Source organism: Amphiura filiformis, chromosome 12 (genome assembly GCF_039555335.1).
Source record: "Amphiura filiformis chromosome 12, Afil_fr2py, whole genome shotgun sequence".
NCBI lineage: Eukaryota > Metazoa > Echinodermata > Ophiuroidea > Amphilepidida > Amphiuridae > Amphiura > Amphiura filiformis.
Window position 1 is genome coordinate 4,827,400 of NC_092639.1, and position 120,526 is coordinate 4,947,925.

The 120,526-nt window shown below is 37.5% G+C and overlaps 2 protein-coding genes across 2 annotated transcripts; both read right to left on the reverse strand.

The window, feature by feature from the left end:
- Positions 1–2,434: 2,434 nt before the first annotated feature.
- On the reverse strand, positions 2,435–63,556 carry LOC140165690 (WASH complex subunit 5-like). Its single transcript, XM_072188996.1, is given in 31 exon segments — positions 2,435–2,630; positions 4,626–4,713; positions 5,605–5,764; positions 6,663–6,759; positions 7,344–7,473; positions 9,815–9,918; positions 10,918–10,997; positions 12,089–12,263; positions 13,103–13,193; positions 14,002–14,126; positions 18,846–19,025; positions 20,114–20,215; positions 26,626–26,706; positions 44,305–44,445; positions 47,881–47,991; positions 49,430–49,505; positions 50,062–50,228; positions 51,615–51,727; positions 52,080–52,209; positions 52,994–53,118; positions 53,733–53,904; positions 55,139–55,214; positions 55,216–55,250; positions 57,087–57,239; positions 57,501–57,573; positions 58,754–58,873; positions 60,296–60,396; positions 61,035–61,119; positions 62,565–62,671; positions 63,327–63,479; positions 63,482–63,556. Coding segments are annotated over 31 exon segments (3,486 nt in total). The 5' UTR covers positions 63,554–63,556; the 3' UTR covers positions 2,435–2,567.
- An 11,153-nt stretch (positions 63,557–74,709) lies between these two features.
- On the reverse strand, positions 74,710–88,637 carry LOC140165691 (peptidyl-prolyl cis-trans isomerase FKBP1A-like). The gene is made up of 5 exons (XM_072188997.1): positions 88,454–88,637; positions 82,843–82,896; positions 80,829–80,941; positions 78,923–78,996; positions 74,710–77,465 (listed from the first exon to the last, which is right to left on the reverse strand). Exons 1-5 carry the CDS (start codon positions 88,485–88,487, stop codon positions 77,411–77,413), a joined length of 330 nt encoding a protein of 109 aa, XP_072045098.1. The 5' UTR covers positions 88,488–88,637; the 3' UTR covers positions 74,710–77,410.
- Positions 88,638–120,526: the final 31,889 nt, after the last annotated feature.

Consider the following 120,526-nt stretch of genomic DNA (forward strand, 5'->3'; position numbering starts at 1 on the left):
ATACAAAGGGAAAGGTTTCAGTTAGAAATGCTGTATTTGTAACTACACTACAAAGTCTACCAGCACAGATTTGATTGGGATCTAATTTGAATGCACATGCACAGAGCTGTATGTTACAGTTATACTTCAGCTTTGGGTCTAAAAAAATAGGAGTGACAAATGCTATATTCTGAATATAAAGCAATTACAGTGAAAAATTCCTACATTCTACATAGAAATCATAAGTAAAACATAACAGAATATGAGAAAACATTACATAATCATAAAAGAACACAAAGTGTTTCAGAAAACATTACATGGCTGGTTACTTGTAGGTAAGGAATGCTCTAAATCAAGCACAATGAGTCAGATATTGACATATGTGACACAATCTGGTCCGTGGGGGCCACAGGCGGCAAATTTGAAATTTAGATACAGGCCAAAATATGGAACAAAAAACAATAGAATACATAAGAAACTAGACATCAGAAAACCTCGTAACATTAGAACCAAGTATGCTAGACCTTTGGTGTTTTCAGTACATACGATAGCCTAATGTTACTACAAGGTAATAATTATAGTAACTCAATTTTCAAAAATGCCTCTTTTTGCCCCCATGGAGCAGATCATGTCACATATAACAAATTCAGTTGATTTGATTCCCCATCTTCACCTTCACTAAAAAAAAAAAAAAAAATGGGCTATTCCAGTTGAAATCCATACACCCCATATGGAAGACATGACCTTAATATCTTACACAGGGAGTGTGAATTTCAAATGGGGTTACCTGAATGGCGACTCCATTTGAAATCTCCAGCCCATGTAGGGATGTGTATGTATTTCAACAGGAATCGCCCAATCTACCTGAATACACCACACTGACTTGCATGGATGATCGCAAAATTAGAACAACATTATTCACAATTCTTGAAGCTATAGTTTTGAAGACTAGCTTTGAAAATTTTCAATAGTGGCAGTGGCTGGTAGAGCAACAGGTACAGCAAAGATGAAGAAGGAATCTCTGTAGGCCCTTGCTTTGTGGTGGATGATGTGATAAAATGTCTGGTCACGCCAACTAGAACCCCTTATTTGACCCACTTACGTGTCAATGAAGCAACCATTTTTCACTTTTAAAAGCATGCACAGTTATATGCAAAATGTCCTCTGGTCTGGATAGTCTCCAAATTCTATTTTTCAAAATAATATGAATTCAGATGATTTGATTGTAATTACAGTTTGCAATGTATATAAATCAAAATTGAATGCAGTAAATGTCCAACACATTACCACACACATGGAAGGTGAGAGGCTTCTCTATAGACCACTTGACATCATTGTTTATCAACAAAGGCGAGTGACTGGTCTATTGATATGCTTGAATGAACCACTGCACTGTTCAATGGCTTTTTTGTACTATATGAAATGTGGTGGGCGATTTAAAATGCACATGCCCTGAGCAAACTATAATGCGTACGCATACTGCAGGGCCAGAGGATGTTTAAAGACATTCCCACAACCCAATGGGGTTTCTGACCTTGTTATGTCTGGCTTTAGTACATACATGGTACAGTTGATCATGCCTTGCATTGGGATTGTGTGCAAATATCTGGTGTTTTCATCCTATTATTTAACATTCAAAACATCGAGACTTAGGAATAAAATTAATACAGTGGGACAATATGAATGTTTCCTGTAAGAAAATCAAATATCAGTCCTAAGTCTCAACTATTAGCTCGTTGGCTGCAGTTTTAAAATTACCATTTTGTGTGTGTGGCAATGGGGACTTTGCCTTTAAAATTAGGTTATATTGATCAAATTTCCCAATCATAGTGCATTGTAGGAATGCCTTTAAGCCTCCTCTGCTGCAGGGCAAAGAACATGGAAATTGCCATAATTTGCACGCATACTGCCGGGCAATGACGTCACATGTCAAGTGGTCTATATTCTATTGGTTGTATTACTAAGCAGTCCCAATAAGCGTAGCATTTTTATGACATTTATCGCAATCAACATCCATAGCTTGATCTGAAAAGGGACTGCCGATATATCATTAAAAAGTTGCTTACATGACCCAATGTCAAATCATTATCAGTTTACTTCAACACAAGTTTATAGCGAGTCTCTAGCCATTACTTAGATTCTATTTGTACAATTGCAACTGCCGTTTGATCACTAGCAAGTTTTCTGTCACTCAAGTGACTGGTATAGAATAATATGGGTGTAAGGACCGTTCACAAACACTTGTAAGGGGGCTGATGCAAAAGGGGGTCCTTAAAATTTTCACCCTCCTAAGGGGGGCCTGAAAAAAATGACCACGATTTTTCCTGGGAAAATGGAGTTTATATGCTTTTCTATGGGGTTGACCGATAATTTTCATGTCGAAAAAGGGGGCCCTGAAATTTTGAGGTCTGTAAAGGGGGCCCGAAAAATTTTTGCTTTTAATTTTTTTGCATCAGGCCCCCCTTACAAGTGTTTGTGAACGGTCCATAAGGCACTGTGTTACAACTCTTGGTTAATCCAATATTTCAAGAAAATTCAACCTCAGTCACATAACTTCAGATTTGATTCCCAGTTGTTTCTTTTGCCATCTACTGTTGGCAGTTACTCTTAAACTCATCAAAGATGTAGGCTGGAATGTGAGATTCGATCATCTGTTGGATGAAGAAAAATAAATAACATGGTAATATCAGTAGGCAATGGGGATACGCATCCTGCACAAGAACAAATAAACACAATGGGGAACGATTGCTCGCTACAAGAGGAAACTGAATATATTTAATAAGAAAGAATCCGATCTCAAGGGGTCCGTCTAGATATTGGAAGGTCGTGGGTTCCATTCCCATACCGGCACATTCCCTTGCTTTTTTTTTCAAGTTGGGTTGTGTGCCGGTCGGGATTTAAGTTTATTTGTTGTCATGTTTAATTGTAACACTTTGGGTTGGTAAACTGTTCATTCTTTCTTTATCATGTTAATATCACTTCATACATTTTTTTCATGTGATCTATTCATGTGTTCATTTATGACAAAATAGCCTGGATGGAATAACCACAAATCAAGCTGTATCATATATCGGAAATTTGCACTTTCAAACTTGCCTGTTGCAGCATAACTTTCAAATTGGGGACGCATAATTGTGATACAAACTTTAAACGAGAAGAAATCGATTCACACAATATTCCCATTTTTTAAACAACATTGCATCTCAATTTCAAAAGCAGTGTGCAGTTTGGAGACTTATATTGGAAACATTATTTTGAGGTCTGGCCTGGATGCTCAAAATGTGTAAATGTAGTTTATTTCAAGAAAATAAGTTGGTAGTCTGATTACTGTGCAGCTATGGCCCATTCAAATATAATGTTTTCCATACTATAATGTGACAGAGACGTCAATGCGTTGAGGCAGCTGTTCTGCAGCATCTTTTAGCGCCTGCATATGTACACCAGCGCTTGCACATCTGCTAGCTATACTTGTAGCTACACTTAATGAAATGCACACTGAAGTCACTGCCACATCAGGGTGAAAATGGAATAATTATCTATATTCAAAATATAAACAGGTGATGAAGGTTATCTGCAACTTGTTTTTTTAAAGGTTTTAGACTCTTTTCCACAATCCACATGACAGTAAGATTCCAGCTTGATATATTAGGGGGTGGGGATTACTGGCACATTTCAAATCCACATTGGTATGATTTGATTGGTTCTGATTCTGATTTCTGCTCTACAGAACATTTCCCATACCTTACATATCAATCATAATTGGAACGAATATAAAAAATTAAAAAAAGCGCAGTGATTTATAGTGCGCTACGCACAGGCATAGCGCCTAGACGTTGATCCACAAGCCTCAGCACACTTTACAGGTTGTCGCTGACCACTACGGCCCCACATCATTCCATAAACCATTTAACAACAAATCAGGGACTTTACTGCTGCAAGAGCGCACACCCTAGACATTCCACAAATAACCATCGCAACCAGGATCAGCTCCCCAAGTTTCGTACGGGTTACAACGAGACAATTAGCAGTAAGTTCCTTGTCCAGGGGAATTTCAAGCTAACTCAATTTTTCCACAAGAGCATATTATAGGCACCGTCAGGGTTCGTACCCGCAACCTCTCGCACCATAGTCGAACGCTTTAACGATTGAGCTAACTTGACTGAATATACAAATCCTTCATGTGTAAATGAATGTTCACTTTATACGTTCCAGGTGCAATCCTGCACCTATGATCAACCCTCCTAATAGGTGAGTTTTTGTTTCTGCGCGAGTCAATAAAGTCCCAACAATTCACAAATGCGTGCATCACAAAGTGCATTTCACGTAGGTGCTGCACCCAGCTGTGTGTATGCCATTCTATATCAATCCTTGCTGAGCTGATCAGAGCATAGTGGCCGGCAAAACCCATTGTGTTCATCATGATGTAATGTAAATAAATGTGATCAAACAAAAAGAGAACATCACATTTTTGTTTTCTTTTGCATTTTCAGGATTAAAACATACCAGTTTTAACCATATCTAGCTGAGGTGAAAGTTAACAAAACAGCAGTAAAGTAAATATTTTAAGCCTATACCAATTATAGTTGCATGCATGTGTGGTTCACATTTCTTTGGCCACACTAATGGTTATAAATGTCTATACATACCTGTCTTGGAAGCCCAGCATAGTAGATGAAATCATCCAGGAATGACAATACAGTAGTCACTTCAGGAGGCAACTCGGTAGCTTTGCCACTGAAAAAGGAATCAAAATCATTCATGAATACTAAAGAGAATCCTATAGAGGTTATAGGAAAATTTATTTTATAAATGTTGACAGATGACTACTTCAATCTGAATAGGAGACTCCATTTGGATTTCATACTCCCTGTGTGGCCAATTAAGGCCATGTCTTTCATTAGGTGTGTATGGATTTCAACTGGAATAGTCCATTAATTCTAGTCATATCCAACACGGTGAAATAATCCTAGTGCCCCCTCCCTGACAAAAACTTAAAGAATAAAGTGCCCTTCTGACAAAAAAATTAAAGAGAAATTCAGGAGGGCAAAGGAAAAGGGGCAAGGAGCCCCTTTTCTACCAAAATTCAGCCCGATCAAGGGGCAAAATAGTGTAAAATACACAATTTTGCACATTGTAAAGCATAAAGCCATTTCCATCCTGATAATGGGCAGAAAGTGTTAAATACGACATTTGTGCACACTATGCGCGCAAATCGTCCCAATAAAGCCTTTTTAAAGCTCAAAGGCATACAGTCTCTATGTATTGTATGATGCAACTGTAATTTTTTTCGTCTGTGCCCCCAAAATTTTATTTTGCCCCCTTAAACAAAAAAGCTGGCTACGCCCCTGACACATGCCATTGATTGTGTTATGTTTGCTACTTCTAAAATACAAGTTTCAGATGCAGGTCAAAAGGTTAAATTGGGACACATCTGCCCAGAATTGGTCATTGTAAGCATGTGTACGTGAAAATTATTGTGCTATACTGCGACCGATGTCACTTCCAAACTAGATCTATTAGCACTCTCCTACAATATTAATCAAGATGGCAGCCTCCTCAACTAACAAAAATGTTTATTGCAAGTGCTCATATAGGTCATACCATAAAGAAAAACACTTGACTCACCTGCCAGCAGCAAACTCTACCATAGAACGTACATACTGTCCCAAGAGGGCCAAGAATTGGTCTGTGTTCTCTGAATGGAACTGTTTGAGAAGTGACAAGACACCAACAACAAATGGTGGTCCATCTAGTGGGTCCTTGGGTAGTTTTAGCACCATACTTCCTGTAGATGAAGAAGAAAGTCAGATTGTGTCAAATAGGAGGGGAAAGAGTAATGTCAACAATACCAACAAACCTCTCCGTTTTTTCCCAAATGACCTCAAAACAGGTAATGTGCAGTTATTATTGTCTAAATAAGGGGATCATAGGTGGGATTAGTTTTTCCTCAACACAATGTACTTAGAGAATAAAGGTATGTTTTTAGCCACTGCAATGCATCTATCGTCTCATATAACATGGGTGACATCATTATTTTAAGTAAAACAACGAGGTGAAGCCGAGTTGTTTGACGCCAAAAATAATGGCTGGCTCAAATAGCAAGTATGCATATCCAGTCGATGCGCACATGCTGACAGTGTTATATTGTGTCATATAACACTGCTAAGAACCTATAAGATAGCAGCAACTTTCAAGTTTTTAAGAATATCCCTTCAGGGTCTTGCATATTCAGTAAAAATGAATAATTCAATGGAATTTGCAAGCTTCATTGTACAGTGGCAGTTGAAGCCCTGGTAATAACATTGCAATGGATTATGGAAAGTGGAATTATCAACCAAAAAGGTTTCATTATCCTTGAGGTATTAGTATAGGACTTTTTATTTTTTCGGAGAAGAGCAGATAGGGCACCTATTTGATTATATTTCTACATGTTCATACTAAATAAGCTGAAAATTTCAGAAAAATAGCAATGGTCATTTTGTTTTTAAATTGCCTTTTGGTTATTAAAAATGGAAGCTATAGCGCCCACAATTGGCACACTCTACATGTACAGGCCAGTTATAGAAAAACGGCCCTAAAATAAAAACGCTTGATTCTTTGTTTCTAGATTCTAGAATGTAATGCAAGTGGTGTCGTTATGTCCACCCCATACCAAGGTGCTCTCCTCTCCTTCATCAACTTACCTACTGATTTGAGATACTGCAGCTTGTGGAGTTGTGAGATGACAAACAGGAAGGTGAACAGTGAGAAATAAGGTAACCGCTTGGTGGTGATGTAAATCTGGTGGATAGAAAAATGAAAATAATAGTCTTTATATTCCTCTAATATGTTCTCAACAAGTAGACCGCAAATAACTAACATATTAAAACTATGTACATGTTGCAAGAGCATACAAAGTTGTAGCCGGGAGGGGCAGCAAACTGTGCCATCAAAAATATTTTCAGGGGAAATCATGACAAGAATGAAAATTTCTGTTAAATCATCTCTTGACAGGGAAAACATTATGAAAGTATTGGATCACACATCAGGTGTTTTGTCAGCGAAGTAGATAGCAACACCGTCACAGGGTCTTCATTCAGCTATGGGTGTCGCAAGCTACATTGCTGCTAACAAAGACTCTGGAAAAGGTAACTTTTTAAGCAAATATTAAAATGAGTCCAATATCAGTTGACACACTGCAAATTCCACACAGATATTTTGGGTGGAGTTTGAGGAAACCAGAATTGATGTTTCACTTGTTCAAAACCAGATTCTTGTTACTCAATGTGCAGATCAATTACACAGAGGATATTGATCACTAATTGAAACCGGATTCATGCTAAACTGGTTTAGAATTAGATTAAGACTGGATGGTATGAACTTACCTTGTTGAGTGGGTTACAGATACCAGCACACTCCAAGTAGGAAGCAAACTCATACATGAGTGGGTTTTGTTCCTTAGGGTACGGTTTGGTGGGATCTTGATAATGGGCTTCTATGTCTGCTAGTAGAGCACTGTGAGGTTAAAGACAAAACCATGGGAATGAGACTACATTCTATAACAGCTATGGCTAACATTTAATATGTTAAACAAATGGTGGTGTTTAAAAAAAAAAATTATTTAACCTAGGTTCGATGTCAGACACTGTTCTCCCAACATGTCCATGACTGGTTTGCACAGGCAGTCAGGCATTCTGATCAGAACTGGCTTTGAGGTCCTTGTCATCCATTGTACGAGGGTCATTCAAAAAGTTCTACCTGTTGGGTAATAACTTTTGTTTTGTTAAAGGTAGCTACTTGAAAATTTGCGTATATATAGTTCGCAATGTCTCCTACAGGTGGTGAAAATATCATGTCAAGACCATTTTCAGATTTTTGTAAGTGACCTGAGAAACACAGTAAGATATGGTACACAGGAAACGGTGATGCATCTTTGGATATTGCACTTGAAAACATGCATGCAACGAATGTACGAACTTCCCTCTTTATGCAAAAAAATCATATTAGTAACAATATAAATTTTGAATGAATATACACCTTACAGTCCAAAACATCATCTGTGACTGAAAAAGTAAACTTTTGAAGGACAGAAATTACCCAGAATTCCATTTTTGGAGGGATATCTTGTAACATCTCAGGTAATGATAATCAGCATAGTGTCCATCCCTACAGCGTGACTTTTCTAGCTGCGCTTTTAGATAAAATACAAAAGTTAAAGCTACTATAACACATTTTTGAGTCAAAAAAGTAAATTTAATTCCTTTTGTGATCTATTGTGGTATTTTATTCCAAAGAAAGCGACATAATGCCACCATTTTACACTATGTTTTATTAAAGTCAATATCTTCATAAACTGTGTTTGTGGTCATTTATACTAAGTTTATTACACTGGCTATTTGTTCTATTAGTTTTGTGCATATTAATGTCCATCATTTTCAGTTTGTGGCAACCTTTTAACCAGTACATATAAATTTATGATTATTCTTGTGTTTTAAACAGTTTTTACTGTATAACATGACCAAATCGAATAAATATGGGATCTTCAACACAACGCCTTTGTAAATATTGTACATATTTTGACCGTTTCCGGTGAACAATATCTTACTGTAGTTTTCAGGTCACCAACAAAAATCTAAAAATGGTCTTGACATGATTTTTATACCACTTATAAGTGACATTACGAGCTATATGTATGCACATTTTCAAGTAGCTACCTTTAACAAAACAAAAGTTATGACCCAACAGGTAGAACTTTTTGAATGACCCTCGTATCTGCCCCACAATTCAAATGTAGTAATGCAAAGAACGGATAGGTGTTAAATGATTGTTGCCTCCACTGTGAATCAAACCCTGGACCTTTTGCATCAGAGTCAAAGACCTGTGTCACTGTGCTATGCAGCTCTAACACAGGAATGCAAGTGACTTTAAAGTACTAAATGCCTGAAATTGTTGAAACCTGTGTATCACATTCGTGACCCAATTTCACGAATTTACCTGAAACTTTGTCAGAATGCATGAAATCTGCAATGGGCTATTCCAGATGAAATCCATACACCCCCTATGGAAGACAAGACCTAAATCTTTTACATTCCCAGAAAACAAAAACGGTTTGTTCCAGAACTCTCATTTAATGGATCTACTAAATATACTTTTCAAACCGACGCAGCCACAACTAACTTCTTTTATGGACTGACCTTAATCTTACACACATAGAAAATTTCAAATGCGGTTACCTAAATGGGTGGCTACATTTGAAATATAGACCCCCTGTGTGGGAGATGAAGGTCATGTCTTCCATACAGGGTGTATAGATTAAAACTGGAATAGCACATTGCAGGCAAACTTACATCCCTGCTCTTAAAATATGAACCCCAATGTACTCAACATTATTTAGAAGAGAAAAATATGATGAAAAGGGAAAAATGAGGAGATGAAAGATAACTGAAAATAAGTAACAGGTTGATAGAAAGAAGGAGCTTTATTGTATCCATGTTAAATTGATGCAGTGATGAATCAAAAGATATGGGAAAAGATCTGGAGTAAATACAGGATATGTGACACGATCTGGTCCATGGGGGCCAAAGGAGGCATTTTTGAAAATTGAGTTACTGTAATTATTACATTATACATACAATAGGCTATCATTTACTGAAAACACCAAAGGTCTAGCATACTTGGTTCTAAAGTTATGAAGTTTTTTGATGCCTATTTTCTTTTGTATTTTATTGTTTTTTACTCCATATTTTTACCTTTATCTCAGTTTCAAATTTGCCGCCTTTGGCCCCCATGGACCAGATCGTGTCACATATGAAGATGGAAACAGAACGAGAGATATAAAAACACAATATTAACTTACTGGTTTGTGTTCTGCAGGGCACTAGCCAAGAATTTGGAGTCAAACTTGCAAGAGAAGTTCAGCTCATTGGCAATCTGTCGTCGTAGCAACTGCATCTGGCCAACCTGAAAATGACATGTAGGTAATGTTAGATATAAAACAGTCTGGTGATGTCCCTAGTTATGGACCGAACATAGAAAAGTAATTAGTGCAATGCTCAAATTGAACTTTCAGTATTTGATTATGTTAAAATTCATGTTAGTCATCATTCACAACATTTCAAATAAATCAAACACTACCTGTGTATCTATAAATGCTGAAAAAATATATTCTAATATGTTGAATTTAACTACTCTCTCATTGAGAGGTTTTTCCTTGTCCCCTTTATAGCAGGTTCATAGCAATATAGCCATTTTATTGGCTTCGAGCAGTGGTTTGTTGTATGATATCAACAAGATAGCCAAAGACCTCATTTCTGATACCACTAGGGAAAATATAATATACAAATATTAACTGCTATGAGAGGCATGGTTAAAATTATAGGCCCAAAGTGATCTCAAAACCATTCTTTGACCCAAGTGGCAGTCAATATTTGTTTAATATACCGAATGAATGTACGTGGATGTTGCGATTGCGCATGCGTAGACGCACAGCGGTCAATAGTTTGTTTCCATGATGGCATAGCTAATTCAATGACTGCACTTTTAACCAATCAGATGACAGGAATTTATTACGAGGTATAATAAATACTATTATCCCTATTCCATGGTTATTTTCTTAAATAAATGATTGTTTAATAATAGTACAATATTGGTATGAGGCTTCTGCATTGGAACATTAGAAACATTTAAACATTACACACTAGCAGCGCATAATATCAAGTTCATTACTCAGACCCGCGCATAAGTATGTGAAAGCCAACCTAGCAAATACGAGCCCTGGGCCATACAGGCTATTTTTTTAGTTTTTTTTAAAGTGGCTGCGCATGCATACCAGCAACAAAAAAAAGATTAAAAACATCAAAAAAAGATTTTTTTAAATATCCCACATAGCACTTAGCTTGTTTTCTAAAAAAATCAAATGTACAATGTAGCACTCAGCTTGTTTTTTAGGTTCTTGCTTACCTTGAGAACCAATGTTACAAATGGTGGCCACATCTTGGCAGCTTTAGTCATGTAGGTAGGGTACAGCTTACTAGGATTACCTGTTACACAAAGGGTGATAAAACACAAGTTATAAGTTGTCACCTGTTTCATAGCTAACCAAGGTGACATATGGTGGCCACATCTTGGCAGCTTTAGTCATATAAGTTGGTAAGGTAAAGGTAAAGGAGGTTATCCTGTAAACATTGATCGGAGTGCCCGTCTCTCTTCCATTGGCGATTGGGCCAGACTCCTCCATGTAATGTTGCTATAGGGGATCGCTACACCCACTCCACAGCGAATCTGTTACCTTCTCAGCATTTAAGAATGCAAGTACCCATTTATACACCTGGGTTGGGAGGAGCAATCGAGATAAAGTGCCTTTCTCAAGGGCACAACACGATGGCGTAGCCGGGGCTCGAACCCGCAACCTTCCGATTACGAGTCGGTGCCCGTTCCGCTCGGCCACTATGCTATAAGTAGGGTACAGCTTATTAGGACAGGGATATTATTGCTATCCAAGCCTTGTCACATAGCACAACCTTCCCTATGACAGATAAACACTTGCTGATAAATCCTTTTACTGGATTGAGGAAGGCCATGAAGCTACTAAACATCTATAACCAAGATGAGAAGAAAATTTTAACTTCAACACTACTAATTTTGATTGCTTACAGGGAGCACTTTGTACCAACTGAGTCTTCAGCCGGATGTTATGGCTCTGATGATTTATGGCCTGACAACCTTGTATGATGTCACACTTTCAGATGATGCTATTTTTTTGGTCTCATCCCCCCCCCTCCGGCTGAAGATGTAGTTGGTAATGTGAAAGTGCTACCGGTAAGTGATCAAAATAAGCAGAGATGTAAGTGAGATAATCATGATCCACTTCCTGAAAATCATGCGAGCCAAAGGCGAGCAGCCGAGCCGAAGGCGAGGTGTGCAACGGGGGTCCATGGGGCACCCCCTCACAAAAATTTTTTTGCTCTTATCATCCAGTCTTACATCTCTAAATAAGAAGTGATGTTAAAATTTTCTTCTAATCTAGTTTATACCACTACATATGAATATTCAATTTTATATCTCTAACCACGCCTTGTCACTTAGTACACCGTGGTCTATGACAGACATAAACCTCTAAATAAACACTTACTGATGAGTCCCTTTACTGGATTGAGAGATTTCATGAAGCTACCAAACATCTCTAACCACGCCTTGTCACGTAGCACACCGCGCTCTATGACGGAGAGAAACTTCTGCAGCTCACGTACCATCATGAAGCACAGGAGACGATCTAGACCAGTCAGACCATAAGTTCCCAAACTTTGCTGTTTGAAAAAAACACCCAGTTTTACTTTTAATAGCATTTTACCTACATTGCATGAATCATCTAAGAATTTAGGAACAGAAAGGCATGTATGTAGCGCATTTTTGCTATTTATCGTCATCAGCAGGGATAAATTCGGAATGTTGCGTCTGATGGCACCTGTCCATCAAACTCGGAGACGATTTGTTTACAATGTTATGATTGACATCAGGGTCTTAGCTAGCCACCCGTCTGGCCGTCATTTTAGACGGGGAGTTTGCTCCTGGGACGGGCAAAATTAATGCCTTTGACAGATGATTTATTATAAATTGTATGTTTTGAGAAGCTAATTGACCTTTTTAGTAGACCCAATTTGTTGAACAAGGCCATATTGGCACATATTTGAACTCTTTGAACCCCCAATGGGATATAGACGTCTGGTAAATGTTTTAAAGGTCAAATTAGGACAGGCAATTTTATTCAAATGACGGGCAACCCTCAATTTCTAGCTAAGACCCTGATTGACATTTCAAAATGCATTTTAGAAACAACATGCCCATCTACATATGTAGCACCACCTGTAAAGAAAGTAAACATACTTATGAGACCATTTTTGGACCATAATGTACATAAGGACCAGTGATTACACTGACAAAATTTCATCGGTATAGCTCATTCACTTCTGGGTGATGTCAAAAACTTTTGGATACCCCCTCGTATATATAAATTGTGATTTAAAAATTTTTTTTAATGAAACTTCTGCAAATCTGTTGTCTGCAAAGTGCAACATATTATAGTCTGATCTGATTACCGGTTATTTGGGACTACGTATGTGCTTAGTATTTCTGGTGACTATTTTACCTGCATTCTTGAGAACACTTTGAGATCCATGACCTCTAGCCTTGTCTTGTTATCATACCATGTCTTCATCTGGTCTATGTAGGATGTATTCCTGAAATAATGTAACACAAACATTACTTAATATAGTTATGAACACGGCAGAGTGCCAAATACGCAAAATTGCTGTTTTGAGTAAACAGCGTTTGAAAATCTTGGTACCATTCCATTGGTCCTCCCAAAAATTGAGATATTTGTGAGCACTCATTTGAAATGTGTATTATAGAAGTGAATGTGCACCAAATATTTGCAATACTTGCATGTTCTGAAGCAATTGATATACAATAACTCAATTTGCTCAAAATGCTTGATTCATCACTCTGCCGAATTCAAAACAAAATATAGGCCTACACAAAGAGATAATGCCCAAAGAGAACCAACTCTGTCGTGTTTGTGTCGGGGGGGGGGGGCAAAATAGTGTACCTATAAATATATATTGTCAATGTCAATATGCCACAATGTAAAATATTCAGGGTTGGACTAGTATCTCTCCAGGAATACAATTTGATCACTTGAACATCACCTCTCTTGATCTTCCATATAACATACAGTATGTGAACCCCTTCCTGGACAGGACCAATTAGCAATAGGCATATTTGGGCTAGTTCAATTGAAATCCATAACACCCCTATGGAAGACATTGCATCATCAGTCAGATTTATCTTCCACACAGGTAGTGTACATTTTAAATGGGGTTACCTGAATGGGTAACTCCATTTGACATCAACACTCACTGTGTGGGAGATTAAGCTTATGTCTTCTAATTAGAAGGTGCATGTATTTTCAACTGGAATAGCCCTTTCCTAAGCTAGTGCTACCCCAGTTGGTATGTAATAAAGTAGTGGAATATACGATAAACTTACTTTGGATCAGTAATCCTAAGAATCTCTCTGACAAGTCTTCCCATGAAATTGATAGAATTATCTACTGCAGGGAACTTGGGGATAGGAATAGTGGTAGACTGGTATACACTCTGCCAATCATGGACCTATATAACAACAAAACACATTGTAAGACATAAAAGGTTATTTGTGAAATGATCTGGTCCATGGGGGCCAAAGGAGGCATTTTTGAAAATTTAGTTACTATAATTATTACCTTATACAAACATTAAGCTATCATATACTGAAAACATCAAAGGTCTAGCACACTTGGTTATGAAGTTTTGTGATGCCTATTTCCTTATGTATTTTATTGTTTTTTGACCCCATATTTTTGCCTTTATCTCAGTTTCAAATTTGTCGCCTTTGGCCCCCATGGACCAGATCGTGTCCCATTTTGAATCAATGTCGGTTACTACCTGTTATCTCCAAGATCCACTATATCCATCCAATGTTCGATATCACTAAGGTTTGAGATCACTAATTTTAACTAGAATTTTGGGATTATTGTGTTGTGCAGTTCTCTGTGGTTGTGATCATTATATTTAGTATTAATGGGTAACTTCAATATGAAGATGTTCATCTCCTAATCAGGTTCATATCCACCAACTTTAGGACTAATCGGAGCAATTTTAAAATTTACATTTTGGTAGGCTACTAACAGACTAGGAACTTTTGCATGTGTTGTCAATGAAATTTTTAGGTGAAATATTTCCTCTGCTTAAATCGTTTCAATCCTCACCACTTTTTTCATCAAGATATTTAAAAAATGCTGATATTTCTATGCTATCTTGTGTAGTGAGCTTAGCAAGGTGCATACATGATCGCTAATGGCGTCGGTAATTTCCGAAAATCTGGTTGTAAACCCGGAAGTGGACCCGGAAGTTGTTGTTCCTAAATTCATAGTTCATCATTTCAGCGTGGGGTTTAGGCTTACCTATGATTTTAACAGGAATTATCATTCTAAAAATGACCTCTAATAAACGGCCTCCTTTTGGAAAATGCAACGCCCCCAGGGGTGACTATTCAAGGAAATACAGTATATTACTTTCCTCTGTAAAATCATTGGTATTAAAAATGATTAAGTTCAAGATTACCTGCAAGTATGAAAAACTCAAAATCCTTGCAGAGGGAGTATAGCAATTAAATAGCACTGTCATTACCAGTATTTTCAGTTACTTCCTTATTACTTTGCCCCAGTTGAAGCAATTTCTATATAATGGTCACTCTCTGGAATTTGAATTTTATAATTATTTCATATATTTTATTTAAAAGAATCCAAAATATACCTCATGCTGAGTTTCTGGTGGTGATATAATGAAAATTGAACATCATTTTCAGTGGTTTGCCAAAATTTGTGAAAATTTCCCAGCTTCACATGCAAAGGTTCCAAGTATGGTAGTGCCCTGACAGCATTTTGCAGAGGGTGTTTTTTTTTTCACTACAATGGACAAAATGAGAGGGTGTCGCATGAAAAAAAAACCCAAAAATCAAAAATTAATTTTTCTCAGAATGAGCCTATAATGCATGTTTAATATAACAATATCATACATATCATATACATGCCGTCTAACCCACTGACGTCAAGAGTTAGAGCTGTACATTAATATATCCATTGTTACATTTAATTGAATAGTGAAATATCATGATCTTTTCAAGTTAAACACCCAGTTTTGTGTGCACAGCACAATGCAACACTATTATTTATAGATCCTTGTTATCATGAACCTTAGCAACTATAAGCATGGGGAAAACCCGATTTGATATAATGTAGAACATGTTGAATGACTAACCTTGATCTACATATTAGTTTTAAAGTTGGCAAATTTCTGACAGTTTGTTTTTTAAAAGAGTGAACTTGTTTTGAAGTGCCACCTTTTAAATACCAAGGTTCAATTGAATCAAACAGAATTACTAAATATTTTATAGACTCTAAAAAAGTATCACATGTATTTCAATGTTAAAATAAAATCAGCCTGATTTAAAAAAAAGAAACAATATACAATTGAATACCTGAGTGGAAGTTTTGAGATATTAACAAAAAACACAATATTTGGAAAAGTTTTAAGAGACTGTTTTCATCTTCAGGGGACCTTTAGTACGGGTACAGAACATACCGTAAAACCCCGTATAGAAGCATATATCAAAGAAACGCCCTCAATAAAGTTAGTTGCTTTTTGTATTTGGAGTTTGAGCAACTATAATTATACTGGCACCACCGTGTACTGGCAATAGGTGGCTATAATACATTCCATCTATGTATATTGTATTCAACCTGAATCTTTCACAGAGGGAGGCCGGGTTTCAAATGGAGCTGCTAATGTGTTCATTCCATTTGAAATTCATTCTCCCCCTGTGGAAGATATTTCCAACATCTTCCACAGGGGGAGTGAGGATTTCAAATGGAATAACCCAATAATATGATTGAACTTGGGATTGATTTAATTTAGCAGGTTTACTGCTTACGTGTTAACAGCCACAATCAGGGTTGCCAAACCCACCATTTGGTAGCCCAATTGGGCGACTTTTGAAGATTTTTTCAGCAACTTTTGACAATTTTCTGTCCCATAGAAACCAATGCTTAAGAAAAAAATAGGGCGGCTTTTCAACATTGTCTCCCGCGACTTCTGATAGTTTCCTGCCCCATAGAAACCAATGATAAAGCAAAAAATTGGGCGACTTTTCGATTATTTGACCCGCGATTCGGGCTGAAATTTGTTGGCAACCCTGGCCACAATGTGACACTGGTATCGCATCGCGTGACTAACAAATGCATGGATCGTAACAACCGGAGAAAAAAGAATGAAGGTATTCACATAAGGCTGAGTTCTAAAAATAAAACTATCCTATACCCTAACTCATTGTATCAAGCTCATTGTCATTTACTCTTATTCAAGTCATGTTAAAGGAATTTTATTTACATTAACAACAAAACCACAATTATTAAATATGAAAATATTATTCCAATTAAATTGGGCAGGGACTTTAGCCGTGTGAGAGCCGGGATTTGGTTGTAACTTTCCCGGGGTTTTCCAAACACAAATGTTATGTTTGCAGTGATCTACAGCCTCATCCACCTAATTAAAAGATTTTTATACCATCAGAAACCTAGGACTATAAAGTTTAAGTGCAGTTACCCCCCTTGAAATTCACTTTCCCCAATGCCCCCGAAAAATGTTTCTGTTGCCGCCACTGAGTAAAATATTAGAGATAGGGAATTATAGTTATAACTGAATAAGGAATTATACTCTTAATTGAATTCTGGGGTAAAATGTGTGCAGAAAGGTTAAATTAAACTTAAAACATTGCCAAATTAAACTTAAAACACTAGCAGTCACATAAAATATGGTTGCAAGCACATGATTAGTCTATATCAGGAAAACAAAGAAGATAAAGAGTATCGTAGAAATCGGCTTCTCTTTAAAGTATTAATCAATTCCGTCAATGTCAAAACTTCTTTTCATGTTGAAAGTCTCACATAATAGGGTGAAAGTTCAAAGTTATGCTATCTTTATATCTTTATTCCATATCAGTTGCTCAAAAACAATCACTCAACCGTTAAACATGTCAGAGCAGCCTATGCATGGAATTCTTTGCCACCGACAGTAAGAGCTCAGATGGAAAATATGACTTTAGGCCAATTTCAATCAAAAATTAAAGAAATTTAGGCCTGTCTTTATCTATATTTTATTAATTTAATTGCTTGATTTTTTGTATATAAATATAATTATTGTATTTCTGTATTTTGAATCATGGTATTTATAATTATCTTGTAGATGATGATACCATTATACTTATTTGTAATATATTGTAAATACATTGTAAATACTGTATGATATTTTGTAAATATTGCGTATCGTAATATATTTTGTTGCTATATAACATGTATCAATGAGGGCCTGCTTGAAAAGCAGTGCTTGTCACTGAAGCAGTATAACCCTCAATAAAGAAAGAATAAATAATAATAATAAATAATAAACACTTTGGGCATTATCATCTTAACAAAAAGAAAAATATATGGTATTTGATACATGAGATTTTGTGGCTTCCTGGCAAGGTAGATTTAATTTAATAATAATATGTGTGTAAAAAATTAATAATGTTGCTCAGCAGGAAATACCTGCTATATAAATTGTCACTGTCACTTATTTGGCAAAACAGGGAATAGAACAAAATGTCAAATTTGATGGTATCATCAATTTGCAGGGGACACTAAAACTGTCTAACTGTTTAAAGATGTTGTTGTTTATTAGCTCTTGTGTGTTTGAGTGTCACCTGCAAAATTCATATCAACATACTTTTATATCATATTTGTATTTCTTTCATTAGTACACAAACAAACAAATATACACATTTGAGGATATGCAAAAAAGAGCATAATTGTGACACAATCTGGTCCATGGGGGCCAAAGGAGGCATTTTTGAAAATTGAGTTACTGTAATTATTACATTATCCATACAACAGGCTATCATTTACTGAAAACACCATAGGTCTAGCATACTTGGTTCTAAAGTTATGAAGTCTTTTGATGTCTATTTTCTTATGTATTTTATTGTTTTTTTACTCCATATTTTTACCTTTATCTCAGTTTTGGCCCCCATGTACCAGATCGTGTCACATATATAGAAGTACATGTAAATTTATATTGCACAAAAAGCAGAAAGTTGTAATTATTGAATAGCAGATCTTATTTAAAATAAGTGATATCGAACTTTAGGACTTTGAAAACCATGAATGTCCACGTTGTCTTGGATGTACTCAAATGAGCATACAAATCCATCCATCTTGGCTTCTAACATGTCCAATTTGCACATCAGTTCCTTACCTTTGTTCTAAGGAAGCTATTACATTCTTGTTCCATATTATAGTTGATGATGCGAGACACTTCCTCCTGCCAGATCTTCAAACCATGGATGTCTACGTAGTCCTGGATGTACTCAAATGAGCGTACAAATCCATCCATCTTGGCTCCTAATATCTCCAATTTGCTCATCAGCTCACTTTGCTACAAAAGACAAATGGTTTAAATAAAGGTCTTGTCACAATTCATTCCCTGGAAGACACCAAAACATACCCCCCCCCCCCACACTTTGATGCAGACACGTTTGAGTTTCATTTGCTTTAACCCCACGAGAACTACCTGCCAAAATGAAAATTGTGTCCAATTTTGAACCAATCAAGGAGGGTATTAATTAATAAGATCATCTGTAAATGTAAGTTTGACCATAAATATAGTTTAAAGCCTAGTCATAATTGGCAATTGAAATGAGCATTTCAAGTTATCAACCAATCAGAAATGCTATTAGATGACCAGTAGTGTCCGTACTCAAGCGACATAACAAGGATGTTTAGTTTGTGCATTTTTGTGTGTATGGAATTTAACCTAGCAACTGCGGACGATATATCTCATATAACTATGGAAGACGTATTTCCCAAATACATTATACATGCATTTGCGGTCGTTTGCAGACCTCGAGAAACCGAGGACAGTCCCCCATTGCAGAGTGGTTCACGATTTGAATGTGAAGTGCGAGAGTATGTCCTCGTTTGCTGGCAAACACACACACCCCCACCCCTGTAAACATCAGTGTTAGTATGTTTTTTACCTTTGCCTTAGGGTTGAACATGCAAGGCACTGGCTACTTGGCAAACCAACTCCTCCCTGATACCATCCTCTAAAAGTTGACAAACCCATACACCCTGGCACACACACCCCCACGTACACCCCACATAAACATTGGAGTGAGTATTTTCCTACCTTAGCCTTGGGATTGAACATGATTCCATTATGCAAGGCACTGGCTACTTGGCAAACCAACTCCTTCCTGATACCATCCTCTAAAAGCTGACAAACCCATACACCCTGGCACACACACCCCCCACGTACACCCCACATAAACATTGGAGTGAGTATTTTCCTACCTTAGCCTTGGGATTGAACATGATTCCATTATGCAAGGCACTGGCTACTTGGCAAACCAACTCCTTCCTGATTCCATCCTCTAAAAGCTGACAAACCCATACACCCTGGTACACACCCCACCCACACACCACATACAACCCACATAAACATTGGAGTGAGTATTTTCCTACCTTTGCCTTAGGGTTGAACATGATTCCATTATGCAAGGCACTGGCTACTTGGCAAACCAACTCCTTCCTGATTCCATCCTCTAAAAGCTGCTTGGGATCAATCTATCAAAAACAAAAACAAAAGTTGTTTATTTTTTCTTCATATCTGATTAGCACAATCCAAGCTTATGCTTAATGTTTTGAATAACTTTTCCACTGGCCCATATTGGGCTATTCCAGTTGAAATCCACACACCCCTTTGGAAGATATAACCTTAATATCTCACAAAGGGCGTGTGAATTTCAAATGGGTGTTACCTGATTAGGTTACCTCATTTGAAAGCTACACCCCCATGTGTGGAAGATTAAAGTCATGTTTTCCATAGGGGTGTATGGATTTCAACTGGAATAGCGGATATTCAGACCAATTGCTGTGCTTCACAACTAGCCCATTAAGTTAAGTTTTGAAACAACACAAAACATTAAAGCATACCATATGTTACTACTCCCCATCTAAAAATAAATCAAAACACTGTGGTACTCAAAACAAGTCCATTTTTTGTGTCAGTTCCTGAAGAACTGACACCTTATCCTACAGGTTTGACGATCACGTGACAAATCGAATCTGTGACGTCAATATTAATATCGATATCAATTTAAGGCTGTTCTAGTTAAATTACATACCCATTGGCATTTTGGCTGTTCCATTTAATTTACATACTCCCTCTGAAATAATGGCCCCAAAATAGCTGTTACATTTAATTTACATACTCCCTCTGAAAAAAATGGCTGTTCCATCCGCTGAGAAATCAACATTTCCCTCTGCCTGTGCACTTAGTCCATGAATTGATCCTGATTTGCATTGTCGTATAGAGTTATTTTTTGTACACAACAGGGATGTTACTATTATTTAACTAAATGAAGCATACTTTTGCTTTTATCTTCTTTCTTTGTCCTTTATTAATTATAAATTAGGTGATTTAATTAATATAATTCTTTGTTTCAGCGACCCTGGGGTAAACAGACAAACAAAAACATGGGTCAAAATCCTTCAATTTCTGTGAAAATTGAACAAAAAGTACCCAAATCCCTACATTTTATATCTCCCTGTGTTATAGACAAATTTTATACGTCACATTTAAAATCATTTAAAACGACTTATAAATTGTCTTATGCTAAGTATAATGGGGTCTTATACATTTGTATTGTGTGAACTTTGTTTTTAAATGCCTTTGGCTTCCAGGTTAGTTTCTCGGAGCTGGTGAGGTGTATTGGGGTGTTACTTGATAGGGTGGTGGTAAGTGGCTGCCCTAAGACTTGATGCAATTTTTGGCAAAAATATGCAAATTAGGTAGCTAATTTGCATATTTAACTTAAAATTGTTTTTTGTGTTTTTTTTTTTGCCATTTCAAGAACTGGCGAGGCGATAGGGATGTAACTTGATGAGGTTGTGGTAAGCGGCAGTCGTAAGATCCGATGCGATTTTTGTCGCAAGATATACAAATTAGTCACCACATTTGCCTATTTTTTTAGTTGTCGAAATGCTTTTGGCCATTTTTCGGAACTGGTGAGGCATATAGAAATGTAATTTGGTGGGGTGATGGTTAAGAGCAGTCTTAAGATCAGATGCTATTTTTGTCACAAAATATGCAAATCAACCACCTCATTTCCTTTTTTCTATTTTTAAAAACACTTTTTTCCATTTTTCGAAACTGGTTGGGGTTATATAGATGTAACTTGGTAGGGTGGTGGTAAAGGGGCAGTCTTAAGATCCCACATGATTTTTGTCGCAAAATATTCAAATTAGCTACCTCATTTGCATATTTGTTTATTTTTAAAAAGGGTTTTTGCCATTTTTTGGAACTGGTGAGGCGTATAGAGATTTAACTTGGTGCGATGGTGGTAAGGGGCAGTCTTAAGATCCCATGTGATTTTTGTGCAAAAATATGCAAATTAGCTACCTCATTTGCATATTTTTTATTTTAAAAAACCTTTGTAGCTAGAATAGAAGGCTGTCGCTGCGCCAAAACACGTTTGTTAGTGTATAATTATTTAATGATAAATGAACTACCACTAAATGTTCCTGTCAGTGCTGCAGTGCAAAACTTCTCATGCAATTCCATCTTTAACATTACATTCAAATGATAATTACATTGTAAATTGGAACTGACACCAATTTTTTTAAGGAATTCTTGTTGTAATTGGTATAGGCTTACAAAAAGGTACACTATCGATCAAGAATTTGAAAAATTCATGTAATTATTCATGTTCCACTAACCTTCTGACACCTTTACATGGATTCATCCTGAGAAGAGCACACAACATTAATTATCAGGACAACAAGGGCTAAGTAGAAGTGGAATTCCTTTTTTCAAAATTTCAATATTTGAAATTGATTTTGCATGTTTGCATGGTATTGCAATTGTGGCATTGAAGTTGAAGGTGTCTTACACATCCCTACATACATTTGCTTTAATTTCTTGAGATGGAGTAATCATTTGGTTGTGACAATATTCTTGTTGTCCTCGCCAAAAGAAATTCAGAAAGGGCACAATGACCCAGGCTCCGATAAATCGCCTGTCCGATTGCCCGGGGCAATTAAAAATACTGTCGGGCAAGCTAAATCATCAAGCACCCTGCCCGATCGGGCAATTGCAAAATTATCGTGCAATGACGGCATTATGATTGTGTTCATATTTTACTTACATTATAGCAATGCAGATCGACAAACAAACAGTACAAAATATATTTCCCGACAAGCCAGCAACTTAATTTCCAACTAATTTCCACTGTTATTGATCACAGGCTATTATTATGATAACACTGCAATGTATTCCTACACCTGTTCGTACGGCCCGGTCCGTGGGAATCCCCCACATCACCGTACATGAGCGAGACGAATGTTTTCATAAAATTTCATTCATTATTAATGAGGTCAATCGGATGACCCGAAGGTCGAAACACGTACAGTGCATATCGCGGTTTATGATACGGTGGATACCGTCGAGCGCATGTTTAAACTTTTAATTATTAATGAGGTCAATCTGTGACGTTATGCCTTTTCCATGACCCCGAAATCATGTACAGTGCATAATACGACCATGTGCGTACGGCACTCACCATGCTCACTCATGAATTATTCAGCGCACGTGCTAGCTTGCAGCCCTGCCCCGGGAGAGCTGAGAGGGAGTGTGATCTAATTTGCATAGAACATTACAGCCACAGGCTCACAGCCCACAGCGGCTCTTTGATCTTGTCGTGCCTATTGAATTACCTAAATAAAATAAAATAAAATAAAATAACGGGGATCAGCCGGCGGTATCAGCAAGGGGCTTTCCCTGTATTAATTGAAATCAGGACAGATCACGTCACATGTTATCAGTGCAGCGCACCACATTGTTTTGATGTTTTAAAACACAGTTAATTAATTTCTTTTTGGAGATATTCTTTCTTTCACGATGGATAAATTTGTAATTCGTACTCCCGCGCCCGTTCGTAAGCGGAATGCGGATGACAATGCTCCTGATAATTCAGAAACAGCGGCTGGTGGAACATCTCAACCAGGAACTTCTGGATCATCATCAGGATCAAAAACTAAGAAAGTGAAACTGAAATCAGACTCTAAAGCGGGAGCTAAGCCTAAAGAAGATTACGAGGCTAAACGAAAGCGACAATTTTTACCCATATGGAAGAAAGAATTTCCATGGTTAGAAAGCGATGATGCAAAACAGATAATGTACTGCAAATGGTGTCGTGAGGAACCTTCACTTGCTGATCCTTTGAGTCCCTTAGTAAAAGGGACAGGTCCTGGTGCTGCTAAAAAAACTGATTACAGAAAACCTGGATTAGTGACACATGATGGGAGTAATCAACATAAAAAAGTCGCGGAAAGAAACATGCTGAAGCAAACCCGGTAAAGCGCCTATGGATACATTTCTTAAAAACTTGAGTTTAGCTGAAAAACAACGTTATCGAGCATTGATTAATACGTCACGCTTCACCGCAAAACAAGATATTGCTATGAATAAATTTCCTGGGTTGTGTGATTTACAGGAGAAGAATGGTGTCGATATGGGTGACAATTTTAGGAATGACAAAAGTTGTAGACAATTTGTGGATTCTATTGCGGCTGCAGCAAGATCTGAAATATCGGAGGAAGTAAAAGATACACGATTTTTATGTGTTATGGCTGATGGTACAACCGATGCCGGCGTCATTGAACAAGAAAACGTGTACCTTAGATATGTTTGCACAGATGGGTCTGTAAAAACTCGCATGGTGGATATTGTGGATGTAAAATCCGGTGACGCTAATGGAGTTTTAGAAGGAATTGATTCTGGACTTCAATCAATCGGAGTTAGCGAGGAAATACAACAAGAAAAGCTAATTGCTTGTAACTTTGATGGGGCCGCTGTTAACATGGGCAAGGAAAATGGCGTGGCCAAAAGTTAACAAATCGCGTTGGAGATCGCATGGTAAAAGTACACTGCGTAGCCCACAATTTGGAATTAGCAGTGTTAGATATGGCGAAGGGGCAAGATGTTTTGGATACAATCGAGTCCACCATGCGTGGCATATATAAGATATACCATCAAAGCCCTAAACAACGGAGCGGGCTTAACAAACTCTCTGAAGTACTTGAGGAACATGCACCGCATTACAGCGGAGTTAAACAAGTCCGTTGGTTAGCCAGTCGCTTTAAAGCACTGGATGCAGTAGAACGTAATTTACGCGTAACAATTGGACATCTGGAAGATCTTGCAGCTTCAAAACAGCATCTATCGGCAACTGCAACAGGCCTACTCCATAAACTGAAAGATCCTAAATTTATCAGAAGCATGTACTTCTTATTGGATTTTATGGAAATCGTTAGCACACTTTCAAAGCGTTTGCAAGCTGACGACCTTCTAGTGATGGATGTTGTTCACGAGTGTGATGATGCGGCACTTAAACTAACGCAATTGAAACTGGAGTCTGGGTCTAAAGAAACTACATTTGTTAAAAACTATGATCCAGTTACTCGCAAGTTCAAGCATGGGAGTGGACATGTACATTTGGGAAAACCAACTACTGCATCCAGAACGCGAAGTGAAGCGCATGACACTGCTGATATGAATGATCAAGATGCAGCCGCAGAACCACCTGACATTACCAACTTCAAGAGTCGTATCATTGACTCAACAGTGGAATACATTGACGAGAGATTCAGCGCTGCTTTCAAGAACCCCCCGCTTAGCTGCTTCTCGGCCTTTGACTTTCGAGAATGGCCCTCCAAACGGGAGGAGTTGGCCGCCTTTGGAAAGGAAGACATTGATACACTTGTTACACATTTTGATACATGTCTATCCAGGGAAGAACGTATTAGCATAAAGAATGAGTGGGTCACTTTAAAAAGTAGACTTAGCGCACGGAAAGCGCTTGAGCAGCAACAGGTGCAGATGTTCTTTCAGTATATAAAGACATCATACGCCTAAGCCCTCCCAACTTAGCTAACATTTGTGCACTCATCAAAATCATGATGACAATTAGTGTCAGCACGGCTTGTGTCGAGCGTGGGTTTAGTGCCCTGAACAGAGTCAAAACTTCTCAAAGATGCCACATGTCGCAAGAGTGCCTACGGAACCATATGATGGTAAGCATCAACACACCATCTGTAAAACAATATACTCAAGAAATGGCCGACGCTGCCATTGACAAATATCTCAATGCTGGTCCCGGTACAAGGCACATTCATGGGCATAAAAAGCCAACAAGAACATCTACATCCACTACGCCTAGCACTAGCAGTGTCGGTGAAGGGAACATTGATATTATTGAGATTATTAATGACCCTGAAGTTGAAGAACCAGAACCGGAACCACAGAACTAAATACGACGGCACGGCGCGGTAAGCATGGTGAGTGAAAGCAGGGTCTATGCCTATGGTGAAACTAACTGACTTTTAAACTTCATGACTGTGTTGAAAAACTTTAATGATAAGATGTATCAATAATTACCAATCACACAATGTAACAATGTTGTTTATGCTCTTTTGTATTTTATTACACGACATAACTGATGGTACAGTACATGTTTATAATCTACATGTTAAACATTGTTTATAATATTGTCAAACCAGTCACGAGTCACACAAAACCGTCAACACGGCATCATAAAATGATTAAAATCACTAGGAGTGTCGGCCGTACAGTATATATATTTAGACCGCGCATACGGCGGTACCTCTAGTAATGTTTTTAGGCAATTTTAGCTATTACAATACTGCAACTTGTTGACGGTTTTATTTCACAAATATTCGGGCATAATCGGGCAAGCAAAAGTTGACCTAAGCTTGCCCGATCGGGCAATTAAAAAAAAAAAATTTATCGGAGCCTGTAATGACCACATTTCAAATTACGCTTAGTTTACAAGTGTCACGCACAAGCAGTGATAATTTCTGAATGTATTCCCAGCAAGCAAAACATGATAACCCCCAAATTTTCCTCCATCTTGAACAAAGATGGTGGACAGGGAGTCCTGAATGTGCATTCTCACCTTGATTATTCCTACTAATGTTGTCTTCATCATCAGTATACCCTCAGTGAATACAGATATGGAATGAGTTAGCTTGGCAACCTGAAATATACAAATAAATATATCAGTTATCATCAGTGTACCCTCTGTGAATGCAGATATGGAATGAGTCAAGTTGGCAACATTGAAAAAAAGAAATAAATACATCAGTTATCATCAGTATACCCTCAGCAGCGGGTCTGATTGGATTGGGTGAGACAATTCAATTTTCAGCTATTATCCTATGGGATTTCCTAAATTTTGCAATCGATTGGGGGCCACGTGCCCCCCGCACCTGAAACACTTCACAAACTTTGCACCCATTTGTATTTTTACATCTAACCGGGACCTGACTCTATAATGCTAATGGGGGAAAGGAACTGCAGATGCAGACACCCATGGTTACCAACTACCCCCCCCCCACACTGTAACCCTATCACACCATCACCACACCTATCATCCCTTACCCCACCCATACCTAACCCCACCCTTACCCCTCTACTCTACCCCCACAGCCTACACCACCACTACAATGACCCACAACAAACCCTAACTTCACCATATCCCACCCACATTCCTACCCCAGCCTCAGCCTACCCCACCCATCCCCAACCTCACCCAAACACCACCCTCACGCACCACTCCTTACCCTTCACCAACCCATATATGCATAAGCGCCAATCCAGCTTGAAATGTGGTGGGGGTCATTCGGCCTAAATTGTCAAAAATGGGCTGAAAAGAACAAAAAAAGAGTAATTTTGCCGAAAGGTGGGGGGGACACATCCCCACTCCCCCACCTCCCCCGGATTGACGCCCATGCATATATGTAACCTGAATCTACATCCACACCATCTCACCCTTCTGAGAAATACAGATTAAGCTAGACAATACTTTACTTTGGGCAGCAGAAGTTTTATTGACAGTATGAAGGAACCCATTGTCCATCGAAGTCCTTCCCTAGACTACCTATAGTAAAAATTTCATTTGAATGAACACAGATGCTAACAGCTGTACACGATCTGATCGCATGTCTCATATTTCAAAGTACAACTGTATGACCGTGGATACCATAATGAAAATACTAACCAATCACGAGTGAGTTGGCATGGTTGGATTCACTTCCGCATCACGCACACATGGGCGTTCATCACACAGCGGAGAATCGTCATGCTGTTGGCAGCTGTGTTTATTCAAATGTACATGTAATTTCTACTGTAAAACATGTCCACCCCTACCTACTTCCACCACAGGATTGGGTAGGGCATGGTGGCTGTGGTGGGTTTGGTGGGGTAGGCTGTGGTATGGGTAGGGTAGGGTAGAGTAGGGGCATAATGGGAGGGTTGGTTAGTGGTTACATTATGGGTGATGTTGAGGATGGACGGGGGAAATGTGTAGGAGTAGGAGTGGAGTAAGGGTTAGGGGTGTGGTAAGGTGTAGTAAGGGATTGAGAAGGGGTGGAACTAGGGCAGAGATAGAGCTAGTGTGGGGTATGGGTGGGTGTGGTGGAAGGGGTAGTGGTGTGGTTAGGTTACGGGTCTGGTTGAAGATGGGTGGGGTCAAGGGTAGTAGTAAGGGGTGTGGTAGGTTGCATTAAGGAGTGGTGGAGGGTTAAGGTTAGGACAGATGTAGGGCTGGAGTGGGGTAGGGTGGAGTAGGATGTGGTACAATAAGGTCACATACCCTTATCCTATCCCTACCACACTTAGTCTCTTCGGCAGCCAGTTTGGTTCCGTACCCTCCACACAAACAGTCTGCCAATGATAACGAACGAGGTCTTTTTGATTGGCTAGCCGTTTCCCATGACGTCAACCAGCACGTGCTGCTCGCGTATCTGATTATTCAGCCAGGAGTTCAACCCACGGGCAATTAAGTTCCCGGATGCAGCACTGCTGTTCGGTTCTCACTGGGTTCTCATTGACTATGCATTGTCGTCCTCTTAGCTAATCAGAAACGCCGTATACGTGGTCATTGGCAGACTGTTTGTGTGGAGGGCCAGGAGCGTAACCAAACTGGCTGCGTAGGAGACTATACCACACTGTACCCCAACACCACTCATCCATACCTATTCCCATTCCACATCTACCCTACTATCCCACACTCCTACTCCTTACCCCACAAACCCACCACCTGACCTCCCACTGCTCCCATCACATTCTAAACTACCCTATCCCACACTAGCCAATCCCTACTAATCTCACCATACCAATATCCCAACTTTGTCCATAAGCTTCGCTATCAATTTGCAATGATTTTTGCATAAATTATGCAAATTACCTATTTACATTTGCATATTTTACACCAAAAACATATGGGTACAGAGCGCAGTAGGATATCCCCTCTCCCACCAAGCATTGTCCCAATAGATCTTAACAGACCCTGAGAAACAGCTCCAGATGGCCAGCGAGACAACCAGACGGATGAACAGACAGACAGAATGCAGTTACTAGGTTTCTTGCTGAACATAGTTCAGATCAAACTGGCAGTGTGGAAACATGACAATATATTTTTGGCAGAATGTTCTATTCCTGTTGAAATCTATACACCCCTATGGAGCCATGACCTTAATTTTCCCCAAGGGGGTGTACAATGTAGATTGCAAATGGAGTCACCTATTCAGGTAACCCCATTTAAAATTCACACTCCCTGTGTGAAAGATTAAGGTCAAGTCCTCCATTGGGGTGTATGCTTTTCAACTGGAATAGCCCAATGCTGCAGAATGAGATTTCTTTCCAAATCACAAAAGTGTGGTGTCAGGCAAATATTATCACCTGGATTCCAACCATTCTCACCTATCAAGGCACAGTTCTTTAACCGCAATATGCTTGTATATTCATAGAATGACCTTGGAATGTGTTGGGTACACAAAATCATACTCCACAACTTCAAGTCAAATTCTGAGCTATGACTGTTGAATGGGGTTAATTAACTGTGCAATTGGGGATGAGTCTGTTTTGACTCCTTGTGAATACTTTACAATCCATGTATACAGGATTATTCCTATTTAGTTGGGTTCATTTGGTTCACTGATTTTCAAAGACTACACCTATTTGAATGAATTCCAATGTACACATCAGGCAAATCATAATATAAATTTAATTTTGTCAAAACCAATTATGTTTTATTCAACAGACAAATGGTTTCAGGGCACTGGTTGATTTTTTATTAAATGCTACATTTATATCACAATTTACTTATTCATAATAATTTGATACTTATTTCTGTTAATCTTTATCAATACAGAAAAATTACATTGTAGCTGTACAATATATGGTGCTAAACTACATACATTCTAGTTGGAGTTATGGTGTTTAAACAAAGAAAAATAGAAGGAAAAACAACCAAACTAAACAAAATATTCAAACCTTAGCAAAATAACTAAGTACTACTTTCTTATCTGTTACATATTTTCAATTGCATAAACACAGTGGAAATTCTCATCTTGGATTTTAGATGTTTAACTTATATATACACATTTTATATGCACAGATGTGCTGTACATTCCAAGGAACATTCAATTATTTTAATTTAACACATTCTTTCACAAATTTTGCTTTGGTTAAACGGTCAAGATTCATTAACACGAATATGTGCATGCGATTAGCATCAAAAACAGATTTTAATTTTTTCCCAAATATTGCTGGTTGTCACTGTCAGATATGTCCTCTTAATTTTGGGCCGAACAAATTAGGTAAAACAGAGAAAATTGCTACTATTGTATTGGCAAAAAAAACCAGGAGCATTCTGGTTTTATTATAAATCTACTAATTTTACTGTAATTAAAGCATTTCAGGCTTATTTTTAATAGGGTATTTTACATTTTTGGGTATTACAATCGTGCAAAAAGTATAAATTCACGAAAAATAATTGAGGGTGTCGATGTCAGCGAATGGCACATTATGGCTTTAAGATGATTTCAAACTGAATGTTCATAGAAAAAATGAATGGCATATTACAAGGATCTTATTGTCTTTAAGCACCCTTTTAATGTCCCCCTATGTTGTTGCTATTAAAACTAAGTGGATCTCAAGCATAAGTGTCAGCAGCTGCACCTTAATTTTTATTTACTGGAGGAAGGGGATATGGATGAGGTTAAGGGATGGGGTATGAGCGTTTGGACAGTATTTATTGTGGGACATTAGAGCACATCAGACATATCAGTTGCATTCTGAATCTGAAGAATGTCCTTCTGATATCAAATAATTTTGATTTTTGAAATTCGCAATGTAATACACATTTTATGGCAAATGATTAAAATTTGATATTTTGATATTTAACAGTACTTGAAGTAAACTTTATAAATGTGATGCTTTATACTTAAAAGTGTATGTAGGTGGGATAAAAAGCCGACGATCAATTGAAAATTTTGACCTTTCGTATTGAAGATATGGATTTTTCCCCAAAACACCAAAAATAATTAGGTCTTTTTGGGAAAAAATCCATATCTTCAATATGAAAGGTCAAAATTTTCAATTGATCATCGGCTTTTTCTCCCAGCTACATACACTTTAAGAATGTGAAAAATATTAAATTTTAATAATTTGTCATAAAATTTGTATTATATCATGAATTTCAAAAACCAAAATTATTTGATATCAGAAAGACATTCTTCGTATTCAGAATGCAATTCGATATGTCTGATGTGCTCTAATGTCCCACAAAAAATACTGTCGAAACGCTCAAAACGCTCATTCCAGATCCCTCAAAGTGAACAACAGGGGGAATCAATTATCATTTTTAAATCAGATTCAACACCTCTAGATACACTTTAGCGTCAATTTCAGCTTCATCAATACCAGAAGTGGCATCAGGTGTTGTTTGGGTTTCATCAATATCCATAGTAAGAATAGATCTGTCACCAGTGGGTCTTTGAGCATCATCACTAGCAATATTTCCAAGAGATTTGGATCCATCAATAATGCTATTTGGATCTGATTTACAAATGTTTGTTTTTGTTTTCTCAGCAGCGTTGCACAGATCTGATTTAGCATCAGCTGCTACTTGCACCTCAATTGGATCTGAGTTGTCATAATAATAGTTGGCTTCTATATCATCATCAATAAGGGATAAAACTCTTTCCACATGCTCATTATCGGGCCAACTGTGTGCATCATTTGTATTATCCAGTTGACTAACATTTTCTTCTCTATTCTCTATTGGACGATCATGATCACCATTCTCTTCTCTATTCTCTACTGATCCATCATGATCACTGTTCTCTTCTCTATTCTCTACTGGTCCATCATGATCACTATTCTCTATTAGACTAACTTGATCACTATTCTCTTCTCTATTCTCTACTGGTCCATCATGATCACTATTCTCTATTAGACCATCATGATCACCATTCTCTTCTATATTCTCTACTGGTCCATCATGATCACTATTCTCTATTAGACCACCATGATCACCATTCTCTTCTCTATTCTCTACTGGTCCATCATGATCACCATTCTCTTCTCTATTCTCTACTGGTCCATCATTCGTTCTGCGATCCAAGTATATAGATATTACATGTCCAAGAGCATATATAAATGGATTAACTGCAGAATTAATTGGTAAAACAAATGCTATAATCCAAGCAAATGCCTTTGGACTGATATCTTTCTTTATTCCTGCTTGCACCAAGATACCAAGGACCACTACTGGCATCCAGCATAGAAGGTCAGTTACAATAATAAGGCTCATTTTTATAGCCATACGCCTCTCTAGTTTGAAACGTGACACACTCATTCTCAAATGTGGTGAAAATTTTACAATCACAAAGATACCAATGTAACAGAATGTCACAATTAAGCAGCAAAGGAAATTAAATCCAATAAAAATGCTGATGGCATAATATGAAAATGGTGTGCTCCCAAGTTCATTTATTTCAGGTATACTTAAGGTGTAATCTTCACTTGAGGGATTTGCATCTTTAGAATAAATATGTAAATAAGGTTCATCTGCTGTGCTTACTCGATCAGGAAATATATTAAAACCTGGAAATAAATCATGATCATCAAAAGATGACTGCTCTGCAAGGGTATCTCTTTTATGTTTACTGAAATATATATCAAGTGAAATGTTTGTGTATTTAATTTCGTATGTCAGGTTTCTAACAAGTGGTAACCCAATACATACTTCTGAAAACCCATACTCTGTATCATTCAAAACTGTACTGGGTATGATACTTAATGTTAATGCTGTCACCCAAACACAAATTGCTACTGTAATGCTTGTTGCAGGTGTTGAGAAAAGATGCTTGGTAGGGTACCTAAATGCATAGAAACGTTCAATACCTATCAACACAAGAAATAACAAAGAAGCCTCACTTGACAGAATATTTAAAACCCCAGCAAATGAGCATATTGAACTATTCCGCCAGATGTCTGCAAATAATGGGAACTGCTCACCATGTATCTGATCCAGAGTAGCAATGATGAGCATGTAAATTCCCATAAGCAGGTCTGCAACAGCAAGGTTTGTTATTAATAGCTTCTGTCTCATACTAGTATTTATCTTCCTGTTGCATATCGTGAGACAACTCCACACAACAATACTTGCATTAAAAATAAGTGCACAAAAACCAACTATCCAAACTGAACTCTTAACCCAGTTATTTAGTAGAAGTTGTGAACATGTTGAATATGGAGAGCTTATGTTGCCTGGTACACATTTATCAATATTATTATCAATAAAACAACACATTGATGGGGAATCTACTACAATATAGGTTTTGTTATTAAGGTTGTGCAATGAGCTTTTAGTGATATTGGACAGTGGGGTTTGTAGTAAATTTACAAATTCTAAATGATTTAAGTCACAGAATGCATTAGATTCAATTGTGATCAGAGGATTATCAGCAAGACTGAGCCCTTCTAGATTTATAAGATTCTCAAAGATACAGGGATCAAATCTTGTTATTTCATTCATTCCTAAATCAAGGTTTTGAAGACGATTTAGTCCTGTGATTTCTTCTGTTATTTTATCCAAGTAATTATTCCACAAGTATAAATCTGTCAAATTCATTAAACTTTTAAAAGTGGCATTAGCTAAAGATATAAGTTTATTACCACTGAGATCTAAAATAGAAAGTATTGTCAATTTATCAAACAACTTGTTATCAACATCTGGTAAGTTGTTGTTACTTATGAGAAGAACTTTTAAGTTCTCCAATCTATTAAATAGTCTAGTATCCAAATTGCTTATATCATTTGAGCTGACATTCAACATAAATAAGTTAGTAAGATTGTCCAAGGAACCTGGTTTCAGCATTTCAATTTGATTATCAGCAAGGCTTAAATTTGATAATGTTTGTAATTTATGGAAGACATTAACATCTAGTGTTGTTAAATTATTGCTACCCAGTGTCAAAACACGCAAATCAGCTAGATTATCAAATATCCCTGATTCAACAATTGAAAGTTGGTTTTCATGCAGATACAATTTTTTCAAATTGTTAAGTTTATCAAATATTCCTGGTTCCAAATATGAAATTTTATTTCTGTGAATGAACAACTCGGTCAAGTTGTGTAACCTATGGAACAGTTTAGTATCTAGATCTGTTAAGTTATTCTCAAACATATACAACTTTTCCAAATTGATTAGATTATCAAATACTCCTGGTTTCAAGTGTGAAATGTGATTTGTGCTAATGCGCAAAGTAGTCAAGTTTGATAAATCGTTGAATATATTAGCATCTAACTCTGTTAGGCGATTTTCATGAAACCACAAATCAGTAAAATAGGTAAGATTATCAAATAATCCTGGTTCCAAATGTGAAATAGAATTATTGTGAATGTACAACTTCTGCAATTTAAGTAATGCATGGAATAAGTTGGAATCTAGCTCTGTTAAGTGATTGTCAGACAGCCGTAGAAAGGACAATTTGGGTAATCTATGGAATAAATTAGCATCTAGCTCTGTTAAGTTATTTTTATACAGAGACAAATATTCCAAATTGGTAAGATTATCAAATATTCCTGGTTCCAAATATGCAATTTGATTGCTGAAAAGGAACAACTCGGTCAAGTTGTGTAAACTATGGAACAACTTAGCATCTAACTCTGTTAAGTTATTCTCATACAGAAACAACTTTTCCAAATTGGTAAGATTATCAAATATTCCTTGTTCCAAATGTGATATTTTACTTGTGTATAGATACAAATAAGACAATTTGTATAACCCACAGAATAACTTAGCATCTAGCTTTGATAAGTTATTTTCATATATCTGCAAATCTGTCAAACTGGTAAGATGATCAAATATTCCTGTTTTGAAATGTGAAATTTGATTATCCCCTATGGCCAAATAGGACAATTTGTGTAACCCATTGAATAAGTTAACATTTACACCTGTTATGTTATTGTGAGACACATACAAATATTCCAAATTGGTAAGATTATCAAATATTCCGGGTTCCAAATGTGAAATATGATTTATACCTGGGTAAAAATAGGACAATTTGTGTAACCCATAGATTAAGCTAGCATTTAGCTCTGTTAAGTTATTGTCAAACAGCCACAAACCTTGCAAATTGGTAAGATTATCAAAGATTCCTGGCTCCAAATGTGAAATAGTATTTGATGAAATTGACAAATTGGACAATTTATGTAACCCATGGAATAAGCTAGCATTCAACTCTGTTAAGTTATTATCAGACAGAGACAAATATTCCAAATTGTTAAGAATATCAAATATTCCTGGCTCCAAATGTGAAATGTAATTTGTTGAAATGGACAAATTGGACAATTTGTATAACCCGTGGAATAAGTTAGCATCTAGTTCTGTTAAGATATTGTGAGACAGTGACAATTCTATCATATTGGTAAGATTACTTAATGTATCAGGTTCCAGTGCTTCTATCAGGTTACTATTCAAATACAAAATGCTTAAGCTGCTTACACTTTCAAACATATCACCAGAAAGGATACTTAACATGTTACTACTCAGATACAAATTCATCAGTGAAGGCAAACTTACAAATGTGGTTTTACTTAGACATGATATTTTGTTATTAGATAAATCTAATACCTCCAGATGATTGAGTCCTTGGAAGGTCCCGTCCTCAATGAGACTAATCTCATTTCCTGCAAGAAACAAATAGATGATGCTGCTAAACTGTTGAAAAGCACCAGGAGCAATAGTACTAATGTTTCGATGTGATCCAATCAGCGCTTCAAAATTAGATTCATAGGTAAGCAAAATGCTATCTATTTGATTTACAGAAGAGCATTGGATTTCAAATGTCAGCTGTTTCAGCAAACAGGAACAGAGTACAGAACATTTTGGTAGTTCTGCAATTGAAATATTATCTCTGAAAGGAAAGTGATTGTTATTCCAATAATAGTAATTATTGTATGCTATTGCAACTGAAGGTGATGCTATGGGATCAGTGAACAAAATGTAACCATCAATGACGCTAACAACACCATGAAACACATCATCAAAAGTATCAACATTCCTGCAGTGACTCTTTGTTTTATTTCCCTTTCTTGCTAAAGTCACATCCGATGGATGGTAAACTGGTGTAAGCAGCAAAGTAGCAGAACCGGTGACAATTAAGTTGTTGCTTGTGAAAGAGATGCGACATGGATCTGGCTCCTGGGTGAATGCTATAATGGTGTTATTCCACCATAATTCCTGATTACCGGTTTCTATATACAAATACTCATGTAAAGTCCAGTTGACAGCCGTATGAAGGATGTCCAGTTGTATACCCATTCCGGATGGGGCCGATATGTTGCAGCTTTCAATCACCTTTACAGTAAGGATGACAGTGTCGTTATTTAAGAAAATGGGATTATCAAATGTGCAGTCGAATTCAGTGGCATCGGTTGTTTGTTTGTGTGAATTTGTAGTCATTTTGTGCCAGGAAGAAGTTGCTGTTATTATTGGTGATGTTAATGTATGCATAGATGAAGTTGCTTGAAAGTTTTCCATCTCTGGTGTTGGGGGAGTTGCAGCTGCTTTGTCAACTGTTTTATCAAAAACTCTTGCGGTACTGGTTGAGACCCCAGAAGATGGCTTTGTTGCATATATTGTAGCATTTTTCCATTGACTCAAGGATGCAGCATTCAAACCTGCACCAGTGCAGTACAGTAGTTGGAGACTTAGTACTAAAGTCATGAAGTACATCAACAACAATCTTGCCATCATAATCACTTGGATATTATACAGACGACAATTCACTGTTCATCAACAAAGTTTAGAAAATTCCAGCTATAAATCGTGAATTTTATCTCAAAATCAGTCCTCTGGAAGTTAATATCAAAAGGAACAGCACATATGGACTACTATGTAGATGTTATTTGCTACTCTTAAAACCAAATCTGCAGACAAGTTTCAAACAAGTTGCATCTGTAGTTTAAACCTGCATTCAGGTACTCTGCAAACCAAGCAACACTAAATAATTCCCATTCAGTATGTTACTGTTATTCAGTAACAAGTATGATTGTATGCAGTTTAGATCCATCAATTTATACCTGACATGACATATATATTTATACATGACATAACCTGGAGTATTGCCTAAGGTATGCCATATACACCCATTGGGTTATTTCACTGATCCTATTTAGGGGTAAAATTTCAAAGTTGGTCAAATATGGTTAAAAACCATACCAATATATTCCTCTCATCATAAGGATTCAGAATAAAAAATTGTTTTACTAAACTCTGATGTACAGTTCTTGAGTTATAGGCAAAAAGGTCAAAGGTCAAATGTTGGGATCCACCTGCATCAAAAATTGAACAATGCATATTTGTTATTGTTGTGGGAACATGTATGGTGTACAAGTGACCATTCTCTCCTACTATCAATCAAATTAAGCATAATAAGAAAATTGGAATCTTCATACATGGTACTTTAGTGATGAAAGATTAGGCAACACTGACTATGATAACACAGAGAAAATCACCAAATTAGTCACATTTATTCCATAAAACTCCTCCCAAACAACAATAACAAGTTATTTGTATTGAATTTAAATCATTGTGAAATCACAAACAGGGATCTATGGTGATAAGTTTGGGCAACACTGACTATGATAAACACAGAGAAATTACCAAATTGGTCATATTCTTTCCAATCCCAAAAGTGCAAAAACAAGTCATATGTACTAAAGCAAATACAACTGTAATTGGTTTGGCATGGTTCAGTGCTGCATGATTGTATCACATAATGTGGGATGTCTGTGCCCTTTATTATTACTTTATGATTTACATTCCCAACAAGGTCATCACTTGGTACTAGTGTCTATAATTTGTTTTTGCAAGGTTAATATTTTTGTTGTACTAGTACTAAGTAGTAGTAGTAAAACTTTATTTATTCAGGGAAAACTCAATTCAGTAATACATATTGGTCTCCCATGAGACCCTGATACAAAACAAAATACACATCATTATACAATTACATATAGAATATAAATCATAGTAAATACAAAATTAAATGTAGCATCCACTATTTAAAACCATTTTGTAACATTTCCAAAAGAAGTAGAATATGGTATTTATTTTCAACAAAATGTTAGTTTTCACTGTCAAATATGTCCCAGTTTAATTTTGCCCAAACAGATGAGGCAATAAAAGAAAATCACTTTTTAAATACCAGAATTTGTATTTTTTTAGAATTATGTTATTGATTAAATTGTGGGTCAATGAAGAAGAAATCCTGTTAACTTTATGCTGAGGAAATGTGAAAAATAAGAGATTCAAAATGAAGGTATTGAATCATATCACACACCATTTGATATGTCACACCACTGTGGTACATACAATCGGTGTTTACTTCTGATGTCTAAAATGTGTAATATTAAGATGGCATCAATTACCTTTAGAATTGTGCTACACTCTGTTGATCAAATTGTGCAGCAAATGATCATGTGAACTTTACACACACAAAGTGTGAAAATAAAAGACACAAAATGAAGGTGTTCTCTAATCTAATATCATGCATACAATTGGTATATCCAGGGATATGACAGTTAATAGAATAATTGACTGTCTCCAGCCCTCGAATTAACCCACGGCACCGACGGCATATTGCCGTGGGTGCCCAACCCCACTGCCGCAATGCCCTCAAAATATGTCCTTTACCGACGGCAGTCACTTGCCGTGCCCTCTGAAAAAGTTGGCGTCGGTGCCCTGCACCTCAAAGGACATTGCCGACCACTCCATTGTGAACTCCTTTGTGATGAGTTCTATGGTCCTTGACGACTTTGATTTACATTGATTTCCCCTTCTATGACCTTTTGAAGGGACACCTATGCTAAACTCAAAGCTGACCTCAGAAGACCGTTTTGCCGACAACCCCTTTGTGCACTCCTTTGTGATGAGTCTTGCCGACTTGTATTTACATTTATTTCCCCTTCTATGTGACCTTTTGAAGGGACACCTATGCTAAACTCAAAGCTGACCTCAGAGGACCGTTTTGCCGACAACCCCTTTGTGCACTCCTTTGTGATGAGTCTTGCCGACTTGTAATTACATTTATTTCCCCTTCTATGTGACCTTTTGAAGGGACACCTATGCTAAACTCAAAGCTGATCTCAGAAGACAGTTTTGCCGACAACCCCTTTGTGCACTCCTTTGTGATGAGTCTTGCCGACTTCTATTTACATTTATTTCCCTTCTATGACCTTTTGAAGGGACACCTATGCTAAGCTCAAGGTCACTTTTGCCGACTTTCTAACTGTTTACATTTATTATTTTCCTTCCATGTCCTTTTTGAAAGGACACTATGCCTAATTAAGATAATTTATTATTTGATTTCTGGACATTTTCGAATTAATTCTTATATCTGTTGGATTCATATATATACCCTCACTTAGACATGATTATAAATTCCATGGTGTTAAATTGTTTTTTTGCCCAAAATCATTGTCTGGTGGAGTAAAACAACTTCAAATCTATTGTGTTATATCATTGAATTAAAAACATATTTTTAGTGCATTCAGTCATGGTCACTAAATATTTCAATGAGCGAATTTGCATATTTTACCAAATAAGGAAACATGTTTTGTAGTATAGGCCTACGTTCATATCAAAATATTTGCGAACATGATTAAGCTCATCAGTAGAGTAGACTATAAATGCTTAATGCTTGTGGTGATAGCTGATGATGTCCAGGGGATGCTGATGTAGCATTTACATATATTATAATGAGCTAATTTGCATATTTATATTTTGCAATTTTTAAGGAAAATACCTTAACCTTTGGTGTTAGAAAGGACAGAATAATTCTGGTATACCCTGCACACAAGTATAAACCTAATCCAAATCGATATAGCTACAGACTGAAATAAAAGGGAATTCCCCAATTCTTTCCGCATTGTATACTTGCGGATACTTTGTTTGAAGACCAATGTTCGATAAGCACTAAAATCATCTATCATGATTGCTAACGTGAGTTTTCTTTACTTTTGAGAAATTGCCTTGGTGCCCTTCTCAAATTTTAAACAGTTGCCGTGATGCCCTTTTGAAATATTACAAATTGCCGTGCTGCCTCGTCTTTTCAATGGAAATCCAAGGCAATTGTCAACTTGCCCTAAAAAAGTTGCCGTGCCCCTTCAGATCCTTAATTCGAGGGCTGGCTGTCTCATGATATATCGCGAGACTGTAGTATAATAGGTGGTGTCTGAACCGATTTATTGTTAATATCATTGGTATAAGGCATGTTCAGACGGTCATAAAATTCTCGAGGATTGGTGTACTTGAGAATTATAATTCCAAAGTCAAAGTGAGTTTTCAATAATTTACTTCGTTGGTTTAATATGAGTTGTTACTAATATTGTTTCATACGTTTCGGCAAAGAATTACAGAATTAAAATTTTTAAAGCCCAAAATTGTACATTATGGCTTTAATATACGGTATATGCGAGGATTGGAAATTATGGTATTGACTCATATCAAACATTTGGTATATCATATCACACGATTGTGGTACAATGGGTGTTTACCTCCGATTTCTAAACTGGGTTACTAACTGGCTTATTGTTATTATTGTTATTATTGTTCCACAGAAAGTCTTGTTTCCCTCTTATTTCAAAACTGGGTTACTTACTGGCTTATTGTTATTATTGTTCCATGGAAAGTCTTTTGTACTATTACCTAGTTATTTCCTTATCTTTATGCACATGCTGTCAAATACAATACAGCAATGTGAGTCACACATGATGCTCTAGTTTTCAAGTTCATTCCAAAAAATTCATATTTATCATTTCCTTATTGCGAAATAAATTACATGGGGATTTTTTTAATGATGAAGATTTTAGGAATTGACTTTTGTTTCCTTGAGACAACAATTAAATAGATCTGACATTTACAAGCAGGTATATTTGAACCAAATTGCATCTCTAAGGGAACAAACCAAAAGATCGATTATGTTCTATAAACATAGCTAGTTTTGTTTCTCAGCCGACCCCCTCCCTCCCTTCCAGAAACATAATTATGAAATGGTGAAAATTTGGTTGTATATTTAAAGGTATACTAGACATATCTTAGGGTTAACCCTAATATCACTGTAGATGGGTAAACTTAAGCCGGCATCAGTCTACACTGCTTAAATGACACAAGTACATCGACTGATTTCCTAATACTTTCTCAAACTTGATAACGTATATATATAAAATCACTAAACAGAAACACAGAAAAAAAAGACCATACTAATTCTTCTACAACTATGAAGTTATTGATTCGCCATCGTTTAGGTACAAAAACCATCAGGTCTCAAAAACGGGGACCCGAAAATACAGAAATGCTAGGGGATAGTTGCTTTGTGGTTCCTGTTTTAGCTCATTTTGGGGTTCTGTTTTTGAGATTATATTTAGAGGCTAAAAAAATGGAGACCCCAAAAAACCATCCCCTATATAACACATAACAAGTCCTTTTGGGTCCTTATTTTTAAGATTACCCTGAAATCTTGAAAACGGGTCCCTAAAACAGGAAAAGGGACCCTAAACTACCACTCCTAATATGCATAACAAGTTATTTGGGGTTACTATTTTGGGGGCTTTGGCTTATCTGAATGGGTCATGCCATTTGAGACCTACAACCCCAGTGTGGAAGATTAAACATGTCTTCCACAGGGAGTGTATATATTTCAACTGGAATAGCTAATGTTCAAACATGTCAGGCCTGCCCATGCATATATGTGTTTATATCAAGTTCACAACAGATCCTTTGTTTCAGATATCCATCTTTTTAATTTGTTTTCAATTAATATTTACCGGAAAAAAATTGCAAGATACATTAAAATATTGCACAATATATAAAACATGAAAATACATTAAAATAACACATAGTAGCAGTACTATTAAAAGAAGAAAAAAGAAAGACACACAGAACCTCTGGCAGGGATGGCCAAATAGTATCAAAAAGACACTTCTAAAGTGCTTTAACCTATTATAGTTCAACAAACTGGTAAAAAGGATTGCAAAGGAAATATCGATTCCGTTAACAATCATATTCAACCTGTCTATTACTGCTGGTGTAGTACCAAATGAGTTAAAGATCGCAAAGGTAATTCCCATTTATAAGAAAGAAAATCCAGAAGTTTTCTCCAACTATCGTCCAGTTTCTGTCCTGCCATGCTTTTCAAAAATACTTGAAAGGCTTGTATTCAACAGATGCATACATTACATTGATAAATATGAAATTCTAAATGATAAGCAATTTGGCTTTAGATCTAAACATTCTACCTTCAGGCCTTCAATAGTTATTTCGTTGAGCAGAGGAATCACCTCAGGTATCACACAAGAAACGCTGAAGATTACAAGATCTGTCTTACAAAAACAGAGTTTGCTAACAAAACAATAAGAACCGCCGGGCCAAGAAAATGGCATTCGATCGACAGATGCGCCAAAACGGCTACATCAGTAAAACTCTTTAGATCCCAAATTAAAACAAACCTTATGGAAATGTACACTTAATACCTCTTAGTTTTGATTTACTTAGTTTTATTTTTCTCCTTTTAAAACAAAAAAATCGATTAAAATTAACCGATCTCTTAGCTTCTATACTATATTCACAAAATGTCAGCTTTCTTTTGCGATATACGTGAGCATATGTTATGAAATCCTAATTTGTCTTACACTTATATTCTGCATGTTCTTTATTCATCATTTTTTCCTGCTTAGTTCGTTCTACATGAATGTATGAAAGAGGGTGGGGGGGGGTGTTTGTATGTATGTAATTGTATTTTATTAGACAAATTAAGAAACGTAGGATAAGGTTAAGGGGGTGCTTGTTCAGGCCTTTTTGGCCTTCTGAGCATCTCCTCATTCAAATGTGTTGTTTAGCTGTTATTGTATTGTTGTATTTTGAATGAAATAAAAGACTGATTGATAGTATTGATAGTATTGATTGATAGTATTGAGATACAAACTAGAAGTGATACTTTTGGGATGGCATCTATTTTAGAAAACTTTAACAAAACTAGGACATACACATATCCAGATATATTATTGTAAACACAACCACAGTAATATAACAAATCATTATAACTACAAACAGAAATAAATTATAATAATTAAGCAAAAATGGAGAATAGCATTTTTATGATGGGAAATCAATGATCAAGCACAATTGCCAGATAACACAGAAGATCGGCATACCAATAGCGCTGCAAGTTAAAACGACATACAAACTACACACAAAGGTGGGGAGTGTGAATAGTGCACACAGAAAGAAGTGGGATGCTACCTCCCATGTTCATAAATTGAGATCCAATATTGTTTTTAAAGGGGTATCTCATGATTTTAATGTCCTCCTTTCAGTGGCGGCGCCAGGAATTTTTTCCGCAAAATTACTGCAAAAGGGTGAAATTTTTGTAATTTTGGGTTTTTATTGGGGGAAACAGGGGGTGGGGCAAGAGTTCCAACTGGGGGCATTTGCCCCCTCATGCCCATCCTCCCCCTTCCCGTGGCACCGCCACTGCCTCCTTTAAATGCATAGTTCAATAGATAACCATTAAGCTTAGTTCTAAAATGTCAGTTTGATTTGGACATTATATTTGCGATGCATAATTACATGTATTACAGCTCCACCCACCTACATATGCCACTGTGTTGTAATTGTGGCCTGTCGACAGCAAAAAAATACAAATTGGATGATATCTTTGTCAAACCACTGAACCTACAAAAAAGTTTTTGCATGCAAACCTTATGTAGTCCTAGACTTCTGATGGTATAAAAATCTTATCTTCTTTGGAGTAAGTTGGGGGATGAGAATGTGGATCAGGAAGTGCCCCTTTAAAGACAAATATCAAATGAGAAAATAATAAAATATTATTTGTTTTTAAATCAATTCCACATTTTTGACATCTTCTCTGGTACCTGTTAGAAATTCTGTGACACTCAAAAGATTGAGTAAAAAAAGAGTTGGAAAAAAGGGTTGGAAAACAGCTTGTTTATGTGCGCTTGTATCTACATTTAAACTGTGGAGGCTTACATATTATACATATACCGATTGTGGAGTCTGATCCCAACCTCCACTGTTGAGATAGCTTCAAAAACAGGTGTCTTTGATCCATAGAGAGGACTATAACACCTCCCCATTTTGTGATATGAAGATCTGCCAAAGTAAGTCAATCATGTATGGATATGTGTGTGTTACACACCACAGTTAACATGTGGGTGTGTGAAACTCCATCAGACAAGAGGGGTGTGTTTTTATTTTGCTTACCTCATGCCTCAGATCCAATTGTGCAAAGTCTCTGAGCTTCTCTTTCTCCAGCCTGGTTGGGACCTCCTTGATGTGATGGGTCTGCAGCTGAATGATCTGGGATAGAAGACTAAACATGGTCTGTGGAATAATCTGAAGCACCTGCAAGAATCACATCAAAAGCTTTCTGTAAATTATGTATCGGATATGAGTAGACAAGTTACATAATAATTTACCCAGCAAACACAAAAATGTTTTAATAATGTTATGAACATGCTATCTATAAGGGGTCGTCCATAATTTTCGCCATTTTAAGTTATGCACAAAGTGTGCGTAAGAGGGGGGGAGGGGGTAAAAAAATTTGGCATGTGTGCATAAGAAAAATGGCGATTTGTTTGAGCAATCAAAAAATATGAAAGTGTAAAATAATGGTATTTTCCCAACATTTTATTCATAGCTTAATATAATAACCTACATTGTAAGAAAATTTTTATGAAATTGTTTAACAAATTGTATGATACCAATAGTGATTTTATCTTAAATGTTTTATTTCGAGTCTATTATACACAGCGGTCCTATATATATACCTTTTGCTAAATTCAAGTCTTTCTTTCGTCAAACACGGTTTCAATTCTGGGTAAGTTTTCTGAGGCCCAGTCGTACATATATCACCTAAACAAAATTCGAGAACCTGTGCCCCTTCACGGGATTTTGATGCAAGGAAGGATGCACACTTTGATTTCGGATAGTTTGTTTGAAGTAATTATTTTTTATGTTTTATTATGTAGAAGTCTTTTAGATCAAGAAAGAACTGCCATGCATGCCATTAGGAATGAATGATGGTGTTAAACTTTATCCAAAAGTTTATCTGATATGGGGAAAGAAAATTGCAAGGAGACCTTCAAACCATTCCTACAGTTTAATCTTTATTTATATAGTGCACCAAAGTTGCATTGTATATACCAGCACTACTGTAAGGTATCCACAGAGTATTTGGATCAGTATTAGGCCCTATACTCATGGCAATTTTTTCGCCATTTTATTTGTGCATAACTCGAGGGGGGAGGGGGGTAAAAAGTTACGCACGCTTTGTGCGTAAGTGAAAATGGCGAAAATTATGGATGGCCCCTAAACACGTTTTGGTCTTGGCCAAAAAAGTTGTCAAAATGTTACTGCGAATTATCTTTGGCAAACAGTTTGTCAACAATCAATATATATAAATATGTTAGAATATTTTGCATCAAGTTTTCAAAAATGATGACTGAATGTTATTTAAACGCTTTGTTACCCTTTACATACCTGCCAACATTGTAAAAATAAAAATCTGTACAGGGTGCGCGCGACCCGGGGCGCGCGCTCACCCGTAACGGCGCATACTTGCCAACCTTTGGAACTTAGGTCGGTGTCTTAATTAGAGTGAAGTGAGAAGCGAAACAAAACTTTGGAAAAAAGAAGTTATAGACCCTAAATTACTTGTAATTCAAGGATGGAAAAAAAAAAAAAATTTCAAAGTTTTTGGCAAAGTTTTTGGCAACTTTAGAGAACCACTGGACCTATTCTGAAGTGCTAAGATCATTCACAGGTAATTTGAAAAAAAATTGAAAAAAAAATTATGAAAAAATTACAGTTTGTTATCCTTAATATGTAAACCATTCACTAGTGTTTACCTCTTCATGTATCAAATATTATAGATGCATTGGTTTTACATGCATTTATAATATGTGCTACATGAAGAGGTAAATATTGGTTAATGGTTTGCATATTAAAAATAACAAACTGTAATTTGTTCGTAATTTTTTCCAATTTTTTTAAAAATTATCTGTGATGAATGATCCTTATGATCCTAGCACTTCAGAATAGGTCCAGTGGTTCTCCAAAGTCGCCAAAAACTTTGAAAAAAAAATGTAAAAAAACAAACAAAAAAAACATTTTTTTTTTTTTGCATTTTCAAAAATCGGATTTTTCCGATTTTTGTGACCTTTGACCTCAAAAATCGGAACGAATCCGATTAAATCGGAACGGTTGGCAGGCATGCCTTTATATAACCCAACATTTAAACATATTTATAATGGTTTATATGAAAAAACACTGCAATAACATTTTAAAAAGTTGTCAAAATGTTACTGCAAATTATCTTTGGCAAACAGTTTGTCAACAATTAATATATAATATGATATGTTTCGCATCAAGTTTTGAAAAATGTTTCCTGATTGTTATTTAATCGCTTTTTTACCCATAACCCAACATTGAAACATTTCTATAATGGTTTATATGAAAAGACACTACAATAACATTTTAAAAAGGTTGTCAAAATGTTATTGCCAATTATCTTTGGCAAACAGTTTGTCAACAATTAATATATAATATGATATGTTTCGCATCAAGTTTTGAAAAATGTTTCCTGATTGTTATTTAATCGCTTTTTTACCCATAACCCAACATTGAAACATTTCTATAATGGTTTATATGAAAAAACACTGCAATAACATTTTAAAAAAGGTTGTCAAAATGTTATTGCCAATTATCTTTGGCAAAAAAGTTTGTCAACAATTAATATATTATATGTTAGAATGTTTTGCATCAGGTTTGCAAAAATGTTTCCTGAATGTTATTTCAATGCTTTTTTACCCTTTATATAACCCAACATTTAAACACTTTCTGTAATGCGTGTTGTGTTTGCTTGGTAAGAAGTATTTCAGGAATATTTTTGAGCATTCAAAAGTATCAATTAAACAAAATCATAAATGTTCAGTCCTTTATTTGGCTTCTTTGAGTCTGTATAATCAGCTTCATGTTGGGCTATTCCAGTTGACATCCTTACACCCCTATGGAAGACATGACCTTAATCTCCCACACAGGGGTGTAGATTTCAAATGGAGTCACCAAATCAGGTAACCCCATTTGAAATTCACACCCCCTGTGTGGAAGATTAAGGCCATCTCTTCCATAGAGGGTGTATGGATTTCAACTGGAATAGTCCAAATCACTGGAGAAAATTAAAACGTAAGGATAAAGGTTGTGCAATACAAATTATTATGTGTTATACAAATACCACATGGTTAGAAGTGAAATAGGGCTAACTGTTTTTCCCGAGGTACTGGCTATAAGCACCCTCTGGGTTCGGGGTGATAGGCCCATAAATAGCTGCCCTAATTCCCCGATATAACACATAGTATTTGTTTTATTATACCACACTTTAGATAGGTAAAACTGCTTAAATATCGCACAGGGAAATAGGCTAGGTCATTTGCGCTTGAATAATTGAAGTCAAGTCAACTTTCTAGCGACAATCGCTGCGCTAGCGATGACTGAAACTGAAACATGACTGAAACTGCAGTGCTGATTGCTGGCTAGTAGACTGAGACTAAGATCTTACCTTGCGTACATAGGCTACTAATTCTGTGGAGTAATACTGAGACACGCTGACGAGATCAGGACTATTGGCTTGGTTGATATATATCTAAGGTAGACTGAGACCAAGATCTTACCTTGCGTACATAGGCTACTAATTCTGTGGAGTATTGAGACACACTGACGAGATCAGGACTATTGCCTTGGTTGATATATATCTAAGGTAGACTGAGACCAAGATCTTACCTTGCGTACATAGGCTACTAATTCTGTGGAGTAATACTGAGACACGCTGACGAGATCAGGACTATTGGCTTGGTTGATTCGGATCAAGGGGAAATCTAGAGCAGATGCCATCTGTGTGTAGAAAATCATGGTAGGGCAATAATGTAAGGTTACAAAGATGATTATTTAACAGTTAGTTCCAAAGACAGAGAACCAGGGCATGTTACTTATACTGTACTCTATGATTAGACACTTACACATAAGATAAGTGGTTACGTCTTGCTCAGTAATCAAGCTGTTTAACATTGGTAAGGTGCTAAACGTGGGTTTGGCATACACTGTTAGACATGTGGATAATGAAAATTAAAGAGTTCATGGTAAGGCTTATAAAACTCAAACGTGCGTGTCCGCAGTTAGATAGTGAAAGTGACTTGTTACTGTTAATGTAGGTGTGTATGTGGGGTGATTTGGGTGTGGGGTTGTGTCCACAGTTAGATAGTGAAAGTGGTATGTCACTGTCCAAATTTGTCAATGGTCACATGTATGTGTTTGCCAGCAAACAAGGACACACACACGCATACCACATTCCAACCGCGGACCACTAGGCAATGGGGACCATCCTCGGTTTCTGGAGGTCTGCAAACAATCGCAAATGCATGTATAATGTATTTGCGAAATAAGTCCACTATCATTATATGAGACTAGATTTCGCGGTTCTCGGGTTGGGTGGTTCTCATAATAGGCCTATCTCTAATTACCAAACACCCGTTGCCCATATTCCTGCCCTGACCTTTTAAACTACTATGATATAGGCCTGCGTCTCTCAGTGATCAATATAACTGTAATGCTTTCCGATACCGCTTTTCGCCCGTCTGTACTCGCTTTACGCCCGTTGATACTCAGCGTACTGCGCTCTGCGAGCACGCGATAGTTCAGCGCTCACGCGATAGCGCCAGCGGACAGACAGACAAACTCTCTATAATTAGTATTAAGATTTCGCGGTTCTCGGGTTGGGTGGTTCTCATAATAGGCCTATCTCTAATTACCAAACACCCGTTACCCATATTCCTGCCCTGACCTTTTAAACTACTATGATATAGGCCTGCGTCTCTCAGTGATCAATATAACTGTAATGCTTTCCGATACCGCACTTTTCGCCCGTTGGTACTCCGCGCACACGTCCGTTGATACTCCGCGTACTCCTCTGCGAGCACGCGATAGCTCGAGCGCCGCGATAGCGAGCGGACAGACGGACAAACTCTCTATAATTAGTATTAAGATATAACGTCCGCAGTTGCTAGGTTAAATTCCATAACCATAAAAATACACAAACAAAATGGCAGAAAACATCCTTGGTATGTCGATTGAGTACGGATTTGGACGTCCACGTTTGCATAGTCCTAAACAGCATCCACGTTTGGAGGCGATTACACGTAGGGGTGGGTGTGTGTGGAGGTATGTGTCTGCAGTTAGATAGTGAAAGTGGTGTATCACTGTTCACATTTGTCATGGTTACATGTAGGTGTGTATGTGTGTGGGTTGTGTGTGGAATGTATGTTTTCTTTCTCACCTTGAGGAATGTGGCTCTTAATTTGATGGTCAGTGCTGGGTGTTGTTTAATACCTTGCTGCATGTACCGTGTATACCTAGATGAATAAAAAGTAAACACATAAAAATGCCAAAGATTAACTACTGAAGCAGTCGATGCCCCCAAATCTCAGCTAACATACACATGGGCTTTTATGTAGCAACATTTCATCAAGATCACAACACTGCTGTTTTTGGTGGATATCAGAATTAGTTGCATTGGAGCAGATCATATCTGTACTCTTATTGTGACTATCCAAACAGCACAGCAGTGGATTAGGACAGTCAAGGGTTAACACCCTACTCTTTTAGAAACTAACTGTAAACTACAGAACTTGAGAATTCTGTCTACAAGCATATATTCTATAGAAATAGGTAGAAGCTTATTATCCTCTTCAGCAATAGGATTATTGATTGGTTTAAACAGTGTTTGATGAGATACTTGTCGCACCTTATTAAGATACCTGTGAATACGACCTTCACATACATTTTACACTGTAACTCAGAATGCCAGTTGCCAAGTTTACGGCTCATTCACAGTGTCCACTCACATATACTTGTAGATAGAATTCTCACGGTATACAGGTATGGCTCCTGTACTCAGTATCAACTTACGTATCAATAAGCTCCCATGCATAGGACAAATCCCCCACAATCTGCATAGTAATGAGGACTTCTTCTTTGATGTTGATAGTTCTTATCATCTGATGGAGAAACTTGCGAGTCTCTAACAAGAACTGCTTCACTTGAAGATTGGATTCTAACTGATGGAATTCTTGTACCTTAAAAGGAATGAAGAGAACAACAATAAATTCAAAACTTGAACATCAATTTTAAAGACATCAGAAAATAGAGCACCACCATTACTCTAATAATTAGCAGCATGTGTCTTTTATAGGAAACAAAATCCTGCAAATTGTTGGCGAAAAATTTAAGAATACACATAGGTGCAAAACACCATCCCTCCCCCCCCCCCACACACAACACACATCTTGGTGCACCCCTGCATGTGTTTGCCGGCAAATGAGTTTTTTTTCCCGCAATTTTCTGCGCTTAAATGAATTGAAACTTTCAGCGATTTGTTTATTATTATTAATTAGCAGCATGTGTCTTTTATAGGAAACAAAAGCCTGCAAATTGATGGCGAAAAATTTAAGAATACACATAGGTGCAAAACACCCTCCCCCCCCCACACACACAACACACATCTTGGTGCACCCCTGCATGTGTTTGCCGGCAAATGAGTTTTTTTTCCCGCAATTTTCTGCGCTTAAATGAATTGAAACTTTCAGCGATTTGTTTATTATCAGTAATTTTAGTGCTTTCATCAGTCATGAAAAAGTCAGGTGCTAAATTTTTTATTATGTCCTAGTAGATTATTTAGTGTTTGCCACATTTTTCAAGTATCACTTTTATTATTTTGTAATGCAGTTCTTTTTACTTGTCCTGAGAAGTATATTTAGATATACCTATATTTGTGACCATCCAGCACAACTGAGCCCTGAAGTCGCCAATCATCATTTTTGAGATATTCAACCAAAATATTCTGCTTGAAATTAGCTTTAAAATGATGTATATCATGTCTATAGTACTTGACATTTAAGTAGTGAAAAATCAATAAAACAGTCAATAAATCCTTTGTTTCCTATTGTTCATTGTTAAGTTCAATGGAGCATATCTCAATAGTGGCACTGGCGACATCTGGGCTCAGTTGTGGTGGATGGTCACATTTAGTATAATTATTTTTATTATCAGGAGTTGGTTTTAAAGTATATGTTTTATATAGCTTATCTTTCGATTTAAATGATTTTATAAGTCCTTTAGTTACCCAAGGTTTTTTTAGAAGTATTACATTTACATGTCGGCAAACACATACGCACACATCCAGTTTAATTCTTAGACCTGGGCTGAAATCCCTGGACCTTACAAAACTAAGGTACCAATTAATTACTGGACTCCCCGAACTGGACCAGTCTGCAAAGTAAGCAAAATAAAGAGGCCCAAGCAGGTTGGCTAGTAGTATAGGCTGTTGTTGTTGTTGCTATTACTGCTGATGTTGATGATGTTAAAAAGCCAGGAAAAGCCCAATAGTGCTCAGAGTCTACTAAATTAAAGGGATGCCAACCGATATAACAGGACAGGGATATGAGAAGATATGTGTGACATACCTCTTCTAAAGCTTGTATGAGTTGCACCATTTTCCTTCCTGCTGATGTAGAGTCATCATAATCCAAGGATGAAATCTGTTTTGCCATTTCACTGAACCACGCTTGAAGGTTATCTAATAACAAATCAATCAAGATTTGAATCAATTGTAATACACCACACAAATTAGATGTCAACAACATCAGAGTAAATAAAATTTTCGGAAGTCTTATCCAAAATAATAGTTTATGTAGATAATGTCTGTCAATGAAAAGCAAGACTTCTCTGTATTTCATAATCTTGTTTAACATAGAATAGATATGGGAGTGCCATTTTTTCAGATGGAAATTATGTAATAAACTCTGAAGTACACTCTGGACAATTATTGTCCCTCAAACCTCCTTAAATATAAGCACAGAAAGTAAATTTCTACTAATGCAAGCTTGGAGTAGGTCAGCTTAGCAGCAGACATGCAACCTTGTACTCACCATTCCTAGCTACTCTTGTCAGTGGTTTTGTCCCAGAGAATACTTCCGATAACTCCTGCATCCTCTCCACACCTTCTGTCTTGTAATATTCCCATTTGTCTTGTTTCTCTGCCAACATTTTCTTGAACATCTGACAATACAAACAATATCAACTTGATTAGAAATACACAATTTGAAAGGAGATGATCCTGGTGGTGATGATTATCATCTACAATCCCACGCGAAATGCTTGGGACAGTTTGTTTATTTTACGCATCCCCGCTCCCCTTATTCAATGTTGAATGCTGAAAAATAGTAAAAAGTGTCTGCTCCAACATTGTTTCCAGGGGAGAATGCGGGAGCAAGCAAGTACATAACATGAGCTATGAAGCGTATCATGTATTTTCAGCCTTATGTTCAATTCACAGGAATTTGATCTATAAAACATCATTAGTCCCAACGATTTTCGCACAAGATTGTAGATATACATAAAGACTGTTTAGGGTTCTACACCTATATAGAGCTGTCTCCAGGTATTGCTAAATGGTTTAATATTAATATGGTATGTTTTGGGCCCTGACGCCAATGTTTCACAGCCAAGCAAAGTCTGACATTGTTTTAAAGCCAGACATTATACAAATTCAAGAAAGTTGGCATCGCTTGGGTAAGAGAAAGTAAAAAAATTTTCACTGGAGTTGAATTAACATGTCTCTCACTAATGAAGAGCTCTCACATTTGACCAAGGAGCTGGCATGATAATTGTTGCTCTGGAAACAATAACAAACTTCACTGGAAAAACAAACAAACAAAACCCTATCATTTGTGATGGGAGAGTTTTTAATTCATTCAACTAACCTCTTTGAGTTTAAACTCCAGCTGGGCTGTGTCTAGTAGAAGCTCAAACAGTCGCTGGGGGTTGTTTTTAGATTACTAACCTCTTTGAGTTTAAACTCCAGCTGGGCTGTGTCTAGTAGAAGCTCAAACAGTCGTTGTGGGTTGTATTTAGACTCAGTTACCAGGGTCTCCCGTATTTGTCTTACACGCTTGTTTGCATCCCATGCTATAAAACAACAAACAAACCAGTAAACAACTTAATTGAAACCAGATTATGTACAGTCTATGTATTGAAATAAAAAATGACATTTAACAGAATTAAATTTTTGTCTGCAGTGCCTGACTGGGTTTGTGTGTGGTGTGTGGGGGTGCTTATGTGTTTGCCGTCAAAGGCGAATGTTTTTATGAAACTTGACATTTCAAATGTGGATGTTACTGCAACTGGGGACTCTCCCTGTTTAGCTTAGATGTGTAATTGACTGCATTTGAGAGCCGTCCCCTATTGTTGATATAAAAATCAGTCCCTGGTTTAATAGGTTAAAATCCAACAAAATTGTGTATAATTTAGGTAAAACAGGGTCAGAAAATTGGGCGCAGAAATTTTGTAAAAAAAACACGATCCTGTTTGCCGGTCTAGTACAGGGTCCTCGTTTGCCTATTAACATGTGGGTGGGTGGGTGTGTGATATCAATTTGATGTCACTTATCTGTATGTGACCAATCACCATGTTTCAGTGACATCAATCTTTATTTGATATGTATGCCTATTAGTTTCAACTTTCTACAATCAATCAAGCAATCAAGTAAGCAAGCAAGCAAGCAATTAATATAGACAACTTACGTCCTCCGGCTGTGTGCAGCATAAGCCAGTGTATTGTGACGTTACATTCTCGTAAACAGTTCAACAGTTTGGGGATATTGTCTAACACATATTCCTCTGTAAGAGTACCCTCTGTTAGATAGCGCTGTGTCAGCTGGCGTAGCTGGTCAATCTTACGACTATGCTTGGCAGCCTGTAATGGTTTGGGTTAAATACATCTAATTTGAACTGTACTGGTCCTTAACCCCCTGAGCACTACCTGCTGATCTAACATGGCATCTGCTTGGTCAATTTCATGATGTCTTCATTTTAATCACCAATTAGAATGGAGCTTTGCAAATAATTCACCCCAATTTTTTTATGTGGTGAAATTATTCTAACAATGTTGCTGAGTGGTCCAATTGATAATGAAAACTTCTTTTTGACCAATTGGCAGGTAGTTCTCATGGGGTTAATAATCTTAGATAATAGAACCAAATTTGCTTGAACTTTCGATCAACAATTGATGTTCAGGCGACCCTTATTATTTATGAAATATGTGATGCGATCAAGCAAAATCAGTCGGAACTCGGAAATATTAATTTTTCATTTGTTTATAGGATAGTAAAAAGCATTTACAAATCTGGATTTTGCAGAAAACACCATTCAAATTGATCAACCAGTTCCAAAGATATAAGCAATTAAAGAGTTTCCAAAACAGCAGGAAACAAAAGGAAATATTTCCTTTGTATGCCTATATCTCAAAATCAATATTTCCGAGTTCCGACTGATTATGCTTGATCGCATCACATATTAATTAACTGACTAATGTTTTTTTGTGATAACATTTCATCTTTGCTTGTAATGCATTGACCGATAAAATATTACCATTAATTCTGATTAATTACTTGATAGTTCATTAGTTCAAACAAATTTGGCTGCTGTGCCTAATTGAAGCGGGAAAAATGGTACAAATATCCCCATTATCACTGCAGAAGAATTCGACGACAATTAGGTCTTTAGTCAATGACATTTAATGGATTTAAAGCTAAAAACGCGTCTTCCTTTCAACATGCATCTGCCCAAGACATCGATTAATCATGTTGCATAATCAGTTATATATATTCAATTCCAAATATTATTGAATAAATAGTTTTATTTGAAAAGTATTTAAAATTATATTTTAAATTGTGACGAAATGTTTTGAAGGTTGATGGTTTGTTATAGAGCACATTAATAATATGGCAGTTTCGTAAAATAAAGTGTTATATTTGTGTATATTCTCAGTTCTGTGAACCTGTTATATCACTGACCAATCGCCGCCGCAAAATCAGACGGCTTGAGGAAGCATCAAGGATAGGATGTGAAATGTCGCCAGTCACAAATAGTAAGTCCAGTTGACTAGATTTTAATTATCAACTTGATAAAATAAAGTGTTGTATACTTACAAGTTCTTTGACATTGTTAAGGTCCAGTGTGTTATTAAGGGCTGTGCGGGCTGCTTTGTAGTTTTCCCAGCTATCCTAAGTTGATTATAACACCCATGTATATACTAACAACCTGAATAAATGGAAATTGAGAAGTCACAAATCTGAATATCAGGCACGGTCTAGTCAACATGCACACTTTAACTTGAGCCAAAATATGCCTCTTTAAAAAATTCTGTTGTTTTCTTCAAAATATAACTTAAGGGTTTTTACGTCGTAACTAAACCTATCGATCAAATTTTTTAAAATTGACATATTTTGTACATTAATATGTGTAGATAATAAATCGGGAGAAAAAACAGGGGGTACCGGACCTCACTTTTGAGCTACAGCCGTTTTAAAAGAGGTGTACATTTCCAAAAATCTCTGTACACTTCAATGGCAAAATCAGCAATTTGCCCAAAATATACCACCTTTTGCGTTGTATAAAAAAATTGTTGAGATTTTTTAAATTTTATATATGTTATGAAAAAGAAAAAGCTCTATAAATTCGCGCAAAAAAAATTGGGGGTGCGGGACCTTGTTTTCGCGTAAATTGGCCAAATTAGGTCAAAAATGCAACCATGCGTAGTTAATTGCGTACATGGATATTCTGATGTCGGATCAGCGTTCATTTACGCATATGGCCACAAAAAAGGAATTGTCTGTTTACGCAGGGAAGTTTTCACTGTAAAAAAAAGTTACCTAAGAAGTGTCTATAATTAATAGGAACAACTATATTAATGATTTCGACTATAAAAGGTATTTTGGTCATAAACAGGTGTAAGAAAGACAAAGACATTGGACCAAAGAGTTATCAAGTTAAACAAAGTGAGGAATTCTCAGCTTTCACCATGTTCACCTGACTCGAATGACCAAAAAGAGGATTTATTAAACATGTTAAAGCGAAGCGTTTGACACCATGGGCGGAAGTGTTTGACTATAATAGGCCTATTATTATAGGCATAGGCCTACTTAGCATGCTTAGTGCCGTTTACCATGTTTACCGAGAGGAAAACTTTTTGGCCACAAAAACTATACGCCTACGGAATTCTCCCGAGGTGGATTCATATCATCAATAGCAGTTCAATTAAATCAAAGTTAAAGACTGGGTTGCCTATAATAGCTGTAGAAAAACGTTTGTTGAAACTGAATAGTTTTTGATGGTGTTGTCTATATCGCATTCATTATGAATTCAGTGCACGTAGTAGGCCTAGATCTTTACCCAATAACACAAAATGCTTTAAACATTTAAATGTTGGATTATGTTGGGCCTTTTGAGCATCTCCTCATTCAAATTTTTGTGTCTTTTATATATATTTTGTATGTTGATTTGAATGAAATAAAATGATGATGTATGTATGTATGTATGTATATGTAACTTTTAACGTTGCCGTGTAGTGCGTTTCATTATGAAATGTTCTACAAACGTATATCCTTTAATAGGCCTATAATATGGTGGTTACCCAACATTTAGGCAAAGATATTATTAAAACGAATTAACCAATTTAACCAACACTTTCGTTTAGGCCTAATGTTTAAAAAAAAACCTTGATTCTGTATTTGTTGGGTAGGCCTATAACTTCCTACCATCTATTGGACCCTTCGTAAGCCTACTTTGGGGGAGGGGTCCAGGTCCGTTATCAGTGGAAGCACACTGGCAAGATTTGGTTTGTACATGTTGTATTTAATATATTAGAAGTGGCCACCTTTTTTGCGCTCAGCAAACATTGTTTTCTTTATTTTGTGGCCCTAGCTATCGCCGCCATTCGCCGGTGCGCAAAAATAGCTTTGACACGCAACACACGCATCGTTCTCTGTGATGTCTGCAACGCAACGCCGAACACGACGCGGAGCACGCACACGTTGAAAACAGTCGCAATAGTCAAGTTGAATCGTTGACGACGGAAAACCCTTAACCATGACTCACCCAGTTGTCAGGGAAGTGTTTATCCACAATTTCTCTCATCTTAGCTTGTTGTGTATGTAGAGTGTCAGGTGAGAAGTATAAGATGATGTATAACATAGATGCCTGCGTTGCTAGGGCTGTGCTACGATGCTCTGGTAATGGGTATGCTGAGATCTGTACAACAAAATCAATCGATCAATCAATCAATCAATCAATCAATCAATCAACAAACAAACAAATACAATTATGTCACTTCCACACAAGTTTGTAAGATTTATATTGGACAGACCAAAAACATGCAACAAGCTAAAACTCATACGCTTTTATCAGCCTCTCCTTTGTGTGTGGAAGCCCATTCCAGAGGGTAATACCAACATGCCTCCCCCTCTGTGCCGAGTAAGATTTATATAACAGCCTGTCCTTTGCCCCACTCACCTGGTTGTAAATATCATCAGATCTGAGTCGACCAATGATCATCTCTATGAATGTAGAACTAATTGGAATGCGCCTGAAAGAAAAAAAATAACACAAATCTGCATTTACGGAATTTCTTCTGATATTTTTAGAACAAATACACTTCTGTACAACCATTACAACAAAGGAGTAACATTTAGGGATTCGATCAGGTTTCCCTGTTGTTCATCACCGATTCAAACATGTTTCACCGTTGTTCATCACCAATTCAATCATGTTTCGCCGTTGTTCATCACCGATTAACAACTTGCGTCCGGCGCGTCTGCATGGTTTACTTCGCTCTGGCATCTAAAGCTGCCCTCGCGGAGTAAACCACGCAGATGACGCTGAGGCATCGTTGTTAATTGGTGATGAACAACGGTGAACATGATTGAATCCCTTTCAACAACGAAAATAAGCTAAAGATCGTCTAATTCACATGATTCTTTCATTCTTTGTCATTGCCACTCAACCTTACAAGAAGATCGGTGATTTCTCTGTTGATATCAGCAATAAAAGTTAAGAATAAATCAGTTGTTTAGCTGCTACCTCCAACATATTAGAGAGTGTAAGTATAAGTTCCAGGCATGACGGGCTCACATGTAACGCGCTCCCGCATAACATGTACGCGTAACCCTGCATTCACATAAACGCTACTGGACTATGGATTCATCACTGATTCATCACTGATTCACAAATCAAATCAAATCCTTCCTATACAAAGGCATAGGAAGAGTTGTTGAGTATTGAATTATAAAATAGGGAACACTAATTTACTGGCTTACAAGGCTCAAAATAGTCATCTTCTATACAAAACAGTGATACTATTCTGGAACTGGAATGGGTCATTCCAGTTGAAATCCATACACCCCCTATAGAAGACATGACCATAATCTTCCACACAGGGAGTGTGCATTTCAAATGGGGTTACCTGAATGCATGATTCCATTTGAAATCTACACTGCCTATGTGGGAGATTAAGGTCATGTCTTCTATAGGGAGTGTATGGATTTCAAATGACACGACATCAACTGTGCAATTCAATGCCAGATCATTTACATTTTTTGACTCATTGCAAGTAAATACAAAGTACTGTGATTTCATTTAGATTTATAATCATATTCCATGCTTACAAATGTGTGATTTAAAGGGGTGGAGGAAAGTCAAAAGATTATGTTAATTACATAAATATAGTAAATAATCCATGTAGACAGAATCTGACTGTAAAAACTTACTTGAAATAATTTTCTGGATAGTTGACAGGCTTCTTGGCGCCTGGGTTAGAGTTAAAGCCACTGCTACGTAATAACTTGCACACATCATCCATGTTGGAATCTACTGAAGCTTTAGCAGCACTGAAAATAAAAATAAACCAGAATTAATATGATGTCATCATGTCTGTGAGATAGTTGACAGGCTTCTTGGCACATAGCTTAGCGTAAGCAGAAATTCTCACACAATTTTGGTTGTTAATTGCTTATGTGTGACATGATCTGCTCCATGGGGCCCAAAGGAGGCATTTTTGAAAATTGAGTTACTATAATTACTACCTTATACAAACATAAGGCTATCAAATACTGAATGCACCAAAGGTCTATCATACTTGGTTCTAAAGTTATGAAGTTTTGTGATGTCTATTTTCTTATGTATTTTATTCTTTTTAATCCATATTTTTGTCTTTATCTCAATTTCAAATTTGCCGCCTTTGGCCCCCCTGGACCAGACTATGTCACATATTAAATAAGTTCCAGGCATGAGAATGATTATCCATGAAAAAACCTGAAAAGAGTGAAAAAGCCTGTAAAATTAGGCTAAAAAGGTCCAATATGGGCTGAAATTAAAAGAAAGTGCGGAAATTTGGACAAAAAACCCCCTGAATTCAGGGTTAAACCTGAAAATTCTCATGCCTGTAAGTTCATATGAAAGATATTACACCCAAAGAGTACCAACTCTGCCATGTTTCTGTGTCGCTCATGGAGGGCTAAATAGTGTACCTTTGAAATATTTCGCCATGCACCTGGTAAACTTCAATCAAAAGAATGTGTTTGTTTATGTTAAGTGCTATGCGTGCAAACCATTGTAATGCTCAAGTGTAAAGACACAGCTTATCGTTCAATTTCAGCTTTGCCGATAAATGCCACAGGTACACTATTTTGGACCCTTGTGTAACAAACCAAGATGGTAGAGTAACCATAGCATTGTGCACAGGGTAATTCTATTTAAAAGCTTGCAAAGATTTTAAGATAAAATGCGGAATGGGTTTTCGACCTCATTTTTTACCCCCCCCCCCCTCCCCCACTGAAACTTTAGTTTAGATGTGACACGATCTGGTCCATGAGGGCCAAAGGCGGCAAATTTGAAATTGAGATAAATGCAAAAATATGGAGTCAAAAACAATAAAATACATAAGAAATTTGACATCACAAAACTTCATAACTTTTGAACCAGGTATGCTAGACCTTTGGTGTTTTCAGTATATGATATCGTAATGTTTGTACATGGTAATCGTGATAGTAACTCAATTTTCAAAAATACCTCCTTTGGCCCTATGGAGCAGATCATGTCACAAATAAGCTTTCGATGTTCAAAACTTACATTTTCATACACATAATGAAATATTTATGACAATTTAAAGTGTTGTTCACACAATTATTTCAAACCTTTGTTGCAAAACATATTTTTGTCAACATTTTTGTATTGAAAAAAAATTGGTAGAAAAAATAAGCACCGCAAAACAGGTGTGTATGGCAGCTAGCCTAAGTTTATTTATTACTCACCTATATCTGTGGTAAGACACCAGCATTCTCTCCCTGATAAGTCCTGGTATTCTCATATCCACAACCAACAGCATCACACCATACAAATATATGGCTTCACACTGTAGAAACATACAACACAATATGAATATGTGTTAACTTATTGCTGGAACGTTGGAGGGGGATTGGGGGAACAAAGTGTATTTCAAGGGGGGATTTTAACAAATTTTGCGCAAAATGCAGCAAAAATTAGAAACTTTCATAATTTTGGGTTTTTAAAAGGGGGAAACTGGGGAGGCAAGATTTCAGACAGGATGGTTCCCAATCCCCCAATCTTCTACTCAGGTACTCAGTACAAATGACCATACGGGGCCGCAAACATGGGTAGCATTTTCGGCCTTTTGGTATATCAATGACTGCTTTTCTAAGCCAGTTTTGGTATATTGGACGGGTCCTTTTTTCAAAATTTCTCAATTTTTTCAGAAAATAGCCCAATTTTGCCTCAATCTAGCCAAAAATTTTCTAATTTTCCTAACATTTTTGGGAAAATTTGTAAAAACTAAGACAATTTGGGTTAAATTTGGCCAAAAATTTTGACTTTTGGTATATCGATGGGTCCAAATTTCTCAAAAATTGGTATATTGATGGGTCCGCCTTAAAATTCTCAGTGGCACATCCCTACCAAAACCAAACTTGACTGCCCCCAGGGGAACCCATCCATCATGTACATGCATGCAGTCTCAATAGAAAGCCTACTTACCAATAGTTGTTTACCATCTTCATTGATGATGACTGTTTCTAATGTCTGCTGGATGAACACACCTTCTTCTAATTCTTCTAGAAACCTGAAAGTAAAAGGCATAATTGAGGGTGTTAGTTCTAAAAGGGGGTTAAGTCACGCTGAGTGCAATTTCACATAAATGGCAAAGAAGGTTGTTATTCCATGTAGTTTCAATGCAAGGAGGTGGTTTTGTCCATGCAATATTTCAATGCTCTACAACATTGATGAAACTTACACATATGGTGCAGATAAACCTCTTGAAGCAGAAACTGACAATAGCTCCATTTTCATGATTTTGACTTTTAAGTCACAAAAGCTTTAAAGCTCTAAAGGAGAGTTTAAAACCCCCTTTAGAGCTAGCATACTCAATTCAAGTTCACATGTTATAGTGTGGGATGGTCTTGGAAACTGTTAAATGTGCATTATGTCAATTTTACAATTGAGTTTGGGCTCATAAAAATTTAGGGTTTTTAAATTTTCAGACCTAAGAGCCTTTGAAAGTTTGGGCTAATTTCTAACAATGGGCTATAAAAATCCATACAACCCTAGGGAAGACATTGCCCTAATCTCCCATACAGGGGGTGTAGATCTCGGTGGTCACCAATTCAAGTAACCCTATTTGAAATGCAATTTCAAATGGGGTTACTTGAACGTGCCTCCCTCCATCAATTTGAAAATTTAGAAAATCCTATAGGAAAATTACAGAAACATGGCTTGTCTGCCCCCCCCTCGTCATGGTTGATGCCCCCCCCATAGGATGACTCATAACTTGCACTAAGCACTACACATAGGCCTTTGCTTTATTGGAAGGACATTGTTCATACAACATCAAAGGGTCAGTTATACATCTATTTAAAGTACATGTATTGTCTCATACTGAATGGTAAAATTAATTGTCTATTTTGGCAAAATTACAGATTATGCACTGCCAAGAGAGAAAAAAATGCATCCTTTTTTCATTTTTTCTAGGGTGTAGATTTTTTTTGGAAGTATTTGAGAGATGATTTTTCCTTAAAACCAAATAAGTGACAATGCTATTTTTAGCCTTCATTTATAATGCACCCTTCCTATTGCGATAGCAGTTATCAATTTAAAACCTGGAAGTGTGCATTTAATATTATTCAGATTATTTTGCAATCTAGAAATAAACCACGACCAGTATTGTCTGACATGTCTTACATATGGTATGTAATTTTTTTTTCTAAATTGACCCACAAAACCTCTTCTTTATAAGCCTTGAAAGGGCAACAAAACTTTTTTAGGCCTAATATTACCCCCTGGGCACTACCTGCCGATCTAACATTGTCTCTGATTGGGTAATTACATGATATCTTCACTTAATTCACCAATCAGAATGGAGTTTTGCAAATAATTCACCCCAATTTTTTGTGTTGTGAAATTATTCTAACAATGTTGCTGATTGGTCCAATTGATAATGAAAACTTCTTTTTGGCCAATCGGCAGGTAGTTCTAATGGGGCATGAGTCTTAGCTGTGATGCAATACCAACCTGTTGAAGTCAGTGATGTATTTGTGAATACTCTCAAAGGCTAGGTAGAATCGTCTCAAGATATCTATATGGTTATCACGGAATACTTCATCCAAGTCTTGTAGCTCCTGTCATGGGGATTGACAAAAATAAAAGTTAAAAGTCTAGATTATGGGCTCAAGTTTTGAAAACTGCATTCGTAAATATGACCTTCACCCAATGACGTAGATAAACATAGATCGCTGAGCTCGAGCTAGTACTTTGCCGTTTCATTGAAAATCACACACTGAGCAACCCGTTACGAAATGCAGGGACCTAACAAAAACAAATACTATTAAAATGGTAACTGAATTTACTTTAGCATGTACAGATTAATAAATTTAAATGAATTACATTTTTTAGCACATTCAATTTTACTGTCTACCATTGTTTTATCATAATTTGCTGGCAATCACACTCCTAAGCATATTTCATTCATCCCGTTGCCCAATCATCCAGACTACTATTGCGAATAAAGCTGAAAATATCGCAAAGTAGTCTACATGATCGGGCAACACTGACGACACCTACATTGTACTAGATTTAGAGGATGTGCATGCATTCCTTTAATTTAGCAATACATGTAATTACATAAGATGAGAATGTCCTAGGAAATTGAATGTGTTTATTTCATAACAGGTAATTCAGGGTTTGATTTATAACAAACTGGCAACAAGCAATCTTGAGCAGTTTTAGGACTACTTTATACAAGTGGCCTTAAATATAATCATTAACTTTACTTACCGGCCTTGAATCAATCTTATGATCATAGTAATCCGAAGCTTTGAAATAAGTGAAATCAAACAGAATATCACCATACTTCATTTGGTCATGTTTGGACTCAAGTTTGAAGACTGGCGGTATGAAATCAGACAGACGTAAGAGTTCTGCTATTATTATGCGTTTCCACGTGACACAAGCTTTAATAGCGTCTGCCCACATATGTTGTTCTCTGCCAGGAAGTCGGCCATTATTTATCTGAAAGAAATGAAAATAAAATCTTTTATATTTTGTTGTCTGTTCCTGAAGAAGAACAGTTTATCTGCTTGAAAACGTTGGTTGTTTTTTTTGTCTGTTTGGTTTTGTTTGTCTGCTTCATGCACAGTGATTTTCATCACTTCCATTGTACTTTTGTACTTTTTTCCCAACACTTGTGGGCTCTGGAATTGGCCATTTTTGGCCATCAAACTTTGCCTGTTTTTGTGCCTACATCTATAGGTTGTTTGATTTATCGTATATATTGTGTTATTCTTGTGAAACAGAGTTGCCTGACTGGTAGAGACATTGTAAACATCAGTTTATAGAAAGTGAACACTCAAGACATGTTCAACAATAACAAGAAACTCATCTTAATTTACTTCTGTATCTTATTGTGAATTCCCATGACACAGCAATTAACCCTGGTCCTTACGTGCCAACGTTCCTGTCAACTTTGCCAACTGGCCTGTAAGTGGGGCTAAAGAGGGGTTCGCTGTGACAACTGCAAGGGTTAGTATCATGCCGACTGTATGATTATGGGCACTGTTACCTACCAAGAAGTTGATTACTCCAGTATTGTGTGACTGTCCCAAATTATTTGGCGTACAGTTTACCTTGTAGTAGCCCTTTTGATTTTTATATTTGAAATTATATATTAAAAAAAATATTTGAAGGGTAAAGTCATCTGCCTAGCCGGTGATTTTAATTGCCCAAACATCTGCTGGGAAACACTCACTGTTAAGCCAAATGGTGTAAAAGACGGGTGGGCGGCTCTCTGGCTAACATCATAGTGAGAGAACCAACCAGACAAAAGAACATTCTTGATTTGCTTTAACAAGCAATCCTTAGCAAGCAATCCTTCACTGGTAAAAAGCTGCATGCTGGTTCCTGGAATAGCGACCATGACAAGGTACCGTGATCGACATGACTACTAAACCCAAAGTCAACAAACCCAAACCACAGAATATCATCTAGACTTCTAGACTTCTAGTACAACAAGACTAACAATGATAACATCAAGAGAGACATGAAGTGCTTAAAGTGACACCATGGTCAACAGAGACAATGCCCCTTTCTCAGTCGATGACCTCTGGTAAGAGTTCAAGTGTGAAATTACAAAAGCTATATGGACGACCATATACTCTATGGGTCGACCATACCCAACTATTATAAGTTCTCATTTTTTCCAAATACCATAAACAATTGGAACAGTCTTCCAGAGCACATAGTCAACATAGAAGTCACAACCTTCAAGGAAACCCTGGCTAGCTACATCAACTAATATTCTTGCGCACACCATATCTTCTCGATTGGCTTTGAATGAGAAGCGTTGAGAAATGAGAATATTATTCGGATTCAGATTCAGCAGTCTACGCTAGAATATAAAATAGTGTACTGTCCAAAACATGATAACTATTTGTCAAGATTTACTCAGAATTTACATACATTTTGTACATGGCTTCATTGTTATATAGTGAAGAAGAAACAAGTAGGGCAGCGTGCAGTCTATGGTGTTTCGGGCTACCCGTATCAATATAGGTGCAAAGGGCAAACCTTAGTTAGTTAACACATAAATTGCTAGTCAGCCAAATTGGCCCAAAGATATGGATCATATAGTCAAGGAATGAAGGAAACCTATGTTGTCCATACTTCACTTGAGCCAAATATCAGTGTTGTAGTCGAGTCCTCGTCATCCGAGTCCGAGTCCGAGTCCGAGTCCTTGGTGTCCGAGTCCAAGTCCGAGTCCGAGTCCCTGCCAATTTCTGATGTCCGAGTCCGAGTCCGAGTCCGAGTCCTCAATGTTCGAGTCCGAGTCCGAGTCCGAGTCCTTATGTATCAAATTCAAGCCCGGGTTTTTCACCAATACTTTATCAACTTAGGCCTAAACTTAACCAGAATTTTAGTTCTATATTATTTTCTTGTAAATACATAATTTGCTAGTCCCACCTAGCATGCCTAGTATTGTTTTGGGGCTGTGCAATAATTATGCGAGCCCGGGAGGGGTGAAATTGCAAAAATGCTTATCCCTCTCGGCCTGCCAAAATCGCTTGCCCCCCCCCGGCCTGCCAAAAATTGCTTGCCCCCCCTCCCGGCCTGCCAAAAATCTTTGCACCCCCCTTTGCACATGCCATTTTTTGGGATCCCAATTTACAAACCTTTATAGATATATGTTGCAAGCGCAGCGAGCAGGGAAATTTGCATATCTAAGCGTACCGGTACTGTTTTCTATAAGCCTTTAGAGCATTTTATTTGAAAGGTGCCCCATATGTGCCAAAAATTGCTTGTTCCCCTCTCGCTTTGCCAAAATTGCTTCCACCCTCCCTTTCGATCGGCCAAAAAATTCTTACCCCCAATTTTACCTTCCCTCATGCTCATAATTTTTGCTCAGCACCTTGAAACAGAGTATATTAATCCCAGACTCACAGTAACTTATTAGGTTTATGTTTTAAAGAGGCAAAAGATGCAATATGACAATCTAAATATGACGTCACTACCAAACTTCAGGTGCCAAACGAAGGGGTGTTGGATCTGGCTGTAGGCCTATGCAGTAGGCCTATTATTCGAGGTGGGGTCACTCACATGTAAAGGTGGTACGGGTATGTGTCGGCGGTCAAGGGTCCCTTTTTCAGGCTCTCCGGCAGTTCCTTAAGACCCACATTTGCATCATGCTCCAGTTCATTGAGCCTAACACTCTGAAAATGGTAGCTCTTTAGCTCAAATTTAGAAACATTTTGAATTTGTTAGCTTCAAAGCCTATAATTTCGCCCAATTTTAGTTCACAGACCTCCACAAAAATGTTGAAATTTCAGTTCATCAACAAGCCCCTATTTTGCCCCCAAAAGACAGTTCTTACTTCTCAAACTTCGGCACCGCACACCGCTACCAAAATTTAACTTGAATTCCCCAGGGTATTATTATTCATGTAGGCCTACATTCTAGACTTGCGTCTAACAAAGCAGTCATGTTAAAACAAACGATTATGATTAAAATCCATTTAACCAATTAAAGATATAACAGAAAAGCAATCTTGCTATTTGGTTGTACTTTTATTTCCAAACTGAATTTATTTGCATGCAAAATTACTTGAATTAATCACATGATGTGATCATTGATCAAGCATGAGAGGAAGTTTACAATGAACAAAAATAAAAGACCCAAAAAGACCCTATTTTTCCGTACTTGATGAGGACTCGGAGCCCAGTCCCCGAGTCCTTGGGGTCCGAGTCCGAGTCCGAGTCCTTAGCTCCCGAGTCCAAGTCCGAGTCCGAGTCCTTGAAAAAAGGACTTGAGTCCGGACTCGAGTCCGAGTCCGAGTCCCGAGTCCTCCAACACTGCCAAATATAATTTATTTTTGTCATGTTCCTTATTGAAAAGCTGCTCTATCATTCATGAACCTATGCTGTTTTGTTTTGCCGCTGAACATTTCTGACAAAACTTCAAATCAATTTATTTGACAAGATGTAACTTTGTTACAGTTTTGGCTTTCTTCAGGGCTTTAATTTGATTTAATATAAAAGTGACGTGGTTTGATGACAAATTTGAATTCACCTTTTCTACATCAGGGTTCCCGTTAAGGTTTAAAAAATGTGCGTCCGTTGTGACACAAGTTTGCTGACAAGGTTGCAAAAACTTGCGTCCAGACAGATTATTGTTTCTTTAATTAAGTGTTGTTGATGCTAAGCTAAATAATGCGCTGCCAAATAATACAAAAAAAGGTAATATCATTTGGATTTTGTCTTTACAACTGCTTTTATTCATCGTAACAATAATACTAATAAAGGAAACATAGATTATTTATGAGAAAATAAACTTGAAACATTAAAAACTGAATATTGTCAGGTTGTGATAAATAATTGAATTTAAACATTAACCACACGTTAGCCGCATGTCGTCAGTCCAGCGCACTGATCAGCGGTCCAGCATGCTTGTGAACAAAGTGATCAATTGGGGGGACTTCCAGGGGGTCTTCCCCATCAAACAGCGATCGTTACGGAAAGCATGCAAAAAGTGCAAGATTTCCTGACATTGCATTTACAAATATTGCAGAATTTACTTCAGTTCTTACATAATGTAGCAGGTGGGTCAAAATTTTGGGGCTTTTATTATCTAAAAATTTAAAAGAATAAAAATTTCTTATTTTTATCATCAATTAATGATTAAATTTCGAAGTTTTGTCTGCGTCCACAAAGCCTCCACATGCATGTGACATGGACGCAAAATACTTGATCAGCCATGTGAAACTTGTGTCCAAATTTGTAAAATACGCGTCTGGACGCAATGACGCACACTAACGGGAAGCCTGACCTACATATAAACATAATCATCATGATCATGATAACATGGATAATGTCAACAACGTCAACGATTACCGTATTCATGATTGACGATGTCGATGGGAAGGATCAGACCAACAAACAAACTACTTTCGTACATTTTTTTGACATACGTTTATTCACAGCACTGCCCTGGCATTGCCAGGGCAATTTTTTTAGGACAAGTCAAAAACGTCCTTCCCACCTACTCAAATATATATAAGCTGTTGTTATACATAGACTTATATTGTTTACTTGTAGTACGATGCGGGTGAAATGGTGCAAAATTCTGCAGTTAGGCATGTAGGGGCTCCGCCTCGACAAATTCCGAGTGCAATTTTACAGGAACTGAAGCAGTAGCATCTTCAGAAATTTACATGTGATTTCGCCAAATATTAACCTACCTTGTGCACTTTTTGAAACCACAATTAGACTTGATAAATTCTGATAATTCAATCGGAATCATTTGTCAATATATTTACACTCCGCTATCGGAAGCCATTTTGGTCGATAATCCCTCAAATCACATGACCCGTAATGAGTCACGTGTCATTTCCTGAAAAAGTTCACTCTCAGGGATTGACTCATAAATCTCTAGCTTTGTGCTCTGGGGCCCGGCTCAGGGGATCACGAGAAAATTATTCACCTGCAGCGTGGTGGGGTGGTACATTCCCGGGGTAGGCCTACATTCCCTCCCCAGGACTCCCTCCTCCTCCCTCCCCCACCCATGTTTTTAAATTGTAGGACCTAAATGTCAATAGGGGCCTACATAGGCCTAGATGAATCTTTTTGGTTTGGTGAGCAGGTAGGCCCCGGCAGGTAGGCCCCCTAGGCCCTATTTTTAATATAGGCCTAGGCCTACACATTGATTGACTAAGTTGATTCAGTGCAGAAGACCCCTCCCCCCAAAAAAAATCCCCTTTGACCCTTTAGGCCTGGGCCTACATGTCGGCTAACCCATCACCCACCGTCAGACAAAAAAATTAAGACAAAGGGCCTAAAACAAAGTCCCTTTTCACCTTAAAAATCCCCTTTCATCCACCATTATAGGCCTCAGAGACAAAAAGGCCTTTTAATCAAACAAAAAAATCATAGGTTTCATAGCCCTAAAAGACAATTTAAAAAATCCCCTTTCATCCACCGTAAGACAAAAAGACCCTTTCATCCACCATCAAGCAAAAAAATCCCCTTTCATAAAAGACACACAACAAATCCCCTTTCATCCACCATAAAGGCAAAAAGTCCCTTTCACCCTGCACCTTCAGAAAAAAATCCCCTGAAAAAACACATCTTTCACCTACCTTCCGGAATAGAAGGGAGGGAGAGAGAGAGAGATAATGCAAAGTGATGATTTGTTTTTACCCTTTTCATCTTCCTGTATTTCATTCAATTATTTGACTTTACTTTAGGCCTACCTCTAGGCCTATAAAGTTGTTCAAATTTCAGAAAATGTGACTGAGGTTATATAATTAAAAAGGGTATACGTTTTTAAAATAACATTCAAACATTCAAACATGTTTGTCATAACTATTTTACGATAACATTTATAACATTTGACATTTTTGTTGTTGTATTGTTTTTTCATCATCTTTATATAATCTGACATCTAAATGTTAAAAAATTTTGACCAAAACCAAAACATGTTTGTTTCAAAAATATTTTTGTGTTTGCTGGATTTAAAGGAGGATTTCCTGATCCTAGCCATTATCTTTTTATGACATTTTTCAGCTTATTCCCAAAATTTCAGTTGATTTCGATTTTGTGTTAGAATTAGAGTAGAATTGCAACTGGGACAGGCCCAGTGGCGGCAGGGGGCATTTCCTCCCCAATATTTTTCTTGCCCGCCCGTACCTTGAAAATCCCACCAATTTCAACTTTTTTCTGCAATTTTGTGCAAAATTTGTTGATTCCCCCCTGAAATTCACTTTGCCACCCCCCCCCCCCTAAAATTCATGGTGCTGCCACTGGTCAGGCCTGGAGGGTGGGGAGCTCTATAAGATTAAATGGCCATTCTTCGGGATGTCACATAACGTTACCAAACTAGAAATGTACTATACGTTGCAGTGGCGTAGCCAGCACTTTTTCAAAGGGTGGGCAAAGGGGGTAAGACAAATTTTAAGGGACAAACATTGACGAAAATGGTCAAAAATGGGCTAAAAAGTACAAAAAAGGCCAACAAATGTTAAATATCGGGGCGGCCACCATCCCACGGGGGGAGGGGGGGCCAAGACTTTTTACACGGGGGAAGCTGCCCCCTTTTCCCCCTGGCTACGCCACTGCTACGTTGCTGTAAATTTGCTGTGGTTTGTCATTACCTTAAACATACATTTCTAAGGGGTGTCTTTTTCTTCTGCAATATCATTAATGTGTGGGTCATGGTTTTTTTTCCCCGAAGATAGGCTATTACAGTTGAAATCCATACACTCCTATGGAAGACATCACCTTAATCTCCCACAAAGGGGGTGTATATTTCAAACGGAGTCACCCATTCAGGTAACCCCATTTGAAATTCACACTCACTGTGTACAAGATCAAGGTCATGTCTTCCATGTGGGGTGTATGGATTTCAACTGGAATAGCCCCATTGAGTTCATAACCCAATGTAATTGCTATCAGATTACTTTGGACCCAATCGATTGTCCTACACCATCTGACGTCACAATATAGAATCTGAATTTGATGACGTGAAATATATGACCGAAAATACCAGAGGGTAACACTAAAAATTACCGACATTTATCAGAACTAAAATAATTAAGTGTATTTTTAATGGTGTTACAAGTGGTTATTACAGATGTAACTGCCAAGCCAACTGAGATCTTGAAAATAGTCTGGCTGCTTGCATACCTGAATAACAGACCTCATTTCAGTGTCATTCTCAATGTACCTCCATCAATTACTACTGTGCAATATGCTATAGTTTCACAAATACAGTAAGCCAAATAATTAAGGTACCAGTTATGTTCACCCCTTGTATATCCTAAACAAAGACAGATATGTCATAATTGGAACCAGCAGCCAATAGCTGGATCTTTTAGCTCGAAATTAAGACCTCATTTGTTGAAATTGTGCAAGAAATAAAAGACATGACGATCCAAAAACCCAACGAACATGCCAATTTAAAAGTTAGTTTGCTCAATTGCATGCCATATCGATTTGTACACACTGCATTCGCGAACAAGAGGACTAGCACCGTGCTTACATTGATTAGCACGTTAAAACTAGCGTTGTGCTTTCATTGATTTATAGAACACCAAAGTGCAACTTTTGATTTCGTTTCTTCACTAGATTTTAGATCACTGTTTTAATTCTCAACCAATTTCAACAAATAAGGTCTTAAATCAGAGCTAAAGAGTACAGGTATTGGCTGCTTGTTTTAATTTTGACATATTTGTATTTATTTAGAATATACAGGAGTGAACGCAACTGGTACCTTAAATATTTGGCTTACTGTATAATCTGTATATCTTCCTGGAGTCACTGGCACTAGCTTTTTAAGTTCAGTGTGTTCTGTGTTAAACTTAGTGTTACTTGGTGCGTGTACATACTTCTACGCAAGCGATTAACATGCCGAATATGTACACGCAAGAAACTACGCTAAGTCAACGCAGCACACGCATAACTTCAAACTTAGTCCCAGTGACTCAAGGTAGATGTACAGACTATAAAGCCTTCACAAAAAGTAACACAGCCGTTATAAATACGCCTACAGGTTCCATCTATTCATAGTATTCATAAGAATTTAACATAAAAAGAACAATGGATTTATTTATGCGCATTTTAATACCCCATTTGCCCAATGTCGTTCGAAATTAGCAAAACAACACTGGTGTTTTCAAAGAAAAATACCCACATTCAAAAGTTGCATTTTACATTACGCAAGCACTGTGGCATGTAAAACATGGCATTATCTTTGCGCTGATTTCAAAACACTGTTGCTAATATTGAATGACATTGGACGTACATCAAAATGCATGTAAATAAACAATCTTTGTGAATAGAGTGTATGCAATAAATCAACCGGAACGGTATAACAAGTGAAATGGCAGCCATGCTGGAGGACAGTTCTAAGATAGCTTAAGGTGACAGAGGGACAGGTCTCTAGATTGAGTCCACAACCATTCATACCTATCACACGCTTTTATTGTATTATCATGCAAATTTTCCTGTGGTACCATATGGAGGACAGAATTTTATTTAAATGATGACTCCGTCATGAGTGATGTCGTATTGCATACCCTCTATACAATTACCGTATTCGTCCGAGTATAGTCCCACGTTCGAGTATAGTCCCACCCCCCCATTTTTTTATTTTTTTCAGAAATTTTTTTTCTTCCGGTTTTTGGTTTTCCTGGACCTAGAGTCTAGACCTAGTCCTGATTCTAGGTTCATTCATGGTTGACCTAAAAAAAAAAATATAAAAAAAATTCAAGATATTTTGTATTTTAAATATGAAAATTGATACTTTGTTTTCATGTCATACTCTATTAATGATATCAAGATGCATTCAAATTCAATGCAGAGTATGACATGAATACAAATTATCAATTTTCATATTTAAAATACAAAATATCTTGAAATTTTTTTTTTTTTTTTTTTTTTTTTAGGTCAACCATGAATGGTCCTAGCATTCAGGTCTAGGTCCAGGGACACTTCACAACCAAAAAAAAAACTTTAAAAAAACTTAAAAATTTTTTTTTTTGAAATTTGAGTATAATCCCACCCCCCCATTGTGAAAAATGTTCACCTAAAAAACGGGTGGGACTATACTCGGACCAATACGGTAGTTGTTCTGAAGCTATAGGCTTATTTGTAATGGCTACATTACTTTTTGTGAAGGTGTGCACATTATCACACAAAATATAAATAATACACAACTCAAATGTACTCACAAAAACAGCTTTATTTTTTATGCTAAAGATCAGGTTTCTTGAATGTCATAATCCCTCACATGCATATGAACTTAAGTTATATTAGTCTATATTTGTGTATATCACAAAAAAGGAAGACCACACAACACTGAATATGTATGTTAACTGTACCAAACACAGGTAATGGGTTATTCCAGTTGAAATCCATACAACTGCTATGGAAGACACAACCTTAATCTCAAACACAGGGGGTGTAAATTTCAAATGGATTCACTCATTCAGGTAACCCCATTCGAAATTCACACTCCGTTTGTAGAAGGCCATGTCTTCCATAGGGAGTGTATGGATTTCAATTGAAATACCTGGATATAATTGATATTAGATTACTTTGGACCCAAATGATTGTATCGCAAGGATCATTCATGTCCTACACCGTCTGACGTTACGCTATAGAATCCGAGGATTCAGAGATCTGTTGGTATCCATACTGGTGCTGGTACTCAAGTTTGTCTTAAAATATGAAGACCAGAATTTGAAATCTATGGGCATTTCAAAATCGCCAATTTTAATCTTATAAATACAGCAGATGTGATATTTTATCCCATCCCTTATACACTGATACAGTAGCAGGAAGTGCATACATTTTTATTATCAAAAACATCCAATGGCTTTGTGGAGCTTTAAAACACAGTAAGAAAGTCATGAGCTCTCTTGGTATCTCTTTAAATGTACACTAGAAAACCATAGTGGAAGAAGTGAATAAGACAAAAAAAATAATTGTATTGGTGTGATCCGACAGACCCTAAATAAATTGGATTTCTTATACATCCGATCACATAGGCTGTGCCAAGTATCAATACCAGCGTTACATTTTCAATGCCAATTCTCGGAAGATGCGGCGGCAAAATTACATGTATTTTGAATGTGCTGCAGATGATCAATTTGAGTGACTGTATGCTATTTTAAGCAACTAATGTGTGTACAGCAAGTTGTAAACCTGTCAAAAGTTTGCAGGCTGTCGATCTTGAACGAAATATGATCTAAAAAACTTGATGTAATTTATTCATGAGAACAAAATGTTTGAACAAAATATTTCGAATTACAGCCATGGTACTATATCACTTCTTCCACTTGAATCTTCAGTTAGACAACCAATTAGCAATAATATTAGGCCACAATATAGCATTTGATTTGGATAGGGTATCAACTCATTGCTACTCTATCCAAGGTGGGCTTGTCTTTAAGTTACTACATAACTTGAATGTATATAAATAGCGCTATGTTTAGCATTAAATAAAATTACCTTTACATTTTTAATTCATCATTGGAGAATTTGAGTAACAAGATTCTATTATTGAGGGTGTATTATTACAAGCAGCTTGTGACCCTTTTGAGAGGTCATGACTTAAATTTTGTCACACAATTTTGCACATAATTACAATATTGACACTTTACTACATTTGGGGATGAGGGTGACAGGCTGTACTTAATACAATAAGTCATTACAAACCCAAACCCAGCTATTCTGTTTGTTCATTCTATGTGACCTATCATATTACACTCACCTCAGTGTCAGAAAAGCAATCATAATAAAAGCCAAGCTTTGGCTTGCTTTACCTAAATCAAAATAATACTTATTATCTGCCATGCTGCTGATTTTAAAATTGCAAATGATCATTAACGCAAACATACCGGATTTAAAAGTTCTGTTTGTGGCTGTTTACATCTGACACTGATTTGACGGTTAGATTGGGTTATGAGGTCAAAGGTCATCATCCTGAACATTTAGGGATCATAGTTTCTATTAACTCTTACAAAAAAGGAATGTTCTTTTACACAAATGGATTTGATCATTATCACAGAAAGTAAAACGGCAGGTCTTTATTGGTACAAAAAAGGAAAGTCAGCTGCCAGTCATGATTTACAACATGCAAGACAAAAATGGCTACAAATTTTATCACAAAATAATGTTCTATCTTTACTTCCGCATGAAAAGTAGTCACCAATTCTGATTTTATTGCATGGTATTAGATGAATGTCCAACCTTATGCACCCCTAGAATAGCTACAATGGTTACAATATTGGTATAAAGGTTATATTAATAACAATCTGTCATTTCCCATGGTTGCTAAACATTAATTAGGGATGACTTCAAAACTCAACCGCCGGCGCTCTAGCAGGACCGGCGGTCAGGCCTGGTTTCTACTGTTGGGAACAATAGAAAGCAATTAAACCTGCCAGTTCTGCATGAGCACCAGAAGTCAACTGGAAGTTGGGGTTTGAGCAATTCCTTAATAACTTAATTTGTGCATACCTGTTTCAAACTGACTTGTAATAAAAAAAGAAAGTAACTCAAGAAATAAGTTATTCCAGTTGCAATCCATACAATCCCTATGGAGACATGATATTAATCTACAACACAGGGGGTGTCAATTTCAAATGGAGTCACCCATTCAGGTTGCCCCATTTGAAATTCACACTCCCTGTCTTCCACAGAGGGTGGATACCAAGTGGAATAGCTTAATGCACCTTTGGGTGTCATAATAAATTATCTACACAAAATTTGTCTCGTTTCCACACAGTCTCCCCTTAATTCCAAATGTGTTACATGTACATTTGTGGTCCCTTATACACCCATTGACAATCTGGTTAACAGTTTTACACTGGTGAAGATGGCATGGGTTTCCCAAAATGATTTAATTAAAAAGAGTTAAATACCTTTTGAACACTGTGACAAAGAGGACATGGTAAGTTTACATTGCTAATATTTTATCTCTATGTACAGAGACTGGGTTTTTACTTCCAATATGTTCAACATTGTTGAGAACATCAAATTAATTGGGAAATCCCCGCATCAATCACCACATGTTATTCCCTGCATACTTCCTCATACAAATTGCCAAATTCTTCTTTTCTTTGTAATAAAATGACTACATTTAAAAAAATCCAAATCAGGCCAATGTAAAATAAACAGGCCATTGAGAAATTTATGCAAAACCATACAAAAATACAGAATCTATCAAAGATATTATTTAATTACATCTTTTAAACTCATTCAACAGCATCAACATGGTTTTAAATTTAGAATTTGAAAACAGAGCTGGTTGACATGACAACAATTTACGGGATGAGTGGGCACTTCTGTGTTTGGACTTTTCAGCCCATTCACTCATCCTGAATTACTTGCTTTTGTCATGTGTAAGAAATGTAGAGTGTGTTTAAATCTACTGTTATTTTGTTACTTTTGTATTGCAAGTAATTCAAATAAATATTATTATTATTATTATTATTATTATAATGTCAACTGTTTACATACATAAACATAACTCTTCTAAAGTTGTTTGTGTTCATTTTTCATACAAGGACTGGGTCACATGACAGATAAGTTTTGGTGTCCTTCATTTTAAAAGGACAGGAACTTTTGTGACTTGACCACAATTTAAGTAAAGATTTGGTGCTTTTTGTAAATTGAAATGTCTCCCTTTACAATGTAATTGCCCTGAGGTAGTTGGACTATTTAAGCTTTGACACATAACAAATTTTATTTTTTATTTTTTATTGTTCTTTTTTTCTGCAAGAGGTTTAATTAATATGCACAATCAGCATTAGGCTATTTCAGTTGAAATCCTTACACCCTCGATGGAACCAATGGTCTGAATCTTCCACAAGGAGTGTAAATTTCAAATAGGGTAACCTTATTTGGCGAATCCCATTTAAAGTCTACACCACCTGTGTGGGATATTATAGGTCATATCTTCCATAGGGGGTGCATGGATTTTATGGAATAGCCAATATTATTATGTAAATCTGGTTTTCAGAAAGGAAACCACCATGTACTCTATAAAATAATTCAATCTGAAATGCATAAGATTTTTGCATTGTCTATCAGGTTTTATTATAGAAACAAGACTTACATAATTGGGCAGGTCAGTTTGGAAGTGTTTGACACTTAGAGGATATAAAGCCCTAAATATGGACAGACACCATTAAAAAACACATACATACCCTGTATGCAAAGAACATTGTGGTTTTCTTAACTTGTGTTGCTCTTTTCCCATTCAGTCCACTGGTTAATTTCACTAATGATTTGTGATGCGTCACCATTGCAAGTTCAAACTCATCATACTGTTATACAAAACTTAAAATGGGATTGGACTTGCAAGGTAAAAGAACTACTTTAACTCTTAAGTTAATATCAACCCTGGATCTTATTTTCACTGCTTTTTTGTTTTAATTACAAGAGCAGTATTTAGATTTATGCCAAAGAATTACATATGGAGAAGGCAGCCTGCCATTGCTTGTATATAGGGAGAGGAATACAAACCCTTCTACAAGTAGGACACTATAATTTTATACCACTTGGTCTCTACAGATGACAATTCAATATGACAGATATCATTTACTCCAAGGATACGCACAGTATTTCTATTCATTTGTTCAGCATCTATATAATGGATCAACACCACAGAAAACCACAATGTTCTATGTGCATTAATTAACAAATCTTTTCTCTCTCTCTCTCTGTAAGCTGCATCAGTTGGCTGCTAACTAGGTTTAGAAGTCCCTTTAACTATGGTTATAAATGACAATGTGACAAAAACATGATGACAAATAAGACAGGTAATCCATCCATTCCAGGCTGGTTGGGTGGTTGGCTTCCCCCCATCTATTCAATCCCAAGTAGTTCCACATCAAATACGAGTGTGGCATTGGGTGGGATAGTAGAAATAGCTGTCAAGGAAAAGTATCTTAAGACAAAGATGAATGTTGAAATAAAATTAATGAGCTTTATGTTCTTCTTGGTTATTTTGTCGTCTGCTTCACAGACTGTCGTATCTCAAAAGGCTACCTTTTGTGTTTTTTTATTATTGGCATCTAATCCAGTAGCGTATACACGAACGCAAGGTTATGCGTAAACATTACGCTGTCTGACAGTGTTCGAAATAAGCACTTATCCTCTTGTCCTCTTGTCCAAAATCACTGGGGACTACCATATTGAGCTATGTACTTATCCCCTGGACAACCACTATTTGGATTCTTTGCACTCAAAAACATGACATATATTTTGGGGACAACCAAAATGTTTTGAGGACAAGCAGAATTCATGCTTTTTTAATAGTTGTCCTCGGGACAACCTCCATATTTTCCTTATTTCGGACACTAATTACGCATGATGAGCGCGTAAAATTCATCATGCCTGGAACATGAACACAAACTCTCTTATGTTGGAGGCAGCAGCTAAACATTACCTCTTTATTTTTCAGTTTTATTACTGATATCAACAGAGAAATCACTGGCGATCTTCTTGATATATGACAGTAAGTGATGCAGGCGAAGATTTGTCCCTGCGGTACGATATGGCAACAGAAAAAAAATTGTGGTGGCATTTTTAGCAACAACAGCGGTAAAAGGCCTTGACTCATACTTGTGAAGTAGCTTGTGGTTATGAGTTCAAATCCCTGTAGTGCCAACGAGTTGCGCCTTTGGGCAAGGCACTCGCTCCACCCAGGTGCAATGGGAAGCTGTTAGGGGATAGTTACAATCCCAGTGCTGACAAGAGCTGTGCTACGGTTGCACCTTTGTTTTTTTGTAAAAGCCTAGTGATTGTCATGTATCTCAATGGCAATACATTGTTGAAGTGTGCTGGAACCCTAAAGTGTATGTTTAATCCCCAAACTTTATTTTTAACATCAGAAATTCAGAATACAAATTATGTCACATCCATTGGCTCATTATGTAAGAAAAGATGCAATTTTGAAAGTTATACTTTGGTTCTTTCAAATGTCACAAGGCATGCCGAATTTAACACCTTGAATCAGTCTGCATCATGTGTATGTGCACCTTTCCAGCTCTTTACAAAGGCCCTCCCCAAACACCCACCAATGTACATGTTTACAAGAACCCTCCCCAAACACACACCCACCAACGTTTGTTTCATTGTTTTGGGTTTTTTTTCCCACAAATGCTGTGCAATGCTCTGAGTTTGATTCCAGCAAAAAAAACCCCAAATAACAGAAGCAAAAAGTGGGTTATATAAATTGAACTTCTGATTTTTAAGCCACCCATCATCTAATATATTAGAACCAGGGGTCAAGTAAACACAATGACCCAGTTCCGCAAGCGGAGCGAACCTAAAAAGACAGCAAGAAGTAATGTTACTATGTGATAAAAAGGATATACTCCTGGATGTCCCCTCTCTCCATAGGCATAATCGGGAGAACATGTCAATGTAGCCCTTTCTCCTACTTTAAGCTGTCAACAAATCAAACACAATATTAAGGAATGAAAGCAAGGAGTTACGACAAGAAAGCCCCATCTGAAATAGCTGCCAAGTGTTGTAAAATATATAATGCAGAAAGTGTCAAATATTTAATAGGGCAGCTATTGCAGATAGGGCCTTCTGGGCGGGAAAAACCTCATATGTACTTTTTGCCCTTGAACATGGATGAAGCAAACCATTCAATATAAAGTCTACACCTACAAGGTTTTATCCATTTTCAAGGGCCAAAACTAAATATGAGAAGTTTCCTGAATGTACTTTTGGCCCTTGAACATGGATGAAGCAACCTCTTCAATATAAAGTCTACACCTACAAGGCTTTATCCATGTTCATGGGCCAAAAGTACAAATGAGGTTTTTCCAGCCCAGTGAAGACCCTTTGAAAGGTATATAACAAGAATTACACAATGCATAAATAAACAGTATCCCAGCAAAATGCTCTACCGCGAAAGAATTAAGGTATCTGTTATTTTCACCCCTGTTATATCCTAAACAAAGACAAATATGTCATAATTAAAACCAGCTGCCAATACCTGTACCCTGAAACAGTGATCTAATTATAAAACCTAAGAAAGGGACGAAATCTAAAGTTGCATTTTAATGTGCTAATCAATGGAAAGCATGGCGCTAGTTCTCTTATTAAGAACGCTTTGTGTACAAATCACTGGGGCATTCAATGGAACAAACTGCAACTTTTGAATTTGTATCGTCCTTGGGATTTTGGATCATTGTGTCTTCATTTCTTGACCGAATTCAACAAATGAGGTTTTGAATCCGAGCTAAAAGAGCTCTATTGGCTGCTAGTTCAATTTTATGGCATATCTGTCTTATAGGGCAGGGGTGAAAATAACGGGTAACTTAATTTTTTGTGGTCTAAATATTATGTACATGTACATTGTACACAACATGTAGTAGTAATAAGGCAAAAAAAGGTCCCCAAACCACTTGTGTTGTTAATTTTTTTTTTTAGGCTATGCAGAGTTACAGATGCAGGATTTCATTTCTTTATTTATTGCATTTTTGGCCAAAATTTTTTTCTGTGTTCCGATTTCCCCCGATTTCTGAGCATGTGGGCCACAAATGGGGCCAATCCATTTGAAATCCACACCCTCACCAAGAAAGAGTTTGGTATACCCTAACCAAATTCACCATTTTTAAATAATTCAAGAATCCAGATCCAACAATTATTTTTATTCATAAAAAGTGAAAAATTTGAAACTAAATAGTGTAATATGCAACTGGATTTTATAAATTTCAACAGTTTTCAATTGATGTTTAAAAATGTGTATAAAGCTGGCAAAAATTTTGTTCTGAATTGAACATACAGCACAACTGGAATAGACCACTTCAAATCAAGATTGGAAAAGTTTGAACAGTCAATTAGGTGCAGTGAGCGGTAATTGTGAAATAAGAAATGTCATAAAACATGGTACCCTTTTGAGTGAAAATAGAGCTTATTTAGCCAATGTCAACATGAGGTCATCAGCTAACATTTCCGCTATTTGGCACTTCAAAATATGACAGTACTGGACAGAAAAGTGCAAATGTTCGTCATTTTGCAACATAAGCATCAACCTCTTATACAAGACATACGCTTGATCGAATGTCTTTCATGTTACACACCGCACTACACATGATGCTGAACAAGAGATACCGATGTATGAGCGAGCATTCTTGAAATTATTTCATGCTTCGGGTTTAATTGGAATGAATTAATTTGAAAAGGTCTAGTATCAGTAATGGAATACCAAATTGTCACCCCCTACAACATGTAGCACTTGGTCCATTTCAGGACAATTTCTTACCTGGCCGACGCCTTCATCCCATCCTCGGATTACTCTGCCCTCTCCTAGTGGAAACTTGAAAGGCTTGCCTCGATCACGAGATGAGTCAAACTTTTTACCATTTGTCAGTGTGCCTGTGCAGAAAAAATAATTTTATGCAGAAAAACAAAGCTTATTGTAATGCAACTATGTATTTACACTATTTCCATGGGCCTAGAAAATGGATCTGGGCCGGCCATATCAGCTGCAGACAAGACAATCGCTGGAGCTCAACACTCACACATTGGACACCTTATGGGAGAAAGTGGAATAGAGGGCGGCAACGGAAGCGATGGAGGGACAAGCTGCAAAACTACTGGGGAGAAGTGAACTGGTACCAACAAGCACAAAACAGAGACACATGGAGACATGTATCATGCCGAGGCCTTCATCCTGCAGTGGATTGATAATGGCTGAAAAAGTAAAGTAAGTAAGTATAAGTTAACATAACTCTTTTTTGAAATTCTTAATGCAAGATTTCATGCCAAAGTGTGGACAAAGAACATCGGTACTTGAAAAGACACCAGTTTTTTTGGGGTCAAGAGAGAGTTCCATTCAGAGTCATCACTTTTGTCTCTCTTTGTACCTGTTGCTTAAAAAGAAGTTTTGATTTTATGTTATTGTTCACGATCGTTGGGAACTGATGGCTCATTATGTATGTCTTTTCTCCCTCCACCAGTTCCAAGTACAGTGAATTTAAAAAAAAAAAAATTTAGAAAAAAAATTCAAAAAAAGAGGAATTTTATGTTTTTTTATGAAAATTTTGCAAATTCCAATTTTTTTAAGAAAAGAAAATTAAAATGCTGCAAAAATAATGGCTCAGACAATTATTTAAAGAATGATTAAAGCCATAATGTATGATCTTTTTAGAATGAGTTTGGACAATTTTTTTCAAACCTGATATTTTTGGGGTTTTTAATATTTGTACACACTACTTGAATTCAGCCAAGTTTGAAATGAAGTCACAGTAAATGAGTTTTGTTTCATTTACCTCATTAGCTTGGCTTAAAATGACCAGAAAACTTTCCTGATAGTTTATTACTAGTTACCGTAAAATGGGGTGACTTTGGACACTGGGGTGACTTTGGACACACATGGGAAAAACTATTATTTCATGTAGGCTGTTTTACCTTTAATATTTCTAAGAATATTTTTGTATGTTCTTATGTGGTAATGTATGGACATTACAAATGACTTAAGTTTTCCATTATAATCTGTTATCTTATATGTTTTTCAGAACTTTTTAGCGGGGTCCATAAAAGGATTTTTGTGGTGGTCAAACTTTCGGTACCCCACCGGAACATAAGAGTGGAAACTCAAGCCTGTTGGTTGGATAGTAAACACAGATGAATCAAGAACCTACCTGGATAGTCATGATATCTAAGCACTCTTAAGAATTTAAAAGCAGGCTGTGTCCAATGTCACCCCAGGGTTTGGCTTCCTTTCCGGGGTGACTTTGGACATAACAAATGAATACAAAAAAATTTGACACTTTGTTAAAAATACACCACAGTGACCATGCCCTACCACAACAGTGTCCTCTGTGCTCCTACCCACCTCACAACTACTTCTACCCTCTCCATTGCTCTACTCTTCAGGTCGGGGTGACTTTGGACATGCACTTGATTACATGGTGTCTAAAGTCACCCCAAACCCAGGGGTGACTTTGGACAAACTTTGCCCCCGAAAAATTATCGTAAAATAAAATAAACTCGAGTTGACCTTATGGGCATGAACTGTCCTCTATTGGTACTTGCCAAACCCAACATGAAACTCAGAATTCTACTGATCATTATAAAAATATAGTACGACAATACATCAAAATTGTCCAAAGCCACCCCATGTTACAGTAATATTTTATAATTTTGGCAAAAAATAACAAAATTAATATTTGACCAAAATTTAATACAAAAGGCTTTTTAAAAGAATCAGAGTTTTAGAGTCAGAATTTTATTCCAACTAAACGAGACATATTTTTACATGTAGTTGGTCTTACCTGTATAATGTACTACAACTGTTTGTCCTTTCTTAGGCTGTGGAGCATCACCGCCTGTAAGGGAACAAATAAAAAGAAATGATTCAAAACGTAATACAATTTTCCACACTATTGGTATATAATTCTCGGACACAAGGTGTACATATCCGGGTGCGGGTGTTGTACCAATGCGTGTGCTGACTTTGCAGAAACTTTGACCTTACATGTAGATGTTTTTCCCTTCCTATTTCAATTTTCTGTACTGATTTACTATCTAGTGCTACATGGGCCTAATTGGGTTGATACCCGATAATGACAAAATGTGCCTCAATGAACAGAGCACATCCAGATCTTGCAAAATATATGCTTATTTCTAGACTATCAACCCCTGTTTAGCCAATCTATTCTCAACATGAAAACAAAGGGAACCGGTGCAAAGTAATAGGAGTGTCATTTGATGTACTGAGAAGATGCATCTTGTTGCAAAGGATTCTGGGAAGGGTAAGATATCTTCTGATTCTTGGGGCTATTAAACAGCATCAAGTAGCGTTATTGATTAAAAACGAGTTGTGTATCATACAGTCTAACCTCTCAGAGATTGTTATGGGCAGGGTTATAGCTACATGTAGGCAAATTTTAGTGCTGGGTGAAATTTATATGAAATGGTAAAAAAAATTGACATTCTGATAAGAATTGCTAATTTTTATACTGATCGTGCATTGATTTTGAAACATTTGAGACTGGAGTGCCGGGTATTTGGGCTCAAAATTAACTTATCTTCATCGATCCAGAACCAGCCCTCGAATTAACCCACGGCACCCATGGCATTTTGCCATGGGTGGCGTGCCCTACCCCACTGCCGTAATGCCCTCAAAATATGTACTTTACCCAAGGCAGTCACTTGCCGTGCCCTCTAATGAAGTTGCCGTCAGTGCCCCAGCCCTGTCCCTTCATTATAAAATAATGTTTCATTGTTTGTGTGTGTTTTCTTCACTTTTGAGAAATTGCCTTGGTGGTTGGTGCCCTTCTCAAATTTTCAACAGTTGCCATGATGCCCTCTTGAAATATTACAAACTGCTGTGCTGCCTTGCCTTTTCAGTGAAAATCTAAGGCAATTATCAACTTGCCCTAAAAAGTTGCTGTGCCCCTTCAGATCCTTAATTCGAGGGCTGTCCAGAACATCGAACAAAAGGTATAGAAATCGTTGACAATTGAGTACAATGTTGCCAACACTGCGGTTAAAGCACCAAATTGTGCTAGTTCAGACAGTTTGTAACATAAAGATCGTTTACCACAGCTTCATACATGTACATGTATGAATATTTAACTTTTAAAGTCTTAGGTCCCGGTTTTGGATATTGTTTGAACTTTGAAAGTGTTTTCTTTACGAGTTGATGGAGCAACATAAATAAGTTGGATGGTCTCTCTATAAGTGTCTCTCCATTGGCTAAAAATAGCTGACGTTTGGCTCGGACTGGGGAGTTCAATTCGTTGATTTGCCACCACGCCTTTGTCCTTTGGCTTTGCTTCCTTCACTGCTTGTAATGTAAGGTATCGGCAACACTGACTGAGCAAGATGGGTTCAAATGAGGTTTTCTTGCGGGGTCATTATAGATTAGATGTGAGCACAGTACCCTGTGTAGGCTTGTTATCGACACATGATTTCTAATTCAACACTTCGTCGGAAAAAAAAATACGACAATCGACACGTGTCGAAACTCGTAATGAGATTTAAAAATGCTGAAAAACGTCAATAGATAAGCTTAAAATCATGCCGATATGAGTTACGATTGCCGACTTCCGGTGTAAACATACTTCCTGGTTTGTTCTACTTCCGGGTTTGGGTCAACTTTTTGACTTTCCGCTGAAAACATGATCGTACAGTAAGCTTATTCGGACAAAATACCATGGAAATTTCTTTTTTCCCCTTTTTGATATGTGTCGTAAAGTGTCGAAAAAGGACAATTTATTTTGACATGTCGGATTTAGGGTCACATAGACGATAATACGACACATACGACAGTCGATAACAGGCCTAACCCTGTGGGGCGCGCACATTCAGATTTTCATGTTTTACATGAACCCACTTTTTTTTTGCACTTTGAATGTTCTCCGTCATGTCCGTTGAACTTGAGTTGACAACAACTTAACTCTCCGAGCATGCCTAGTACATGTACAAGCAACTTATTTACAATGTCCTCATTCACAAACTGATACTATCTGTCCATCATATAAGACTATTACCGTACGGCAGCGTGGTGAAGGAATATTACACAGTCAAGAATAGGCTCCGTCATTTTTTTATTCGGATCCCTCCCAGTCTCCCAAAACATCAAAAGCGTTGCACATATTACTTAAGACTGTCCTTTTTCACATTTATATAACGCAGACAAAGTAGGGCCGGCCAACTTGCCTAGAAATGGTCAAATTTTGGCAAAAAATATCTCTGTGTAATCCTATAGTCCCATATCACATCGTTATCGGCGATCGTGTTTGGCTGGTACCCACCAGCGTCATGCACGTGACGTGACACAGCTAAAATAATCGACCGGAAAGCGGGGATCATTAAAACGTCAACAAATTACAAAACACAAAAATCAGTAAACATAATGGCGAGCGATCTGAATTTTGAGCCATACAAGTTTATGTGGTGAAGAGCATGGAGCCGAGTTCGAGTAGGTATGCCAGGTGAATTCAAATTTGCCATCAAACTATGTACATCATTTTATACCGGTATCAAATTAAACTAAGCCCTTGTGTAAAGAAAGCCAAAAGTAACTGAAAACCTTTTTGTCATCTAGGCTATATAGCACTTTCCGTGGCAAAGTTACATCTTGTCAAAGATCGACTTTCATCAAAAAGATTCTGCTAGAAAAATTCCCCAAAACGGCATTTCTGGGGTGTATCTATCTTTATAGTCTCATGATGATAGCAGCTTTTTTGAATGGAACTGCTATCAAAATCCCTCTAAAATTCCATGTGCGAGTATCTTATCACCATAAAAAAATCATATTTTGGGTCAAGTGAATTATAGACAACATATTTATGTAGGTTTCCTTGACGAGCTAGCAGTTCTTTTATATTTCTATGTAAATATGTATTGCCAGTTTTGGGCATTTTGGCTGACTAGCAAATGTTTTAACTGAGGTTTCCCTCTCATACCTAGTTCGAGTACGTTTGCCGTTTGGTGAGAAAATTTCGGCTCCCTTGCCTTGGCTTGATGTTGAAGGGAACACAAAAGCGTATGTCGCTCATTTACAGGACGCTCGCATCAATCTGAGCAAGGGACTGCCGTTCTTCTCTGAAACCCAGTATAGTATAGATTGTAAATCTGAAATGACCATGACCAGCACATTTGCTCGAGAAACACTAGCTACGAATTTGCTCACGGATGCCCTCGCATTCGTAGCTAGCGCCCTTTCGAACTGAATGCAGTGTGGGAATAAACATGTAAATAACACCGTATACTTTATACAATACGCCACTGACTGCTTCAATAAGCATACCCTCAAATACCACTTTCCACATAACATGACCTACCAATTTGTTACTGTATACACGTTCCCAACATAATTCTCAGCAATACTTCGCATTTCAAGTGCAATTGCGTGAATATTTCATCACTAAAATTGCTCCCATTTTTCCATTGATCGGCGATGATTCAACTGTCAGTTCACGAAGTAAAATTAACTGTTGTTTCTAGTTTGTAATTTCAATTTCCCTAGTCTGTGTATTAATAAACAAAACTCTTAAAAATAATAAATTTTTCTAATTGCTACTGACAGTATATCGGAAATTACTTCTCATTAACTGCTGATTTGTTTTTGGACTATTTTATAACACTATATCAATATTTTGTATTGTTAAATTAGGTTTGTACGGTACTAAAAACACAAACATAACAGAGACAAGTCCAACGCAGCTAAAACGCTCCACCTCATTGGTTAAAAACTAATTGCTTATCACATGAGCCAGTGAGCCTGAATTCGTCAATAATATTCTCAACCCCACAAAACGTTATTTAGTCATTAATAAGCACAATTTACGTGTGTGAAATGCCCTCGTAGGTTGAGACTGTTTCACCATCAACGGCGCAAACAGCTACAATAATAATAGCATGTGCAGGCGGATCCAGCTCTGAAAAAACTTGCGAATATTTAGCTGATATTTCCTTTATAATGTTAGGATCGTACATGTATGCATCGAAAGTGCAAACAGCTAACAGGTAGGTAATAGTACAATAAAACTTATATAATGACACGCTTAATCGCTTATTAATATGTGCTGGTTAAGTAACCAATACATAGCATTTTTATCAGTCATGCCAGTCACTGTGTTCTCCTGGGCCAAGACTTGGGGCATGAGTTTCAACGTCAAAAAGTGTGTCCATCTCACAATTACCAACAAGCGCCAACCTCTTGAACATGCCTATACCATTGATGAGGATGTTATCCCCAAGGAAAATTCCACCAAGTACTTGGGTGTCACCATTAATACATCAACCCTGTCTTGGACCAAGCACATAGAAACCATCAGAGCTAAAGCTTCTAGGACGCTGGGATTGATACGAAGAAATCTTGGGCCGTGTGACGTCTCTGTCAAGGAGCGAGCGTACCATAGCCTTGTTAGACCACAACTCGAATATGCATCTACACTACAGTGTGGAACCCTTACACCAAGAGTGACAAGACCAAGGGTGGAGAGTGTGCAACGGCAAGCAGCTCGATTTGCAGTACGAGACTACAGAAGAACATCAAGTGTCTCTGCAATGCTGAACACACTCCAATGGCCAATGGGACACACTGCCACTGGAGGACAGAAGACTCCTTGCCCAAGCGACCATGTTTCATAAGATCTTCAATGGCGCTGTCAACATCACCATACCCCAGCATTTCAAACCAAACCAGAGGCCAGCTAGAGGTCTGCATCATCTCCGGTTTCACCAGGTCATCACAAATCTCAACTCATACAAGTAGGCCAACTCCTTTTACCCCGGGTGATACTAATCTGGAACGCCCTACCATTGGAAGCAGTTACAGCAACAACACACCAGGGCTTCAGTTCGGCAGCTTTACCAGCCATCCGAAGACTGCAGCCTCCTGCTTCCATTAACGGGTGGTAAATCCCACATCAAGTTTTTAGCAGCACCCTATGTTTTTCATCAGCCTTTGTTGTTCACCGTTTTTGTATATAAGTTGCACTTGGACCGCACTGCACCATTCAACGTCCGGGACAGCAAGATTTGCTTTTAAGGATGATAATGAATCAAGAATCAAGAATCAATAAAGAATCAAGTGTTTATATCCTGATGCATTTTTATACACCACCGGTTCCGACCGATATTCAGTACGAACGGAGTAACGCACTAACGGTCAAGCTTTGACCGTTAGTAAATATTTCGAACAACAGCACATGAGCAAGCCTGCCCATCATGCCCATTTGCATGCGATAGACTGCATGATATAAATGCCATGCAGTGCATGCCCATTTGCATGCGACAGACTGCATGATATAAAAATGCCATGCATCTATGATCTCTAGCACTGTCTAGTCATGAATAGTCCGACCATGTCCATGATGAGTCGGATGATCGATCATTCGATGACATTAGACGTGCTTTCAATTTACTCACCTACTTCGAGTGTCTTCTGTACTTCAACACCCATGCTGAAAGATTTATATACAAAATACAAAGCGACAATAAACAAAACGTTGCTTTTATCTAAAACAGCTCAAAATGCTGCAAAAGTTGTGCCTAATAAAATGTAGAGCGAGAGTGCGAGAATTGAAGATGGCTGAAAAGGATTTGGCTGGCTGCTTGCAAAAACCACACACACTTTGGCAAAGAGAATAAACAGGGAACCTGTCTGAGTGTAGTCTTCCAATGAAGTCGTTTTCACCTGTGTTTTCATTGACTTCCTGTGTTTTCAAAAATATTTGAGCGCGGCGTAATGGTTAGGGTCCCGGGGGGCACTCAACTTTGGAAGTGACGGTATGTGCCTGTCAATAGGCCCCCTCTTTTGAAGTTGACTATACCCGATGACCCCCCTTTTTTTAAAGTCATACCCGATGAGGCGATGATCCCCCATTTTTTTAGTTGCGGCTACCCAATGACCCCCTTTTTTTGGTTGCGGCTACCCAATGACCCCCTTTTTTCTAGATTTTCTAGAAGAGCATCATCAAAATGCAATAAAATGCCGAAACTTTCAAATTTTGCTCCATTTTTTCAAAATTATGCCGAAACTTTCAATATTTTGCTCCATTTTTTCAAAATTTTCTACCCGATGACCTTTTTTTGAAATCTTATACTCAATGACCCCCTTTTTTCAAAATATCATACCTAATGACCCCCTTTTTTAATTTTGTTTGTACCCAATGTCCCCCTTTTTTAAAATAACGCTTTGTTACCGATATATAGGCCCCTACTTCGCGACACCGGTATAGGCACATACCCGTCACTTCTAAAGTTGAGTGCCCCCCCCGGGTTAGGGTACTTGCCGGGGTACTTGCCTTAAGTGCATGCTAGGTCCCGGGTTCAATTCCCGGCGGTGGTGATTTGCTGGGATATTGGAAAAAAAGTCTGAAATTAATTGGCAGCTTCTGTATATTGAATTATAAGACTTCCGCTCTCCCCATGGTTCGTTTAGAATTGGGTAAATGAATCATGAAAGTACTCCGTCCTTCGGAGGGGACGTTAAGCCGTCGGTCCCGTGTGCCGAGAGCCATACCTGTACATGTATTTCGCAGCCAGTTTCGAAAAGAGTAGGGTGTTAACCCCTGACTGTTCCCAACCCATCCCGGTGTTCAAATGGACCCCAATGGAAATAAGCTTCAATAGAGGCTTTCTTGGGTTATCAAGGGTTACATAAAAAACCCGAACAAATCAAACAAACAAAAAATTCATGGTATTAGGGGACCGGCCCGCGACCGTTCATAAACACTTGTAAGGGAGGGGGCTGATGCAAAAAATTCATTTTTCGCCCCCCCCCTTTCGAGACCTCAAAAATTTCAGGGCCCTTTTTGACATAAAAATTATGGGTCAACAAGGCAACCCCATAGAAAAGCATAAACAGGAAAATTTGTGGTAATTTTTATCAGGGCCCCTCTTAAGAGGGTCAACAATTTTAAGGGCCCTCTTTTTGCATCAGCCCCACCACCCTAACAAGTGTTTGTGAACGGTCCCTTATAGCTTGTTATTCATATTATCATAAGAGACTTTATAATTTTCTTACATTTTATTCATTACTTCATCAAAGTCAATTTGGTTTTAGAACAAATTATTCATCATGGCTGTTTTAGAGGCACACAATATGATCGTTTCTCATCTTGATAAAGGTCACCATACATTGGGTATAATATTCCTGGACCTCTCCAAGGCTTTCAATCATGCAAGCATGGTATTCTCATTGAGAAACTTCACCATTATGGAATACGTGGACTCATGAGGCCTTGGAGTGGTTCATGAGTTACACAAACAGAAAACAATATGCTGTGTTCAATAATAAATTGTAAATCTCATTTAAGTACTGTTCAATGCGGTGTTCCCCAAGGTTCTGTATTGGGTCCCCTTCTTGTTATTATTTTCCTTAACGATATTGTATATTCTTCGAAAGATTTGTCTTTTTGTGTTTATGCAGATGATACAAATGCTATTAAGCTATATCCAATCCGAACCTTGATGAACTTATTTGTTCTGATCTGTTAATAATGAATTAAAGGCTTAATGTACGATTTCCTTCAAATTTAAAATTTGTCATTATATACTCAAAATGCTGAAATAAAACTAGTAATAATGATCGGGAATGGTTTCTGTCCATTTTGAGCTGAAATAACGAGGTAACGTGAAAGAAACACTGCTTGTTATTTTGGCCGTTTAACACGCAGTTCTAGGGGCGGACATAAAGTCATACTAATTTCTTGAATTTGACTTTATGTCGAACTTTGCTCTGTTTGCCTACAAACACAACAAATTTGGCTGATTCCATTTAGGTGCAAGTAAGTTGTGACATGTGTAAACATTACAAATGTGCAAAAAAATCAGGTTTGACAAAAATTAACCAAATTCATATATATTATAAGATCGTACATTATGACTTTAACTAATATTAGGGCCTATATGTTTAAAACCCGTCATAGCTATAATCACACATATCACAATACTCTATTTATATTTTTAGTGATGGCAATGAAAGCGCACGCCCTGTTTTACCTGCCCAGGATTTCCGGCATCAATCATGGTCGGGGAAAGGTTTTTTTTTGCTCATGTAGTAGGGGAAGGTTTTTTTTTCTTCAAAACTTCCTCCCCCCCCCCCTTGAGTCCAATGGTGCGTCCTAAGCATATGAATTTTATTAACGCGAAAATAACAATCTACATTCTCCATGTTCTCGGCGCATTAAAATTTATCATCACGTTCCACAGAGAGCCAAGTTTACCCACAAATTTACCATCAAGCGTTTGTGACGAGCGAGTAAGAGGTTGTGACATCATTGCTATTTCTGCAGACGCTCTGTTTCACAATCTTTCAGGAATTTCCCTTACTAGAGCTTTAAAAAATAGTAATAACTGGTTGAAATTAAATATAAACAAGCTTTTAAACAGTATAGCAAATTGAAATAAATCATCTGAAAATGTTATATTGTATATTTACTATAAAAATATTAATATAATTGGAGATAACAACAATTTAATATTTTCTTTATTTGAAATGTGCAACTACTTAAATGTAACGCAGTGATGTCATATGCTACAAACTTGGTGGTTGGTGAAAGAATTTGCAAATTCACGCGCGCCTTATTTCATATCGTTAATAAACCTCTGATGTCAATGTCATGGTGGTACTTCCTCCGATCTGATGAGTATTTTGAATAATATAAATTATACTATTCATTACATTTTTACACAAAGAGAGCGGAGCGGTTGAAACGTGAAGACTTCAAAATGTGGAGCAGAGCGTCTTGGAAAATGTGAGTGATTTTTATAAAATTGTATGTGTTTATATTTGAATACATGTACACAGGCCTACCATGGCTACAGTTGAATTAAAAGTGACCCATAAATCATTAAATATATACGATCTTTCTTAATGAATTTGTGGAAAACATTTTTTGGTCTTTTGCTGCATGCATGTAATCAGAGAAGATCATTTTGATCATGATGATTGGAAATAAATATGAACATAATTTTTTATCATCCATATAGGGGCCTACAGGGGGGCCTATAGGGACACTGCATATTAACGGCATGCCCAGCAATCATGTAACTTGCAAATTCAATTCCCGAATAAACTAATGATCGCAACATACCCTTTTTAACCTGTAATATTGCGGTCAAATTTTAATTTTGTCATTCTTTGCCAAAATGAATATGAAATGATAAATTATAGTAAGGCTTGATAATTTTCAGGCTTTGCCTGAATTCAGGCTATTTTGTTTTCCAATTTTACGCATTTTTATTTATTTTGTTTTATTTCAGCCTGTTTAGGGCCGATCACGCGGGGTGTTTTTTTCAGGCAGTTTAAAAAACATTCTCATGCCTAAATAATAATAATAATAATATAATAATAAGTTTATTATACTAAAATGCAGAAAACCTTTTACGAGCGCGACTACCGTGATGTTGCAAATTCGGCGCTAACAACGCGTACGGCGCACAGTTCATTCATAAATTTCCACTCGGCAACAACAGATCGCCTCAGCAGCCAATCAGAGACAAGTGCGTGCAACGCAGTAAATACGCGATGTATCCTTACAATACGCGCTCGTCTAAGGTTTTCTGCATTTTAGTATAGAACAACGCTTTTATAACAGCGGCACACGTCTACCCGACAGTGCGTTCTTACATTAATATACAAGGAAACAAACAAATTTATGATGCAGAATGACATAAAAGAAATTTGGAAGTGACGTGTATGTGTCTATAATACGATCTTATAATTATGAAATTAGTTAATTTTTTTCAAACCTGATTTTTGGCATAGTTGTAATGTTGCACTGTACAAATGTACCAACTTACGCCTAGATGGAATCAGCCAAATTGGTTGTGTTTGTAGGTCAACAGAGCAATTTTGACATAGAACTCCATGCTAAACGACCAAAATAGCCAGTGGAGTTTCTTTCACTTTCCCTTGTTATTTAAAACTTGGTCAGAAAGCCTTCCTAGCCGTTATTACTATTATTTCAGCATTTTGGGTAAACAATAACAAACTTAAAATTTGGCGGAAATCGTACATTATGGCTTTAACCCCCTTTTTTGTCAAAGTCGAATACATCCAATTAAATGCCCCCGTTTTCAAGTTTAAAGTTTAAAAACATTTAAGCGTTTTCTGTAACATTTTTTAACACATATACTTTCCGACGTCCTCGGGCTCATACTTGTTACTTCCAAAGTTTAGTACCCCCCTCCCCCAGGATAAAACCCACTTTTAAGAATAAGATATACTTTATAGTAGCCTATCTTGGAGCTCTATGCGGCGGGGTTTCGTGACATACTCAGACACAAAATTGTTCTGTTGTACTACAATATTAAAAACACGAAAATGTGTCTGCTTCTATTTAAGTGTGACATGAGTCGAGTATTTAAACATTGCAATTTTCAAATATGCCAAAAAAATCAGGTTTAACAAAAAAATAACCAAATTGATTAAAAAAGATCGTACATTATGGCCTCGATGGGTAAATAGCTATTTTCTTCCCAAAGTGTATCATCTGTATGCCAACATTTAGAATCCCAAACAGTATCATGTGTCAACATTTAAAAGATTTTTACCCATTATGCAAATTCAGTATGAGACATATTTCAGAATTTGCGCAATTAACTCATTAATTTGGTCATCTCGGTGACGTGGCATGGTATGATAGTAGGCGTGATGGTCTGCATCCGTCGTTTTAATAGCTGATGTCATGTCATTGGATATGTGGTAATCACGAGTGGGGGATAAAATAGCTGATTATCACTGGATATGTGGTAATACATTTACTCACGAGTGGGGGAAATCCGCTTCCCCACTTCCCAATTCAACATTTCAGCCATCATGCACGAATGTTTTTATGCCCGCATTTTGTGGCTCGACTCGCTCTGGAAAGGGGAATTTCAGTTTGAAATCCGAGTCAGATCCCCGCTCCCTCCCCAATGGCTCCCATATCATTGCATTGCCATGTCAATCATGCATGCTGGGAATGGAAAGGGCTCAAAACTTATCGAATTCATCACCCACGACGGCCAATTTAAGCTCTTTTCATTCCCAGCATGCATCACTTTTGCCTATCAATTGCGATCACCAATACCTTATCCGCACCCCCCCTTGATCCAAGATACACCCGAAATAAATGTAAAATTCCTTATTAGGTTCCTATTTGCAGATTGGCGTTCCGAATTTAATTTAAATGGCGATTACGGTTGTTTCCAACCAGATGCCGGGCCCGGGTTTTACGCTGAAGAGCGTTGAAGGGGTATACTCCATCGCTAATAGCCTCATCTCCAGGACCCAAGAATTTACTGGAAGTAGTATTAATGTTCATTTTTTTTTTGACCCTGTGAAATTTGAGGGCTAAAAGGTGTTTAGTTTGGATTTTATGAACAGCCTACTGTCCGTTTTCCTATACACAATACACAGTGCTCTCACCATTGACGCGTGACCTCTACAAATAGTGTATGTTAGAAGTATAGGATATTGCCTAGTTAACGTCACTGTGTGAAAAATAACCGGCCAATATTTAAAGTATTCTCTGAAATTCTAGAAAATATTGTTTTGTAACATGTCCTAAATTTTTAGCTAATTTAGGTGTTTGGAAATATTCGCACTTTGGTGTTTTAGTGTATGTTATAGGTAATAGGACATTGCCTAGTTAACGTCACTGTGTAAAAAATAACCGGCCAATGTTTAAAGTATTCTCTGAAATTCTAGAAAATATAGTTTTGTAACATGTCCTAAAGTTTTAGCTAATTTAGGTGTTTGGAAATATTCGCACTTTTGTGTTTTAGGAAGGATATGTAATTTTGTAAACGACAGATAACACCAAAAAATATGAAGAAATTATTTCCAAACCGTGTTAAGTCAACAACCATTATGTTTCTCATTTTCAAGAATGCTTGTTAACAATAAGCAGACTATTGTCTCATTTCGTGAACAAAGGCCCACATAGTATTGTTACCTTTATAATCGGTTACCCAACTGAAACTATAATACCAGCTCATTGCGATACCGCACAGGTATAAAACAGAAACATGTGTAGTGTTTTCAATTAGTGTTACCGTAAAATGGGGTAACTTCGGTCAGCGGGGTAACTTTGGTCGGTCAAATATATTTTTTTAAATGGTCATATTTTCATACAGCAATATTGTTTTTAGTCATATTTGTCGTCAATTTGTTAATTTTTGACCAAAAATGAGCATTTTTTTACATTTTTTTTCAGAAAAAATAAAAATCAATATTTGTGAGCAAGGATGTGTTCTTGATTAATTTTACAAGGGATCAAATGTCACAAAAAACAACAACTTGCATATATACAGCGAAGATCAATTTTTTTGATTTGTTTTCCTTCGTGGAATGCGGGGTAACTTTGGTCAGGCTATTTTTAACCCCTAGGGCACCCTAAAAAAGTGTTTAAATTTTTTTTTCATCTTCAAGGTGAAGAAGGGAACCCTAATGTCACAAAAAGAGATAATTAGAAGTATAGTTGGTTTTGTTTGGAAGCAGTGGTTTAAAAACTCTCAAAAATGCCCAAAGTTACCCCATTTTACGGTATCTTGGTTTAATAGCTTTTAATGGGGTTTAAGTCCTGCAAAGGTCGTGGTGAATTCTACTGTAGACATGACTGCATCGTGAATTGAAAGTGTCATTGGTCGACCAATATTAGGATTAGTATTCTATAGGGCGTCAAAAATCACACTTTCAGCTCTCATATCAAAACGGTTTGGGATTCTATAGATGGGCTATTTGGGTCAATGTCATTTATTCAAGATGAAAATCGCAAATAATTAGCCTAAATAGGGACATCCCGCTTTAAGTACGGTAAAAACACATCATATTAGGCGCGTGAAAGTCGATTCCGAGTTTATCGTCCCCCGCCCGCGTCACTTTTTGGGGTCTATTGCCATTTGGTCTAATACCATTTCGTCTAATTCCCGTTTAGTCTATATTCAATTGGTCTATTACCAGAAAGGCTAATTGCCACGTAGTCTAATAATCTTATAGTCTAATGTCCATTTAGTCTAATATTGTTTGGTCTAATAACCGGTATGTCTACCCATATAGTCTAATAACCATTTGGTCTAATATTTCTTTAATAACCATTTGGTCTAATACCCATTTAGTCTAATAACCGTTAGGTCTAATACTCGTATGGTCTAATAACCAGTTAGTCTAATACCATTTCGTCTATTTATTAATAAACTAAATGTTTGTAAGACTAAATGGTTTGTAGACCAACTGAGTATTATACCAAATGGCTATTAGACCTAGGATAGACCAAATGGGTATTAGACTAAATGGTTGTTAGACTAAATGGTTTTAGACTTATTAGTATTAGACCAAATGGTTATCGGACCACATGGTTATCGGACCAAATAGTTAAAGGAACAAATGATTATTACTATTAGACGTAGTGGATATATACCAAATGGGTTTAGACGAAATGGATGTAGATGAAATGGATATTAGACCATATGGCATTAGACCAAATGGAAAATCCCCCTTTTTGGAAACCAAAAACACCCGCGTCAAATTTTCAAAAATGCCAAAATAATTCATTATTTTCAAAGTATCGGTGTTTTCACCAGTTTTAGCAATTAGAAACATATATTTTTGTTTGTAAAACATATAAATTCATAACTTGGAAGCAAAACCAGGCTCTTTTCTAACTTTTCTAGTCCCTACCCACATAAAAACCTGTTTATAAATAACATGTATGAGTGTGGCTTTAAATCAACACGCATTTTAGGTCAATAATGAAATCTGATGAAACCCGGGGAAAAAATGGACGACAAACTCGGAATTGACTTTCATGGGCCTTACTAGAGAACGGCAGCATTTCTTGAAACTTCAACTTCAAGATGAATAAGTAGGCCTAAAAGATATTTATAGCAACTTTAATGCAGTTGGCACTCTTTGCGCATAATACGTATATGGTGCAATAAGATTCAGTTAGACTGAGAAAGTCTGTCTGATTTATATACTACATTTTCCCCGAGTTATAGCCCGATCGGAGGAACTTTATATTTGACCTGACCTGTGACCTCAGATGACATTTGTGGTTTCATACTCCCACCAAAGTGTTAGGAATCATTCCCCCGAGTATTTTGACCTCGGATGACCTTTACGGTTTTATACTCCGTTAGTATCATTTTTCGCAAGTTGCAGCTCGTTCAGAGCAACTTCAAATTTGTCCTGACCTTTGACCTCAGATGACCTTTACGCGTATATACGGTTTCATGCTCCCCAAGTGTCAGGGATCATTTTCTGCAAGTAACAGCCCGTCGGAGCATTTTTAAATTTGACCTGACCTTTGACCTCGGATGACCTTTGAGGTTTAAGGTTAGGGTTTATAACTATAACTTTTATAAGTTATTTTAATAACTTAAAAGTTTTCGAACTAACGGCACTTCGGAAAATCGACCTGTAATCATTGCAATTAACAGCTTTCCTATGATTACTGTTACGTAATAACTTACAGCGTGTAAATTTGCCTTTAGACAGATAAAGAAAAGAAGACCAATCCTTCAATCCTTCAAAGAAGGAGGAGATTTTCCCCTCCCCTTGCCCACCATGATGCCCCAATCCACATGAAAGGAGAGCTAATGATTTCGCCCTCCCCATGGTGTTTCCCCCTTGCCTGCCTAGCTATATCGCGATAGACTAGTCTTGTTCATTATTATACGCCATCAATTCACGATGGACACGGTCACAATTCATTTAACATGTTTGATGTTTAATGCAATGGGCGCATCCAGATATTTTTGGCCCACCCCCTAAAGAAGACATGGGAAAATCTTAATCTTTTTTAAGATCTGACCTCGTAAACAATGAGGTCAGATCATATAGCCAGCAGAAGTGCATAGAGTATCATCCCTACGGATTTCATCACAGTCTTACCTTAGCACGCTGGTAAGCAGCGTTTGAGATGGTGTTAATCGATAGTCGATAACCGATAATCAATGATCAATCAGCTATGAATATTTAATTGGATTCTAAAAATAATGATCACGGACTCTCATGTTCAAATGCGTGTGTGTGGGTTGGGGGGGGTGTATACCCCCCTCGCATGTTGATGCTCGCAATTGCTGAGGACGGCTTTTTACCCCTAAAGAAGACATGGGAAAACGCAAACTTATTGGGAATCCCATGTCTTCTTTAGGGTAGGTGCCGTTAATTTCTGGAATAGCCCACGGTCTGCCCCCCCCCCCCCAACTTCATAATCAGAAGCTTTTCCCACCACGCTAGTAGATGCCATTGTAAAGTAGTCCTAGAGTTGGTGCGGTGGGGGAGAATATATAATTACAGATAGTCGATAACCGATAATCAATGATCAATCAGTTATAAACGTTCAGTTAAACCCAAACACGCAAATGATGATCAAGGAATCGCTAAGGATGATTTGCTTCTGGTTAGTGGGGGGTGGGTGGGTGAGGCGGAATCGATAGTCGATAATTGATTATTGACTATCGATTATCGATTATCGATGATTAATTATCCATAATCAATCATTAGTTTATCCATATTCATTGTTGAAAAATGTATAGGCCTCCGCAACCGACAAAACTAGGAATCGCTAAGGATGATCTCCTTCTGGGCATGGGGGGGGTGAGGGAATTGATAATCGATAATTGATTATTGATTATCGATTATCGATAACCAATTATCATTTATCGATAATCAATCATTAATTTAACAAAACTAGGAATTGCTAAGGATGATCTCCTGGGGGGGTTGGGTGAGGGGAATTGATAATCGATAATTGATTATTGATTATCGATTATCGATAATCAATTATCGATTATTGATAATCAATCATTAGTTTATCCATATTCAATGTTTGAAAATGTATAGGCCTACACAAACGCCAAAACGGGATATCTGCATTAATTTGAAAAATGATTTTCTCCAAAGTGCTATAAAAGCACACTCTTTGATCATTTCTATGCACATCGTATCTCTTGCAACCTGAAGGAACGAAATTTGTTTCCGTTTTGAATTCAAACAACTTCAAAATGACCTTTTTCGTAAAATGCGGCTCAAATATTTTGTTATGAATTGGAAAATCTCTCTTGGTATAAAATGAAAACTATTACGGATTTTGATGGTAAATTTCAAACTTTTTATATCAATCATCATATCCGTGGGCACGTGGTACTGTATTTTGAAAGCCATCCGAGTTTCCATTTTGACAAACGGATAACAGCAAAAATAGTTTTAACATTGTCATCTATGGAAGAAAAATCACAAAACTGCCTTTTTCTCAAGAAAAAAATTGGGACTCGAAAATAAATTTTCTTCAAAATCGTTTTATAAGATCTTTATATATGCTTAATAACTTAAAAAACAAAAAAAAAACGAAAACAAATTCTAAGCTGATACTTCATGTAAATGATTTCCCGAACCCAAACCCTAACCCTAATGCTACTCATAACCCTAATCCTAACCCTGACCCTAATTTCGTGTACAAGTAGGCCTACATGATAAAGAAATAAACAAACTATATTGGGATATTTCACACTTTGACAATAATAGCCTCATACACCCAACTCCGCCTGCTGCTTTCACTTCACTCTTTAATCCCTGTTAAGATTGATATACAGCCTCTCAGAGCGTCCGAACTTTTGTGTCACGTGACCCTGCCTTATATGGGCGCATCCAGATATTTTTGGCCCACCCCCTAAAGAAGACATGGGAAAATCTTAATCTTTTTTAAGATCTGACCTCGTAAACAATGAGGTCAGATCATATAGCCAGCAGAAGTGCATAGAGTATCATCCCTACGGATTTCATCACAGTCTTACCTTAGCACGCTGGTAAGCAGCGTTTGAGATGGTGTTAATCGATAGTCGATAACCGATAATCAATGATCAATCAGCTATGAATATTTAATTGGATTCTAAAATAATGATCACGGACTCTCATGTTCAAATGCGTGTGTGTGGGTTTGGGGGGGGGGGTGTATACCCCCCCTCGCATGTTGATGCTCGCAATTGCTGAGGACGGCTTTTTACCCCTAAAGAAGACATGGGAAAACGCAAACTTATTGGGAATCCCATGTCTTCTTTAGGGTAGGTGCCGTTAATTTCTGGAATAGCCCAATGTTGAGAAGAACTGAATATTTTTTTTACAATAATTAATATACAGGGAAGTAAAATATCAATAACACATTCTTAAATTGCCCGTTTTTTACGGTTGAATGTATAGATTACAATACACATATAGAAATAAATGAACTAAGATTAAGCACACCCAATTTGAAAGTACCGGTACCGTACTCAATTTATAGTTACCGTTGTCTGTCTTATGTTGTACGAACAAGTAAAAAAGCTCAAAAAGATTTTTAATATTAAAGGAGGATTTCGTGATCCTAGCATCCTCTTTTTATGACATTTTTCAGTAGATATCCACGAAAAAAGCTTATTTCCAAAATTTCAGTTGATTCCGATTTTGTGTTTGCAAGTTATGCATGATTATGTGTATTACACTGCTCCATAGACAATGTGTTGTATATATAATTTCGTTCTGGTGCACCAGAACGAAATTCAAATTTGGCGATATTTTTGCTAAACGAATTAATCTGCAAGAAATATTTGGTACATAAACATTATGTAGCCAGAGGTATCCAGTGGTGTAAAAATCTCAACTTTTTTGGGAAAAGTGGGGGATGAGGCTGTGGATCACGAAATGCCCCTTTAATATCAACACTTTTGTTGGCATAACTTAATTATATAGGTGACACGTCGCCTAAACTTGTCTGATTTTGTATACACTGCAAAAACAAGTGTTTATATTTAAACACCATATTGTGTTTATCAGAGCAACACTTAATAAACACATAATTCATGTTAATGGTCTAACACTAATGTTAATGGTTCTAACACTAATGTTCATAAATTAACACTTGGTGTTATATTACAAACATTAGTGTTTGTAATATAACACCAAGTGTTAATTTATGAACATTAGTGTTAGACCATTAACATGAATTAGGCCTATGTGTTTATTAAGTGTTGCTCTGATAAACACAATATGGTGTTTAAATATAAACACTTGTTTTTGCAGTGTACTTACAGAGTTTTTATAATTCAAGTAAATCAGCTTTCAACATGGAAATTCTTGAGTTAATTTCACGGTATTTCTTGGTGGTATTTGCCAAGAAATACAAATACATGTATTTGCCGCACCCGCTTATAATTATTCCACACACAAAACATATCATTAGCAGTATTCTAGGAAATTGTAAATGCAAAATTATGAAACATGATCTTTCATCAGTATGGCGTTGTCTTTTTTAAAGACAGTTCTTATTATAATTCTACAGTTTAGGGAACTTTAAAAACAACTGAAACTCAACTCGACTATAGCGCTTATACCATGTAGGCCCTACGTTGAACATTTCAATCTTAACCATGCAGAGCAGCCAGCACACATTGAAAAAAAAACCAGTTAAAAGTGAATGTGGATTCGAACCGGCCACCTAGCTTCGCAGTACTATATAGCACAACACTCTAGGCTTACAGGGGATATGAGACAAACATCCCTGAGCTGGATCAAGAAGAGTGAAAAATTGAAACATTGACTTATAATTAGGCCTATATAAGGTACATATAGTGCCTATAAGTTGAGCCAAATCAGGGGGAATGGGAGTTTTGAAAAAGAAAAACCAAGACAAAACATTTCGCGTTCCCCCCTCGCATCTGCTCAAAATTCTAATTCCCTCCTTACCTTGTTTGCCCAATGTTCTCCAATCATATCCTAATAAAAATTCCCTTTAAAAGGGAAAGCCAGCCTCAATGTAGAAGAGGTCTTGTAATTAGTTTTGGTCAATGTGAAAGGCATTTTAAGGATCACGCTTACATCTACATGACAGTCCACCAAACCATCAACGATGAGAACATGCACACTGAAACAGCAGAAAACATTAATTCCTAATCTCATGTCAACTCTTTTAATTCATTACTCCAAATTGTTCTGGTCTGGGGTTTTTTTTTTGGTTTTTGGTTGTTGTTGTTTTTGTTGGTTTTTTTGTCCTTTCAGCTTTTTACCCACGATATCTCAATTTCCAATTTTGTAATACCAGAACTTACGAACTCAATATCTTCGCTTAGGAATGTCCGATTTCACTGCTTTCGATATACCACTTCACAAATACACTGCCGGTTTGAGTTAACTTACATGTACATTTTATTTTAAAATAACTTAATTAATTCGCAATGTATAGTTTAAGGGGTACTACACCCATTGATTTTTTTTGCATTTTTTGCATTTTGTGAAGAAATTACAAAAAAAATTGGACAAAGTGGTATGCAAAATGAAGGGCAAATCTTCTCGTTTTATTGGTGGTATCGGTATCAATGTAGCTTACATGCTTTTACAGATAGAAGCCAAAAGGAGGTACATCACTGATGATTTAAATTCACTTCATTTTGGAAAGCTTACTATCAACGGATTTCGTTAAAATTTTGGATATGTGTTGCTAACACATTAGGGAAATAAAGTTGATATGTAAAATGGGAATAAGTGGTTCCTGATTTCTTTTATGACTTCATGAACTTGGTGCTCCACAACTATCAAAAAAGGAACTGGTTAAAATGCTTCTATTTTCAATGTTGAGCTATATTTTGCATTTTTAACTTGCGACATTATTGCACTGAAACTTAATTAAGCCATAGGTAACAGGTTACAACAACCATACTACAGCAATGATGAAAAAATTGTATTTCTTGTCACCTATACAACCATATTGGGTAGTTTTCCGTAAGCTTAAAGTTTTGTGATTTTGGTAACTATTTTATATTTATTTGTGAAATCCGTCTCAACTAGGCATTCTAAATTGTACTCACCATTTACATCCCAAGGTATATTAGTATATCCACCATGCACTTCTCGATATATATCCAGTTAAAGACAGAATATCAAAATTATGCCTCATATGATATCACAGACTCTCACATGTGTATTCAAAATTGATGCTTAAATTTGACCTGAACCAATTGACCTATAACCTGACATACGGTGACCTAATAGCCTTTTTTCTTCCCTAACAACTAATGACTATACATCCATTGTATAAGTGTTTATTTAATTTATTCAGTGTTATATCATGGTACCGGTAGGTATTTTGCATGCACCACTATAGATTTTCTATAGAGAGTATAACAAAGGATTTAATGTATTCTATTCATGTACCCTACTTGAACATTTTCAAAAGAATAAATTATGGTTTGTTATGAAACACAGATCTGAGTTACTAGGTTACAGTAAACAAAAAATATATAGGGCTAAAATGACTTACTAAAATTGTTGAAATTCACTTTATATGTAGATATATTGTATAAGTTCAGGACATGAGGTGATAAACATTATATATGTACTTACTAAATTTGCAAGAAAAAAAAGAAGAGGGGTACTGATGAAAATCGGGGTATTATATCGCCTTAAGCCTACTATATTATAATAGATAGTGGCCAGCACATTTATAAAGGATTGGTTACTCACTACAATCTTCACTCTTAAACTGTGTTTTCTGAATGTGCTGATCATGTTGATTGCTAGTCGGAAACTCCTGCGAAGCTATGGACATGGTATCTTACCTACTCCATTCTATAACAGTCTGCCTAGTGCCTTGTGTGTTTTCTCTTCAATCATTTTGTTGATTGTAATTTATGAATCAAATAGTTATGTGTCATTTTATTTATAACTAAGAAGTTATTAAATTAATAAAGTAAGACAATTTATTTATCTATAAGTACATGTCAAATGGGGTACATTGTTCAATACTATAGGCCTACATGCATAAATTATGCCCATATTATAGCTAGGCCCTAAAACTTTATTTTGCATCGGATTTTTCCCGTTGAAAAGACAAAACTATGAAAAATTATGATAGCAACCATTTCATCAATAACATTTTGAGTCATTTTTATCCATAAAACGACACAGGATATGATAGATAACTACTTTCACATCAATATGGTCCATATGATCACAGATTGTTGAGAATCTGTGATATGATCCGGGGATATGATGAAGATTTTGATTCTATAGATCTGTTATCAACATGATATCACGCTGTTCAGTGGTCAAGGAGTAAGGACCCCCGGTCAAGGACACTGATATGACATCATAGGTGATGTCAGATTTTCTTCTGCTGACCATATGATGCTGTATATTAACTATTATTGTTACATTTAGGCCTATACCTAGAACTTTTAAAGTCATAATTAGTTCAAACATAACTTTGGTAATACTCACTCATTTTCATTCGTTGAAACGGCAAAACATACTTACTTTTCCTTACAAATCGAATAACAATAATTTTAAAACATTCCACCTCAAAAAGTAAAATAAAATAATTCTTACCAATACCAATAAAGTTAATCTCTTGAGCATACAAACCCAATCTCAGAAATAGATACCAGCCCGCGTATGGGCTGGCGAAAAGAAAGGCCACTCCCATTCCCAACGAATCAAGTGAAGTGTCTTAGTCCTTGGGTTGAGAAATAAGAAAATAAAAATTCTAATGCAGGCATACGTACGCAGTGGCATAGCCAGGGGCACTGCCTTCTGCTCCGTGAAGGGGCATGTGGAGAATTCTTGCCACCTTGTGGGATGCTGGCCGCCCTGATATAAGATTGTTAGGCTTTTTGCAGAGGATGTTTAAAGACATTCCCACAACCCAATGGGGTTTCTGACCTTGTATGTCTGGCTTTTGTACACATGTGGTACAGTTGATCATGCCTTGCATTGGAATTATGTGCAAATATCTGGTGTTTTCATCCTATTATTTAACATTCATAACATCGAGACTTAGGAATAAAATTAATGCAGTGGGACAATATGAATGTTTCCTGTAAGAAAATCAAATATCAGTCCTAAGTCTCAACTATTAGCTTGTTGGCTGCAGTTTTAAAATTACCATTTTGTGTGTGTGGCAATGGGGACTTTGCCTTTAAAATTAGGTTATATTGATCAAATTTCCCAATCATAGTGCATTGTAGGAATGCCTTTAAGCCTCCTCTGGGCTTTTTGTGTACTTTTTAGCTTATTTTTGACCATTTCGTCAAAGTCTGCCCCCCGGAAACATCGCCACCTGTCCCCTTTTTTTTGTGCCCACCCTACTCTCTGCAAAAGTGCTGGCTTCGCCGCACTGGGCATATGCCTAGTCTTATAGCAAAGTAAGTATAGCAAGGTTCCATGTGATTCATAGCAAGAACAATGCATCATGGGAAGGTTGTTATACTGTGGGTCTGGTCTTGGTCCCAGCCAGTTTGTACTCTTCGTTACAAAAAAAATGTGACGAAGGAGCACCGAAACGGCTGGGACCGAGACTACTGTGGGTCCCCCAGAGAAGATGTGATCTCACGAATCGGGTCATTATCGCCCGGCCTACGTCACCACTAAGGATTGGAAACCGACACACGTTACTTTGTCAAGTTTGTGGTTAACTTTGATTCATGGATAAAAGATGCATAAATGGCATTCTTTTCCCAAACTCATAATATGGGTCACAAAACAGAAGAAAAATGCAAAAAAAAAAAAAAAAAAAAGAAGAAAAAAATTACAATATAGGTATGGTAAAATATGCGTCAGTGAGTTGGGCGTGTGTGGAGTTGTCAGTGTTTCAACTTCAGTCTTCAATCAAATTTTGCTGTACACAAAATTTCCCTTCGATTTAATATTCAAATATCACGATCAACACCATGAACACGGATACTAAGTAGTATTATAACGATTTGTTTTCTTTTACCGCTGTAAATTCATCACGAAATCACTTAATTTTATCATAGAGCCTAACCCGGAAGTAGAGACCCTGCGGCCTACACACAGGTGCGGACCCATGGGTGTGAAGGGGGCCGCAAATCTTCACCTTATTTCAACCATGCAGCTGCGGCGATGGGGCATTTCCCAACCCAGTCTATAGAAGAAAAGTCGTTGACCTGGGGTCGTTGAAAATTCGGTACACACTGACTGGGCTAAAATTGCCAGCTGTATCCCTCCCCGAAAAAAAACATCCCCTCTCAATGACCCAACACAAGAAATGGTCAGATTCGATCCAATTGTGGCACCCCATATATTTCACCCCAAAGTTCGGTGGTTATTCCTTCATGTAATTTCAAACGTTAGCGTTAGTTTAGGGTTAGGGTTAGGATTAGGGTTATGATTATGATTATATAGGCTATAGGGTTAGCAGTCCCAGTGACGTAGTGCCGACCCCTGGGCCTGGGCCGGCCCCTCTTGTCCCCTGTGCACCGGGGATGCTCTTCGCCCGGAATTTAGAGCTATTTAGTAGCATTTCTTGAAAAATTTGGACACTATCCATTTTCATCAAATTTTGTAAAGTCACCATTTCCCCCTCCCGACCCCCTTGGCCTCCTCTGAAAAAAAATAATCATGGCTACTTCGCCATTTGCTCAGTCCCAACCTAATTTGACCACCGATTGGCTTACAATGTGTGGATAGTTTTTATTTCCATAAATTTCCAGAAGCTTCCACCGCTATCAGGATTCCCTTCGTCTGTTTCTTTGGTTTAACTATAATGCGCGTGATGATGACGCAGTACTTGCAGTGACGTAATGGGGAATCCCCAATCTGCGTCCCTATAAATACGACACTGCTATATACCGGTAGTCTCATGCTGTACGTCATTGTGTTAATATGAATATTAATGAGTAATATCAGGGCCACTTTCGGGTCAGCCAGTGGCATATTAAACCACTCCGGCACTGGGCAGTACAGTATGGCGCGCGATGGCTGGGGTGTAGTGGGTTTTTCTGGCTGGGTATTTTGGTTAGAAATAAAATAATAGTTCATAATATTACAAGGTAATTGGTAGAGACAATTAGAAGAGTTGACACGATATTTTTCTCCCTCGCTGCTCGCTCGCACAAATCAATGAGCAGTTGGCATGAATTGCCCATGCAATGGTATCAGCCATCACACGTACGTGGTATACAGTATAGGCTACGTAAAACCCTGGTAAAACCCAGTAATTACGGTAATGTGATCGCGGGGAGGGGCCCAGAAATATTCTTGACATTATCTTACTAATTTAGGTCAACTGACATGTTGGTGATAATAAGGCTGTAGTAAAATTTTGGGGAAACAATAAAATTGCAACTGTGGCTCAAATTGTTTTCTATCACTGCAACGAATGCAAGAGAAGACCAATAAGGGACGCACCATAAGATATAAAGGGAGGGCTTGATAGTTTTATGGAAAAAAACTGTCTCGCCATCTGAGCAAAGAAAAGATTTCATGTCAAGGGTAGGAAAAAAATTACAGTTTAATTAAGGAAAATAATTATTGACGTCCTATTTTATTAGTTTGGCTTAAAATAATGCATATTTTCTCGCGCTTTGCGCGAATTTGTTCAAGCATAGGCCTATAGGCCTAATCCACGGGAGTCAATCTTGATGCGGACACTGCACTGGTGCGGGCCTACTGGGTTTGGATGTGAGGATGTCAGCATGAATGATGATGTATATCACAGATTATACGCCTAGATGTTTACGCACAGAATTTTATAGATTTTCACTATCATGGATAGGGCCTATCCTTTGAAAAAATTTCTGCACAAAAACTCACTAGGTCGCCTATATCATTTAACCTAAAGATAGGCCCTACTGCTTTTTACGGCACATGAGAATTTAGGTGCTATATAAAACGTTAAAATGGTAAAAATATAGACTTAGGCGGCCTATATTAAACAACGTTATAAAGTTGTTTAACCAATGCACACAAATGGCTGAAAATAGAGAACTCACTATAACGATGAAAACAAAAAATTGAGTCTCATCTTAATGAAAAAAATTCTTCACCAAGGTGTTCAAACCCCCCCAAAAAAAAAAAAATTGCTTCACCGAGGTGTTACAATAATGCTTCACCGAGGTGCTGACCGGGTGCTAAACAACTACCCTACCCAGTCGACAGTCCCCCATTGATATCTATTGGTGCGTCCCTAACTGTCGTGTAACTTGTATTCGCGTAGACGTTCAAGGCCGTGTCAGGATGTGGATGTTGCCACATTGAAGTAGTTAAAATAAATAAATGAAACTAATTTTCCTCTTTGAAATCGAATTGTTATTTTCAGTACCCGGTCATTTTTCTACGAATGTTATTTCATAATCACTCATTATTCTATAAAACTGCCTACCTACCATGCACCGGCATATACAAGATTAAACAAACAAATATTTTATACGGTATAATAGGCCAAATAATAAGAGCTCACAGACTCACTGGTAGTCTCGGGTTGTTTGTGAAGAAGACATTGCTAAGCAGAATAAAAAAGACCCCATATGATGTCGACTGTCTCATATTTCATAATTATTGTTTATAAAGAAGCCCCCCTTACTATATTTAAAGATATATAAAGAAAGACTCCTTTATTTTATTGATAATTAAATGTCAAACTCTCCGGTAGTCTCATGTCTAAATGAATCCTCTATGCACACAGATCTATATATCATGGACATGATAGAAAGGCCCCCTATATCGCCCGGTAGTCTCATGTCAACATGGTCAATGAAATAAATATACTCACGGACATGATAGAAGTCATGTCAATGAATAAAATATCACGGATATGATAGGAAGACCCTATATCGACCGGTAGTCTCAGGTTAATGAAAAAACATCACGGACATAATAGGAAGACCCCCTATATCGACCGGTAGTCTCATGTTAATGAAAAAATATACTCACGGACATGATAAAAGACCCCTATATCACCCAGTAGTCTCATGTTAATAAAAAAAACTACTTTCGGACGTGATAGAAAGACCCCCTATATCGCACGGTAGTCTCATGTCAATGAAATAAATGTCACGGACATGATAGGAAGACCCACTATGTCGACCGGTAGTCTCATGTTAATGAAAACTATATCACGAACAGCATAGAAAGCCCCCATATATCGACCGGTAGTTTCATGTTAATGAAAAAAATATCACGGATATGCTAGGAAGACCCCTATATCGCCCGGTAGTCTCATGTCAATGAAATAAATATCACGGACATGATAGGAAGACCCCTATGTCGACCGGTAGTCTCATGTCAATGAAAAATATACTCACGGACATGATAGAAGACCCCCTATATCGCCCGGTAGTCTCATGTTAATAAAAACAAAATACTCACGGACATGATAGAAAGACCCCCTATATCGACCGGTAGTCTCATATTAATGAAAACAATATCACGAACATGATAGAACCCCCCCCCCTATATCGACCGGTAGTTTCATGTTAATGAAAACAATATCACGGACATGATAGGAAGACCCCTATATCGCCCGGTAGTCTCATGTCACTGAAAAAATATCACGGACATGATAGGAAGACCCCTATGTCGACCGGTAGTCTCATGTTAATGAAAACAATATCACGGACATGATAGAAAGCCCCTATATCGACCGGTAGTTTCATGTTAATGAAAAATGTACTCATGGACATGATAGAAGACCCCTATATCGCCCGGTAGTCTCGATCATGTTAATTTAAAAAAATTTTCACGGACATGATAGAGAGTCCCCTATATCGACCGGTAGTCTCATGTCAATGAAATAATATCACGGACATGGTAGGAAGACCCCCTATATCGACCGGTAGTCTCATGTCAATAAAAAATATACTCACGGACATGATAGAAGACCCCTATATCGCCCGGTAGTCTCATGTTAATAAAAAAATACTCACGGACAAGATAGAAAGACCCCCTATATCGCCCGGTAGTCTCATGTCAATGAATAAAATATCACGGATATGATAGGAAGACCCACTATATCGACCGGTAGTCTCATGTTAATGAAAAAACATCACGGACATGATAGGAAGACCCCTATATGGACCGGTAGTCTCATGTTAATGATAAAATATACTCACGGACATGATAAAAGACAGCTATATCACCCGGTAGTCTCATGTTAATTTAAAAAAATACTTTCGGACGTGATAGAAAGACCCCCTATATCATGTATATCGCACGGTAGTCTCATGTCAATTAAATAAATATCACGGACATGATAGGAAGACTCACGAACATGATAGAAAGCCCCCCTATATCGACCGGTAGTTTCATGTTAATGAAAACAATATCACGGACATGATAGGAAGACCCCCTATATCGCCCGGTAGTCTCATGTCAATGAAATAATATCACGGACATGATAGGAAGACCCCCTATGTCGACCGGTAGTCTCATGTTAATGAAAACAATATCACGGACATGATAGAAAGCCCCTTATATCGACCGGTAGTTTCATGTTAATGAAAAATGTACTCACGGACATGATAGAAGACCCCCTATATCGCCCGGTAGTCTCATGTTAATAAAAAAAAATACTCACGGATATGATATAAAGACCCCTATATCGACCGGTAGTCGAATGTTAATGAAAACAATATCACGGACATGATAGAAAGCCCCCTATATCGGTAGTCTCATGTTAATTTAAAAAAATACTTTCGGACGTGATAGAAAGACCCCTATATCGCACGGTAGTCTCATGTCAATTAAATAAATATCACGGACATGATAGGAAGACTCACTATGTCAACCGGTAGTCTCATGTTAATGAAAACTATATCACGAACATGATAGAAAGCCCCCCCTATATCGACCGGTAGTTTCATGTTAATGAAAACAATATCACGGACATGATAGGAAGACCCCTATATCGCCCGGTAGTCTCATGTCAATGAAAAAAATTTCACGGACATGATAGGAAGACCCCCTATGTCGACCGGTAGTCTCATGTTAATGAAAACATTATTACGGACATGATAGAAAGCCCCCTATATCGACCGGTAGTTTCATGTTAATGAAAAATGTACTCACGGACATGATAGAAAGCTATAGAAGACCCCTATATCGCCCGGTAGTCTCATGTTAATAAAAAAAATACTCACGGACATGATAGAAAGACCCCTATATCGACCGGTAGTCTCATGTTAATGAAAACAATATCACGAACATGATAGAAAACCCCCCTATATCGACCGGTAGTTTCATGTTAATGAAAACAATATCACGGACATGATAGGAAGACCCCCTATATCGCCCGGTAGTCTCATGTCAATGCAATGAAAAAATATCACGGACATGATAGGAAGACCCCTATGTCGACCGGTAGTCTCATGTTAATGAAAACAATATCACGGACATGATAGAAAGCCCCTATATCGACCGGTAGTTTCATGTTAATGAAAAATGTACTCACGGACATGATAGAAGACCCCCTATATCGCCCGGTAGTCTCATGTTAATTAAAAAAAATACTCACGGACATGATCATGAGAGAGTCCCCTATATCGACCGGTAGTCTCATGTCAATGAAAAAATATCACGGACATGGTAGGAAGACCCCCTATATCGACCGGTAGTCTCATGTCAATAAAAAAATATACTCACGGACATGATAGAAGACCCCTATATCGCCCGGTAGTCTCATGTTAATAAAAAATACTCACGGACAAGATAGAAAGACCCCTATATCGCCCGGTAGTCTCATGTCAATGAATAAAATATCACGGATATGATACTAGGAAGACCCCCTATATCGACCGGTAGTCTCATGTTAATGAAAAAACATCGAGGACATGATAGGAAGACCCCTATATGGACAGGTAGTCTCATGTTAATGAAAAAACATCACGGACATGATAGGAAGACCCCCTATATCGACCGGTAGTCTCATGTTAATGATAAAATATACTCACGGACATGATAAAAGGCAGCTATATCACCCGGTAGTCTCATGTTAATTTAAAAAAATACTTTCGGACGTGATAGAAAGACCCCCTATATCGCACGGTAGTCTCATGTCAATTAAATAAATATCACGGACATGATAGGAAGACTCACTATGACGACCATGTTAATGAAAACTATATCACGAACATGATATAAAGCCCCCCTATATCGACCGGTAGTTTCATGTTAATGAAAACAATATCACGGACATGATAGGAAGACCCCTATATCGCCCGGTAGTCTCATGTCAATGAAAAAAATATCACGGACATGATAGGAAGACCCCCTATGTCGACCGGTAGTCTCATGTAAATGAAAACAATATCACGGACATGATAGAAAGCCCCCTATATCGACCGGTAGTTTTTATGTTAATGAAAAAATGTACTCACGGACAATATAGAAGACCCCCTATATCGCCCGGTAGTCTCATGTTAATAATAAATAAAAAAACTCACGGACATGATAGAAAGACCCCTATATCGACCGGTAGTCTCATGTTAATGAAAACAATATCACGAACATGATAGAAAACCCCCTATATCGACCGGTAGTTTCATGTTAATGAAAACAATATCACGGACATGATAGGAAGACCCCCTATATCGCCTGGTAGTCTCATGTTAATGAAAAAACATCACGGACATGATAGGAAGACCCCTATATCGACCGGTAGTCTCATGTTAATGAAAAATATACTCACGGACATGATAAAAGACAGCTATATCACCCGGTAGTCTCATGTTAATTAAAAAATACTTTCGGACGTGATAGAAAGACCCCCTATGTCGCACGGTAGTCTCATGTCAATTAAATAAATATCACGGACATGATAGGAAGACTCACTATGTCGACCGGTAGTCTCATGTTAATGAAAACTATATCACGAACATGATAGAAAGCCCCCTATATCGACCGGTAGTTTCATGTTAATGAAAACAATATCACGGACATGATAGGAAGACCCTATATCGCACGGTAGTCTCATGTCAATGAAAAAAATATCACGGACATGATATAGGAAGACCCCTATGTCGACCGGTAGTCTCATGTTAATGAAAACAATATCACGGACATGATAGAAAGCCCCCTATATCGACCGGTAGTTTCATGTTAATGAAAAAATGTACTCACGGACATGACAGAGAGTCCCCTATATCGACCGGTAGTCTCATGTCAATGAAAAATATACTCACGGACATGATAGAAGACCCCTATATCGCCCGGTAGTCTCATGTTAATAAAAAATACTCACGGACAAGATAGAAAGACCCCTATATCGCCCGGTAGTCTCATGTCAATGAATAAAATATCACGGATATGATAGGAAGACCCCCTAGTATATATCGACCGGTAGTCTCATGTTAATGAAAAAACATCACGGACATGATAGGAAGACCCTATATCGACCGGTAGTCTCATGTTAATGAAAAAACATCACGGACATGATAGGAAAACCCCCTATATCGACCGGTAGTCTCATGTTAATGAAAAAGTATACTCACGGACATGATAAAAGACAGCTATATCACCCGGTAGTCTCATGTTAATTAAAAAAATACTTTCGGACGTGATAGAAAGACCCCCTATATCGCACGGTAGTCTCATGTCAATTAAATAAATATCACGGACAGGACAGGAAGACTCACTATGTCGACCGGTAGTCTCATGTTAATGAAAACTATATCACGAACATGATAGAAAGCCCCCTATATCGACCGGTAGTTTCATGTTAATGAAAACAATATCACGGACATGATAGGAAGTGACCCCCTATATCGACCGGTAGTCTCATGTCAATGAAAAAATATACTCACGGACATGATAGAATACCCCCTATATCGCCCGGTAGTCTCATGTTAATAAACAAATACTCACGGACAAGATAGAAAGATCCCTATATCGCCCGGTAGTCTCATGTCAATGAATAAAATATCACGGATATGATAGGAAGACCCTATATCGACCGGTAGTTTCATGTTAATAAAAATGTACTCACGGACATGATGGAAGCCCCCCTATATCGCCCGGTAGTCTCATGTTAATTAAAAACTAGATGGACCGCGGTTCTCGGATGTCGCGGTTTTCGACGCACAGCGTCGACCGTGATGCCTCCACCAAAGGGAGCGATGTGGCACTCACAAGTTGATACAAAGCTTCAAGCCTAAAAGGGAAGACTGAATTTGACCTTAGATGACACCTGGATGACCCCAAAACAACCTTCCAATGACTTCTGGGTGACCCCGGATGACCTTCAAAAATTTTGGCTGTAAATGGTAACAATACCCACCAAGTTTCATGCCCATAGGACAAATATTAGAATTTGACCTAAGATGACCCCAAAATGACCTTTGAAAAAAAGCATCTAGAATTTCCTGACCCCAATACACCTTTTCACCAAGTCCCATCACTGTACATTAGCACATTATGCAAATTAGCTGTACTTTACTTGCATATTTTGCGCCGAAATCTACTGCATAACAATTGTATTTCACCAAAGTGCATCACATCACTTCCGAGAAATAACCTTCTCAAATATGTGACGGACATTTTGACGAAATGACCTTCCAAAAATGTGGCAAAAAATGTTGACTGTAGCCACCAAATGTCATGCCCATACGACAGTTTTTATCAATTTGACCCCAGATGACCTCTGGATGACCCCGGATGCACATATGACAGTTTTTACTAATTTGACCTTAGATGACCCCTGGGTGACCCCAGATGACCCCAAAATGACCTCCCAAAAATTTGGTTCTAAATATTGACTGTACTCACCAAGTTTCATGCCCATATGATGAACTCAGATGACCCCTAGCGACCCCAAAATGACCTTCCAAAATTTGGCTCTAAATGTTGACTGTACCCACCAAGTTTCATGCCCATCCAACAGTTTTTACTAATTTGACCTCAGATGACCCCTGGATGAACTCAGATGACCCCGATATGACCTTCCAAAATTTTGGCTCTAAATGTTGACTGTACCCACCAAATTTCATGCCCTTACGACAGTTTTTAATAATTTGACCTCATATGACCCCTGGGTGACCTTGGATGACCCCAAAATAACCTTCCAAAAATTTGGCTCTAAATGTTGACTGTACCCACCAAGTTTCATGCCCCTACGACAGTCTTTACTAATTTGACCTCAGATGACCCTGGGTGACCCCAGATGACCCCAAAATGACCTTCCAAAAATTTTGCTCTAAATGTTGACTGTACCTACCAAGTTTCATGGCCATATGACAGTTTTTGCTAATTTGACCTCAGATAACCCCTGGATGACATCAGCTGACCCCTATCTGACCTTCCAAAAATGTGGCTCTAAATGTTGACTGTACCTACCAAATTTCATGCCTTTACGACAGTTTTTAATAATTTGACCTCATATGACCCCTGGGTGACCTTGGATGACCCCAAAATGACCTTCCAAAAATTTGGCTCTAAATGTTGACTGTACCCACCAAGTTTCATGCCCCTACGACAGTCTTTACTAATTTGACCTCAGATGACCCCTGGGTGACCTCAGATGACCCCAAAATGACCTTCCAAAAATTTTGCTCTAAATGTTGACTGTACCTACCAAGTTTCATGGCCATATGACAGTTTTTGCTAATTTGACCTCAAATGACCCCAGCATGACCTCAGGTGACCTTGACCCACTAACTAATATAAACTTGTTCTGCCTGGGGTCAAGATGCACCCACCCACCAAGTTTGAGGAACATGCTACCCCTAGTCTCCAAGAAAAGAAGGAAAATGGGCCACCTGACCTCAAATGACCTTTACCTCAGTATATGACCTTGAACCTCACCCAAGAAAGTAGCCAGAGTTTCTGACCATGACCCACCTATCCTGAAAATCTGAAGTCAATCCGCCCATCCATGCCCGAGATATGGCATCCGGACGGAAGGACGGAAGCACGGACATTGCAAAAACAGTATGCCTCGCGGTGGAGGCATAAAATACTCACGGGCATGATAGATAGCCCCCTATATCGACCGGTAGTCTCATGTTAATTAAAAAAAATACTCACGGACATGATAGAAGGACCCCCTATATCGCCCGGTAGTCTCATGTTATGAAAATAAGAGGTCCAAATCTCTCCGGTAGTCTGATGTAGTTTGTAGAAGAAGACACTATCTTTGCTAGGCAGGGTAAAAAGACATTATGAAGCCTCCCCCATCACCCACACTATATTTAAAGATATATATATCACGGACATGAGACTGCAGGAGTTTAATTTTTGGACCTTTTATTTTCATTAACAAGAGACTACCGGGTGATATAGGGGGTCTTTCCATCATGTCCGTGATATATTTTTTTCATTGACATGAGACTACCGGGCGATATCTGGGGTCTTTCTATCATGTCCGTGATATTTTTTTCATTAACATGAGACTACCGGGCGATATATGGGGTCTCTCTATCATGTCCGTGATAAATTTTTCATTGACATGAGACTACCGGGAGACACACGTGGTCTTTCCTTCATGTCCGTGATATTTTTTCATTGACATGAGACTACCGGGCGATAGAGGGGGTCTTACTATCATGTCCGTGATATATTTGTTTTCATTGGCATGAGACTACCAAGCGATATCGGGAGTCTTTGTATCATGTACGTGATATTTTTTCATTGACTTGAGACTACCGGGTGATATAGGGGGTCTTTCTATCATGTCCGTATAATATTTTTTTCATTGACATGAGACTACCGGGCGATACCGGGGGTCTTTCTATCATGTCCGTGATATTTTTCTCATTGACTTGAAACTACCGGGTGATATAGGTGGTCTTTCTATCATGTCCGTATAATATTTTTTCATTAACATGAGACTACCGGGCGATATATGGGGTCTCTCTATCATGTCCGTGATATTTTTTCATTGACTTGAGACTACCGGGTGATATAGGGGATCTAGATCTACTTATCATGCATGTCCGTGATACATTTTTACCATTAACATGAGACTACCGGGCGATACAAGGGGTCTCTATATACTGTCCGTGATATTTTTTTTCCATTAACATGAGACTACCGGGCGATATCGGGGATCTTTCTATCGTGTCCGTGATATATTTTTTCATTGACATGAGACTACCGGGCGATATCGGGGTCTTTCTATCGTGTCCGTGATATTTTTTTTTCATTGACATGAGACTACCGGGCGATATCGGGGGTCTTTCTATCATGTCCGTGATACTTTTTCATAAGACTTGAGACTACCGGGTGATATAGGGGGTCTTTCTCATGCCCGTGATAATTTTGTTCATTAACATGAGACTACCGGGCGACATAGGTGGTCTTTCCATCATGTCCGTGATATTTTTTTCCATTAACATGAGACTACCGGGCGATATCGGGGATTTCTATCGTGTCCGTGATATTTTTTCATTGACATGAGACTACCGGGCGATATAGGGGTCTTTCTATCATGTCCGTGATATATTTTTTTCATTGACATGAGACTACCGGGCGATATCGGGGGGGTCTTTCTATCATGTCCGTGATATATTTTTCATTAACATGAGATTACCGGGCGATATATGGGGTCTTTCTATCATGTCCGTGATAATATTTTCATTAACATGAGACTACCGGGCGACATAGGGGTCTTTCCATCATGTCCGTGATAGTTTTTCATTGACATGAGACTACCGGGCGATATAGGGGATCTAGGTCTATTTATCATGTCCGTGATACATTTTTTCCATTAACATGAGACTACCGGGCGATACAAGGGGTCTCTATATACTGTCCGTGATATTTTTTTTTCATTAACATGAGACTACCGGGCGATATCGGGGATCTTTCTATATATCGTGTCCGTGATATATTTTTTTCATTGACATGAGACTACCGGGCGATATCGGGGGTCTTTCTATCATGTCCGTGATACTTTTTCATAAGACTTGAGACTACCGGGTGATATAGGGGGTCTTTCTATCATGTCCGTGATAATTTTGTTCATTAACATGAGACTACCGGGCGACATAGGGGGTCTTTCCATCATGTCCGTGATATTTTTTTCATCGACATGATACTACCGGGCGATATAAGGGTCTCTATATACTGTCCGTGATATTTTTTTCCCATTAACATGAGACTACCGGGCGATATCGGGGATCTTTCTATCGTGTCCGTGATATTTTTTTTCATTGACATGAGACTACCGGGCGATATAGGGGGTCTTTCTATCATGTCCGTGATATATTTTTTTCATTGACATGAGACTACCGGGCGATATCGGGGGGTGTCTTTCATCATGTCCTTGATATATTTTTTCATTGACATGAGACTACTGGGCTATATCGGGGGTCTTTCTATCATGTCCGTGATAACTTTTTCATTAACATGAGACTACCGGGCGACATAGGGGGTCTTTCCATCATGTCCGTGATATTTTTTTCATTGACATGAGACTACCGGGCGATATAGGCTGATATAGGGGATCTATTTGTCATGTCCGTGATACATTTGTCATGTCCGTGATACATTTTTCCATTAACATGAGACTACCGGGCGATACAATGGGTCTCTATGATGTCCGTGATATTTTTTCCATTAACATGAGACTACCGGGCGATATCGGGGATCTTTCTATCGTGTCCGTGATATTTTGTTTCATTGATATGAGACTACCGGGCGATATCGGGGTCTTTCTATCATGTCCGTGATATATTTTTTCATTGACTTGAGACTTCCGGGCGATATAGTGGGTCTTTCTATCATGTCCGTGATATATTTTTTCATTGACATGAGACTACTTGCGATAACGGGGGTCTTTCTATCATGTCCGTGATATATTTTTTCATTGACATGAGACTACCGGGCGATATCGGGGGACTTTCTATCATGTCCGTGATAATTTTTTTTCATTAACATGAGACTACCGGGCGACATAGGGGGTCTTTCCATCATGTCCGTGATATTTTTTTCATTGACATGAGACTACCGGCCGCGGGCGATGGGATCTATTTGTCATGTCCGTGATACATTTTTCCATTAACATGAGACCATTGACATGAGACTACCGGGCGAAATAGGCTGATATAGGGGATCTATTTGTCATGCCCGTGATACATTTTTCCATTAACATGAGACTACCAGGCGATATCGGGGATCTTTCTATCGTGTCCGTGATATTTTTTTCATTGACATGAGACTACCGGGCGATATCGGGGGTCTTTCTATCATGTCCGTGATATTTTTTTCATTGACATGAGACTACCGGGCGATATAGGCTGATATAGGGGATCTATTTGTCATGTCCGTGATACATTTTTCAATTAACATGAGACTACCAGGCGATATCGGGGATCTTTCTATCGTGTCCGTGATATTTTTTTTCATTGACATGAGACTACCGGGCGATATCGGGGGTCTCTCTATGACGTCCGTGATATTTTTTTCCATTAACATGAGACTACCGGGCGATATCGGGGATCTTTCTATCGTGTCCGTGATATTTTTTTCATTGACATGAGACTATCGGGCGATATCGGGGGTCTTTCTATCATGTCCGTGATATTTTTTCATTGACATGAGACTACCGGGCGATATAGGCTGATATAGGGATCTATTTGTCATGTCCGTGATACATTTTTCAATTAACATGAGACTACCGGGCGATACAAGGGTCTCTATGACGTCCGTGATATTTTTTTCCATTAACATGAGACTACCGGGCGATGTCGGGGATCTTTCTATCGTGTCCGTGATATTTTTTTTCATTGACATGAGACTACCGGGCGATATCGGGGTCTTTCTATCATGTCCGTGATATATTTTTTCATTGACTTGAGACTACCGGGTGATATACGGGGTCTTCAGTTCTATCATGTCCGTGATATTTTTTTTCATTAACATGAGACTATACCGGGCGACATAGGGGGTCTTTCCACCATGTCCGTGATAATTTTTTCATTGACATGAGACTACCGGGCGATATAGTGGATCTTTCTATCATGTCCGTGATATATTTTTTTCATTGACATGAGACTACCGGGCGATACCGGGGGTCTTTCTATCATGTCCGTGATATATTTTTGTCATTAACATGAGACTACCGGGAAGAGGGCTGTACATGTTACAGTGATCTAGCATCAAGTTTATCAAGAGCTCCTTCGTGAAATCAAAAGAATGCATCAATAATATTACACAATACAAAATGTTTTTGACTGTTTTTACTGTTTTATCATGATGCAGAAATGATGATTCTCTTTTCCACTTAAAAGAGATTAATAGAAAAAATAATATTTCACATTCTTCACAAATTTCACAAATTAAATACATGTGCATGTCAATGATTTTATCATGGTAAATACTGTTCTCTTAGTCACTTAAGACATGTTAAAAGACAAACAAATATTGCACACTTATACATGTTATATGTTAATGAACGCGTATTACTTGTTGGGAGAGATATTAGACAAAATAATGCACGCGTGCTGATGTTGATGCGTCTAAAGCATGCTCCCCGAAAGGGGGAGTGCATTAGACGCATCAACATCAGCTATCATTGGTTTACATGTACAGCTCTCTTCCCTAGTAAAAGTGGCACAATTGTGATTTTACCCTTTCGTTGTTAAATAAACATATCTCGAAATTGGAACAAGCAAATTGAACAGAACAAACGGCATTGGAGAGCTAAGACTGCGCCCGTGACGTTGATGTAAGCATAATGTCACAACGGTATTTTCTAATTGCCAAAGAGGGCGCTTTTCACTTGCACAATTTTTTTTTTTTTTTTTTTA

Bases quoted from the DNA above. Each gene is read 5' to 3' on its own strand.
- LOC140165691 (XM_072188997.1), bottom strand. From the start codon at position 88,487: ATGGGTGTTGAAGTACAGAAGACACTCGAAGTAG. The intron at 82,897-88,453 runs GTGAGTAAATTG...GTTCCCTTACAG, and splicing joins ACAGAAGACACTCGAAGTAG to GCGGTGATGCTCCACAGCCT. The intron at 80,942-82,842 runs GTAAGACCAACT...TTTTCTGCACAG, and splicing joins AGTTGTAGTACATTATACAG to GCACACTGACAAATGGTAAA.